This window comes from Canis lupus, chromosome 4 (genome assembly GCF_003254725.2).
Source record: "Canis lupus dingo isolate Sandy chromosome 4, ASM325472v2, whole genome shotgun sequence".
NCBI classification, from domain to species: Eukaryota; Metazoa; Chordata; class Mammalia; order Carnivora; family Canidae; genus Canis; species Canis lupus.
This window is the reverse complement of record NC_064246.1, coordinates 50,975,039-51,103,745: the sequence shown is the minus strand read 5'-3', so window position 1 is coordinate 51,103,745 and position 128,707 is coordinate 50,975,039. Positions and strand designations below refer to the sequence as shown.

The window sequence follows — 128,707 nt, the reverse complement described above, 5'->3', positions numbered from 1 at the left end:
CACTCCCCCCCCCCCCCCCACCACCACCTCTTCTGGTGTTTTCCCATCTATCAAATGGACATGATCATCACAGCCTACCAGGAAGCCCAAAGGATTCAATGAGATAATTGTGGTATCAACACCAAACTGTGACTCCCTGGGTAGGTGCAAGTTGTAATTTGGACCACAGACACCAAAGGCATTTCCTGAGCTGCTCGGTTCTGATAACTTCACACATCACCGGTATTTGGAGTCCACACAGGCAACACAGGACGACAGCAGCAGCCTCCTGCCTTTTTCCAGAAGGAAGGTTGGCCAAGCAGTGGCACACATCCCCATAGGGCCTGGATTCCAGAGTCTGCATTACACTACTTCTTCAGGTTACCTCAGTATGGTCAGGCCCAGAGAGGGCCCAGAATTCAAGAGCCCTTGGGGGAAACAAGTCCCTTCTACTCTGACTTCCCAATCCACCCTGCTTAATCCTCTGCAGCCACCCAAACGCCACTGGGTCCTTGTCACCACTGAGACCTACACAGGAATACATCTGCCAACCAAAGTAAAGAGACAAGTGGCTTGGTAATATGGGGTAATGGTTAATCCTCCAGATCTGGGTTCAAAGCCCACCTCTGCCATTTAGTAGCTCTGTGACCTTGAGCAGCTCCCATCACCCATCTAAACCTCAGTTTCCTTAAAATGGAAATAATAATAGTACTTCAGAGGGGCATTAGGCAGATCAAATGAAACCATGAGTATAAATCAACACCACGTCAGTCACTTGGAAACATCCCATGAGTGATAGCTATTAGCAGAGGTATTAACTATTCAGTCTTGACTTCGATATATGAAGTTTAGAAAATCTGAATAAACGGGACAAAGAAAATGAATTCGGTATTATTCATCAAAGTCCAGGGTTTTAGGACTCAGGCTCCACCTTAAAGAAAAAAGACAAGTTTATAACAGAGTACAAGAATTTTGGGTCCTACAGCATGAAGAAACATGTTACTCAAAGAGGAGATCAGCCCAGATTTGAAAGGAAAAATGAAATTTAATAAAAGTTCTAGAACATTCCAGGGTGACAAAGCCAGAATGGGTGTGTGATGGAAGGCTGGATGTCTTAGGGATTGTGCATCCTATGATGTGGAACAAGGGCGGGGGCAGGGAGGCACTGCAGGGCACACACAGCTGCTCTAAACAACTGGGTTCAAAGCTCACTCCACTACCTGAACCAGGTGCCTTGGCCTTCCTGTGGCCAACTGCCTTGTGTGTAAATTGAGGATATGGTTAGCACACACACCCCAAGTTTGGGATGAAAAAAACATAAAGAGCTTGGCCCAGATTAGGCACTATTTTTAGTACCTGTGGGTGACATTATATATCCCCCATTCCAGAAGTTCTCACCTTTTCCTGCATCAGCAGCTCCTTTAAGAATCTGATGAAAACTAGAAAGAAGTGAATGTAACCACCCAAATTTCCCCTACAATTCATGCCCCTCGAATTTCCCAATGGACACATGAAACCCAAGTTATAAGCTGCTCCACATATTCAACTCCCTCAAAATATGGAAGTAATCAAATCCAGAGAGAGGTATACACAGAGAGGAGAACGTATTTGACCCGGGTCTCCTGGGGCTCAGCCTGGGTGAGAGGTGGGCAGGCACCAGGCAATCCCATTGGGGTGTATAACCAGAGTCGGGGATCCAGAACCTTCCTCACTTGGTGAGACCCTGAGTGTCAGGCTCCATCATCCATCAGGAGCTTGGTGGTGAGGGTTAAGTGCCCTGGATTCTTGGAAGAGGGTTGGATGGCACTTGGGCAAAGCATTGAGCATCACTCCTCCAGATGAAGAAGAGGCCTTGGCCTGGCTACTGTCAGCCTCTTGGTGACAAGAATAGAACAGCAACCACTCCTCACTGCAGATTCTCGGGGTGTGAACTTCTCATTGGTCCTGGAAGCAGACATGGTGGCCTCTAGCTGCACCACCTCCTCTCAGCAGGTCTCTTCAGAACCGTCTCCACCCCACCCTGCCAGTCCATGGAATCTTCATGTAGTCCAGCTGAGAGTGGGGGAAGAATCTGGAGGGAGGCCTGGGTCAGTCTGGAAGAACTTGCACCCTCCTACAGGTTTCCCATCTTATACCTGGCCCTGCCTTCTGAAACTTAAAAGCCAAGAATTTGACACTGTTTTCTGGCTTAGCTAGAGTCAGAGCCTCTGTTTCATGTTAATATGCTAAAGCATGGGTCTTGAGAGGTGGGACAGGGCACAAAGGTGTAATCTGCCCCCATTCCTTCCCCTTCTCCTCTGTACCTCTACCCCACCCTCCCACCCCTGCAGCCAGGCCACCTCTGCTGTTCTTCAAGTCGGGGGAGCCCAACTCCCCACTCTGGGCCTTTGTACTTCTGGTCCCTCTGCCTAGAGCCCCTTCCTTCCTCACCTCCTTCACCATCTGTGCTCCAGTGTCACTTCTATGGTCATCCAATTTCTCTGACCGTCCTCTTTCAAACTGGCCTTCCCACTGCCAATGCCGCCCAGCATGCCCTGTGGCCCTTCCCTACTTTATTTTTCTCCATAGCACTTATCACTACCTAGCGTGTTATATATTCCACTGTTCACATGTTTGTCTCCTCAAGCACACGCTAGAAACGTACACTACATGGGGGGGGGGTTGTCTGTTTTGTTCACTATCTCGGCCTCTAAAGTGGTACCTGGCACATGGTAGTTGCTCAAATATATTTTTTTCAAATATGTTTGGATGAATGAGTATATAGGTCCCTGGCATGAGTATGGATGTGCTGTAATAGCAGTAGAACAGGGGGCTAGGGGGCTCCTGACAGAGGCTCCTGCCTCTTCCCTGATGATGGAGGAAGGGACAGTTCTAATCAGGGAAGGCCTCCTGGAGGAAGTGACACCTGAAGAATGTTAGCAAAGCCCCCACTGCCTGACACCCCCTGTGTTTGCATTGTTAGGGCTTTCACATGCACCCCTCAGTGGAGATGGGAGTCTGAAGGCCAGGCCCTAGGTCCCCCCGCTTTCTAGACCTCTGTCTACTGACTGACCATCAGGAACACTGAAGCAGAGACAACCACTAAGCCCTGCCAATCTGTGATTCCAGCCTATAAGGCACAATCCTCAGGGACAAGCTGGTTGGGGAGACAACTCTATTGGGATTATTAAGACAAACAGCTTTGGTTCTTGCTAACGGCCTCATTCAGAGATGTCGCATCTTTATAAAAGGCTTGCTTTGGAGAAGAGGAAAGCACTAAAATCTGGTGACCGACCTCACATGTAGTGTCAGCCTGTGTGGGAGGCATATTCCATCTCCACCAAATGCTATCTGAGCCAGCAACCACTTACACCTGTACATTCCATGTTCTTTCATTTATTCCACAAATGATCATACAGCATCTACACAAAGCTGGGAGCCAAGGATACAAAGAAGATCCAGCTTTGCTCTCATGAGAATTTCAGTCTGGAAGAGGAAATTGGACTCAAAAAACAAAAACAAAAAAAAACCTTAGATAGAAAGACGTTCCTGTAACACAAAGGTTAAGCATGAGAACCACAGAGTCAGGCAGAACCAGGTGAGAATTCTGATTCAGCCATTTATTAGTTTTGTCTACTTGGGCAAGTCACCTAGTGTCCCTGAGGGGCAGTTGTCATGATCTGTAAAAAAGGAACAATCATACATGTCTTCGAAGTGTTAGAAGATTTCTTCTTCAGCGCCCTCAGTTCTTAGTCACACTGCTTCGAAGAATGAAGAGGTAGGGGGATCCCTGGGTGGCTCAGCGGTTTGGCGCCTGCCTTTAGCCCAGGGCGTGATCCTGGAGTCCCGGGATCGAGTCCCGCATCAGGCTCCTGGCACGGAGCCTGCTTCTCCCTCTGCCTGTCTCTCTCTCTCTCTCTCTCTCTCTCTCTCTCTCTCCCTCTCTCTCATGAATAAATAAATAAAATCTTAAAAAAAAAAAAAAGAATGAAGAGTTAGACCAGACAGACCAGTGGGCAGCAAAGCAAGATCTATTGAATGATAGAAAAGCGATAATATGAAGTTCTGGAGGAGGGAGAGGACCCAAAAGGGTTGCCACTGGCGTTTCTAAGTCTAGCCGTTTTTATGGGCTTGTTGGTCAGCTGTTTTAATCTGATTCACTCTCCAGGCACCTGTCATCCGATCAGGTTTTTGTCATCTATCCATCAGGCAGGAAAGGGTGGAGGGCTCCTTCCGGGGTAGTGTAAAATCCTTTTAAGGGTGGTTTCTTTTGAGAGTGGGAGGAGGGCCCTTGTCCCTGCCTGCCTTTCTTCCAACTATCTTTCATCAGAGGGTTGTTGTGAAGATCAGTTTCAATAGGGTATTATGGTGTGTGTAGTACAGTGCCTGGCACATGATATTGCTCAATAAAAGACCATTGTGATTACTCAATGCCATTGAAGCTATGTAAATAAAGGGCTTTGGGAATTGGAAGGAGAAAGTTCACATCCATCTGCAAAGAATCAGAAAGGCTTCATGGAGGAAGTGGCATCTGAGCTAGGTCTGAAAGATGTGGCCAAGTAGAGATGAGCAAGAAGCAGGAGCAGAGGAACCTATATGCTATTCTATGAGGAAGCTGAGGCCACATGTAGATGTTTCTGCAACTGAGGGCCCAGCCAGCCTCAACTATCAGAACTGTAAGCGTTTTTTGGGTGAGAACTGCTCAACTGAGCCCCATCTACCCCCAGAATCATGACAGGTAACAATAAATCACTGCTGTTCTTTTCCACAAAAGTTTCTTACACAGCAACAGATGACTAGAAAGGAAAGATTTCTACTTAGATAGTCTGACCCTGGAACCCCTGCACATAACCATTACCCCTAATGCCTAACTGGTGCCCAAAATGTGTTCACTCTCTTGACGAAGCTAATGAAATACTGGGCAAGATATGAGGTCTGGCCCCTTCTGGTCTTGACTTGCCAAGGAGACAGAGGATGATAGGAAAGAATAGGAGATTGGGCCAGGAAGGGATGTACTTTGTGGTTTGATTATTTGTCCCCAGCTTTATTGAGATATAATTAACAAATAAAAATTGTATGTATTTAAGGTATACAACTTGATGTTTTGATACATGTATACACTGGGAAATGGGACTACCACACTTTAATTAATTAATATACTCATAGCCTCACATAGTGACTTTTTGTGTATATCTGTCAAGAGCACTTAAGATCTACTCTCAACAAGTAGATACAAATGCAGTATTTTTAAGTATAGTTACCATGCTGTAGATTAGATTCCCCAGGACTTACTCATCTGGAATCCAAATAGCTAGAATTTTAATACCCTTTAACCAGCTTCTCTCTTTCCTGCCCCCCTCTGGCAACCACCTTTCTATTCTTCATTTTTATGACTTCAACTTTTTAGATTGCACATATAAGTGAGATCATACAGTATTTGTCTTTCTGTATCTGGCTTATTTCACTTAGCACGATGTCCTCTGGGTTCATCCATGCGGTCTCAAATGGCAGGATTTCTCTCTCTCTTTTAAAAAAGACTATCTATGTATTCATGAGAGACACAGAGAGAAGGCAGAGACATAGAGGAAGAAGCAGGCCCCTCACAGGGAGCCTAATGTGGGACTCGATCCCAGGACCCCGGGATCACACCCTGAGCCAAAGGCAGATGCTCAACCGCTGAGCCACCCAGGCGTCCCGGATATCGCTCTTTTTTAAGGCTGAATAATAGTTTTTTTTGTATACATCCAAATGGCTTTAATTTTTTCCCCGTCCAAATTAGGGGAGGCAGATTTGTGCTCTCCAACCTCCAGGACCTCCAAAGTTTATTTAGTATTGTGTTAGTTTGCTAAGGCTGCCTTAACAAAGTACCAGAAGGAGAGGACATCAATCTACAAGCCAAGGAGAGAGGCCTCAGAGAAAATCAACCCTGCTGACTCCTTGATCTTTGACTTCCAGCCTGCAGAACTGTGAGAAATAAATTATTGTTGTTTAAGTCACCTGTGTCCTCACACAATCCTTTCTCCATGCACGCCCTATATCCAAAGTCCTCTTCTTATGTGAACACCGGTCATAATGGGTTAGGACTCACTTTAATAACCTCATTTTACATTATTTAACTAACCTCTGTAAAGACCCTATGTCCAAACACAGTCACATTCTGAAGTCCTGGAGGTTATGGCTTCAACATATGAGCTGGGGATGGGGGGTTGGGGGAACAAGTCACCCCATAACAAGCACAAACAATCCAGAACTTTGGGACTAAAGCTATAATGTTATGAACACTTGTAACATGTTCACTGAAGTAGGCACCATAATTGTCTCATTTGTAGACTTAGAGAAGTTTAAGTGGTCCACAAGGATGTGGCTTCCAGGAGGCAGAGCCAGGCTTTGAATCAAGCAGTCTACCAGTCTTGCTTTGCACATACCCAGCCTCCTTTGTGTGCGGGAAGAAGAGATTCTCACCCTCCCGCTTCTCAAACTCCCTTCTCCTCTGCACACTCCCAACTCTGCCCTCTCTCTGGTCTTGGGCTTTTAGAAAATAAAGCGAGGACACCTTGTATGCTTCTCCTGCTTCCCCCATCCAGGCCTCACAAAACCTGCTGCCTGCCTGAATGTAAGGAAAGGGATGTATGGGGCAGAAATGTGGATGAACATCACAAATTGTCATCCAGTCATTCACTATCCGAATGTCCAGTCAATCCCCATCCAAAGGGTGAATCCAGCCATGAAGATGTTCTGTGTGTGTGCACGTTTATGAAGGATGAAGCACCCTGACTCAGCCAGGTGTGGAGGGGTCCAGCCCACACAATGAATCCAGCTCAAGGCCACTGCTCCTGAGCTTCTTCCAGAGCAGGGTTTGGTAAGGAGGCATCTGCTGCACCATCCAGGATTAAAGCATCCTCCTTCCTTCCCTCCTTCCCTGATCCCAGGATGAGCTCAACAGATTTCTCAGGAACGGACTCCAAAAACAGACACTGGTAGCTTCCCCAACACAGCAGACTCAGCAGGGTTTCCTCAGCCAGACCACTCTGCTGCTCCAGAGAGCCCCAGGGGAGAGCCAGCCCCCAGCTATGGTCCTTCCAAAGGAACACCTTGGGCAGGTCTTCTCTCTCCCCGCACCACTGGGAATTACCTGCAGGGAGATGTTAAGGGGCACCAGGTGCCTTCTCTCAGGATCTTCCCCACTGTAAGTTTCAAGCCCCAGATATTCCAGTGCAGTTGCTCTGGACCTTCACTGGCATTCCTAAGGTCTCCAAGAGTCAAGTGTTCTTTCAGCACCATGTACCATATATTACTGACCTCTTGTTTCTCTCCCACAATGTCTTCTCCCCCAATTCCATTTGATGATTAGATGTCATCACCTCAAAGAGGCCTCCCCTGATCCTGTGCTCTAAAATAGATCACCTCTCACTGTAGCTCCTTACCCAGCTTTCCCTTTTTTATAGCACTTGTCATGAACTGATCTTATTTATTTATTTGCTTGCTTGTTTACTGACATTAAAATGTGAATTCCACCCTGGCAGGAACTTGATCTGTTGTATTCACTTCTGGATCTCCAGATTAGAGAGTAGTAATTGGCACACAGCAGGCACTCATTAAAAATTTGTTGCGTGAATGAATGATGTCTTGGTATCTGGTCCCTGGCCAGGCCTCAAGTAGTGGCATGCTAAAGTTGCCTTTTACCAGCTATGAGGCCAATAATCAGCATGTCTTTCCAACCTTGCACTCAGTGACGAGACACTGGTAGCTTGAAGTCTGCTGACGTAGGAATATTTATACCACAAAATTTGGCAAATATGACAAATCAGGGCTTTGGTTTTCTTTTTTTGGAAGGCAGTTTACCAGCACACCACTTCTAATCTCTGAAGAAGCTCTTTCCTCAAAGGACTTTGGGTCACCTGGGAGCCCAAGCAATGCTGCCTCTGGGCCCTGGTGACAAAATCTGATCCTGAGCTAGAAATAGGGGCATTCTGCTTGGAACAAAGCTTGGTTGGGGCACTGTGAGACCTGACAGGTGACTTCCAGGTGTGCCATGCCTGCCATCGGCCTTAAACCCAGGATGGCTTTAGAGAAAGTAAGCCTCTCACCTGACCCATAAGTCTTAGATTGTTGACCTCCCCACTCCTGCCTCCAAGGAAGAAGGAGCCAGGCCTGGAGGCAAAAGGGCAGTGTTGTAAAAAGCTCCCGGAGACCATTTCCAGAAATCCTTCAGCAGTTGTTTCACGCTTTAGTTTAAATCACGCCGAGAGATTTCAATTTCCCTCTTTTGCAGGCTCACAAATATTTGGCGTTAGGTTTCTGCGTTTTCTGCCACAGCCTGGAGCCCAGATCTTCCGGCCCCGGGCGGGGGCGCAGCGCGCCCAGGTGCGCGGGTGTCTCCTGTGCGCGCCCCGCGCGGGCGCCCTGGCGTCTCCAGCTGCGCGCGGCAGAGGGCCCAGCTTCCCGGGGCCGCCCCTCGGCGCCCTTGGGCAGGGCGTCCTTCCTCCGTGCGTGCAGAGACTGGGAAACGGTTCTTTAGACACCGCAGTGACCCAGACCACTCCACGCTCCGTTCCCCTGAGCAGGTGCTCCGAATGGGCCAAGTGCGGCGGTTGAGGCGGACCCCGGCGCCACCTGCTGTCCCCCGTGCCTAAGGACAAAGTTGCTTTGCAACTCAGCTTGTACTGCTCTGCCGCTTCCTCTGAGCCCCGCATTGGTGTTTCAGCGAGCCAGACATTCTGGAAATCTGAGTCAGGACAGAAAGACATTTGAAGATGCTGCGCAGCTGACTTTGAAGATGAGAGGAGGGGACCAAGAGCCGGAAGACGTAGGCGGCCTTTGGAAGCTGCAAAGGGCAAGGAAACAGCCTCCTCTAGAGCTTCTAGAAGGATCTGCTGACACCTTGATTTTAACCCAGTGAAACTAATTTCAGACTTCCAGCCCGAAGAGAACACATTTGTGTTGTTTTATGTCATTAAGTTTGTAGTGATTTGTTACAGCAGTAATAGGAAAATAACATACATCTTAGCAGGCATCACACCCTGAAAGTGATTAGAGACCTCCATACTCACAACCCTTTAGCCGGTCTCTGTATTACAGATCCTTATCCTCTCCAGGAGGAGACAGAGGCAGAAAGTGCAAGTAATACTGATTTACTGAACTTGAGCCCTGTGTCAGAGAGGTCCCTCTACATCTGAGTCCCTTTCCTGGAGAGCTTTGAGGCTAGGGTGGAGAATAAAACCCAGGCTGCTTTTTTTTTTTTACCTGGGCTGTAGAGATGTGCCAGGGACTCCACACCGCTGTAGGATAAACGTGGGGCATCTCCTGGAGCAGCAATTTTACTGGATGAGATGAGATTTAAAACATTTTTAATATAAAACTACAATTTTGAGATAAAATAAGGGACTTCAAAGAAATTTTCCTCTCCCTTTAGCCACTTGCAATTGTGCTTCCCAGGAATACATTCACTTTGCCATTAAGGATATTTTGGTGGGAAAATCCAAAAGCTCCAGATTAAGAGATGTTGAACAAATGGTGGAATGTATAGTTAGATAAACCTTGACTACACAGAGGCCTCCAGGCAGAGGCTGAGGCAGAAACGTCTGAGGAGGGAGAACTGCAGCCCACCTGGAAGGATTTAGAAAGGCAGGGGAGGGGCACCAAAGTGGCTCAGTGGTTGAGCATCTGCCTTCAGCTCAGGGTGTGATCCCTGTATTGGTGTGCTGGGATCAAGTCCCGCATCTGGCTCCCCTGCAGGGAGTCTGCTTTTCCTTCTGCCTATGTCTCTGCCTCTCTCTGTGTGTCTCTCATGAATAAATAAAATCTAAGAAAGGAAGGGAGAAAGGAAGAAAGGAAGAAAGAAAGAAAAGAGAAAAGAAAAGAAAGCAAGAGGGCAGAGGGGAAGGGAAGGTGTTCCTGGAGGGAGAGATTCCCAGAACATAACCTGGCGGGTTGGCTACTGTGTCATTAGAAAAAAAAAATACATGCAGAGTGGCCTGGGTTCTAGAGGCCTCTGATAGCACAGCAGGAAATTTTTTTTTCCATTAACCATCTATTGAGTGAGTAGAGACAGAGGCAATCACATATAGTGCTGGGGGATGGAGGTGGGTGAGGTAGTGCAGATATTTTGGAGGCAACTTGGCAACGTCTAAAACATTTTAAGCAAACACCCTTTCAATAAAATGTATGTTCTTGTACAAAGATGTGCAAAGGTGTTTATATTGTCTGTATCAGAGAAAAAGCAGAAGTAATAAGCTGTCTATCCTCATCTTTCCCCAACTATGGAAGAAGGAAGTCAACCTCATTATGCCCTTCTGGTCCTAACTTTTTAAGATACCATAACTGCTCAAGTGGTGTACTTTGCAGTGAGCCTACTTCATGATGATTTAAGAAAACACTGAATGGGCTGTAATACTAAACCACAGAATGAGGAAGTACTCTCTTTTACTTATGATTACATCGAATTGAAAGACTCACTTCGGTGCTCACAAATCCTTAACAACCCTCTCACACTTGCCAGTCTCTCCCCCCAACCCCGACTTTTTTTTTTAAGTAAAAAGATAGCAGATCTCCAGATGAGAGCTTTCAGCAGACGACCTCAAAACTCCAATTTAATCATACTGTTTTATTTTCATTGTATTCAGTGATACTGAAAACTTATCTTTAGAGCAAGTGGCACTAGTGTTTCAACTATGCAGATGACATAAAATTTTCCTTTTAAAACAAATTTTATTAAGTGATGAAATCATTTTTCACTTTACCTAAATAATAGAGGACCTCAGAAACGACAGAAATCATGATGTGGTTGTGCTAATGACTGCAGTTTGGGAGATGTAAGTACACTGTTCAATTTCTGCTGTTAATTCTCAGGAACCATAGCACATCAGACCTTGAGAAATTATATGCTGTGGACAAAGTTCTGGTTCAGACTTGGATTGTACAGCCCCATTCACCCCCACCCTGTCACTGTGTCACTGTAGTGGAACAAGGAGAGTGAGCCAGGGAGGCCTGTGGTTTGGAAATTAAAGCTAAGCAGACAGGAGCTGGCTTCTGGTCCAAGGCTTTACAAGCTGACCCTGATGGTAATATAGGGCTCTGCTGTGACTCCATCACAGAATTTCTCTGCAGGGGAAGTGATGGCAGTTGGCAAAATAAATGCCTGGTCAATCTCACTGCCTCCAAAATCGCACCTCATCTTCTAGATGTGAAAGAATCTTCTAGAAATAGGTCTTCCTGAATTGCGCTCACACTACTAGTCCTAGTTATCTTCTCAAGAGGATGCCACTGGCAGGATCAGTCCCCGTGAGAAGTGAGGTCAAGATTATAATCATTCAAAATTTTTCTCATCATCCATCCTATTCCAAGAGCCCTCAGAGCAGTGATTACTAAAAAGCCCCCAAATGAACACCATCTCTAAACCTGAGATCTAGAGGGCTATTCACTTTAAGTTACAACAAAAACAACTGTCTATGGTTTAACCTTTAGAAAGATCTTACTAGATAAGAGAATAAGGAGTTCCCAATGTGCCTCAGGCTGATACCTTGAAAGGCCTGGGATTTTAGAGTAGACAGCTGGGTTCAGTAGTCAGCCAGCTGTGTAGCTTCTTGGGGAAAGGGGGACTCTAGAAGAAATGCTAAAACATCACTGGGATGAATTAGTAGAAAAGATAATTGGTTTCATTCCTGTTCCAGAAGATAGTTCTTAGAGATTTTTTTTAAAATCCATTCCTTCCTAACACAGACCTGACTCTGTACATATTTGGTCAGAGTCAACAAAAATGTTAGTAATCACAGCATAGAGCATATTTCATAAAGTTCTTGTTCTGCCTGTGTTTGGGAACATTCTCATGCAAATGCTTCTGCTCCTTTTAAGAATAAAGTTAAAAAATAAAAATAAATAAAAATAAATTTAAAAAAAGAATAAAGTTAAAAAATAGGTTATCAAATAGTGATTTTATTTTGGCTCAAAAATGTGTCACAAATCAAAATATAATTTTGTGCAGCCCCCTAGGAAGCCCAGCTAAAAGAAAGCCCTCGTTAATTGAACTCAGCTCCTAGGATAGAATAGTCCTGTTTACAAATGCGGGAGAGTTGGGCAGATAGAAGCTGGTTCCAGGAGGGACAAGACTAGTAGTTCAGGCATGGAGATCCTTGTCACATCCTTGTACTGCTTCTTTGTGTCATTGTGGTCATCAGCAACATTCCTCACAACCAACCCCATCCTCGGCTCTCCCAGACATGGAAGAGGGGAGATCCAAGTTCTGAACACTGATCAGCAGAAGCCACTAACTTCGGGTAAGAAAACTCTATCAAAAAATAGCCCCACCTTGAAAAAAGTGGGCCCCAATCCATGGTTATCTTCTGCCCCAAAGTCAAGAGACAGGAGAATGAAAGATAGACAATTGATACCAATTTTTGCTCTTCCTTTTTTGTACACACTGGAAAATAATGAATTCCCTTTCTTCTAAGTGTCTGCTGGTAAAGAGTAATTGATTCACTTGAACTATGTGGGTGGCTAGAACAAGAATACACTAAAAATAATAGATGTTAGGCACACAAAGTCAGTGGGTGCCTCACCATCACTGAAATTCTGAAACCAAACAATGCATAGTGTGGGTCTGTTCCTGAGGAGTGGGTGATGTGTTTCATTATCTTAATTTTGCACTCTTTAACCTGTGTCCCCAAAAGATATCCAGTTCAGGAAAACCACAAAAGAGACTTAGAATAAGTATGTGAGATGCTCTCCTGAATTTTTCTTTGGAACATTCGTTTGCTTCACCAGTGCAAGGGGGCACCACTGGGTGATTTCTCTGATTTTTTTCTTAATATTTTATTTATTTACTCATGAAAGACACACACAGAGAGAGAGAGAGGCAGAGACACAGACAGAGGGAGAAGCAAGCTGCATGCAGGGAGCCCAACGGGGGACTCAATCCCAGGTCTCCAGGATCACACCCTGGACTGAAGGTGGCGCTAAACTGCTGAGCCACTCAGGCTGCCTGATTTCTCTGACTCTATGAATTTTTATTTCTAGAAAATCAGTTCTTCCTCATTCTCACTAAATAAAATCTACAGGCAGAGTTTGACAATTTGCCTTTGAGGTGAACGTGGGCAAACAAATATTTTCATGCAGTACTCATGGGAATGGAGATAAAACTTTTCAAGAGAAGGTACATGTTAGCCATCCTTCAGCCAAGGAATTGCAAAAGCTGACTGCCTACTTGGTAGAAGGAGAATGGGAAAAATACAGAAATTAAGCACATATTTCATACTTTGATGAATTGTCCTGCTTGTGTATTTAAATAATTAAGTCAATGTATTAGCTCGTGCTTCCATAACAAAATATCACTGAGAAATTTATTTTCTCATGGTTCTAGAGGCCCAAAGTTCAAGATCAAGACATGGTTGGTTTCTACAAAGCCACTCTCTTTGCCTTGCAGATGACTGCCTTCTTGCTGTGTCTCCACATGGCCTTACCTCAGTGAGAATGTACATCCCTGGTCCCTCTTCCTCTTCTTATTAAGGCCATCAGTCCTATTAGAGTGAGGCCCCACCCTTACAAGCTCCTCTAAGCTTTATTACCCCCTTATAGGTCCTATATCCAAATACAGTCACATTAGGAGTTAGAGCTTCAGCATATGAATTTGGGGAGGACATAATTCAGTCCATAACAGTGTATTGAAATCTTCTGGAAGGATACACAGCACACCATTGTTGATGTCACTTTTGGGGAATGGCACTGGGATTTCAAGTGAGGCCTGTTCTTCTACTGAATTTTTTAAATGGTGCGCTTTTTTATTTTTTTATTTTTTTTAAGAGAGGGAGAGAGAAAGGGGGGAGGGGTGGAGAGGGAGAAGGAGAAATAATTGTAAGCAGGCTCCACACCCAGCACAAAGCCGGACGTGGGGTTCGATTTCACAACCCTGAGATCATGACCTGAGCCAAAATCTAGGGCCAGACCCTTAAATGGCTGAGCCAACCAAGTGCCGCTAAATGATGTTAATTTAAAAGTTGCTGCATGTGCAGCCCTGGTGGCCCAGCGGTTTAGTGCTGCCTTCAGCTTGGGGCATGATCCTGGAGACCCAGGATCGACTCCCACGTCGGGCTCCCACATGCAGCCTGCTTCCTTCTCCCTCTGTCTTTGTCTCTGCCCCCCCCCCCGCCTCTCATGAATAAATAAAATAAAATCTTTAAAAATATAAAAGTTGTTGGTGATAAAAGGATATTAATTGGGAGGGGTGCCAAGTTTTAGCCTGCCCAGTACATCTACAGAAGCCCCACCAGCCCAAAGGGTGGAGAGACACATGCCTCCCTTCTAGGTCCCACAGAGAAGGAAACCTACTTTGGCAGGCAGCGGCATCCCACTCAGTCCCCAATCCATCAGTGCAAAGCGAAGGAAAAGGACCCAGTGGGGAAACAACTCCGTGATGTACCAAGTCAGTAGCCAAGTGTATCTTTGGGAAGCCCGACTTGCATGCATCTTTACCCATTGGCCCCTTCTAAGGCCCATGGCATTACCCATGGCCCTTCTAAGGCTTCCACATGAGCCTTACAGCTTTGATTATAGGAGGTACAGCAAAGTGGCCACTGGAGCAGGACATGACCAAGGGTGGGACGGCATTTCGTGTTAAAAGATCCTTCTCCAAAAAAAAAAAAAAAAAAGATCCAAAAGATCCTTCTCAACCTCCTCACAACCTCTCCAATCACTTCTCATGCCACATTCTTCCTGTAAAGTCAGCACAACTGGCAGAAACCACTCTTGCGGCTGATGCAAGAAACCTGAGGACTAGTGGGACGCTGCCTCAGTCCCTGAATTTGTATAAACCACCTAATTGCCTCCATGTCTGTGGTTGTTAGCCACTAATTATTAGGTGTTTTGTCTCTGTCAGCATTTTTCATCAGCTGTCTCTTTCTGGGAGACATGATAAGCATTCAGTCAAGGCCAAATTGGAGGCCTGTGTCACAGAGCCACAGCGGGAGGGTGGCCTGGGTGTGGGAAGCTGTATGTGGTTTTGAAGCCAGGAGCCAGTCGGGTAGAGAGCAGAGAACCATGGGGCACTGAAACCATGATGGTAATAACAACTGCCTGTTTCTGTGCACTTGAAATCGGGCCGGGCACCACCTTAAGTCCTCTCACCCTTGAACCCTTGCCAAGCAACGTCGAATTGAAGCTTTTCTAGGGAAGAGCCCCGAGAGGCTCCATCACCCTACTAGAAGAAGGACTATGTCAGCGAGAGAATGAGTTTGGCTGCACATAAGAGAGCACAAGTAACAGAGGCTTGAAGAGTCAGAAGATTTTGGTTTTCTCTCATGTGGGTAGACTGGAGGTAGGCCGTCCAAGGAAGGTGTGGCCACCTCATACTGCTGGGAAAAGCCCATGTCCCATCTAGTATTTGCCTGTACCATCCTTCTAACGTGGCCATGATGTCCTTCCTTCACTCCCAAAGAGGAAAGGCACAAGGGCAAAGAACTGACTCTGTCCCCCTTTTAAGGAGACTTCCAGAAAGGCCCATATGTGTGCCTCTACTGCATCACATTGACATTCTTTTCTGCAAGATGGCTATTGTGTGTCTGATACTGTGCAAAGCATTTACATATATTAATGTGTTTATCCTTCATAAAAACCCTGTAAGGAAGGTCTTTTCAACCCCTGGGTTCTAGTTTATTCTTTTTTTTAAAGTAAGCTTCACACCCAGCATGGGGCTTAAATTAATGACCCTGAGATCAAGTATTGCATGCTCTAATGACAGAGCATCCAGGCACCCTCACCCTGGGTTCTAGTTTAAGCCCTGGTAGTACATGGTAAGTCATCCCAAATAAGTCTCTTTCCCTCCCTGGCCCTCAGTTTCCTCATGTTTATGAGGGATTGGACTAGAGTTCAAAGTTCTTGCTTGGGCTCTATAGACTCCTATAGGGCCATGGATAAAATTCAGGGGGGATGGTCAGGAATTTGGGGAAAAACATTATATTCTTATTTTCACTGACCTCTAATTGAAATGTAGTATTTTCTTTTATTACGACTGTAGGCAACAGACCACAGTAATATTAGTAGAATCTGTGATTTTTTCAACCAAAAGAAATCACAGGCTTTTTATAGCATATTTTAGTTGTTTTAGATATGTTAAAATATTATTTATACTCATCACTACTGAGAAATCATGGTAGTTACTACTCCTGCCATATTTAATGGGTTACATACATATATAACATATATATCACAAAAATATATTTTTAACATTTCAGTAACTTTATTTCAGTATGATTTATTCTGTTCATAATCCTGTGGATTTTGTCTCATGCACTTGAAAACATTTTTCTGAAAGGGGGTCCACAGGATTCAGCAGACTGCCAAAAGAATCCACAGAATGAAAGGAGATGAAGAACCCCTGAACTGTGAGATTTCTGTGTCCTTCTGACTATAAATGAAATTCTGCCATTCATGGCCACCCTGAACAAGTCCCTCAGTTTTGTCTTCTGTAGAATGGGAATAACACATGCTTTGCCTAGCTCAGAGCTGCCAGGAGAACCAAAATAATTACATTAGGCACACTCAAGTACACAGGTTATGCATGTTCAGTACACAGGGTCACCTTCTGAAATGCTAAGTAATTGCTGAGTGTTGTTAAATCACTTAACTTTAGACCTATTTTCTAGAGATGCTGATGTTTTTTTTATCACTTCCAGATATGTCTCCTGCTCTAGCCATATATTCTCTAGTGCCAGATTGCAATTAAACTAGTATAAAATTCAATAATAATGGGGGAAATTCACCTTGAATGCACTTGGTTGAAGCTACTTAAGACCACAAGGAGACAAAATGAGATTTTACCAATGGGCCATATAGCCATAATTATCTTAGACTTTTTGAAAAATTTGAGTCAACATACCATGGTTTAAAAAAAGTCATGGATCAACCAGTCATTTCCTTTGCCATCTCTAAACAGAGGCAAATAACAGGGAAGTTGGGAAAGTTGGTTTCCTTCCTAATTTGTGCTTTTAAAATATCTGTGAATACTTATTACATATTTATTCATCCAAGAAATCTTCCAAGGTAACCATAATTAATGTTTTAAATAGCAAATAAAGATCTACAAATATCTTATTTGTTAAATTATATTTTAGAGAGGACTTCGAATTATGTTTAGGGTAGTACTGAGTGCTTTTACAGTCTTGTACTCAAAAACACAGGGCACTCTGAGGTGGTCAGCTTGGCCAAGAAAGATGCTTCCTAAACAAGCTGGTATTTTGGCCAATTTTCCCAAGAATTTATGGAAATACATACTCTGGGATGTCTTTGTTGGGGAGAATATTTGGTTTGCACAATGGAAGCTGCCTTTTCTTCTGGCTTTGAGAGAATTTTAGTCTGGTGCTGGGGTCTGAGCTATGTAGAGAACCTAGCTAAAAGTTAGACTTGGGGAACATTTTTACACTACTAAAAAGGAAAAACCTATTTTCTATTTTTTAAAAAATCAACAAACTCTTTTTTTTTCATTCTGAGGCTAATAAAAGATCATTCATCCATTCATTTCTGGACATGTGTTTCCTGACTGCCTCCTTTTTGCAAGGACTCCTTTGTGCCAAGGACTCAGGACACAACTCATGTGGCCTTTGCCCTTGTGAAATGTAAAGGCTAAGATTAAACACTTTTAAAGACCTGCTCTGCTCTGAGTATTTTACATATGTTAATCCATGTATGCTTCCCCATCAACTTAGAAGGAAAATACTATTATTATCCCTGTGTTACAGATAGGGAATCAGAACCTTATTGAGGTTAAGGAGCTTGTCCAAGTTTACAGGACTAGTCAGGGGCTGAGCTGCTATTCAGTCTTGTCCAGTGTGGTGCTACAATCTGTGCTCTAAAACACAGGTTGGCAAACTACAGCCCTTTAGCCAAGTCCGGCCTGATGTCTGCTTTTGTAAATAAAGTTTTATTGGAATACAGACATTCTCATTCATTTACATGGTGTCTATGGCTGCTTTCATGTGACACCAGCAGTCCAGCAGGTATAGCAGAGACTGCATGGCCTAGAGAGTCTAAAATATTTACTACCTGGCCATTTACAGAAAAAGTTTGCCAACTCCTGCTCTAAAACTCTGCTATACGTTCTCTCTAGAAAAAAAGAAAAAGAAAAACAAGAGGTAAGTAAAATAATTAAAGATGATTTTTTTAACATGTCATGATTTGTGAAATGGAGTGCTGTCAGACAGTAACTGGAGTGGTAGGGTCAGGTAGGAAGCATCCTCTTTAAAAATGCAAGCCCCCAGAGCAGGGGCCTCCAAGCTGAGATCTGAATCCTGGGATTGAGCTGCTTGCTGAGGAATTTGTACTTTCCTTAGCTGTCCAAATATCCACTGTCTCCACCTTGACCTGATCAGAAGCTTTTGATCCAGTTTTTCTGGAGTGAAAATATTTCTTTCCCCTTCAAAGGGAGACTGAGAGGATTCAATGAGGGGAATGACAGATGAAAATGTTCAGCACAGTGTTTGACAGACACCCAGTTGACAACCCAGTTGGCACTCAACATACATCCACTTCTTCTTCCTTCTGACTATTGCCCTTGCCACCTGCCAGACCAAAATTGGCCCTCTGAGCTTGCAAAGGTTTGTACATCACGAATACAGGGCTTTATGCTTTGAGAAGGACATTGACATTTAATATGGCAAAATGAGGTTAGGAGTATGGTTCCTAACTCAGAACAGATTGTTTGGTCCAGCTGATGAGTCCCAAGGGAAAAAAATGTGCTAGTTCAGTCATTCCATTTGTGGTTGAGGCACACAAATTCCCTTTCTTGGTCCAAATGACCTAAGGTTGAGGGCAAAGAGGGGTTGCACAGTCAGGCAAGTGGGTGCAGGATGCTTGTCTTGGCATTTTTCAGGATGATTCACTCCAAGACAGTCAGTTCCATTGTATATGGGACCTTCATCCATCCATCGTAAGCATTAGAGGCCTCATCTTTAACCAGGCTCTGAGCCATTTGCTTGACACTAAAAAACTTCTGAGTTTTCCTGCCAAGTATATATCCACATACATTTTTACAGATATAAATCACCTTCAAAATCACTCCTTTTTGCAGTTAAGTTTACTCTATCTGCCCACCCCTTTTGTTCTTTAGAAAAACATAGAGTTTGTGGTTAGATCTAGCTTTATGTTCTCAGTCTGTTCTATTAGCTGAGTGACCTTGGGGGAAACTTTTATCCTCTCTAAGCCTCAGTCTTTTTTTTTTCTTTTAAATTTATTTATTTAGTTAGTTTTAATTTATTTGAGAGATAGCACAATCAGGGGGAATTTCTTTTAGATTTATTTATTTAGTTCGTTTTAATTTATTTGAGAGATAGCACAATCAGGGGGAAGAGAAAAGGGAGAGGAAGAAGCAGAATTGCTGATGAGAAGGGAGCCCAACGGGGGGCTGAGCCTGAGCCAAAGGCAGACACTTAACCAACTGAGCCACCCAGGTGCCTTGAGCCTCAGTCTTATTTATAATAATACCTACCAATGTCATCCATTTCTATAGTATTTGATTGCCTATTAAGTACCAGGCACTGTGCTAGGCTCTACAAGCTTGACGGCAAAAAAAAGAAGACAAATCTCTGTAGCTCTTACATCCTAGTAAAGGGACTTATAATATTGGAATAAGTAAATACTCAAGATTGCTACAGACATGATAAATGATAGAAAGGAGATATACAGAGTGATGTAATAGAGTGAGCTACTTAAGTGATATTAAGGCAAAATCTGAAGAATGAAAATGAGCAAACCACAGGAAGGGCTCTTAATGTCTTTAGGCAGAGGGACTATTGACTATTGAGTACAAAGATTTGGACATGGGGCAAATACTATTGTGTTTTAGGAACAGAAAGCAAAGTAGTATCCCAAAGGGAAAGTGGCACAAAATGATGTCAGAGAGGTGGGTAGAGACCAGATTTCATGGGTCTTATGAATCATGATAAGGAATTTTGGATTTTATTCTTATCAGAATGGGAAGTCAATGCCAACAGATAAAACTTGTACAGGATTAATCGTTTTTTATTATTATTTATTTTACTTTTTTAGAGAGAGAGAGCAAGAGTGAGTAGGTGGGGAAGGGCATAGGGAGAGAGAGAATCTCACTCAAGCTTCACACCCAGTACAGAGCTCAATGCAGGATTTGACCTCATGATGCTGGGATCATGACCTGAGCCAAAATCAAGAGTTGGACACTTAATGAGCCACCCAGGTGCTCCAAGATTCATGTTTTTGAACATCAGCCTGGTTACTGCATGGTGAAGGGATTATAAGAAACAAGAGTGAAGGGAGGCCAGGGTCATCGTAAGGATTATCTACAATTACAAATGTAAAATAATGAGCACAGCCCCTGACACATACAAGTTCTCTATGAATGTTAGCTAATGTTCTGAAAAGTCTAAGCCTACTACAGTAGAGACTAGCTTCATGTGCCTATTGAACACCTGAAATGTGGGTAGTGCAAACTTGAACTTAAATTACTTTTTTTTGAAAGATATTATTATTTATTTGAGAAAGAGCTCAAGTGCACAAGCAGGTGGAAGGACCAAAAGGAGACAGAGAAGCAGGCTCCCCACAGAGCAGGGAGCCCAATGTGGGGGTTGATCCCAGGACCTTGGGACCATGACCTAAACTGAAGGCAGATGCTTAACCAACTGAGCCACCCAGGTGCCCCATGGACTTAAATTTCTCATTTTATTTAATTTTAATAAAATTAAATTTAAAAATTAATATTTGATTCAGTCATTGGGAAGTAATTTGAATTTTTTTAAATTTTTATTTATTTATGATAGTCACAGAGAGAGAGAAAGAGAGAGAGAGAGGCAGAGACACAGGCAGAGGGAGAAGCAGGCTCCATGCACCAGGAGCCCAACGTGGGATTCGATCCTGGGTCTCCAGGATCGCGCCCTGGGCCAAAGGCAGGCGCCAAACCGCTGTGCCTCCCAGGGATCCCTGGGAAGTAATTTAAAAAAAAACCTGGATTTGTGAATTTACTTAACTGTAAATTTTATGAAATATAAGAACAGATTCAAATATTTTCAATGAAAATCTAATGTCCAAATTGAGATGTGCTATAACAGTAAAATATTCACATGTTCCCAAAGACTTAGTATGAAAAATAGAATGTATTCTCTTGATTTTTATGTTGATTACATGTTCACATGAGATTATTTTAGATGTATGGGGTTAAAGAAAATATTATTTAAATTAACTTCACTTCTTTTACTGTTTTTAATGCTGCTACTAGAAAATTTAAAGTTAGATATGTGGCTCACACTATATTGCTATTAGACATGGTGATCTAAGGGAAAACAGAAATCTAAGAATTTAAATGCACAAAATGTTAGCTCTTGATTATGTCTCCTATCAGAAATTTCATTTTGAGGATTGGAACTGCGAATAAATAGGAAGCAATAGCATCTTTTGACAACACTATAGGAATACAGGATCTGCATCTTAATTATATATTTTATGTAATACCTCTCATCTTCAGGAATTCTTTTAGCATCCCTGGCTATTTCTGGACATTGGACCTCTCTTTGGCAAGTTCATGCACCCAGACTCTGGGAGAATGTGGAGAGTAGAGTTCAGGACTTAGAGGATCCTAGAGCATAAAGCTCTATCTTCAGAGCTAGGCTCTGTAAGCCCCATGGTCTGAATATATCCACTTTGGGCACAGAAAAAACTGAGTCAGTCTAGCATAGATTTAAATCTCTAGTTCCGGGGAGGGTAGATGCACAGAACCTTCCAAAAGTTTAGCATAGTGTATATATAAGTCACCAGGGAAGGCAGGAGTGATTTCCATCCCTGCCTGCAGATTCTCCACAAAGCAATCTATTTTATGTTAAAGTTTGTGCAAGGATCTGTAGGAAGTGCGTTGGTTTGTTATTTCATTTAAGCTTCATGGAACCTTATGAAGTAGATATCAAGGTTCAGTGATTTGTCTAAGATCAGATCACACAGTTGCTAAGAGGCAGAGCAGAGATTCAGACCAAGGAAGTCTGACTCCAGAGCCTACATTCTTAACCACCATACTGGACAGTAATCCTATTGTCATGGCAGTGACCCAAAGAACCATCTTGAGTATAAGACTCCTCTTGAAAAAAAAATAAAAAAGACTCCTCTTGTATCATCTCATGCCACTAAGAAATCCTAAGAAATCACCCAGCTGCTCCCCCAGAAAGAAAAGCAAAGAGAAAATGGTTCCTTTGCTATTTTCCTGATTCATTGCTGCATACACCATAGGGTCTTGTATGATGCCTAACATTCATTCATTATTCATTCATTCATGTTCAGCTTCCATTTGTTCAATAAACTTAGGGGTTCAGCCCTCTGAGGAGTGTAAATAAAAGCTTCACAAATATCACTCTTAAAATTATCATAAGTAATGCTATTAATAATTAAATTACAAGTACTATAGTAATCATAATGTTGGTAATACTGTGAGACCATTAATAATAGTAATACAATAACTGCAAATGTTTATTGAGCACTTACCATGCTAAGAGCTGTTAATACTATTTTTTTCTGTCTTGAGCACTTCACTTATGCTTTAGATAAAACATGACACCATTTAATTCTTACAACAATCCAGTGAGATGACTCCAGGAGTCTCAAAATCTTTTTGTACAACTCATCAGAGTACCACATTACCCAGTGTTTTGGCCATAAATCCCTGAAAGAGAATCATTCACCCACGTGATAACAAAATGTTCATTGACCCCTTACAGCTGTAAACAAGACAGACATGGTCTCTACCCTGGGAAAATAACAACAGAACAGCCCTCTAGATGAGAAACCTTTCTTTTCCTTTTACATAGTGGCTTTGAGCACTAAGACAAAATTTCTGTGGTTCCAGGATCTGATTGGTGGACTTCTATTTGTAAAAATGTGTTTCTTGCTTTGCGCTCTCTACTTTAGCAATATCCAACTATTTATCATTTCCAAAAATATTCCTGAGATTTTTAGGATAGCCCTCAGCCTGTCCTGTTTGTTTTGTTTTTCCTCTTAATGAACTATTACTCTTTCAACAGTATAACTCAAATATCTTATTAGTGAAGACTTACCAAACTCGGCCAATTGAACGTTGGCTTTTCTTGGCTTAAAAAAAAAGGGGGGGGGGGGGATTGCTTCTTCCTTCAGGCTCAGTAGTCCTTTTATCTTAGGCCCACTCTCTACCTCCCCTAATAGGTTGTGAGCTCCTGGGAATGGGGAAGACAGGAACAGTGTCTTATTAGGTTTCCTGTGACCACTACTGTCAGAAGGCCTGTCACATATTATTATTGGCTCTAATTTTCATTAAACACTATGTGTCAAGCCCTGTGCACGTTGTCTTCTAGATTATATCATTTCTTTCTCCCAAAACTTAAGGGGTTTAACTTAAACCCAACCCACGTTTACATATGGGGCAAATTTATATATCAAAGTTTAGAAGCACTAATTTACACTAACGTCACAAAGCTAGTAAGTGGCAAACCAGACTTAGATTTCAAATAATAAATAATCCACCTAAAGTGTTTTTCACAGCATGTGACACCTAACAAACACATAATCAATAAATGTTAGTTACTAGAATTGTCAAAGTTGGACAACTAGTAAAGTAAAAATGCTGACATTGCAACTCAAGTTTATTTTATTTATTTACTTATTTTGCTCCAAAATGCATAGCCTTTCTATTATACCAGAATTTATTTAACAGAACTTATTTATTATTATTATTATTATTGTTATTAAAGTGTAGTTGACATACAATGTTATGAGTTTCAGACATACATGATTTGACAATTCTGTACATTACTCAGTGCTCACCACCTAACTATGGTCACTGTCACCATACAGAATTATTACAATATTATTAGCTATATTCCCTATGCTATACTTTTCATCTCTGTGACTTATTTTATTTATTTATTTATATTTATTTTATCTCCTTGCACCTCACCAGACCTCTTAAAGGTCATAAGAGCGCTAACTACTGAACAGTTTTTAAGTTCCTGCCATATTTTAAATTTTTTAAATATTAAAAGGTTTCCAAAATTCTGATATATTTTTAATGTTTTTTGTATATTAAAGCTTTTGACTTACACAAAAATGCAAGGGTGTGCACAACCTCATTTAGACATAAATTCAAAAAACAAGTTTCCTGAAAAAGCCCCTCCCAGCTATCTCTGCAATAGGTTCTGTGAATTACAGAAAACTAAGTAATAATCTGCTGTTATTGCTGATTACCTGTCTGGCTTCCTTAAGGGATATTTCGGTTCTGTATTTCTGGCATGGGGTCTAACAAACATTCAACAAGCATTTCTTGAATGGGTTCATTGGGCAAAAGTTCGTTTTTGGTTCCAGGACCACTTAACACTGTTAATATTAGTGAAGACCACAAAAAGCTTTTGTTTATGTGGGTCATACTTATCAATATTTACTGTATTAGAAATGAGAACGGAAAAATATTTAATATTTATTAATTTACGAGAACAACACACCTATTCAATGCCACTGTATTTTCCAAAACAAAAAACCCTTTTAGTGAGAAGAGTGGCATTGTTTTACATTTATGCAAATATCCGTCTTAATAGAAGACAGCTGGATTCTCAAAGCTCCCTCTACATTCAAGCCATTGCGCGATCACATGACAACATCCCCTGGAAAACAGTATATTCATGAAAGGAGGGTGGAAAAGGCAAATAGCAACTTAATATTATTATGAAAACTGTTTTGATCTAGTAATGGGCCCCTTGAAAGGCACACTTTGAGCAAACTTTTGGACAAGGTTTATGCTTCAAGATTCCCCTCTGCATGGCCAGCTTCAGAAGTCAGAGAGGAGTAAAAAGTAACAGCCCGGACGCAGCCTCTTTTTCCTCCGCGCAGAGGAAGGCGGAGTCTTGCCGTAACCCAAAATGGCAACCGACACTTGCAATTCCGTCCGTACAATGGCGTCACATCACGCGACAGCAACGCGCTCTCTCCCCGAGGCTTCCACTACATTTCCCAGGATGCTTTGCCAGCAGCGACGCCATTGGTTGGCGCCGAGGGAAGTGCACTTGACGGAGCGGATATAGAAGATCCCGGAGGCTGGGAAGGTGAAGACGCGAGGAGCAGGGGACCTGTGAGTAGCTGCCTGGCTCCGTCCGCTTTGGCTGGGAGGGACTCAGGTAGAGGACGAGCCGTTGGGAGGCGCAGGGGGGGCCCTGGCTTAGCCCTGCGGCCCAAACTCGCGTTCTCACGGTAGACCCGGGAGCAGAGAGAAACAAAACATTGCTGTGGAAGCCAAGTCTTAATTAAGATTTTGCTGCTTGAAGTTCTCTTGGGGCGAGCTGGGACGAATTCGGGCCCGTGTCGCGGCACAGGGGTTGTTGGCGTGATTTTGCCGCGACGAGGGGGGTGGGGGGGCGGGGCTGCTGGCGGTCTGACTCAGCTGGTGCAGCCGCGGTCCTCAGCGGGGTACAGTAGGGTCCCCTGGGCTGCCCTTTAAAAGCACAGGTGCCCTCTGGGCCTGCGCCAGACCGGTGAGTCAGAGCCCGCGGAGGATACGGTTTGGGCAGCAGGACTTGCCAAAGCCTCCCGAGGGCTATGATGTCTGGCCAGGATTGAGAACCGCTCTTAGTGTCTGCGGCCGACCCCGCGGGGACCCCGAGGAGGACCAGATTCCCATTCCACTGTGACCTGCGTTGGCTCTACAACACACGTTTGGGTAAAGTTGACCCTCAGGGTTCCGAGCTCCATCAGAAACTTACTCTTGAGCTTCATACGGTGGTACTGGAAAGACAGGCCTGCATTTTTTAAATTTACGAGCGGGCTATTAATTCCGAATAAAGATTAGGGACGTTTCATTTTCTTCTTGCCGTTAAACAATAGTTTATGCCTGTGTTTTGGCTACCCCGGCAAAATTCGAGCAGTGGAAAGAGGAAGAGCCACATTAAAACCAGTCTCCCGTAGAAAACAAAACAAAACAAAACAAAACAAAAAAACAAAACAGTCTCCCGTTGCTTATATGAAATTCTGAAAGGAGTGTCAGTAAAAATTTGGCATTATGAACCTACGATAACCAGTTTTTTTTATAATAAATTTCAGTGACAGGAAGTTAGGCTATGTTTTGGGTTTTGATGCAGAAGTTTATATGTAATAGGATTTTTTTTTTTTTTTTTAGATTTTATTTATTCATGAGAGACACAGGGAGAGAGGCAGAGACCTAGGCAGAGGGAGAAGCAGGCTCCCCGTGGGGAGCCCAGTGCGGACTCGATCCCAGGACACAGGAATTCTGACCTGAGCCACCGAGGCATCCCGGATTTTTTTTAATTGTATTTTATTTAAAGATTTTATTTATTTATTAGAGATGGAGAGAGAGAGAGAGGCAGAGACACAGGCAGAGGGAGAAGCAGGTTCTATGCAGAGAGCCCGACGTGGGACGCGAACCCAGGTCTCCTGGATCAGGCCCCGATTGGAAGGCAGCACTAAACCGCTAAGCCACCGGGACTGCCCCTGGATTTTTTTTTTTTTTTAATTTTTATTTTACTTATGATAGTCACACAGAGAGAGAGAGAGAGAGAGAGAAGCAGGCTCCATGCACCGGGAGCCCGATGTGGGATTCGATCCCGGGTCTCCAGGATCGCGCCCTGGGCCAAAGGCAGGCGCCAAACCGCTGCGCCACCCAGGGATCCCCAGATTTTTTTTTAAAAAACAAGTTTCCTCTGCTATGCAAAAGTTGAGTGTTCTTGTCAAGCCTTTCCTGAGCTGAAATGGCCTAAAGCAAAGATTATCCACATTATCCACATGCACCCCTACCCCCATTTTCCAAAAGGTGGAGTTCTACCACTTTCCGTTTATGAAAGACCTACATGAATATTTACCTGTTTTCACTAATTGAAAGAAAACTGAAGGGGATTTTCACTTTTTTGGAAACTGTAACCATACTAACGTAGGTCTCTGTTAAAAGCTAAGTGGAATAAGGCAGACTTTTGGAAAGTGGTAGATAACTGTATAAGCACCATTACCTAACATATTTTCTCTTTCCCCAGAGCTTCAGCTTCACTTCCCTCACTGATACAGCATGGGGGAGAAGTCAGAAAACTGTAGTGTTCCAGAGGATCTCTTCAATGGTTTGAAAGTTACAGATCACCAGGAAGCAGAGTGTGCTAGTCCTCCAGTTTCTGATCCCAAAGATCACCATCTTCACAACAAGCTGCTCAAAGATGTTGAGGCTCATTCTCAGGAAGAAGACCAGGGAGAAGAGTGTTTTCATGACTCTAGTGCCTCATTTGAAAAGGAGGAGCCAGGAGTGGACAAGGTTGAGAACAAACCTGATGATAATGTGAATTCCTCTGAACTTGATGAAGAATACCTAATAGAACTGGAAAAAAACATGCCAGAAGAGGAGAAACAGGTAAATATTTATTGTGCATGATCTGCCGCATAAACTGCTTTTTAAAGTGAATAAATGTGGCTGCTACTAAAACACAGATTGCATCATGTGGTAAAGAGTTACTTGCCTATCTGTGTCCTTGTTGCTTCATTAGTGATGGAGCTAAGATAAATCAGTATCATGGCAAGGAAGCATTCACTGTCTGCTTGGCAGATTTCTTTCTTTTTTTTTTCTTTTTTTTCTTTTTTTTTTTTTGTTGGTCAATATTGAGTTCTTATGTCTATCTTATATAATTTATTTTCTAGCACCTATATATAGCTTTTAGCTCTCAAAAAAAAAAAAATGCTATCTGTGCACCTGGATGGCTTAGTCCATTAAAGTGTCCGACTCTTGATTTTGGCTCAGGTCATTATCTCAGGGTCGTGACATCGAGGTCTGAGTTGGGCTTCGAGCTGGGCGTAGAGTCTGTTTAAAAATTATCTCTCTCTCCCACTCGTCACCCCCACCTCTAAAAAAAAAAAGTCTTTATTGATTGTTGGTTGCTGAAATTCCATTCCTTTATGGGACACTTGTTAGACTTTAGAATTATGGTATGCTGTCTATTTGTGTTAATTCCTTAATAGCAACAGATGACTGCCTGAATATCCTAGTGGTGGTTTGGTGCAGAGTGCAGTGACTAGGGCCTGCATTATTTACATAATGTTCTTGAGGAACAGAATCATGTGGGATAGTAGTTATCATTTGTTAAGCACCTATAATAATGCCAGACACTGAGCTTATGAAATTATTTGTGTTTTCATGTAATCTTCACAACACACCTATGGAACATACTGTTCATACATACTTTCCCCACAAAAGAAAAGAACTTAGTAACTTGCCTGAGATCACACATCTAGTAAATGGCAGAACTGATTTTCAAACCTAGATCTGTTTGATTCTTAAATATAATGTTGAATTTAGTAACAAAAATAGCTGTCTTTCTACAAAGCAGATACGCTAATAAAATGTCCACTTTCCTGCTTCTTTGCCCCTGGGACATATCCTTACCTGGGCAACCCTTCACTTTTGGAGACAGAAGTCTTGGTATCCCCCATGTATCCTTCCTTCTCATCCCATAAGCAAGGCTATCTGAAGAGTTACCGTAACAACTGAGCTTGTCTGCAAAGAACTTGAATGAGATTTGTAGCCTTGGCTTCTGAAGAACTCACTCACTAAACAGCTTATGCTATTTTGATATTGGGCCGGGATACTAAATGTGCATTGTAACAGTGGGAGTGGGGAGGTAATGTGACATGGAGAGGAACATCTTGTCTTTCCTTAGGCATTTTTAATTTTCAAGCCTGTTAGTTTTAACATGCATGTATTAGCTTTTGTGCTAATGTGTGCTGCCAGAAGAGAAAAATAAAGGGCAAAGAAGAGCCAATTTCATAAACTACCTCAGCAGAAATGGCTCAGAAAATTAAATCACATACTCTTTGATAATTAGGGAAATGATTTTCCAGAAAGGGTTTGGTTCAGTTTTCATTTCCCTGGTGCAGGCTTTTTAGAAATGTTGATTAAATGTCTGTGTTGAAATGTTAGCAGTGCTTTTCTGATACCTTAATACATTTTGTCCTGATAGTGAATTTTCTACAGTTCCATTGGCTTGATAGTTGTGTGGTTTGGCTCTAGATATTACATACTCTGCTTTCCATTCCCCAATTTACTAAAACTGTGTTTCCTGACCAGGAATCACATTTAAGTTCTATAAGTATTTAAAATAATTACTTTTATTACCTATAAGTTGAATATTCTAAATAGCGCAATGCCTATTAAACTTTTTTCTTCCTTTTAAAAATTAGGATGTAACTTCCATATAGTGAAACTGTTAGTTCTGTGTATAGTTCAGGGAGTCTTAACAACTATATATACCTGTGCAACTCACCCTTATTAGGATCCAGAACATCTCCATCATTCCAGAATCTCCCTTCGTATGCTTTACCACTCGTTCATTCCCTCCACCTCTACCAACCCACAGACCTACTGTTCTAATTCCCGTTAGGTTGGTTTCTTGAATTCCAGACTTTTGTGTAAATAAAATCACTTTTCAAATATAAACATTTTATATTTTATATTTGTATATCAACTCATGTTTTCATAGCTTAATTCAAAAATTTGTAACAATACCTCGTAGAAACAATGTGCTGTGGTATTAGCCATTGTTATAACTCCACTAAGGAAACAATCTCATGAGTGTACAGACTGCCTTTATGTAATTGTGGTGGTATTCTTAGTTATTTTTATGGCATCTTGATAAATATCTTTATAAAGTTCTTAGGAAACCAGCAAAATAGATGAAGAAATGTCTCTTCACTGCACATATGTTTTGGTTTTGTAGGTGATCTGAAACAGGATAGCTTTGATTTCTTTTAAAATAGACAAAGTTGAGATAATTCAATAGCAACAAAGTAAACAGAGCCAAAAAATGTGAAGACTTGCAGCTTCACTAATTTTTTTAAAGGTTTATGTATTTATTTTGGAGAGAGAGAAAGAGAGAGAGAGAGAGAGAACATGCGCACTCAAGGAGGGGGAGGGGCAAAGGGAGAGAATCATCAAGCAGACTCCCCACCAACCAAAGAGCACTATATGAGGCTCAGTTTCACAACCCTGAGATCATAAACTGTGCTGAAACCAGGAGTCAGAGGCTCAACAGACTAAACCACCCAGGTTTCCCCTCACTGATAATTTTTAAAGGCAAATTAAAGCACTATGTCTCATATAGTTAGCTGATACCGTCAATGAGAGGATGTAGGAGTGCGTATACTAATTTCAAGAGTTTAAAGTGTTATATCATTTCTGTGGGATACAGGTATCAAATTTTTATATGGATGTTTCTTTAGACCAGGGCTATCAATAGAACCTTCTGCAGTGATGGGAATGTTCTATATCTACTCTGTTCAATACGGTTGCCTACTGGCCATCAGCTACCACATATTAATAATTGTCATCAGCTGGAGTATTTGAAATGTGACTAGTAGAGCTGAGGAACTGAATTTCAAAATTTTTTATTTCAGTTAATTTAAATAGTCACATGTGGCTAGTGTTTACCATATTGGGCAGCGCAACTAAACCTGACTGTTTTTAATGATTTATTTTAAGGAGTTAGAGTTGTGTACAGATGTTTATATAATGTGTACAGATGTGTTGCAGCATCATTTATAATTTTGAACATTAGAAATGATGTTCAACAGAGGGTATTACTTTAAATATTTTTGCCATTTTTATGAGGTAGCGTATTATGCAGTCATTAGAAAGATAAGTCTTAATGTTGACATGGAAGAAATGCCTGTAATGTTAAATGATTTAAACAGGTGTGATAATATGGCTTATAATAAGAGATATGGATATGTATTTGGTTTTTGTCCAGTTCCTGGCACAGAGTTCCTAAAACCCTTGGAATTGCCTAATAAGAGATAAGGGTATATATTTTTTTATTTATAACAATCCCCTTTCAACCACACATGAGGTGACTTTTGGAAGGCCCCTAAGGATGAGGTCTGGTTTTCAGAGTTTGAAGCTTTCAGCGCCACCTAGCCCACCCCCACCTCTGAGAAAGGGACTGGGCTGGAGGTTGAGTTAATCACTCATGACCAGTGATTTGACCAATCGTGCTTATGTACTAAAACCTACAGTAAAAACCCTAAGGAGGGACACCTGGATGGCTCAGTGGTTGGGCATCTGCTTTTGGCTCAGGCCGTGATCCTGGAGTCCTGGGATCGAGTCCCACATGGGGCTCCCCCTGGGGAGCCTGCTTCTCCCTCTATGTCTTTGCATCTCTCTCATGAATAAATAAATAAAATCTTAAAAAAAAAAAAAAAAAACCTTAAAGAAGGGTTCAGAGAGCTTCCAAGTTGGGTGAACATGTGGAAGTGCAAGGATGGCACACCCAGAGGTCATGGAAGCTCAGTGCCCCTTCCCACAAACCTTGTCCTATGCATCTCTTCTATTTGCCTATTCCCAGAGTTATAGTCTTTAGAATAAACTGATAATCTAATAAGTAAACTACTTTTCTGAGTTCTATGAGCTTCTTTAGCAATTTAATTGCACTTGAGGAAGAGGTCATAGGAACTTCCAATTTATAGCCCATGAGTCAAAAGCAGAGGTGACAACCTGGACTTGCATTTGGCATCTGAAGTAGGGGTGGGGTTTGGGCCAGTCGGGTGGGATGGAGCTCTTAATTTGTAGGATCTGATGCTGTCTCTAGGTGGATCATGTCCAAATTGAGTTAAGTTGCAGGACAGCAACTGTAGAGTTGGAGTTGCTGGGTGTGGGGGAACTTTGCACATAGGGTTCCATGTGAGTATTAACAGTAAAGGAGACACACAAGAGGTGTTTTTCCTTTATAGCAGGTTATAGGATGCTATAACCTATATAGCAGGTTATAGGATGATTCCTTTTAAGTTAGAAACCTATGTGAAAATATGTTCATACATAAAAGTTTGGAAAGATATGTGGTATGATTATTGGGGAATTTTTATTTATATTTAATATACTTTTTGGAAGTATAGTTGATATACAATATTGTATTACTTTTTGGGTGTACTACATAGTGTTATGATAATTGTGTATTTCTTACCATGATAATGCTTACCATCTATCAGGATACAAAGTTATTACAGTATTATATAGACTGTATCCCCTATGCTGTACTTTTTGTCCCCATGACTTATTTTATAACTGAAAGTTTTACCTCTTAATACCCTTCACCTATTTTGCTCATTCTCCACTTTTTTTTTTTTTTTTTACATGAAGCACTTGTTACATTTATAACCAACAACAATGCAGGTTATTCTGTTTTGAGACTATAAATAAATAAAAATTGATTCTTTACAACCAACATAGGCTTTTTACCAAACAGCACATGAAGCTGACCTTTGAGGATTTGGAAAGAAATGTTATAATAGGATCTGCTAAGTGTTCCTCTTCAGGCAGAATCAAGTATCAATAGCTAAAGCCTGTTATTCAAGCTGACTTGACCAACCCTGTGGCTGAGAAGATAATCCGGGCTCAAGAGAAGTTCCAGTTCTCAGCAGAATTCATAAATCAAGAGTAATGGAGAGGAGGAGGGGTGGAGGCAAAAACAAAAAAAAGAAGTAATGGAAGAGGAAGGCAGTTAAGATTTTTAAAAAACAGGTAAAATCTCTTAAGAAAAGCACTGTATATGTGTGCGTGTATATCCTAATCTTTTGTGAAAACTTAAATGTCTGGGGCACCTGAGTGGCTCAGTGGTTGAATGTCTGCCTTTGGCTCACGTCATGATCCCCAGGACCTAGGATGGAATCCTGTATCAGGCTCCCCATGGGGAGCCTGCTTCTCCTTCCGCCTGTGTCTCTGCCTCTCTCTTTCTCTGTCTCTCATGAATAAATAAATAAAAATCTTAAAAACAAAAACAAAACTTAAATATTCACATGACCACCCAGAGCAATGGAATTTCAGGGGACATTTGAGATGTACTAGATCTGTGACACAAATAAGTGATTCTCAAAGGCTTGGCTGAAGTAAGGACAAATCTGGTCGCAGATGAGAATTGTTGCTATAATATCAGATGCAAAGGTGCTTTATAGTATGGGGACCTGTGGAACATACAACATTGTAGTGCTGTTGATCCTATAATCGAATCAGCTTTTATGGGCAACTTGTCACCATGGAGTTTAGGCCTCATGTATAAATTCCCTAGGTAATTCTTACATTTCGCTAAAGTTTGAGGACCTCTGTCTTGGGGCCTTCATTAAATAGCTGTTGAATAAATGGTATGATTATCTGGGCTGTAAGAGCCAAAAATTGATCTTACAAGTTACAGTTTATCTCATTCATTTATTCTGGAAGTGTTTGCACTTCTTCCACATGTTAGTCATTATTTGAGGCTCTTAAGGATACAGTGGTAAACAAGATAAGAGGGTTTCTCTTCTCTCATAGCAGCTGTATTCTAGTTGAAAGATATTTTTTAAAAATAAGATGAAGTGACGAGAGGTTGTGTATCAGCAAAGACTTGAAGGGAAAAAGGAGTCAAGTGTGTGACAGTCTGAGAGGAGAATATTTCACGCAAGGGGAGAAGGTATTAGCATGATTCCTTGGCTTCAGCTACTGGGTTGATGAATACCATTTACAAATACAGAGGAGAAGACATTGGGACTTTGAGTTCCTTAGAGCTCTAGTGATTTATTTATTTGTTTATTTTAAGATTTTATTTATTCATGAGAGATACACAGAGAGGCAGAGACATAGGCAGAGGGAGAAGCAGGCTCCTCACAGGGAGCCTGATGCGGGACTCCTCTCGGATCCCGGGATCACACCCTGAACCAAAGGCAGATAGATGCTCAACCGTTGAGCCACCCAGGCGTCCCTAGTGATTTAATTCTTGATGTAAATGAAAAAGTTTATTTGTAAGCCAAAATGCAGATTTAGTCATTTTAATGGGTTTGCTCTGTCCTGCCAATTGTTTGCACGTGGTATTCATTTGCAAATGGGTATATACATAGATCCCTTTAAGTAAGGGATACAAAAATCTGTTGCTGGGCACCTTGGTGGCTCAGTCAGTTAAATGTTTGCTTTTGGCTCAGGTCATGATTCCAGGGCCCTGGGATCGAATCCCACACCAGGCTCCCTGCCCCATAGGGAGTCTGCTTCTCCCTCTGTCGCTCTCCCCGGCTTTCTCTCTCTCTCTCTCTCAAATAAATCTTTAAAGGAAAAAAAAAAAAAGCTTGTTGCTTGGTGAACATGTATTCAGAGCACAAGGTTTCTGGAATTTTAAAACATTTCCCTTATTCTGAAAACATAAAGGATTGTTCTTTCCTTCAAGATGGTTTATGTTTAACAAGGAACCATTATTGAAGTATTGATTTGGAACAGAAGTTCTTTATCGGTTCTTTCCCTATCTCTCATTTTTCCTAAATCCTACAGTACTTAATCCTTTTAATTTCCATGTTTCTGCTACCTCATTGCATTATTTTCATAATTGTTTTCAATGTTGCCACTAACAGTGGGCATGTTTGCAGGGATCATTCTCTTGGTTGCTTCCCGAAAGTTTTCAGTAACTTCTATAGTGGTTTGCATCTTCTGTTAACCTTATGAGAAAACTTCTGATTTGTTGTTTCCCTTTCATTTCATTTCTAATGGGCATCCTTTTGAACTAAGATTGCCAAATTTATTAATTTTGAAGTTTATTAGTACTGAATTCAATGAACACTCTTGACAAGTGATCAAATAAAGTCCTAGAATTTAAGAATTGGAAGGAACCTTAGATTTCTGATCTTGAGTTTAAGTCAGGGGAAATAATATTTCCAAAATGTTTACTCCAAAACATTTGTAAGTTTGTGGGATAATTGTGGTTTGTTTACTGATGAACCAGTTAAAGTGGCATTCAGTCTTCCCTGTGTTTATTAAGGAAGATCACTTTATGTTTATGATCACTGGTTCTTTTTTTTTTTTTTTTTAATTTTTTTTAATTTATTTATGATAGTCACAGAGAGAGAGAGAGAGGCAGAGACACAGGCAGAGGGAGAAGCAGGCTCCATGCACCGGGAGCCCGATGTGGGACTCGATCCTGGGTCTCCAGGATCGCGCCCTGGGCCAAAGGCAGGCGCCAAACCGCTGCGCCACCCAGGGATCCCTGATCACTGGTTCTTAAACTTTATTTTGCCTGAGTCACAGGAAATTTATTAATCATACAAAGTCCTGGGAATTATCTGATAGCACAGACTTGTAGGTGGCAGCCAGGAATCTGCTTTATTAATGAGCATCCCCAGGTCATTTTGATACAAGTAGAACTGTGGCCACTCTTTGTGAAATAGGAAGCCAGATTGACATACCACCAAGCTTCCAAAACACAAGTGTACCTAGTATACTAACTGCATCTGATATCAAAAGAAAAGTTTACCAATGGGATTTTTTTTTTACCCTCATCTGTGCTTGACATCTAAAAAAGACTTGTTGGGCAGAATTTAAGCAGCGCTAAATAAGGAAATTATTTCTATTAAGTTGAATTTTGGGAAATAGAATTTTTTGAGCTAAGAACCATGGAAATATTTCCAAAATTAGTTCCTCATAGAGCAGTCATCTTTGCTAACAAATATGGGACTTAATGAGAGGTCAGGTTCTAACTACAGCTTCAATCCAGAGAGCCTCCCTCCAGACTCCCTAGAGGGTTTCTAAGAGTGACTTGTGGAAAGAAAAAATGTATCTGTGTGTGTGAAGCAAATGATTCTGATTTCAAAGAAAACAAAACTGAAGCTTTTCCTTTTTAATGGCAAAGGAATTCCCTTCAGGATGCTTTGTAGGACAGGTATCTCTAGCTCTTTAAGTGTGTAGTTTTTTCATCCCACTCTGGATAAGAGCAAAGCAGAAAAGTTTTGTTTTATGTGCCTCCATTTTCCAGCCCTTTAGCAAGTATGTAGCTTTTCTTTTAACACTCTATTTTGACCCAGCTGTGGTTGATCTCTGTCTACACTGCTTGACACTTTTTATTTTGTAGCAATTACTTTGCAAAACTGCAGAGGGAAGCAGAGAGCTGCTGATAGATTTACAATATGGAAATTGACTTGCTGGTGTAAACCTTTTGGTTTTCTCCCTGTTGTCTGTTAATAAACACATGGTCACTCAGGATCATTAAGAGAATTTATAAAAATGTATTTAATTCAGGTTTTTGTCATTTAATGATAGAAGGGCTATACACTTAAAACCTCTAACTTGTTTCATTTGTATTCACTGATCTTAACTATATGGACTATTCCCTAGTCCAGGACAAGGTAGTGGTTTGATGATTAATAAAGGAATGAAGAGTACCTTCTGATATTTTTGCCAGTTTACACCAAGATGAAAATTGTATCAATTTAAATTCTCCAGAATTTTGAATTACAGAAAGCTATTCCTCACAGAGATTAAAGAGGAATTCACCTATATTCTCTTCCATTACGTATGATTTCACTTATTACATGTAGACCTCCAATATCCTTGGAATCTATTGTGTAAGGTGTGAAATATATTCTAATTTTATTGTTTTCCAGATGACTACCAGATTTTCCTAACATCATTTTCTTTAAAAAATTTTTTAAAAGATTTTATTTATTCATGAGAGACACAGAGAGAAAGGGAGAAAGGCAGAGACACAGGCAGAGGGAGAAGCAGGCTCCCTGAGGCGAGCTTGATGGTGGAACTTGATCCCAGGACTCCAGGATCACAACCTGAACTGAAGGCGGACGCTCAATCACTGAGCCACTCAAGGCCAAACAACACTCAAGCCCCCAAACAACATTTTTAAAAGTCCATCTTTGCCTCAACAATTTAATTATATTTTAATATCAACTTGGACTAAGTTTGTATCCTTTTCCAAATGCTCACCTCCTACTTTTTTGTCAGATTATCAATTAAAATCTTAGTTTAGCATTTAGGGGCGCCTGCATGTTTCAATTGCTTAAGCATCCAACTTGATCTTAGTTCAGGTCTTGGTCTCAAGATCATGAGTTCAAGCTCTGCATTGGGCTCCATGCTGGGTATGGAGCCTACTAAAAAAAAAAAAATTACACTTAGGTTGGATCACCACTGGAAGATTGTGGTGGTAATGAGATTTAAAAATAACTGAAGGATTGATTAAAGTATAGAAATGTGTTGTCGGGATGGTGTTTTGCAATATAATATTTCAAAGTTCTTTTATCACTAAGTATAATTTTCTATATCATATGAAATTCCTTTGCCCTGGGGGAATCCCTGGGTGGCTCAGCAGTTTGGCACCTGCCTTCGGCCCAGGGCGTGATCCTGGAGTCCCGGGATTGAGTCCCACATCAGGCTCCCTGCATGGAGCCTGCTTCTCCCTCTGCCTGTGTCTCTACCTCTCTCTCTCTCTCTCTCTCTGTGTGTTTCTCATGAAAAAATAATTTAAAAAAAAAAAAAAGAAAGAAAGAAAGAAAGAAAAAATCTTTAAAGAAAGAAAAGAAAATAAAGAAAAATTCTTTTGCCCTGTGAGCCAAGAAAATCATTCCCTGGAAAATAAAATTAAAGATCCTGAGCATACCTGTATTTGTGAAGGCAAAGAATAGATTTTAAACATTTGCAAATTGAATTGATCCATCAGCAAAGGACACATTTTACTAATTCAATGGAAAATGGCCTTAGATTATGTATAGAAGAACAACTAAAGATCTGTGGTGTAAGTCCCTGATTCAGTGAGGTAAAGGTTTTTTTTAACATAGGTCTCAAAATGACTAGAGATGAAATCTCTGGGACTAGATGACATGTTCTAGAGCAGTGTCATCTTTTCAAGTGCCTTAATTCCTGATAGCAAGGGGATAAAAATATTTCAAAATTAAAATTTAATTTTTAAAGATGAAAAAATGTAGTGCTTTCTTTTATATTTGATAATTTTTTAGTGTACCATTTTAACATTTTTTTTTTCATTTTAACATTTCTAATTTTTAAACTTTTTTAGCTAAATTCTTTTAGTGGTTGCTATGTGGATTACATTATGCACCTTATTACAGTCTAGTTTAATATTACATAATTCCAGTAAAATATAGAAATTTTGATTCAGTGTAATTCCATTTCCTCCCCCTCCTTTGTGCTACCATTGCCACATACGTGTTATCAATATATGTTATAAACCCAACCAAAAAAAAAAAAAAAAACCCCAACCATATCATAATTACTGTATAATCTTTTTGTCTCTTAAGGAAATTAGGAGAGAAAATAGGGCACTGGGGTGGTGCAGTTGGTTAAGTGTCCAGCTCTTCGTTTCAGCTCAGATTGTTAGATCAAGCCCTGCATTGGGCTCCATGCTGTGCGTGAAGTCTGATTGAGATTTTCTCTCCCTTTCCCTCTGCTCCTACCACTTATGTGCATGCACGCACTCTCTCTCAAAGAAATAAATCTTTAAGAAAAGAGAAAACAATATATTTATAGAGCCTTTTATGTATTTACCATTTCTAATGCTTTTCATTTCTCTGTGTAGATTTGAGTTACTATCTGGTGTTACTTCCTTTCAGTCCAAAGGATTTCCCTTAGTACGTCTAGTAAGGCAGGTCTGGTAGAAGCACATTTTGTCTTTATCCATGAATGTCTTTATTTTGCCTTCATTTTGAGGTATAGCTGCATATCTAATTCTTGGTTGACAGTTTTTTTTCTTTCAGCATTTTTGAGTATGTTATCACAACTGCCTCTGGCCTCTTGGTGAGAAATCAGATAACACTAATAGTTTTGTTGTTCTTCTATACCTGATAAGTGTTTTCTTCCTGTTGCATTCAGATTTTCTCTTTGTCTTTGTCTTAACAGTTTGGCTCTGGTGTCTCTAGGTATGGATCTATGTACTTGTGGTTCATTGAGCTTCTTGGATCTTTAGATTAATATTTTTCATAAAAATTTTGAAATTTTCAGCCATTATTTCTTCAGATATTTGTTTTATCCTTTTTTCTCTTCTGGGACTCCCATCACATATTGTGAGGGCTCTGTTCATTTTTCCTATGCTTTTTCTGCCCTCATTTTTGCTCTCACTTCAAGTTTACTTATTTTTCATGCCAATTCAAATCTCCTATGAACTTTTCATTTCAGTTTTTGGACTTTTCAACTGTTTCTTCATTTTAAATAATTTATGTCCCTTTATCATGGTTCTCTCTGTTTTTTAAATTATTGTCATCATGCTCTCATTTAAATCTTCAAACACAATATCCTTTAGTTCTTTGAGCCTATTTATTTATAGCTGCTTTCAAGTCTTTGCTAGATCTAAAATCTGAATGTTCAATGTTCCTCTTAACTTTTTTTTTTCCTGATTGTAGGTCAGGCTTTTCTATCTCTTTTGATATCTTAAAATTTTTTGTTAAAACGACATTTTAAGTAATACTGTAGCATCTCTGGATTCTAGTATCTTCCCACACCCTCCTTGTATTATTTTTGTTGTTGCTTTTTTATCAACTTGTTTGTTTAGTAATTTACCTCAACTTAAGCTGTGCAATCTGTTTCCCCTGCAATATGTGGCCACTGACAGGTCTGCTCATTTGGGTTTTATTTTTGTCCTTGTTTTTATTTTTAAGTTTGGCCTTCTTGGGATTGCTCCTGTTTCTGCACAGCTTAGTGGTCAGCCAGTAACTGGTCAGAGATTATGTTCCAACACCTCAAACCAACAAGGCTTCCACCTACTGATTTGTTTGTGGATTTAGAAGTATATTACAATTTTAGGAAATTTCCAACTCTGCCCTGGCTGGACTTGTGTCTCCTCAGCATATATGTACAGGCTCCTGATAAGACAAGGGTGTGTAAATAAATTTGGCCCTCTTCATTCTTCCCAAGAATGTACACTACATCCAGTCCATCAGGGGTATTTGAAGAGCTTGTCAAGTACTTCTCTGTGTCTTCTATCTACCTGTTATATTTCTGTCTGGTCCATGGGTCCATAGTTTGCCCAGCCAGGGCTGTAGCCACAGATTAGTAGAACCTCTGACTTTCCCTGTTTGCTTACCACTCAGATTGCTACTTACTACTGACAATACCACTAGGCATGGATTGTTTTACCTTCTGCTTTGAATCATATCAGCCTTCTCAAACAGTGGAACTGCTGGTTATTCATGGCCTACCTTGCTGTATTAGAACTACGGTGTCAAATGCTGGGAGGAAGAAGAGGAGCAGTCCCTTGCAAATAAGCCACAGATTTCGTGGTTATTTCCTGAAGTTCTATAATTTTTCATGAGTGTTACTCACTTAGTTGTAAGCTTCTAGTCAGTTTTTAGGACACTGAAATGGTTGATTTTGATTATTTTGTCCAGTTTATATTTGCTTTTTAAATTAGAGGATTTGGTAACCTCTTCACTTTGCCACATCAGAAGTCCTACCCAGTAGTGAGTTTTGATCTGTGTAAATATTTTACACACTAAAATATTAAAATTAAACCAGAAAGGATAAGGGGGAAAGTCTTAAAATAGATTACAGAAACAGTATAACTATATCAAATTGATTACATAGCAAAGATAATTCCAATAACTTTGGATGCAGTACTCTGGCTGTTCACTCTTAGTAGGATACATTCTAAAGTTAGAATGAAACTTTAGAATGAAGTTTGAACTTCATTCATTTCATGCAATGAAATCTTGAACTTACATAGTAGGTTCGTTAAGAGTACTGATATTCATGTTGTAATTTCAGAACTTTTTTTTTTTAAGATTTTATTTATTTATTCATGAGAGAGAGAGAGAGGCAGAGACACAGGCAGAGGGAGAAGCAGGCTCCATGCAGGGAGCCTGACGTGGGACTCGATTCCGGGTCTCCAGGATCAGACCCAGGCAGAGCTAAGCCACTGAGCCACCCGGACTACCCTCAGAACTTTTTTTGTTGGTTTTAGGATAGAGCAAATGAGTAGATATATTGCTGTTATTGGAAACCAGAGTTTTCATTGTGGGAAAAGATGAGGAAGACTCCAGTGGTGTTCACTTGTATGACTACATACAAGATTTCATGTGTATGTATTCTTTGACGTGGGATTTTTGTGTTTTTCTCCTTCAAAGATGTATTTACTGTGTTTCTTACAGAGAGGGCCTAAAAACAGTGACTCACTAGTAACGGGAAACATACTAGCATCCAGATCTTGTTTTCCAAATACCATTCCCCACCAAAAGGATCCAGGGCTCCTTGGAGAAATAGCTGATTCCAAGGCTGGAGCAGGCATAGTACGAAGTTTTGCATGTGGAGCATAATGTACACTTGCTGCAAAGTCCACCTTTAGGACAGACCCAGGCAAAGGCTCATGCAGCTTCTGGAAGTGAGCTGGGGAGACTTAGGCAGGAAATGCTGGAGCACAGTCTAAAAGGGCCCTATGAGAGGAAAGGTGCAATTAGTTGAGGGCCTGGACAGGGGTCCCTCTTGCCTAGGTCTAAGGGCTGCACAGTGTTTTGTACCCATGAAACCATTTAAGCATTAAGTAATATTCCAAACATTCTGTGATGGTTTTATTATATATATGTATGTGTGTATGTGCACACCTGGTGCTCAGTTAAGTGTCTGCCTTCGGCTCAGGTCATGATCTCAGGGTCCTGGATTGAGCCCGGCATCAGGCTCCCAGCTCAGCAGGGAGTCTGCTTGTCCCTCTCTCTCTGTTCCCTGCCTTGATGTGCACATGCACTGTCTCTCTCAATAAATAATGTTTAAAAAAATTATCTCATACACACAGACATATTTTTTAATATATATAATCTGTGAGGCAAAACTGAATCCCCAAATTAGAGGTACTAATGTACAGTGTATTCAAAGAAAGATCATGCAGGATAAGAAGCAAAAGGGCTCTGACGAGAAGATATGCTTTGTGCTAGACTTGAAAACAGGAAAATCTGGACAGTTGGGAAGAAGATACAGAAAAAAGGGCATTCTAAGGTGGGGATCCATAAACAAAGGAATGGAATGAAGGATAAGCATGGTGGGTGTTGAGAGACAATAGAGATCAGACTGTCTAGTGGAGGGACTTGTGTTGGGTGGTAATGAGAAATGAGGTTGAGTAGAGTGGAATAGAAGTTTGATGTAGTGTTTAAAAAAAAAAAAAACCAAGTGAGCTTTCTGAGTCTTGATTTTCCTACCTATAAAATGGGTAGTTTAATACTTTCATACTCACATCTAGAATTGCCTTGCAAAGCAAATGAGTTTAGATTTTGAGAAGTAAAATACTATACTGATATAAGTTATATTAAATTTTGAGCACCAGGCAGAAACACTTGCAGTTGTGTTAATAACAAAATAAACTCCATTCATCAAGAGCATTATCTTGTTGGGGTTTTCCTTGACAGCCCTTGTGATGATTTATAATGCAGAATGTCACTCTTTCTCCCTGAGTTTTCAGTGATGGGGAGGACTATTGAGTAAAGAACCCTGTAAGATTTCTTTGGTTTCCATTGTTATGGAAATATATTCTAGAGCACATGTTTCCCTGTGAGGCCCCTGGAATGTATTAAAAGACATTGTTGGAACGGCGCCTGGTTGGCTCAGTCAGTAGACCATGAGACTCTTGATCTCTCGGGTCATGAGTGCAAGCCTTACATTGGGCATAGAGAGTACTTAAAACATTGTGGAGACATGAGAGGTCTCCTAACCGCATTAGACCAGAATCTAGGATGGTATGAACCTTATGATGCTGCTGAATGTCAGCACTACTAGTTCTTTTATGTGTGTATGCTCTTGGCATTTAGCATGCTAAGTAACACTTATTTGCTGTAAAATCTGTCTTTGGATTCCAGTAACATTACACAATATGCATGCCATCTTTTGGAGAAAGAGAATGTTCCAGCAGCAGCATAAACCTTAGTCTTTGTACTGGAATCAAGTTTGTCTCTTGGCATAGCTGGGAGATAGTGCAGCTTTCTCCTGAAAGTGCTATTTTTAGCTGTTTCCAAGGAGATGTTCAGCATGATATTGATAATTGCATTAATCCTCAATTTACACAATCTGTGGAAGCAGCAGCTCTTTTCCAGTGTTTACTGCTTAATGGGCCACTGACTTGTGATTATCAGCCAAAAAAATAAAATGCCTTCCTTCAAATAATTGGCTTCAGAAATATGTTCCGGATCTCTTCCCTTTGCCAGTTCAACTTTTAGACCTAGTTTTCTTTCTTTCTTTTTTTTTTAGACCTAGTTTTAAAGACACTGAGCATAGCATAATGTTTAAACTTACCTAATCTTCATACACCTGTAATTAATGTAACATATGTCATACACCTGAAATTAATATAACATTGTATGTCAACTACACTCAAAATTAATTTTAAAAAAATAGGGGGAAAAGGACATTGTGAGCTTTTCCCAGGCTGCCTACTCAGGCTGGCCATTATCAGTAATTCCTTCTGGGTATATCTTGGGTCTAAGTTTTGCCTACCTGGTATCTTAATGTTCTAAATTTACCAAAGCATGATTAAATTCTGCACACACACACATACACAGGAGTCTGGTCTGGCAGTCCGAGTGCCAGTCTGTGTTCATAAAACATTCCTGATGAGTTCGCAATGGAGAACAGATTATATAGATCAGAAAGTAGCTTGAAATTAAAGTTAAAACAGAGGAGACTGAATGTTCTTAAAGGATTACTTTTAAGCTGTAGTAACTTGATGAGTTGTTCTTTAAAGAATTTTTGTTTTTGAAATAACCTTTCTAAAATATTTTAAAGACCTTTAGGACCTGTTATGCATTTATTTGTATGATCTCTTTTAACTTACTAATATGCTGCCCGACATTAATACATGTTCTATCAAACCAACTTTTCATTTCACTATGAGAACATTATTGGCCAATTATGCATAATGTGTGTGTGCATGAATTTAAAAGTAGCAATGAGTTTGCTATTACCTAGGTTGTAAGTTTACTTAATTGAAATTGTTTTGTAATTTTTAATATTATTTTTTTCATACCTCTGTCACCCATGTCTCCCTAACCCTGCCTCTAGCAACTGCCAGTCTGTTCTCTGTATCTATGAGCTTGGGATGTTTTTGTGTTTTGTTAAGATTCCACATATAAGAGAAATTTTAATTTTTTTTAAAATTCATTTATGATAGTCACACAGAGAAAGAGAGAGAGAGAGGGAGGGGCAGAGACACAGGCAGAGGGAGAAGCAGGCTCCATTCACCGGGAGCCCGACGTGGGATTCGATCCCAGGTCTCCAGGATTGTGCCCTGGGCCAAAGGCAGGCGTTAAACCGCTGCGCCACCCAGGGATCCCCACATATAAGAGAAATGATAAGATATTTGTCTTTCTTTCATTGACTTATTTCATTTGGGGTAATCACCTCAAGATCCATCCGTGTTGTTGTAAATGACAGGATTTCATCTTTTTATGGTTGAATTATATCCCATTGTGTGTGTGTGTATGTGTGTGTGTGTGTGTGTGTATACATATACCACACAATTTTTAAGAGGCAAAAACTCTATTAACCTTGTTTCAAAGTTTATTCCCAGGCTTCTTCACCTTAATTAGCTGCAAAGAATGAATTGTATAGAAGCAAAAATTGAAAAGAGCTGCAGTGTCCAAGGGACTTGGGCTTAAAGATATTAGAGATCTAGATTTTATCAGATCCATGGACAATTTTAAAAAACAGTCATAATATAAAATATCAGCTCTCAATAACTTCTTTAAGTTTTGTCTTCTTCAGAAGTTGACTCAATTCAGTTTGCTTCATTCTTGGCAACGTCATCAAAATTCTGCACAAGATCTGGAACTTCATCATCCTCATCCTCTCCAATAAAAAGTGGTGCTTTTCCATCCACAGATTGTTTGGGCAGAGCTCCAGCCAGTCTCCTTAGATTTGTCAGACTGTCTTCACCAAACTGGTGTAAGACACAAGGTAGCATTTCTGTCAGCTGCTGTGTCTCCCCATGGCCTGGAACAGTGAAAGTGGTTGCTGCCAGGGATGCCTGAACTTTAGGGTTGTTAAAGTGGATCAGTGTTCCTTGGTGTGAACATTTTCATTTCTTCAATACCAGAAATACTGTTTACTGTTAGCTTCTTTAAGAACTGAAGTTTTTTATCATCTGCTGTAGCCATTCTGTGAACTACTTTCTTTCAGTGAGCAGTTCCTTTCCCATCAATGTGTATGTGTGCTTACAGTTTGGTAAGTTTCTCCTGGTCCATAATAGTTTCTTTAATTTTGTTCAACTGGGAATGTGACTGAGCAGGGGACTAAGGCTAGTGTTCAGGGGGACTCAGGCAGACCAGCTGAGATGCAGTTGCATAGATGTGAGTATGCAAGGTGGCAGCTAGAGAGAGGCTGGAAATGATGGCTGCACCACCATTTCTTTATCCCTTCATTCATTGACAGACACTTAAGTTGTGTCCGTATTTGGCTGTTGTAAATAATGCTGCAGTGAGCATAAGGGTGCATATATCTTTTCAAGTTAGCTTTTTATTTTTTTTTTCAAGTTAGTTTTTAAATTTTCTTCAGCTAAATACCCAGAAGGTAGATCATATGGTAGTTCTGGTTTTAATTTTTTTTAAGTAGGCTCACACCCAGCATGAAGCCCAGAGGGGGGGCTTGAACTCACGACCCCAAGATCAAGACCTGAGCTGAGATCAAGAGTCAGATAGATGCTTACCGACTGAGCCATCCAGGCACCCCTATTTAATTTTTTAAAGAACCTTCCTGGGCAGCCCCGGTGGCTCAGCGGTTTAGCGCCACCTGCAGCCCGGGGCGTGATCCTGGAGACCCGGGATTGAGTCCCATGTCAGGCTCCCTGCATGGAGCCTACTTCTCCCTCTGCCTGTGTCTCTGCCTCTCTCATTCTCTCTCTCTCTCTCCACCCCCTCTGTGTATTCTCATTAATAAATAAATAAAATCTTTAAAAAAAATAAAGAACCTTCCTATAGTTTTTCATAGTGACTAGGCCAATTAACATTCCTACCAGCAGTGCACAAGGGTTCCCCTTTCTCCACATCCTCATCAATGCTTGTTATTTCTCGTCTTTTTTAGAATAACCATTCTAACAAGTATAAGGTGGTATTTCATTGTGGTTTTGGTTTTCATTTCCCTGATGATTAATGATGTTGAACGTATTTTCATGTACCTGTCGGCCATCCATATGTTGTCTTTGAAAAAATGTCTGTTCACATTTTCTGCCCATTTTTTAATCAGATTGGGGTTTTTTTTTTTTTTTTTTTTGCTTTTAAGTTGTATGAGTTCTTTATGTATTTTAGATACTAACCACTTCTCAGATACACGATTTGCAAATATTTTCTCCCATTTATTAGATTGCTTTTTCTTTTTGTTGATGATTTCCTTTGCTCTGCAGAAGATTAAAAGATAATGCTTTCTTGTTTCTGGACTTAACAGAGCTACCTTGAGTCCCTTTTTATTCTAAGCCGGTGTTTTAGGTCTCCCAGTGATTCTGTGAGCCCCCAATATCTTTCCAGTGAATCTTCCCTCTTTAATTTTTTTTTTTTTTTTTTTACCTAAGATGTAGTCTTTTAGCTTCCGTTAGAGAACGTTATGATCCTAGCACCTCTGACCTAGGTAATACTAAATAAATGTGACCATATTCTTTTTTTTATTCCCATTACTACTTATTTATTATTTTTTCACATTCCCTTAGAATAGCTCTGTTCCAGAAGTTGTATCTAAAATACTGTATCTGCCATACAGCTGGCACATAGTAGATACTATAAAAATGAGATTCAGTTTATACCCATCTTTTAGTTTCTTTACTGAGATTCATCATCTAGCGTGTAACAATAAAGTATTTAGGACACACCCTTGTCTCAGCAGCATATTTACAAATCTACAAAGACATAATATTTTTACTTTGGTTCCTAATCTTAAGAGTACCAGTTGTTCAGGCTCCAGGCTTCTCCTGTGCATGAAATACCCTGCTGGCTATATTTCCTTCCTTTAAAGTTTTTATTTAGTCAGAAGCTCCAAGAATGAAGGAAGAGATTCATGGAGGTTCATTCTCTCATTCTCTCTCTCTCTCTCTCTGTCTCTCATTCTCCCTCCCTCCCTCCCTCCTTCCTCTTTCAAGCTCTTTCAGAAGGAGGCAGGCTGACACTTCTGGCAGTTCTGCTTGTGCCGACCATATTGCTAAGATGTTCAGGGCTGAAAGCACACAAGAACTCAGCATGTGCCATCTTTGCTCGGCAGAGTAACACTCATTCTGCCCGCCTTTGAGTAGAATGGGTGTTTGGCCATCTGTGTGAATTTCAGAGTTGTGAGAAGCAGCTCAGAAGCAAGAGATTGTCTGGGTTTCTTCAGACTTCACAGGGTTGGTCTGCTGACAGAATATTGCCCTGAACCTGCAGATGAAGTTTGCTCCCTATAGTGCACTCTGCTGGCATACCAGATATCTTCTTCACGCCCTAAGCCACATAACCCACTTGCTTGCTTGCTTTATTTATTTATTTATTTATTTATTTTTATTTTATTTTATTTTATTTTTTAATTTTACAGAAAAGTAATAGCTCCGGCAGACCGAGTGGCTCAATGGTTTAGCGCCACCTTCTGCCCAGGGCATGATCCTGGAGACCCAGGATGGAGTCCCACATCAGGCTCCCTGCAGGGAGCCTACTTCTCCCTCTGCCTGTGTCTCTGCCTCTCTCTCCTCTGTGTCTCTCATGAATAAATAAGTAAAATCTTAAAAAAAAAAAAAAAAGTAATAGCTCATACTTATGGAGCCCCTCTTTGCCAGGCACTGTATTAGAAGCTTTATGTATATTATCACATTAACCCATAAAACTATAAAACCCCATTTTTTTAGATAAAGAAACCATGGCTTAGAAAGATCTGGAACTTGTCCACGAACACACATTTAATAAGTAGCAGATTAAAAATTTGAATTGATGGTGGTGTGCATGCCAGTGGGTATGTCATTTAGTTTGATTTTGAGTAAATAGAAATTAAATGATACCTGAATTGCTGTAAACATAGGAAACCTAGGTTTTGTGTTTTAAACATCAAGAATGCAATGGATGACTAGCCAGACGGCCATGTGTTTCTCTATATCTATTTGAGATTTAGATAAAACTGACCCAGTTCTCAAAGGTCAAGTTGGAAAACAAAAACAACAAAGTCAAGTTGCTGCCTATTAAGTAGCCTAATGAAAGCTCACCTTTTTGTATACTTTTAACATATTGTGAGAAATGATATAATTGTTGGATCTCTTGCAGAAAAGAAGAGAAGAGAGCACTAGACTAAAGGAGGAGGGAAATGTGCAGTTTAAAAAAGGAGGTAAGGCACTGGTCTCAGCCCTGGTGTCTGGTCATCTTGATTCCTCATTATGTCTTAGAGTGTGAAGAAACACCAAATACATTTAGATACAGCTAGCAAATCTAAACTGCTAACAGTACATTGTTGTTTCCCAACAACTTGGAATTTCAGTTTTCAGCAGGTCCAGATCATTCTCACCTGATGGTGACCACTTACCATATATCCCTTGGCACAGGCATACTTTTTCTTTTCTATAATCCATTACCAATCTAGATGGTAGGAGAGCAGATTTTCAGCTGATGCTTTGGAAAACTAACCTGGAACATTAAAAGGTTGGTTGCTTCATTGATGTAAAAATAGGGTCCCCCTTTCTCACTTGGAACAATGCTATAAAAACTGGCCCACTGGTTCTAGCATGGCCTAAGGAAGGATTTTGTTTATACTTTGGCTGGTCTTTTATGTGCCTTTTTTTTTTTTTTTTTTTTGGCTGCCTTAAGTAGAGAGATGTTCTTCACGTCCTTCTGCATTTTTTACATTTCCTTAGGAATAATTTGGGTTCATTTGATTAATTTGGGTAACTATTTGATCTTATAATAGCTTATCACATATGTAAAGTATATATGCTTTAGAAACATATCAAAATGTATATGCTTTAGAAAACTAGGAGTAGTAACATTTCCCTTATTTTTTATTTATTTTTAAATATTTTATTTATTTATTTGAAGAGAGACAGAACATGAACAGGGGTTAGGAGGCAGAGGGAGAAGGAGAAGCACACTCCCCGCTGAGCAGGGAACCTGATGATCCTGGGATTGACCTGAGCTGAGACAGATGCTTAAATGACTAAGCCACCCAGATGCCCTATCCCCTAGTAATTTTTTAGACTTAAAATTTTTTTTCTTATATCCGATTTAGCAGTCATCACTTTTTTTCTTTTCCCCTAAGAGTTAATGATTCTGGGATGCGTGGGTGGCTCAGCAGTTGAGCATCTGCCTTTGGCGCAGGGCATGATCCCAGGTTCTGGGATCGAGTCCCACATCAGGCTCCCTGCGAGAACCCTGCTTCTCCCTCTGCCTATGTCTCTGCCTCTCTGTGTGTCTCTCATGAATAAATAAATAAAACTTTAAAAAAAACACAAATCTAATGGTTTTTATTTTGAAAGCATATTTCTTTGTATTTTAGTGTTAAATATTTCAAACCTAAGAAAGGAGTGAACAGACAATTTTCTTTTAGTGCCCCTACCATAATTCTGTGTGTGGCAATAAATAAATAAAATTATCATCATTTTCTCTTCTAAGGTTTTTAGTCAACCACTGATTTTTACATTGTTGCTTTTACCTCCATAAAATATCTCCAAACATTTTAGAGAAGCAGTTTTGGCCAGGCTGTCTCCATGAAAGCACAGCATCTTTAATGAAAATACATACATAGAATTTTTTTCTTTATCCCAAGCCATTAATCCCAGACTTTAGTCTCTTTCATCTGTCCAGTTCTCTAATCCCTTTTCAGTATTGCTTACTAAATTGATAAGCCAAGTGAAAGTTAAATATACAGAACATTCTACTTGAGACCTTTGTTCTGTGAATGGAAAGCTATGTATTCTGAGATACTATGGAATACAGTAATATGAGGAATAAAATCATAATGACCTCTCATCTTTTACCTTATTCTCAGATTATATAGAAGCTGAGAGTTCTTATAGTCAAGCCCTTCAGATGTGCCCATCCTGCTTCCAGAAAGACAGGTCTATTCTGTTTTCAAATAGAGCTGCTGCAAGGATGAAACAGGTATGTATCTTTCACCTGTTTAAGAAGCTCATGAACTTACATACAGTGTTTTCATAGGGTAGCTTCTCCCGCTCTCTCTCTCTTTTTTTTAAGATTTCATTTATATATTTGAGAGAGAGAGCATGAGGGGGAGCGGGCAGAAGGAGAGGGAAAAACAGACCTCCCCCCACCCCCACTGAGCAGGGAGCCCAATGTTGGACTCAGTCCTGGGACCCTGAGATCATGACCTGAGCTGAAGGCAGATGCTTACCTCTCTCAGCCACCTCGGTGCCCAGGGTAGCTTCTATCTCAAAACTAGCAGAGGAGCTGCAACTCTTGATTTTGGGGTTGTGAGTTTGAGCCTCACAGTAGATGTAGAGATTACTTAAAAATAGAATCTTTAAAAAAAAAAAACCTAGCATAGAGGCTTAAAGTTGCTGCCTCCCTTTTCCTGCCCATGTATTTCCCTGATGTAAAGGTCATATGGAAGATAGAAAAGTATTCTTGAAAAACTTGAGTCAGATTACTGCTGCCAACATTCTTATTAGAGTAGCTGTTTGAACGCTTTCATGGGAGGAAGGAAGGCTGACAAAGTCTCCACCAAACTAGGACAGGTTAATGAAGCAAAAAGTCAAGTAGTACGTGTCCTAGAATAGCTGCACCTGCTTATTTTAGGCCTCTGGAATTCTAGATAAAGACTCAAAGAGAGGGAAACACCGATTAAAACTCTGAACTTCAAAATGCTTATTGCTAGGATTCTGATTTTCTGTCAAAAGTATGGACACAGGGAGAAATGTCCAACAGTTGGGATGAGAGGTGCTCCTAAATGTAGAATAGGTGTTAGGGAAAGTTCAAAAACATTTTGTATTTCCAAAGGATTGAGACCTAGCATAACAGTTAATGTAGAGGAGAGTGCAGTTGTATTTGTTTTGTGCCATATTAGTGTTAAAACTAAGATTTTGGGTGCCTGGGGAGTTCAGTTGGTCAGGCGTCTGCCTTCAGTTCAGGTCATGATCCCAGGACCCTGGGATTGAATCCCCTGCAGGACTACCTGCTCAGTGGGAGTCTGCTTCCCCCTCTCTGTCCCTCCCCCAACATGTTTGAGTGCCTGAGCTCTCGCATGCTCTCTCTGTCAAATAAATAAAATCTTTTAATAAATAAAAACAAAAGTTAGATTCGGTGTTGATTTGTCTGCTATTCCTATGGACTATTCAACATGGTTTCAATGGATTGAAATGTGAGTTTTGAAAAAAACATTACCACTTATTTATTTATTATGGCTATTTATATCCAAAGCACCAAGAGTAGGTTGTTTAGCATACCTTTAAGCAACCACAAAGCACAATCAAGATTGGGTTAAGTGGTTTTTTTGTTTGTTTAGAACAGATATTTATGTCACTTTCTCTTGTTACATGAAATTCTCTAGTGCCTCTACCAAAGTCACTTTTGATGACCAGAATTTTTTTTTTAAAAAAAGGGAGTGGGCTGGGGAATACTTGAATAATTGGATTTGAGGAAAGGGGGATCTTTTTGTATGTTTAAATATTTTATTATTGGATTCAGCTTCTAAGGTGAAGTGTTTTTAGAGTTATTCGTGTGAATGGGAGAAGAAATAATTTTTTAAGTTTACTTAGAACAATATTCATTAATATATTCTACCACTGATCTGAATTCACACTTAGCTGGAACAATCTTATCTTTTGCTTTTGCTTCTCGGAGATGGCTGGCCACATTCTCAGACTGGAAATTGTCATTGTGAAATGAGATCTGGGATATCTTCAATTTCAAAGAAAAGGCATCATCCCGTTTGGCTTCTGGTACTTGGAATTCTTTGTTTCCACAGTTGCCAAGTTATTGATACTGCCTGGGTTGAGCTCACATAATTGACCAGTTTTCTTGAATTAGGAAAGTGTATGGTCTTGCTGGTCTTTTGTCTGTCACATCCGAGGAGAACTCAAAAGAGAGTTGTTCTATGACTGTTTCCTGTACAAAGGATAGTGTTGGTGCATGTTTTGTTTTCTTTTATTCTTTTAAATTGTACTCTTAATGTTTTAAAAAGATTCTATAATTAGAGACAAAAACTTGCAGGATTAATACACTGAAGTGATTTAAGGAGCATATTTTGAGTTTTTCAAGGAGTGGTGCATCAACTGCTTTAACAAGAATTTCTGAAAGGCACATTTGCAGGCTCAGCATCCCTGACTGAGTGACAGCGGCCAAGCTTTACATTTCACATCTGGAGAGAAAAGGCAAACTGGAGTTAGGACAGAGTTTCAGCTCTAAGAATGGCTGCACAAGAGCACATGAAGCCCTAAAAGTATAGGCCCTAAGTTTTAAAAACTGTCCTTATATGTTCTATATATTCTGTTTTGTGTGTATGTGTGTGTTATAACTTATATAAGTTATGAAAGGATGGCAAATAGGCACTTTGGAGACTACCACTCTTAGCAACAGACACCTGGGTCCCCTGAGAGGTTAGTAGACTATGACCTTAAATAAAGGGTTCTGCAGTAAAATACCAGATTCCTTGATCTGCAGAGGCTGATTATTGAGAGGATGTACTGCAACTTAGTGGGTCTCTTAGGAGCACAAAGAATATCACCACAACAGTTGTACATACAAGTTGTAAAGATTTGCTGTTTCAGAAACTTTAAAAATATGAAATTGTCTTAGATTTATAGGAATATGGTAAATTGGAAAAATACTGAGTTACCCAAAGTTACACAGATTTCTTTACTACAGAACTTCATAGAGTTTTTAATATGTGAATTGTTAATGATGAACATTGGAAGAGATATAATATAGTTAGTGCCTCCCATATCACTCTATCCTTTTTTGTTTGCTATGGGTAAAATGCAAATGATATAAAATTTACCATTGTAACCATTTTAAACTATACAATTCAGTATTAAATGTGTTGACAATATTTTACAGCCATGACCACTGTCTGGTTCCAGGACTTTTTCATGACTGCAAAAGGAAATGCAGTACCCATTAGATAATCATTCCCCACCTGGAATTTTGGATGAATTCTAAAAATCAATTTGTTAGACATTGCTCTGAAATATTGTACAAAATATTAATATTTTCAATAGTAGCCATTATGGGAAGTATTGAACATTTATTCTTTGTTGTTTTAATATTTATTTCTTTATTAGTGCATGTGTGTATGTGAGAAAGGGGAAGAGCAGAGGGATGGAGAGAATCTCAACCATATTCCCTGCTGAGTGTAAAGCCTGATATGGGGTGATCTCATGACACTGAAATCATGACCTGAGCTGAAATCAAGAGTCAGATCCTCAATTGACTGAGCCACCCAGTTTTGAACATTTATTTGAATTCATATTTCTGTAATATGGTAGAAAACTTATAATTGGGGGGAGAATAGACATTTTAGAGCTTGAAGAGTTAAATAGTAGGCTAGTGTTAGAGCTGGAATTACAGTCTAGTTCTTTTGGCATCCAATGTTCTTCTCACTCTCCCATGCTTCTAGATTCAGTGAGGTAAATTAGATATCTTATTTCATGAATCATTTTGTATTTTTGTATCAATGGAGAAATTAAGATTTACAACCAAGGGGTGCCTTGTGGCTCATCAAGTCAGTTAACTGTCTGACTCTTGGTTTCTGCTCAGGTCATGATCTCAGAGTCTGCTTGAGATTATCTCCCTCTTCTCCCCCTGCTGGCTCTCTTTCTCTCAAATAAATAATAAAATCTTAAAAAAAATTTTTGTAGCAGACTAATGACAAGCCACTCCGTGTCTCTAATGGGCCCTCTGTATACTTTGTGGAAGATACCAGTTTGGGTGTGATAATACAACAGCTAGCCAGAGAGGGGAATTATGAACAGTTATTCATATATCAGTCATTTGCTCTGCTTATTGATAATTTTTTCTCAATATCAGCATTCTAATGCGAAGTGCCTTGCAAATTTAATAGATCAGTTGCAACAGTCTTTAAAGATGTTAGGAAGAAACTACTTGAATAATTTGTTGCTAGGAAGCTTTCACTTCAGAGCTGTCACATTTTGAATTTTAGGTTGGAAGTAACATTCGTGTTTTCATGTGATTTCTTTTAAGAGTACTGTGTATCTCTATAAGTAGTTATTAATGATCAGCTTATGTCATTGAGCCTTTGGGCCATTAAGATTGAACTAGGGTGACACATAATAATGTTTTATTTCCTTTTAGGACAAGAAAGAGATGGCCATCAGTGACTGCAACAAAGGTATAACTTTTTAATCTTGTTATATGTTAACATATAAGCATTACCTCAGCTGAGCAAATAGAGTCAGTCAAATGTGTGTAGTTGACCCTTGAACAACACGAGTTTAAACTGCATAGGTCTACTTATACGTGGATTTTTTTTTTCAATAAATACAGTAAAGAACTCTAAATGTATCTTTTCTTATGATTTTCTTAACATTTTCTTTTCTCTAGCTTCTATTACTATAAGAATATAGTATATAATATATATAACATGCTAATCAACTGTTCCTGGTAAGGCTTTGGGTCAACAGTAGGCTATTAGTTAAGTTTTGGGGGATCAAAAAGTATATGTGGATTTTTGGTTGCATGGGGGTTGGGGGTCAGCGCCCCTAACCCCTGCATTGTTCAATGGTCAACTCTACTTGTACATGTGTATCCCTTACTCTGGGACTTTGAAAGAAGAAGCTTTATAGTTCAGCCTTCTTAGAAGTACTGTATAGTAGTCATCTTAGCATAAACACACTTTTAAATGGAAAGTTCTGTCAGTTTACCCTGTATTAGTGAATATGTGAAGAAAAATTCAAAGCTGCCTTGGCAACAGAACTCATGGAACAGAATTTACTTGTATGTAGTGTCTAAATTACTTTCCTTGGGGATTGAAATTGAAGCTCTTAGCTGTTGCTAGGGCATCTGGATCTGTGTGTTTGTGGAGAGGGGGGCGGCTATCGGAGGGGCAGCTTCTGTTAGGAAATTGGGACTCTCTTCACATGCAGTAATTCTTCCAGACCCACTTGCCATCATTTTAATTATCTCTTCAAGTTCCAAACAGTGAACCAAGACTTTGCTCTCTCATACCTGAGTTTCATTACAGTCTCTTCGTCCCACCAACTTATAGAGACACTCCCAGCCATAGGATCACTTTTGGGTTGTTAGTTGGTTGGTTTTGGTTTTTTCCCCCAAAGGTTTCCAGATAGGCCTGACCATTGTCTTGCCTTTCTGACCAGCTTGGTTTGGAGAACACACTTTTCCTTGCATCCTACTACTCTTAGGAATTCCTAGAAAATTACTAGTTTTTGTAATTTCTTTTTCCAGTTTTTTCCATCTTTGGATAATATTTTCTCTGAGAAAATTAAAGAATTGGAAAGAACTTTGTATGTTATCTAGTCCTACTCATGCTCGGCATGAATTCCTCTTTTTTTTTTCTTTACATTAATTAATCACCTTATTTCTGGCTTTCTTGGAGATATTTGGTATTTCTTGATATCTGAATGAAACTGTTAGTACCTTTGAATCCAGCGAAGTACTTTTAATCTATTATATGTTGGGCTGGAACTAATTCTGAATGTGCTGTTTTGTTTGGAGAGAAGAAGGTGTTCAACCTTATTTTGTGTGAGATGTGTGGGTTAGAAGTGTTTAAATTAGGAACAAGTTACTGATGTTTAGACCTTTTTCTGTAACCAAATCATGAGAAAATGCCTTTTAAGCGTGATTAGCAGGGCATACACCAGGAAAAAGTTCATTTCCAGCTGTACCTCAAAGTGTAGGGGTATAAAAATGAGAGGAAGCAAAGTGTTTTCGAGATTTGTTTTTGGATTTGCTTAAACTAATATTCATGTGTTTAAACATAGTCATTATTAGCTGTATACATTGTACTCATAGACAAAACCATTGACAGTAGTATGGTTTACTACCTACCCACACCAGATACATATGTATGGCTCACTCAGTTCATAAACCTTCTTGGTATAAGACTTAACAGCGTCTTTGTGAGGTCATATTGGAGCTCATTAGCACTAGTCATGTGGAATAATATTTAATATTAGTATTTAATGTCACTCACCTTAGACATTTTGGTTTTGGCATAAAGTTAAGTTCATTCTCTTTACATGGATCAGGAAAGAAAAATCACATGGTTAGGGTGTTGTGTTGATTTTAGAGGTTTTTATAAAGTGATCTTGGGACAAGTTCTTTCTCTTCAATATATATTTGCATTATTAGAATTTATCCACTAGTTGAAAAGGAGGCAGTGTCTGGGTTAAAATGTAAACTAGGGGGTTGAGTTTTTTAAAAAGATGTAGTAGAGGTCACTGGAGAACTTTTCCTGTGGATATTATGATATTGCAGTTGGGAATATTTTAAGAGAAGATGATGTACGAGACTAAGGGGAGGTTGACTGCATGTAAAGTTGAAATGTTATGGGATTTGGGTTCTTCTTTCAGAAAACCTTCTCCTGAACCAGTATCCCCCACTAACTACTGTACCATTTCTCTGACCCTCTTCATCACAATAATTATCTGTCCTTGCTGTGTCTATTTTGTCTTCTCCCATTCTCTCCTCATTCCACATCCATTAGGCTTCTGTTCCATCCATAGCACTGGGAAACTTCACTTGTAAAGGTCATCCACCACTTGATCTTGCTCAACTCAATAGTTGCTTCTCTATCCTCTCTTTTTTACGTGCCTTCCCAATGCATTTAATAACACTGTATCATTCCTCTTTTTTGTTTGTTTGTTTGTTTCATTGGCTATTCCTTCTTAGTTTTGCTGGCGTCTCAATCATTCTTGACATTTTTAAAGTTGCTAGGTCTTAATCACACATGGGGCCCTCTTCTTTTTTTTTCTCTATAAATTTTCCTTATGTGATATCATCCAGTTCTTAAACATTAAATGCCATCTGTATGCTGGAGTTTATATCTTCAGCTCTTCCCTTTGGTCTGGACCCCTGTATCCTGTCGCAAACTTGACATCTTAAGATTCTTGGATGTCTGGTTAAGCACTGAAGATTTGAGGTGCCCAGAACAGACTGAGACCTCCTCAGTCCACTCTCCCACATACCCATAAACAACTTATAGTTTGGTTTTTCCATTCTTAAAAGTGGCATTACCATCCACTCATTTATTCTCTTTCATTCCACATGGTTAAATGAATTAGCATGTCCTATGGGCTCTAATTCAAAGGCATATACTCAGTCTGGCCTTTTCAATCCCTCTCCACAATTATCAGCTTAGCCAACATTTTCTGTTATCTGGACCACTGCAGCAGCCTGCCAGCTGCCTCACTGCTTTCATTCTTGCCCTCCATGCTGTGGCCAGAGGGATCTTTTAAAACTGTAAATTAGATGATGCCTTTAGTCTGTCTACTTGAAACCATTCCAGTGGCTTCTCATCACACTTAGGAAAAAGTATCAGCTCCTTTCCCTGGCCAACAAGGCCTCCATGATCTGGTCTGTGTGTATCTTCAGTTTTACCCCTTCCCCAGCCCTGAACTTTGTCACTAACATGCCGATGCCATTACTGTTTTAGAGCCTTTACTCTTGTTGGTCCCTCTTTCTGGTACACTCCTTTCAAATGGCTGCTCTCCCTCAGATATTCCCTTTTCACTGTCTTTGACCACTCTCTGAGGTTACCTTATTTCCCCCTTCATTTGCATTTACTTATCTTGTTTTATTTTTATGTGGAGCACTGTGACAGTCTGAAATGACATATCTGTATGCTGTCTGCTTTTTGCCTATTAGAATAGCTTAAAGCTTCATGAGTCGGAGGACCTTGTCTGTCTTGTTTACCACTATACTCCAGAGATACACTGGTGAGGTACATCTATTAGGTAGTAAAGAAATAGTTACTGAAAACAGATATGAATAAAAATTGAATATATTACTTGAAGGAAAAAGTTCTAGAGCCATGACCTTGATTTTTGACAGAAAAATAAACAATTAAAAGGAATAGGAGAAATGCAGTATAGTTGATCTAAAACCTGGCCCAGGGGTTTTTTAGGACAGTCATCGCTGATAAAATAAAGGATATTATGCACTGGTGACCTTAAGGTGTTGGAATAGAAGTCTGAAGGAACAATGAGGTTTTAGCTAAAAATGTAACCTCAGTAGTCACGGCATAAGCTCACTTGTCGAGGCCTAGGAAAAAGAGAATGATAGTCTGCCACCAAATGGTTTCCCCTTAACTCTTAATTTATACCTTCAGATTCTCTCTCACTTCTGCACCATACACATGGGCTCCGTGTTCTGGCCTGTTCTGAACTAGATGAAGGGCAAGTATGTGAAAATAGGACTTTGGGTATAGACCTGGATTTAGTAAACTACAGCCAACAAGTCATATCCAGCCTTCCACCTGCTTGTGTTATAGTGCATGAGTTAAGAATGGCTTTTACATTTTTAAATGCTTGGAAATCAAAAGAGAAATATTTTGTGACATAGGAAAATTATGTGAAACTCCAAGTCCAGTATCCATAAACAAAGGTTTATTAGAGCACAGCCATCTTGATTTACTTATACATCATCTGTGGTTGCTTTTGTGCTACAGAAGCAGGATTGAGTAGTTGTGACAGAGATGGTCTGTCCTGCAAAGTGGAAAATATTTATTATCTTGCCCTTTACAGAAAATGTTTGCCAGTGCCAGCTGTAGCATTTGACAAATGACTCTTCCTTTTAGACCCTTGGAGGATGGTTAATAAAGAAACACAATATAGCTGGGGATGTGCAGGCCCTTTTTCTTCATGATAACAATGATATCTTCTCTTTTTACAGCAATTCAGTTAAACCCCAACTATATCAGGGCAATATTGAGGAGAGCGGAGTTGTACGAAAAAACTGACAAGCTAGATGAAGCCCTGGAGGACTATAAATCCATATTAGAAAAAGATCCATCAGTATATCAAGCAAGAGAAGCCTGCATGGTAAACCTAATTTTTAAAAAATATTTTTTATTCTTGTGCCTGTGTTGCTACTCATTGAATCTTAAGTAATCCTTTGGGACCCAACTACCTTCCATTTATATATTTTTTTCCATTTACATATTTTTAAGGGCTTAACAAAATATATGGGAGATCTAACTTTGAAGTGGTGGTCACAGACCCTCTGTGACCATGTACAATTTAATTTCCACTCTGTAAGCCTTAATTGTGCAAACCTTTAATCTATAGGATTAATAAGAACTGTTTCATTGTTGGACTAAGGAAATCTTTTGCACTATAATTGTACAGTTTAGTCCAAAATGAGTCTCAGTATTAAAGGTAAGTATTACAGGTAATAAACTTCTGGTTTTCTGCCCATCCTTTTCAGTCGCCAAGTTTCTATTTACTATCATATGGCCAGCCTATTTCCAATTAAATATATTCCAGATTAGCCCTATTACATTAAAATTACTCTTACTCTTGTCCATGGCACTACAGGTTTTGCTTTTAATAAATGTCATAATATTTTTATGTCTGTTGTCAATTAGCTAAATGTTACTGGTTTTCTCCCCTTAAAAACTTTAACTCCAGGGGCACCTACATGATGCAGTTGGCTGAGTATCCAGCTGTTGATTTCAGCTGGGGTCATGATCCCAGGGTCAGGAGATTGAGCCTCACTTCCGGCTCCACCCTTAGCGGGGAGTCTGCTTGAGATTCTTTCTCTCTCTCTACCCCCTCTGCCTCACCTACCCATACTCTTTCTCTCTCTCTAAAATAAATAAATCTTTTAAAAAAAATTACAAATTAATTTTTTTTAACTCCAGATCTGTGCATCTAGCTTTAACGTACTCTTTATCTCTTAAGATGCAGAGCAGCATATACTCTAAAAGATATGCTACAGAATCAGATGTGTAAGTGTTATTGCCCCCAATATAGTGGATGTTCAAATAAATTCAACAAACACTGACTTCATTAAACAGATTTCTTCACTGCCAGACTTTTCAGAGAGCCATCAGGATGGAGAGGGGTGTCATGAACACCAGCCCACAACACAGATCACAGGCCTCCAGCAGACAAGGGGGAAGGGAAGCTACAGATCTGTTTTATTTAAGCCAAACTTTTTTTGTTTTTGTTTTTAATTGAAACCAGCATTTAAAAATTAGAAGATTTTACTAGATGGAAATCTAAATCAGATTCTTCTTAAAAATTGGGAGATAGGGGCAGCCCGGGTGGCTTTAGTGCTGCCTTCAGCCCAGGGCGTGATCCTGGAGACCCAGGATTGAGTCCCGCGTCAGGCTTCCTGCATGGAGCCTACTTCTCCCTCTGCCTGTGTCTCTGCCGCTCGCTTGCTCGCTCTCAATAAATAAATAAAATCTTTTTTTAAAAAATTGGGACATAGATGTAGACGTTCTGGGTCCTTCTTGAACTGCTGTGTATTGGCATTCACCTGGAATTCTCCAGCTCACCACTGACCACATCACTCTCTGTTGCCCATAACGTGGAATCCTTTCCTTATTTACGTATCCTATGTGGCTGCTGAGAGCATTTGAGCCTCTGCTATTTAGGATTTCCCACTCATTTCAGACCTGAGAAATATTGACTAATTGCTCTGCATTAATGTCTTAGGTGGTTTGGGTTTTGTTTTTACACACACTTGAGATGAACTCCTTTACTAATAACTGATTATTTATTTATCTAGAAATGGAATAATAGAAGACAGACTGGTTTGGATCATTAAAACACATAAGCATTTTGAAACCAGATTTAATCCTTTGACTTTTGACATCTCTGAAGCGTGGTAGGATTTACTTAAATTTGAAACAAGGAAAGAGAATAGAGTTCTTAAAATCTTGGCCAAATTCTTGGTGGCCTCTCTATTGTGATCACATTAGTTTTAAACCTTGTAAAAGGAAGCCTTTTATATTAGTTGTTATGTGCATGAAGAATTTATTTTATTTTGAATTATTATATCTGGGTTATTAAAATTGCAAGTACTTAGGGCCAGTTACAGAACTAAAAGCAGCCATATGAGACTCTAACCTGGATCAGTGGTTTTCAAGTGGGATGATTTGGTTTCCAGGGATGTTTGGCAATATCTGGAGACACTTTGATTGTCTTGGCTAGAGTGATACTCTTAGCATATAATGGCCAGGGATCCTCTAAACCTCCTATAATGCACAAGACAGCCCCCGCCTCTCTCCCCCCTGCAACAAAAAATTACCTAGCTAGAATATCAGTAGTGCCAAGATTGAAAACCTTGAATTTGGTGATCATTTAGGAACATCCAATATTGATCTGACCATTTTCAACAAATTAGATTATAGTAAGAAAGGACTTCCAGTTAAAGAATACAAATCAGCCAAAAAATTTAAAGATATATGACCCATAATCCCACCACCTAAAAATACAACTGTAAACATCTGGAATGTATTCTTTCAGAAATGTTTTTGTCTATATATTTATCAGATTTTTTTTTTAATTTTTTATTTATTTATGATAAGCACACAGTGAGAGAGAGAGAGGCAGAGACACAGGCAGAGGGAGAAGCAGGCTCCATGCACCGGGAGCCTGACGTGGGATTCGATCCCGGGTCTCCAGGATCGCGCCCTGGGCCAAAGGCAGGCGCCAAACCGCTGCGCCACCCAGGGATCCCTATTTATCAGATTTTTATAGAGGTCCTCCCCAGGCCACTGTGCCCAGAACTGGGAATATAGCAGTGAACTGAACAAGGCTCCTGTGTTTGTGTAGCTCCCTCACAAATACTTTTTTTTTCTGTATTTAATAGGATCATATATATGTACATCACCTGATCTGACTTTCACATTAAGTTTTTGTTTTTCAGATTGAAAATAAAGTCAAAAGATTTTTCACCAACCCTTGTTTCTCCTCTTTTCCCCTCAGAGATTACCTAAGCAGATTGAAGAACGTAATGAAAGGCTAAAGGCAGAGATGTTAGGTAAGTTTGCTTCTCTTTCTTTCTCATGACTCTAGTAGCTAGGAGGTGCGGAGTGAGGGAAAGCAGGATTTGGTACTTTTTGCTGGAGGAGAACACAGTTAGAAATAGCTTTGAGGCCCTTCATTTGTTTTGTGAGCTATAACCATGGTGCTAGCAGGGTCTGAGCTGTCTTTGACTCTAGAAGGTTTAGAGTGGTTTAGAGAGGATGGATGTCAGCTTTTGAAGAACTAAACTTCTATTTTGTTTTTCCTGAGAACTTTGCCCACTTCAAGAATGCAAATATAATTCAACCTGGGATCCCACTAACCTCTATTTCAGATCATGAATCTCATGAAAACAATTGAGTTTCTTCATTGAGTAAATGACTTAAGTTTTAAATTTCATTAGAATACAGCTATTGCAAATGCAAACCATGTCAGAAACAAGGGAATGTTTGTTTTGCAAATGGAATTGAGAGTGTTTGAGAAGACACGAAGGGCAAGTTTGGAGTAGATAGAGGAACAGAAGACTGTAAGTAGAGCATAGGACAGATGGACTCATGGTTTAGTTCTTATATTTGTCAGAACATTTTATAGTTGGAATCAGAAGCCCTCTCATGAACAGTCTGCTTGGCTAAGGGGAGTAATGGTTCCTGGACTGAGGCCTGTCCAGCATAATCTCTCTCTGATATTTCCCTGCTCAAGATTTGTTTGGTTCCTCCTTGAAATGAGTATTTTCTAAATCCACCATGTGGGTTGAATATAATATATTGCAATCACATGGGCATAAAGGAAAAACCTTAAAATAAATTGAACTTGGCCATTTATGGCCTTCAGGTATCATATCTAGAGAATGAGAACATATTTTCCAAAGAGTCACTCTGCTAGCAGAGCTGATTAAGAAAAAGCCATTAAACCTAGACAGTCCACAACCCTCTGGCCTCTGCTGAGAACTGTTTGAGAGTTGGGGAGACTTCGGGAGCCTTCTCCAGTTTTTCCAAAACAGGCTCTTTCCCTAATTTACATATTTAAATATGACACCATGTTTGAGCAGAAAAATTATTTTGGAGGTGCTCTTTCTTCAAAGGAGAAGGAAAAGAGCATTTTCTACCTATACTAACAAGGACTCGGTTTTAGAAAAAAGACAGTATCTGTACTTAACTGAGCCATATTTCATGCTGAAAGAGATGATGTTGGGGTGGCTCTGGTAGACTTGGAGGAGACCCTTAGACGGTTTTTTTTTTTTTTTTGAGCCAGTATGAAACCGTAAAAGGATGTATATAAACTGAATCTTGCAGCCATTGTCAATTTTAGATGGAATCAAAACTTCATTTCTCCCTGCCTGCCTGGCTCAGTCCATCTAAAGTCTCATGAGCTAGTTTCTATCTCCATGGCTTTGGGCTTTACTTATATTGTTCTCTCCATTTGAAATATTCAAGTTGAGTTCATTCTCCTTTGCTTCTGTAATGAATTCTCCTCTGATCAGACTTAAGCAGTTTAAGTTGTTTGGTAAATAATATGTTTGTTGTTACACATAAATAGTGTGAATGGCTTTATCTTCTCTTTATCTTCTAAGTATAAGGACCATGAATAAGATCTTGCCTTTAGGTGTTCCCTACCATCAGAGAGCCTAAAAGAGAGAATGACCCTGTGTGGAATCCCAGCCCCACAAAAGCTTTCTGGAGTTCTTCCCTCCCTGATACAGATGATGTAACTGTGCTTCACATGCTAAGAGAGCCTTGGATGCTACTCATTCTGCAAAATAATGTCACCCCTTAAATATTCTGAGCAAGTTTTTTGCAGTGGACTGCACAATTTTTAGTGCTGGTTTCTCCAAGGATGCTGGCTTCTGCTGAAAAACCGGCAGTTAAAGATTTGAAAAACTGCTCAACACCATTTGTCATTGGCATTTACGAAGTTAGGTAATTATTTAACAAAGTGGGCTTTTATTTAGATTTGTTCAATAATCTTTGACTTGCTTTTCTTTTCTCAGTAACTTGACTGCATTTTTGTTGGAAAGAAGAACCCTGTAGCTGCCTCCATGATGGGGGGGGGGGAATCCTAATTTAAATAACAAAGGGAGTAGAACCCACTTAAACATCTTGCTCCTCCCTTCCTAGCCTGTCATTTAGAAATATCATTAGAACAAGAGTGGAGACCCATAGTGGCCGTCCATCATAGTGCTGCAGTCCTTGCTAATCAGGTTGGCTTCAGATTTGAGGAAAGAGGTCAGCAACTGAAGTGTTTCCTTTAGTCTTTTTCTCTGGAAAGATTAGCTCCATGGCTGTAATAAGCCAGGAAATTTAAACAGTGAAAGGATTTGGGGGATGGTTAGTGGTGCTAGGCAGAGCACCCCAGGAAGCTCAGAGCTTTTTTTTAAGTGACTGGTAGTACAAGTGATCAATGCCCTATTTATTTGGCTTTGCTTAAATCTAGTGATTTTCACTTTTTTTATTTAAATAGATCTTTTTTTTTTTTTTAATTTTTTATTTACTTATGATAGTCACAGAGAGAGAGAGAGAGAGAGGCAGAGACATAGGCAGAGGGAGAAGCAGGCTCCATGCACCGGGAGCCCGATGTGGGATTCGATCCCGGGTCTCCAGAATCGCGCCCTGGGCCAAAGGCAGGCGCCAAACCGCTGCGCCACCCAGGGATCCCTTTTTTTTTTTTTAAAAAAAAAAAAAAAAACACCTTATATGGGGATCCCTGGGTGGCTCAGCTGTTTAGCGCCTGCCTTCAGCCCAGGGCGCAATCCTGGAGTCCCAGGATTGAGTCCCACATCAGGCTCCCTGCCTGTGTCTCCGCCTCTCTCTCTCTCTCTCTCTGTACTCTCATGAATAAATAAATCTTTTAAAAAAAAAAAAAACCTTATATGATTACACCAAATTAGAACAGCTAGTTAAAGAAAAAAAAGTCTTACATGAAACCACAATGTAGAAAACAAAGAGTGGTATTTTATTTGTATGATTCAAATGTATAGCATTTTTATAATCAGAATAACCAGGCAAGTTTGAGGAACATAGAAATTTGAAATCAGATTTGGATGGTAGGCACAGCCTTATGAGTAGCTATATCTAATTTATTTCCTGTTTTGGTTTCACAGCATTAAATTTTTTCCACATAGGTAAACAGTAAAAACACTTTCAGATGAGATATTTTCAGAATCCCTGAAGCTCCTCTGCTCAGCTGGAGGAAACTGAGGGCAGATCTTTAGTGTACTGCTCTGCCCTCAGGAGCATCTTCAGAAGCATGGCTGTTTAACCTTGGGGAGACAGATGAGAGCCTTCCTGGGGTTAGGTTCTATACACAGGGAGTGGTGAGGTGAGCCTCATATTGGTAGCTATGCCAGGAGAGCAAGAGATGTGTACTTGGAGGCCAGATGATGATGCTCATATAGATCTCTGAATAAGCCTTGGTTGCAAATAAAAAAGAATGGGATTGTGTATTTTCACAAAATGTGAAAGAGACACTCTGCCTGGGCAGCCTGTCCCACTGATCACTAGTGACAGGTATCCCCAGTTAGTTTTTAATATCAGGCTTCTCTGATCAAGATTCCACTGAACAGCTATGAAAGCAAGGTATCTTTTGGGGCTGGTTCTCAGAATGCATTGCTCAGACCAGCTTCACGTGAGAACTCATTCAAAACGCACATTTTCAGTCCTTCTGAATCAGAGATTGCGGTGGAACGCAGCACTCAGTTCTGACAACCCCTCTACGTGTTTTCTGGTGCATACTTGAGTTTATCCTCCACTGTGAGGGGTGTGACTGCTGCATGGGAGCAGCATCATGGGAGGTGCATCGCAGGGATGCAGCCAGGAGTGGTCAGCCGTTCTGCTCTGAGAGAGAAGCAGAGGTCACTAAGCAGAAGCAGCAGGTCACTGAGTTTTACCTTTCCCTCTTTGTGCTGTAGCTGCAGCAGAGAAAAAAGCAAAAGATATTTGAGAATGTACTAGACTTGAGATTGCAGACACCTCTCTGTGGCCATCGATTCCTTGCTGTGTTCCATTTCTGGTGTTTATTTGGACAAGGTGTCACTGGAGAAATTGAGTCAGCTCACTGTAGGTTGTCACCATTTATCAAGTCCTAGGGTGGTGGCATTATGTCCCAGTAGCAGGTATAGCTTGTGTTCCAACAGTTCCATGAGATGCTACTCTTCTTACCATAACCAAGAGCTGCCAGGTTCCTGTCCTGACCTAGAAAATCTAGAGCCACAACTTGAAATTCACTGATTCCCCCAAAGGAACCAGAGACAAGGAGCAGGACACAGCTCCAGAATCCTTTCCCACACTGCTTCCTGCCCAGCTGCTCTGGCGTACACCTGGGCCTTGATCACCATCCAGCCCAGGTCTTCCATTTGTATTATTATCTCCTTATAATCTCTTGAGACATATTTCTGCTCTCCTGATTCCTAAAGTTTCTCCAGAGTTCACTCCTGGCCATTAGCAACCTAATGAGCACACATTTGTGAACTGATTTAAGAATGCCATCTTGTACGATGCCATGATCAAGAACTACATAAGGATGCTTAGGAGTAACTTGTTCATTATCTTGGCAAATATTGGACACATTCTGTTGGCTCTTCCTGTGCATGACATGCTTCTCTGCTCTGCATAGTAAAGGGTCCTAGACCCAGCTCCATTACCCAGGGTCACAAGAAAGCCTTGACATTGTCACTGACTCTTAAAACTGCTAAAGCCATATATGTGGATACCCTGGAAATCCAGGGTTTTTTTGTTTTTTGTTTTTTTTTTTTTCATATTTCTCTTCATAACACCCTCCCTAATCCTCATTAGAGACTATACATGCAGTGTTTTGTACTCTGGCCACATTAGTGTCTCCAAACCACTTCCTTGCTGTGGTTATTCCCTCTGGAAGTATCTGTGTAGATTTTCACTGCCCTGCTTTCTGCTTCATTTCCTGGTTGTCACTCCATCAGCTCCTCTCAGAGGAATGACTCCTGCTTCTTTGACAGTTCTTGGTAAGGCTTGTTTCAGCCTCCACTTTCACCCAAGAGCTAACGTAGGCATTTGATTTGGCTGTGAATTTTTTCTTTCATATCCTGTGCTGTCTCTTGATAAGCCTTTTGCTCAGAGGAAAGCAAGAGGCAGCTTGCGTGGCTTAGGGCCTACGTCATAAGAGGAAATGTGGTGTCAGGATTCAGGTGTATCCCATGGGGCCCAAACCCCAGGGATCTTAACAAATGGCATTCCTGTCTCTCTTCAGGGTAAATGGACTACTGTACAGTTAGTATCTCCAAAGAGCAGTTACACATAATGAGTCCGTGGGTTATTGTGATACCATGTTGCTTGGAAGCATGGAAACTATTATTTATCAAATCTGGATCCAGTGACAGGCATCAATCTCTAGTCCTAAACGTTCTTGTCTGAGCACAGTTTTGGACTCTTCTCTTTGCCTGCAATCTAGTCTCACAGAGGAGATCCTAAGTCAGGGACATGTTGACACATTCTGGCTGAGTGATGGTACCAGATCTGCAACAAATGGAAATTAGGAAATCCAGTTGGGTACGGCCCTCATAGGGGGGAGGGTGTCGAACTTGGCAGCCAGCGGAAAGGGTGGCAGATAAGCTAATTTGGCAAATGATCCTGTCTTAGGGACCAGAAGGCAGGCTCCTTAGTCTCTGAGCATCTAACCTGACTCTAAACAGCAACAGGAAAACTCAGTGTGATTGTATATATATTTATGAGCATCATCTCTACTGAAGGTGTTTCTCTGCTTTTGCCATAAACAGCAAAAGATGAATTCTTCATAAACCAAAAATTTGTTGGTTCTACCATAATGTTTTGCTCTGTTCCCTTCTGTTCTCATTGGCCTCAGTCTGATTTCAGAGCTGCTTTTTTTTTTTTTAAGATTTTATTTTTTTAATTATTGTTCTTTTTTTAGGGAGTGGGGAGGGGCAGAGGGAGAGGGAAAGAATCTTAAGCAGGCTCCGTGCTGGGCACTGACATGGGGCTTAGTCTCACAACCCTAAGGTCATGATCTGAACTGAAATCAAGGGTCAGACACTTAACCGACTGAGCCAGCTAGGCACCCCTTAAGATTTTATTTCTAAGTAATCTCTACACCCAACCTGGAGCTTGAACTCACAACCCCGAGATCAAGAGTTGTGTGCTCTGCCAACTGAGCCAACCAGGCATCCCTCAGAACTTCTTTACCCAACATTATAGATATTCGAATGTTTGTTCAGTGAATAAATGGCTTCTTTCCCATGATGCTGCACTAACTTTCTGTCAGAATCCCCTCCAGACTCTTTCTTTGTTTTTAAAAGGTTTTATTTATTCATGAGAGACAGAGAGAGAGAGAGAGGCAGAGACACAGGCAGAGGAAGAAGCAGGCTCTCCATGGGGAGCCTGATGGGGGACTGGATCCCAGGACCCTGGGATCATGCCCTGTGCGGAAGGCAGATGGTCAACCACTGAGCCACCCAGGTGTCCCCAGGCTCTTGTCTTTTGATTCATTCTTCCCTTTGCCACAGTGTTATTAACCCTTAAAGTTCAGTTCTCAAGCCATCGGTGACCTTCCCTGTGGCACAAGAACCAGAGACCTCTGGCCTGGCTCATAAGAACACATCCTGCCAGGATGTGCCCTTCCATCCAGCTTGGAGCCCACTGGACACACTGCTCGCCCTTGCCCTCCCTTCTCTATACATTTATTTAAACCATTTTTGCCTGCCCTGCCCACTCCCTCCATCTCAGATGGCCGCGGTCCTGTCTGTTCTTAGGTGGGAATTCCTGTGCACACTCTTAGAAAAGACCAGATTCCCCCCCCCCCCCGCTTGTCCAGGGAGGAATCTTACTAACTCTCCTGGCACTCTGTATCTCAGCTTAACACTGAGCTGCCTTCTGTGTGTGTGTCTCGTCTTCCCCATCACGTCTCAGCTTATTCTGGTGCAGTGATTCTCCTGTCTTTGCATCCCCAGCACACACAGCAGGATGCCATCGCATAAACTTAGGACTGTTGGTTGAATTCAGGTCTGGTAACCTCAGGTCTTCTCTGATGTGGAGACTTTTTTATTGTGTGTGGCTAATAAGTTATCTCAGGCACTTCGTGTCCATTGTCTCATTGAGCAAGTGGAACTTCCCATGTCCTGTTCTGTTCTGGAGATAATGTAGTAAAACTATTGTAGAATATTCTAAAGGCTGAGAACGGACAGAAGAAGAATGATCGCCTTATGTAGGTTGAGTCCCCAGAGAGAGAAGCAGGGTCAGATGAGAAGTTCCAGAGACTGATAAGGGGAACACCTGTAGGAGGAGTGGGTGGAGGGGCGGGAGCAGAAGCTGTGTGGAGCAGAGAGCTGGCGGTGCCTGTGGCAGAGAGAGGGATGCTGGCTAGGGAAAGTCACAAGCTGCGAGGACCTAGTGCTGAGAAAGTTCCAGCAGAGCCACTGAGGAGCTACAGTTGCCTGTGGGAGTACCTTACCTGCCGCTGCCGGGCTCTGTCGGGCTCCGTCAGCAGGCGACAGGGATGCACAGCCCTGGCATGCAGCACAGCCACCCTGGCACCTGTGGCCAGAGAAGCACGTTTGCACACATGCCACTCTAGAGAAGCAAAATATGCGAGGCTCATGGTGGCAGGCAGTTTCCTCCCCCAGTCAGGCCAAGTGGAAACCTGCAAGAGGTCCTAACTGTCCTTTTCCATCTGCAGCTGAAAGGCTTGTCCCCCTGCCACCTGTGGAACACAGTGGCACACCAGCGTCCTGGAACTGCCAGGACCTTAGGGCACTGCCAAGTGCACTCTTTCTGAGATGCCTGTCTCGCCACCCCTGCACAGGCCGGGGAGCTTCTGCCCAGGGCCCACTTTAGTCCTGTGTTTGTCACCCTGCCAGACAGAGTTTCTCAGAAGCTGAGAATAAACTTTACTCCAGAGCTCCTGCTGCATCACATAGTAGATACTTTACATTTGGCGCTTTCAGTGCTTGCTCTGCAGTGAGATGGACTTGCAGTGGGCTCTCCTTCCAGGGGCAGGGGGAGGGATAGGGACCTGAGCAGAGGCTTGTTCGTGTAGGGTGGCCCTGCCGGTCTCAGGCAGTGTGATGTGACTCCTGGAGATTCATTCTCACTTAACTCCCTCCGTGTCAGGAGAGCCAGGGATTGTGCCAGTGGCGACATTTTACTCGTCTCTTTAAATGTTTGTTCCCTCCCTGTCCTCCTTCCTCAACCCCAGAACAGACTGCCAGGGTTCTGGGGAACTCACACCTAACCAAGGGTGCCCCCTCCTCTGTGCTGGTTGTGGCCCCTACCTGTGCATCCATCTGCTGGAGACCATGCCCTAGTCGGCACCCGTGTGCAGGGCTGAACTGTGCCAGCAGTTCTCCTCAGATGGGCACGCTCAGCATTATGTGTTCAGGTTTAGGCTGGGGAAGCCTGCCTGCAGAATGGTCAGCCTGGGTTCTGGGAGCTTCCCCAGAATACGGTGAGCTCTGGGGTCTAAGTCTAGACTGAGACCAAAAGTTTTTTCCATGAATTATCAGAAAAGACCTTGATGTTTAAGGGCTGTGTGTCTAGAAGTTCTTTACCTGGGCTTTACTTCAAGGTGGGACGCCTCAGAGAAAGCTGCTAACAAGCAGGATGGTGGGAAGGAACCTATAGCTCCGATGATTAAGGATTTCTTTCCCTTTTACCCCCGTTGTCCTCTCCATTGGGAACAGACCTGCAAGAAAAATTACAACAATTTAGAAAGGGTCGAAACTGTGTATTCACCTATCCCAGCCAAGATTTTCCAAAACACCCTTAGTTTCAAATATTCCATCTTATTGCCCCATGAGTCCCTGTAAATCTCTGAAAAATCCTGAAAACTCCAGCTTGTGACATACAAATTCCATGGCACTCTTAAATGTAGAATCAGCATTAAAATCCTAGGTTATACCATGTGTCTCAGTTTTGGCTGTTGGATGTGAGCTCACCTGGGTTAAGCCTGAATCCGAGGGAGAAGAGACTGAACTGTTGAGGTTGGCAGTGCTGTCAGATGAGCAAGAGCATTTGACATTTCTCATTTCCTGAGAAATGACAAGTTTGGTGTAGAAGCTAAGGCTTTCCTTAGTAAAGCAGGAGGCCCTTGAGTCTGAACCCAAGCTCGGTAGAAATCTGAGAGGGATCAGATTCAGCAGGTGGCTGCTGCTTTCCTCAAAGAACAGACTTGGAGGGTCCGCCGCCCTCAGCACCAGGCCCTGGGACTTGGCAGGATACTTTCAGCCCCCCAGGAACAACGGTCAGTTTGGCCATCATCCATCCCAGGGCCTGTGTCCTTTGTTGGTTCTGGCCAGTTAGAACAGGAAACTTTGCTTTCCCAAAGGGAGCCAGTGGTGCTCCCTCACGATCATCTACAAAAGCACGGGTGTGGGGGTGAGTGGCACCAAAGTGACCACATTGCTGAGGGGCTAAAGGGTTCATAATTTTAAAAGCAAGATGCTCTTTATATTTTGTAATCAGATAGTAAGGCAGGATCAGTTGGGGTCTTCCTCCTTCTGTTTATTCCCCATATTTATCTGAATTTTCCATTTTCCATTACAGGTAAACTAAAAGATCTTGGGAACTTGGTTCTTCGACCTTTTGGACTCTCCACCGAAAATTTCCAGATCAAACAGGATTCCTCTACTGGTTCCTACTCCATCAATTTTGTTCAAAATCCAAATAATAACAGATAACAAAGTTCACAGTAGCTTGTAAAGCTGGCTTGGATATTTTGTGCTGCTCGCTATTAGCAAGGGGGAAGGCCCTGCCAATATTTAACTTTTAAAAGCATTTTATCTCAAAGACAGGCTACCCACTAGGGCCCAGTTGCTCCCTTTTCCCTCTTGTTTTATGGTCAGGGTGAAACACACTTCTGATGTAATAAGCCTAATTGGATTTCGATGTCTGTGTGGCTGTTGCCCTTGGTTCTGGCTGTTCTTTGCTTTGTCCAGGAGGAAGCCTGCTTGTCAAAGCTGGTCTCCTCAAGCTTTCCACACTGGCCCAGGCAGAGTATCTCCCGGCCTGAGCAAACTGCTGGTCAGAAACTGCCCAAACATGATTAATGGGGTTCCCGCCTACTGTCCCCTCTCCCTGAGTACTCCCACTGCCCAGGCGGCCGGGCATGGGCTCTGGCGTCTCCTGGTTTCCTCTGTGGTAATAAACGCTTTCTGTGATGGTCTGAGCTGGCTTGTGGACTTTGTCCCCGTAACGACAGCTGAAGCACCAGGCTTCTCTGGCTTCAGGAGCAGTGTCGCTAAGTGTTACTGGAGTCTACAAATCTGCCCAAAGTCTTAGTTGCCAACTTGAAGATGATCTTGAAGAAGTGACCATTCTACCACATGCTAGAAGAAACTCCATCTCACAAACTCTCTTGTACCTCTTCAGTTTTGTGCAGATCATTATGAGATGAGTGTTTTTATCCAAGCATCTTAACAGTTTCAACTTAAAATAGCTTCATTCAGGTATGGTGATACATAAACCCCAGAACAAGCCGTCTTCTTAGGCTCCAGCAACCCAGAGGTTTCAAAGGTAGGCTTAGGATCTTTTTCCTAGTCGTCAGTGATTGCTGGTGAAAAGCTTCCAGTTCTGGTTTGAGTGTCAAAGGCAGGGACATGCAGGTTTCATCTGAGAAAGGAAGCGCACATGTCATTCTCTGAGTGATGCTGGAATAGGGCCTACTTCCAGTAGGAAGGATATGCTGCTGCTTTGATCTGTTCCTCGAAGCCCCTTAGAAAGTGTTGGCAGGTAGCAGGATGACGTGCAGTACTAACTGAAAAGGTGAGCATGTCTTCCAGATTTTGAAATGAAATTCTTCATAGAATTAAGGGGAAAGGGAAAAAGCGTGGTTCCTTTTGCTTTGCTATCTTTATGGCAAATCTGGCATCTCATATTCCAAAGTGTTTGTGTGACATCACAGAAGTTGTACAGGAGCCTGGGCTGAGCACCGTATGGCCCAGCTCTCAGCAGGCAGTGCCTCCTGTGCAGCCGACGGTGCCAGAGCAACAGCTCTCAGGTCTTCTTGCCTCAGGACCCCTTCACACTCAAGGAAGTTTAAAGAGTGTTTTGGTTTATGTGGATTATGTACCTTGACATCAACCAGATGAGAAACCAGAGAATTCTCTTATTAAACATCTAGTTAATTCCTTTAAAAATAACATATATTTCCTGTTAGTATAAATAATATTTTTAGAAAAATATCTCCTAAACCAGAAACATTTCAGTAAGGAAAATGACATCAGTTTACATTTTTGCAAATCTTCTTGTGTGGCTTGATAGAAGATAGTAAAATTCTAAAATCTGCTTCTGCATTCAGGCTGTTACAGTTACGTCACGAAGTCTTGGAAATCCTACGCTGCACATACCTGTGACAGCAGGACAGTGAGAAAAGCACATGACCCCTTAGTATTACTGAGAAAATAGCTTGGATCCATGGAGACCTGAAAGGATCTCAGGAACTCCTCAGAAGCCTTAGCCCACTTATTGGCTTTTTTTTTTAATGTAAGCTCTACACCCATTTTGGGGCTTGAACTTGCCCCCAAGATCGAGTCACATGCTCTACTGGCTGAGCCAGCCAGGCACCCCTCAAACCATATTTTGAGAACTACTTTGTTAGATTATGACTTTCAAGCTTAATAACTGAGACTTGGCCAAGGTTGGGGCTGAGATTCCTGAGTACCTGTCTGACCCTCCAGGGAGTGGGGAAATAGACGTGTTTGCCTAGATACAGCCTGCCTCAAGACATTGCTGTTGCTGCGGGCTCTAGAGGTTTTGCTTCTCAGGCCTTCTCCCTCTTTGTCTCCCTTCTCCTCCTCCACCGTCCACCACCACCACCACACCGAAATCTCACAGTGGCCAAGTAATGCATCTGGAAAGGAAAGGAAGGGAATCTAACTAGATGTGCATTTTCTTAAGCCAAGGTGTGTTTTGGTTTTTTTCTTAATCAACCATAGTTATTTCTCTACTTACAAATCTGGAAGAAAAAAATAGAGTCGAACTTTTTGAAAATGTTTGACAATACAATGAATGGAATAGAATAGAAATGTTTGTATATGCTCCTATTCCAACAATATTGCAGTGGATCAAAGTAATTTTGGATCTCTTTCTAGAATTTCCTTGAAGACTATAAGATACATTTTATTTAAATACTATGCTCTCCTATTCCCCCTTTGCCTCACGACCTCCTGGAAGGTAAGGGCCATGTTTATTTCTTTATAGCACCAACATCTACTTCTCTACCAGAAACCTAGTAAGTTGGTATTAAAGGTATTTTATAAGAAGTGTTCTCAGTGTGAATAACAATCACTATCCAGAAGTCTCCAGATTCTGTACCCTTTGATTAGTACCTGGTTTTTAAAATGTCTCCTTGCTAACCATTATCTCAAGGTAAGTAGAAACTAGTCATTTTCCTCAAAATTTTAAGACCAGCAAGTGATTCAAGTGTCAGCTTAGAAGGTTTATGTGCTGTTTTTCACCTTACCCAAAGGGTGTGGTGGGAGGCAGTGAAAGTCAATAGCTTGGTTTGACCTAGTCTAGACCAGTGGATTGATCTGGACTTCCTGGATGGCCTCAACACCCTGCAGTTTCTAGTCCCGGTTAACTTTGTACAGTAGTGTTTTTATTTGGATAGATGGGCAGTTCTGGCTGATTTAGAGGGCACACCTAGGATTACTCAACAGTGAGCCCAGTATTTGTACACATGAAGCTTAAAAAGACACTTTGCAAAAAGAATCATTTTAAGCCAGTCCAGGCCATCATGTGCCACCGTGTAGAGCATTCAACCTGGCTCATAAGCATATGGCTCCTGGTCTTTAAAGGTTCATTTTTGCATTTTAAATACCTGCAAGGATTTATCTTGACGTTTTCAAAACTCCCCACCTTGTCCCAGATCACATTTCCACTGAATCCTGTGTTCTCTGTGCCTCCACACTATATCTTAGCTACCCCTCCAGCTCTTACAGAGCAACTTCCATTCACGGAACCTCCTGCAGAAGGCTCACCCAGGAAACTGGGACTATTTCTCCAACAAAATCTTACTCATCCGGTGCTTTTTCTGTGAGGAGTACACCGTAGATTAGTTCCTTTCTCTCACATCATGGATCTGAGTTGTGGTTAAATTCTGTTCTTCAGATGGCCCTCTTTTTCTAAGTCTGAATTTGCATATAGGTTTACCTTCCATCACAAGCACTGCTCCTGGGTTCTTCCCACATATCCTTTTGCTCCTTGTCCTACCCCCCAGAATGCCATATCTTATTACAAGTTGTTGTGCTTATAGGAATAGAGAATATTACACCATGCTGAGATGTGGAGGCTGGGGAGTGGCCGAGCCTACTAGCTAATGACCTGAACATAGCAGCACTGGGCCTACATTTGAGCTGCAGTAAAATGCCAAGACCTCACACATTGGACCTTCAGTGTTCCTCAGGTATAGTTAAAAGCATGAATGTTTGTTAAGTCTACAAATGACCAAAGTCCTATTTTCTGCAGTATTCTGTGTCGTTGAAGGTAGGGAACTGCTTTTGGAAACGTTATTGGTCCTGCTGAGTACTTGTGCTCGTGGGGCCCTGAGCTGGCCTCTGAGATGGTTGCTGGGTTAGGCTTCACACGGCTCTCATGCTGGAGTTCAGACTGGTATAGGGAGACCAGAGACCTTTTGGAGGCATTTTACTGTCAACAGACTGGCGTGGGATGAGAAACTGGCAGCAGGTGTTAATTAAATGTAAACCTGATTGGAAGATATATTTGCAAGGATTGTCTGATCCTAAGAACTAACCAGACCTGCAAATCCTTTCTTTTAGCCAGTGGTGGAACGTCAAAGGGGAAGGTAGGGAACACCTGTGCAAGTGAGTGGCCGCTTGAATCTCAAGAAGAAAGAGCTTTAAAGAGAAAGGTCCAGTAACCATCTAAGACCAGAGTACCAATCTAAGAAACCTCCTAGGACAGGAAAAATCAGTGACTTAAGCCTCCATCCCTCTTCCTCTTATTATTTGAGCTTTTCCTTAAGCTTGCTGTTGGCCTAAAAGGCAGCATGGAACTTCGAGAGCTGAGTGTTTGGGGCACAGTCTGTCGGCCTCAGCCCAGGGGTCACTGCCAGCCTGGGTAGGTTTGTTCTGTTTGTTCCTATTGTTGTGATCCTGCCGCCCACCTCATCCCTCCCTTATTTCTTAAGGCATTGAACTTTTTTTTTTTTTTTTAAGATTTTATTTATTCATGAGAGACACGGGAGGGGGAGGGGCAGAGACACAGGCAGAGGGAGAAGCAGGCTCCATGCAGGGAGCCCGATGTGGGACTCGATCCTGGGTCTCCAGGATCAAGCCCTGGGCCGAAGGCAGCACTAAACCGCTGAGCCACCTGGGCTGCCCCGTTGAACTCTTCCTTTAATACTTAATCGGTGTGTGCTGTGTGCTTGAGACATACCCCTAAACCCTAGTAAAATCCTGGAGCAATTTCAGGGACATGCGTATGCTCCTTTTCAGCATGCCCCCCTCTGAACTGCAATAGTAACATGCCTAGTCCTCCTAGCACCTTCATTTCCTTTAAAAGAGGAAGTATGTGCACACTGTACCATTAGTGGCTAGGACATCTGTTCCTTCAGGGAACTCTATAAAAAAGGAGGACCAAGCCCACTCACGCTCCTGACACCGCAATGCTACCAGGCAGCCCGAGAGGTGGGGCTGGCATTACCCTGGAGCATGAGAACAGTTGCTTCAAGCCCTTCAAAGGGAAATCAGAGAAACTAGTAATGTTCATGAAAACTAGTGAAGATGGCCTCATATTCCAAAGCATTAAACATTTCAGTCTTCCTGGCTCCAGGCTGCTCATTGATGAAGCTGGGGCTGGACACTCAGGGCTTGTGAGTTAGTCCAGTCTGCCTTTACCAATGTTTGGAATACTTGGTAATAGGAATATTCCAGTCTTGTAATTTTCCAACCTTCTGAGGTCTGCAAACTAGGAATAAGCTCCATCCTGTAGGAGTTAAATTCTGTCAGCCAGAACTAGAAATAGGACTCTACCTTCTTCCTTTCACTCAAGGGGAAAACTTTGGAAACTCCCATTTCCCTCTTGCTAAAGCATGGCATGGCCTGCTGTCCCCCTGCCAGGGAAGCCACTGTTCAGTCCCAGCTCTCAGAGCTCTTGCTTGCTGAGAAATAGAGCTCACCCAGGTGGGAATTCTACCTCGGGCCCTTTGCCTGGACTCCCATTAGGCAGCCACCTCATACCACCAGAGCACCCCAGTGCCCTCCAGCTCCCCAAATGTAGCAACTCAGAAACCCACAAATGGTCAAGTCTCCAAACAGCCTAAAGACAGAAATCCTCAAGGAGGCCTGGAATGGGAAGCAGGGGATTGGAGTCAAGTGGGGCAAACAGTTTGCATTTCAAAGCCTAACCCTGGTGGACAGTCTCTGGTACACAACATTGTTTTGTAGGGATAGTCTGACTACCCCAAAATAGAATGTGCTGTTTGCAGCTTTGCTTCATGAAGTTAACTGGGAGAAAAGGTCAGATCACTTCCTTTGTGACACTGATTAAATCCTGCCATTGACAGAGTTGGCATTAGAGACCAGGAGTTAGAGCTTCTGCTTATGCTGCAAAAGTGTTTCCAGCCCGCCTCGTTTTCTACAAGTGTTGAAGCTGCTGCATTTATTTAAAACATATGAAGGATCACCCCCATCCCTGTCTTCCACAAGGTTGCTTTGTGTCTCACTGAACCCCTGGCTGTGCTTTTCTAGAACAGTGACACAGCAGGCACTCCTTTACCTCAAGGTACTTCACATTGCTGATATAGTTCACCTTCCTTGGATCGTAGGTCTGAGCTGTCCATTCAGAACCCACAGGAATTAGGCACTGACAACTTAGAATTCAGAAAGGTAAGATTATAGACTATTTCACTCAAGGTAAAAAAATTCCCTGTCTTCCGTGTTTTTGACCAGTGCGGCTACAGTGAGATTGTGTCAGGAAGGTAACTGGCAGGACTTCGATCAAAATCCAAGTCTAGTTTAAAGCAGGTCATGCATCTAGAAGCATCCTCCTCTTAATATCACCGGTTTACTTTGCTTCCTTTGTGTTAGAAGGTTCTTTTATATACAGAACACCTCACAAGGAATTTAGGAAAGGCCTAATTCTATAAGTATTCTTAACTCTTAGGTATGGTAACCTAGCCACTGGGCTTGGCCAGCTCTTTCTTCCTCTTGCACAGTATTCCTGAGTTGTGTTCTCTTTTCATTCCAGGTTCAGTACTTTCTTGATATCAGAGCAAAGGAGTTGTTAGTCCATGAAATTTCATTGTGATGTTAATCACCAGAGAAAGGTGTACTTAACAATATACAGTGTGCTCTATTCCAAGCACTGAGGGAAGAATCCTTACTTGAAAGAGGACAACTGAATTATCAGGTATAAAAGCACAAAAACAGTTTTCTACAGTGCATACTTGCTGCGACATACCCCACATGTCCAGGATGGTACCAATACCTTCCATACACAATTCCAGGGCATGAATCCAAACTTCTATTTCCTTACATGAAGACAGCACCAGGAAGGTCCTAAGTTGTAGCCATGGGTCTCTGCACTCATTCCCTCTCCTGATAGGTGTGTCTACAGACACATGTATGTTAACATGACTGGGAGTGTGGTGGGGTGGGTGTCATGTGGAGGCTTTCCAGATAATGTGCATGTGGCTTGTTTACCTTGGTTCTAATTCCATTTTCATTACTAGGAAATTCAAGGGGGGCGGGGTAGATCAAAACAGACTCCATGTATACTCTGGAATAACAGAGCCTTCCAGAGGCTTGCTTTTCCAGAGGTGTGGGGGAGGCACACTAACCGAGGTTTTTGGTCAGTCTAAAAATTCTCAAATTTTTAGAAATTTGAGGTTTTAATTGGCTCATTTTTTCCTAACAGTGGAGTGTTTCTGGTTCAAACACATCGGACATGCTGAGCTTTTAAAGAAGCAACCATTTATCCGTAAGGGCAGGACTTCTTAAACCTACCAGTAGATATTTGCTCAATTTCATCTAGCTCCGAAGGGTAGCATATTTGTTTCCATCAGAAAGGAAAACAGTAATGTTTGTGACAGGATCATAATTAAACTCTTCACCCTTCCTCTATTCCTTGGTCGTAGAGGGTCCCATAAAAAATCTTCCAGTGATTATATAAAAATATGCTGTTCTCCTAAGAAAGCAGTATTACTTAAAACAGCTCCCTAAGGAACAACTAGTGGTTGAATCTTACTGGTTAAAAAACAGTAACTTAAAAACCTAACTCCTAAAAAATAAAAGTTTTTAAATAACTAAATTTTAAAAAATCAAGACTTTATTGGATAAATGTTACACAACATTCTTTAACATTTAAGTCTTAGCATACTTTAGATGAGAAACAACTTTTTTCATTCAAGTCTACAAAATGAAATAGGCTTGTGAAGATTTGAAACACAGACAAAGGTAGCATGAAGCAAAGCTTAAATATTAAGCAACTAAAGCAATGAAAAGTGAAATAGCAACATGGTATGTCTAGATTTTAAATACCACCAAATTTCATTTATTAAAAAATGAAAATGGCTTATAACAAAATGCCTTTGAGAATTTTGTCATGAGAAAAAAATATTTAGATACTTAAAGAATTGGGAGAGATCAGGTTTTGCCTTTGTATATTTCTTGGTCATTTCCATCACTGCGCAAAGAATTCTAAAGCTTCATTAAAAATCCTTATTATACAGTCCACCATGGCTTGGAGTTACCTGGGTCTTGAAATGAGCCTGAAAGGTACTGCTGGTGTTCAAGATCAGAAAGAACAAGATGGACCCAAGCCTAAGCCCTAGGGCCGTGAAGAAGAGGGTACCATGGAGGTACACATCTTTAGAGCTCCCTGCTGCTCCAGTTCCTGAGCTGACTTTTTCAGATTTGATCAAACGTGTATAATGACTTCATGAAGTTTCTAAAAACACTTTAGCATGCGCTCCAAACTTTTACTTACTTGTAGCATAATTAGAGTTTATATTAAGCTCACTAGAAGACGGCCCACCTTTTCTTCTTGAGTTGTAAAACAAGTCCTAGGCAGGGCTATTAGATGTTCTCCAACTCTCACTCAGATCCTTTTCTTAATCCTGAGTGTGGGGTTATTAAGTAATTCCAACCTATACAGTAAGATTATGGAAAGTTTGAACACTTGAGCCAAATGCTCACTTATCAGTTATGTTGCTTCAAATGAATTTTATATTTTATTTTTTGGCATTTTTTTCCCTTTTTTGTACTAAGTAATCAATATGGATTATCTTTCTGGTTTAAAAAATAAATCAGTATTGCCACTAAAAAACTTCAGTTTTATTAAAAGTACGGCACCATCAAATATAAAATGCCTTAAAAATGCAGTTCTGATAGGTCCATCTGGTTTTGTCATGAAAGTTTTCTCCATTCATTAAAAAGAAAAATTAAGGTTTTTCATAATATGTATTTTCCAAAGACAAGAAAAAGACTGTGGTCTCCACTAATAAGAATTCATGTTCCATGCATGAAAGCTCTTTATGGGTCTGTTCCTACTGCCTGTTCCCAGGGTCAAGTCCCACCTGACACCTGGAAGAGTATTTTGCACTTAGAAGGGAGGGCTCTCCATGAGAGAGGTCCACATCAAAATTCAGGGGAAAGCCTTTCTACATCAGTAGAATGAAGAACTAGCTTAGAGTATTCATTTTCACTCTAAGGTCAACACTAGCCTATCCACTTTGAGTCAGAATTTAAAAGGTAAGAATGTAGTTATGAAAATGTGCACAAAATGTTAAATACTGGTGGCAAATAAATACATCTTAATATGTTCTAACAAGCAAACGTATATTCAAGATAATACAGCCCTGCTTTATTGAAGAAAGAAAAGATCCAAATTCTCTTTGCGGGGTGGGGCACTTTGCCATCCTTTTAGTAGGATGTTAGAGAATCTTTTCTCTTGTTTCCACTGGTACCCTGAAGGAGACTCTGGTCTCGCTTGGGTAGGTGCGACTCTTGCTGTGTCACAGGAGAGCCATCTTAGAAATGCCTTTGCTCATATCTGAACTGATTAACAAAACCTTGGAGAAAGCACAGAGTTTCTGTTTAAAAAATAATTCAGCATCTTTGTCATCATCCCGTGCCTTTTAGGCCTGTCCAAACTGTACTGAAAAGAACTTCACATTCAGAAAAAGTTACGGTCAGTGATAATCTTCATACATAAAATTCAAGTGAGTTCTTTGCGTGTTTCATAGCACTTTTCTCCTCCTCTCATGCATAACTTATTGCAATAGTTTATTTTTTTTTTTTATAAAACATTTCCCTAATACCTTTTCTTCGATTTACTATAGCACAGTTTGCAAGTGCCCCTTTATTATTGACTGTGGGTTTTAACCACTGCCTTAACATTTACTTCTCAGTGCAGCTTTAAACATCTGAGTCTCCAATGGCATTCAGTCCTGATGCTCTGGTGTGGTGTCACTGTGGTACGGGTCCATGAAACCAGCAGCCTGCTAATGTCTTTGTGCTGAAATACAGTAAAGAAAAGGAAGAAAATGTAGTTAAGCACAAGTAAATGGGACAAAAATGATGTCCTCATTGTTTAAATTCAGTAGATTGAATGTTTCCTTTAAACCAGCTAACCTTAACCGATATATGAGAAAACAATGGACTTCCACTCTTAGCCAGCAGAAGCATTCATTTTATTTCCAAAGTACATCTGGCCACATTCCAACACAAAACTGTTGTCACCATCACAGAGTTAATCTGCATTTGAGTAGATTTTAAAAATATTTGTCAGTGAGTATTTGCCTGATGTTGGGGCGGGGGAGCGTTTAGCTCCGTTCTCTGCTGCCACTTCACTGGTATCCATGTTAACCTTTGTAAGTCCACGCAGCTGCCGTGGACTGCTCTGAAGCGCCAGCAGCCTTCTTCTAGCACAGACCACCTACAGACTTAGGCAGATTTAAATGTGAAACCAACCTAGGTGCAGGTCAGCTGCAGACCCTACTGTCTGCATATGTGCAAAGAGCAAACCAGGAGGATGGACGGTGCCTTCCCAGAGGTAGACACAGCACATCAGAAGGCATCCAGAGCACCGTGTTGCTACTCGAAGACAACTTCTGTACACTAGGTAGACTGACCACAGAGTCCCTTATTACACCAGCACACAGGATCTCATGAGCAGAGGCGCTCTTCACCATACAAGGCTTATAAAAATTCCTGCTAGACAGCATGACCAGAATTTCTGACTAACATTATCAACTTCCCTTTAATACCAAGTGGTAAGAACCCCACGGCAACCCTCTATCATCTTTGGTTAATGCCTCTCGGACCTGGTAGACTAAGTACCAATAAGAGCTTAAATTCTAAAAGAGTTGATCATGGAGAGAATGATGATTTTTTTTGGTCAAATGTATTTTTAAACCAAAGATCTGTGGTGTTTTCAGAATAACAACTGACAAAACAAATGCAGAAGAGAAAAAGAACCCCCCCCCCAATCCTTCCCAATATTTAACTTCCAAACATTTCAAAGGAAGTGTCTTTGCCATTCTCTGGTAGAACTCTTGAGCTTCTGTTAGCTTCCTGGGTTGCCTCCCTGACTTATTGGATCGAGGCCTATAAAACACAGTAACAGAGCATTCTATCACATTTTTCTCAAGCAATGAACAATGGCTTCTAGCCGTAAATACCACACACATCAGAATAGAAGGTGAATTGTCTTTACTTCTGAAGAAACAGAATCATTAATACCGTTAAATTTGACACTGAGCTAAGAAACGTTTAGTTTTTAAAACTAGTATCGTGTAATACTCTTTTAGACCCACACATAACTTTGTAAGTAAACTGAAAGAAAAAAAAAGGTAAACAGCCAATCCCATGCATAATTCCCTTTCCTTCTATTTATCACTCACTATTTGGCTTCAACCTTAGGGAGGCCTATTCAAGTTGACAAGAAAGCCCAGGGTTGAAGCAGGTCTTATTATTCATATGAGAGGTGCAGAAAACTAACACTATTCCCTCAAGAAATCACCCTACCATCCCTATAGTACAGGTCAGCGTCCACAATCTCCCAGCCTCAATCTCTGATCCAAACTGTGCCATTCTGACCCAGCTTGCAAATTACAGGTCCTATGCAATATCATGGCTCTTTATTGGCTGCAAACACCATATGGTTAAATAGCCTTAATTCAAGGAAGCAAAATGGGATCATAAGTTCAAAAGCAGCACAACAGAAATCCTTAAATCTTTCCAGCTGTATAAAAACCCAAAATAAGCCTTTAAGGCACTATCCAAAGAGGTCTCAATAAATGTACTTAAAGAGATTACGGCCCCTCTGAGTTTTGACTTTCCTTATGTAAATGACAGTGGTTTTGAAGTCAATTCACTGAGAACATATATATGTTCACCTATGGACATACATATATATATATATATCCTTATATATACACACATTAAGAATGACTAAGAAGTTAAATGGATATCAAAGTGACAAAGAAAGACTGAGATAGTGAAAAGATAAAGAAATCCACTATTTGACTTCCCACGGAGGCTCCGTTGCTATTTGACATAATTCTACAATCTGATACCCAACTTTTACCACCCTAGGAGAAACTCTCATTTCACAGGCGTTCACAGGAGGCTAGCTCTACTTTTTTTAGCACAATTGAAAGTTATTTTCTCTCATTAAAATTGTCACCTGCATGAGGTACACCCAGCTACCAAGGTCAATGAAAACTACAGAAAAAGAACTAATGAATTCTTTTAGGTCTAGCCTAATCTACTTTAGAATGATTAAGTGATGACATGATGCCCTCTTCACTTTGTGGCAGGGCTTAACACAGACAGACCTGCCCGTCTCAGTGTTAACTTCAATGCTCCCAGTCTGAATCCACAGTGGTCTGTCAGACACTGTAAGGGAGCAGCAGGACTCGTCACTGTCTGATGTAATAGCTGCCATTTGTTGAGACCTATGGTAGAAAAAACCAAGTTAACAAAAATAGAGCAGTCATTTGAGTTCTTTTAAATCCATTTTACAAAAAAAAAAAAAAAAAGTTTTAAAAATAAGACCAAAATTCAGTTGAATTTTCATAATGAATGTAGATAACTTGCTGACTTCACAGTAAGTGAAGCTTGGGTACTTAAAGAAAAGACTTGAGGTGTTGACACACCAGCAGTGGCCAGGAGAGGGCACTCTCCGGCACAAGTCAGTTCAGCAGCAACAGGCCTTGAGGCACCCACACTAGGATGCTGCCCTCCAGGCTGACACCCACATAATGTTCCAGCTCAAAAATTTCTAGCCTACCACTTAGCTAGGGTTGGAGTAGTCCTGATCTCAGTATTCAGCGAGGGCTGAAGTTGTCATCCTTGTCCATGTTCCCTCCCTATTTTGCAAATAACCTTTTAATGCCCGTGACCACCTATGCACACTACTCAGGACCTCACCCTCCTGTGTGAGTTAGTATCTGCTTGAAATAAGTTTGCCAGGATAAGCTTCCTCACTTGGGCTTTCAGAGCAGACTTCAAATACAAAGAATAATTCAAATGAAGAATAGCTATTTTAAGACTTATTTTTAACATATTTGCTTGTATTCTTACTCCTCTATTTTAAGTATAAACAATTCATCACATCATGGTAGTCAACTCTGGGATCATTGATTTACAGGATCTTCAGTCTTTATAATGAAATAATTATTTTTAGAATACTAAGGTACATAAGAAACAGTAACATATAATCAAAACTTTTTTAAAAGGCTTTTCTGACACTGAAATGGAAAAATCTCATATACATGATCTATAATTTTAACTGAATTTTAACTCAAAGGAGAACAATTTTCTTAAATGAGATTTAATGAGGTTATTCACCTTTTTGTTCATGGGAAAACTTAAATATACTATGTAAGTATATCTTATATACTGAAATACACTATTAACTGTAATCCAACAGCAATCACAGAAGAAAAAAAGTAATCTGAGTGCACGAAACCATTTAATTTTGAACCTCTCCCTCCAGAAGTCAAACTTGTTAGGTTTCAACAATCATTCTAAATCTCTTCTTGGGGGCACCTGGGTGGCTCAGTCTCAGCGTCTGCCTTGCCTTCAGCTCAGGTTATGACCCTGGGATGAGCCCTGCATCAGGCTCCCTGCACAGCAAGGAGTCTGCTTCTGCTTCTCCCTCTGCCCCTCCCCCCCCGCTGCTCAAGCACATGCACGCTCTCAAATAAAATCTTTAAAAACAAGTAAATCTATTCTTGGATTCTAGGTAAGAGAGTCAAGAAGCTGCCTCGAAAAATGATCACCTTTTGCTGTACATTCCAACCCCGAAACACCATAAAAATATCAACATGCCTGTCTCAGTCCACAGAACCTGGCTCATGAGTCTTTGGTGGTAATATCTGAGTTTCCTCTCAATGCTTTTAGGGCCTCAGGGGTTTCTTTAGAAACAGACCACACATACAGGATCCATTAGGAAGAGCCAGGGAGCCCTGGTGGTGATGCAACAAATGGGAGGGATACCCTCAAGAAAGGCAGTGTTTTACTGGAAATTATCCTTTAAGAGAAAGCTTATATGCCACAATGGCAACTCTACCTGGGAGGCAGCAGAAATATAAAGGGGCAGATCAGAACAGGGGAAGTCATGAAAGAAGGAAGGAAGTAATGCTATGAGAGCAAAGTTTAAAGAGTTAATATTATATACATGTACCTATTATCTTGCAGAACACTCTAAGTTTTCCCTTAATACAGTGTAGTATCACACAACATGAACAAACAGGAAAAGCAGAGTGCCTCGTTCTTCAATAGACTTTCTGGTTTTCTAGCCTTGGTGCTATTTTTCTAAGCAGTCATTCTAATATGATTTTAATTGTTCTTCCCAGCCTACCAGGACTTAAAACAAGATGCCACTCCCAGCCGGATTCCCAGATAAAAACTAAACTGGAGGTGGCAATCATAGATTTATAATCAACAGCATCTCAAAAATGAGCCATGGGTAAAGAGGACTATCTTCTGGAAAATATGGCCACAACGCACACAGATCAAGGCTTTAGAATGTGTATTTATTTCCCTCCTAAAAAGTGGAAAGAATCTACTCAATCATACCAGTAGCAATAAAAAATAAAAAGGAATGTTCAAATTAACAGCCATTTTTTTCACCACTTGACAAAAAATATTAAAACACTAGGGTCCCAAGGGAATAAGGCATTTGCGCAAATCAGCTAACTTATGCAACTTAAAAGCCAACAGGCATAGCTTCATGGTTCTAATATCTTTTTAAAGCTCTCCTAAGAGGACCTCTACTCCAGTGAGCCCCACAAGCGCAAAAACTTCTCTTGCCTCTCTAAAAGGATTTGGGATGTGCCAGGTTTCTGGGATGGTGATTGGTCGTTTGTATATAACTGTCTCAACCAGAATTACTCTTCCTCATTCATTCACGGATAGACATCATTTCTCCTTTGTCAGGCCCTGTGCTTGGCATAAGGGAGAGTAGAAACAGGAGATGAATATACTGGAGTTTATGCAATACATAAATGAATGAGGCAAGAGCTGAAATAGGAGGTGAATGCAGTTCATTGTAATCCCCATAACCTCCAACCCAGTGCCTTCCACAAATGCCTATGGGAAATAGTTCATGCCTTCTAGATATTTATGGACCATCATATTAAGATTATTGTAATCTCAGATAAGAATATATTATAACACCTTTCATTCATAAGGAGTATATGCTGCACAAAGATAATTTCAAAAGCTACCAGGATGAAATTCCTACACCATACACAGAAAATGGTGGTTGTGGCAAGGATGGCAAGCTATTTCTATTAGGTCTTATGCTAGGCATTTTACTGCTTTGAATATTTAAGTTCTCACAATTACATTATAAGGAGGTATGATTTTTCTCCTTATCACAGAGGATGACATTGAAGTAACCTAAGATCATACAACTAGCTTATAAGAAGCAAATCCAACTCTTCCTTTGAATATAGGAAGAAATCTGGCTCAAGACCCTGTACTTTGAGAAATGTGCCTAAAAAGTGAGAATGATTCTTTGCTCAGGGTACCTGGATGGCTCAGTCGGTGGAGCGACTCTTGATCTCAGGGTAGTTGAGTTTAAGACCCATGTTAGGTACGGAGATTACTTAAAAATCTTTTTTAAAAAATGATTGTTTGGTCAATAAAAAAAGCTGGTGTGGAGCACCGCTGGTCACTGGCAAGTTATAGAAGTATCCATTTCTGTATTTTATACTCAACAGGATAACCCTCATGTTCTTCCAAAAATATTCTCCCCAGGGAAGCAAAAAACTGTTTTACTGGGGGAAAATTATATCCCTTCTAGGCTTTTTCAGTAACTTTTAAGTGAATCTTTGTACTGGAGAGAACTGATAAGGGACACTGAGAGTTAAAAAGTTATCTTACACATTTCTTTTTAAAATGTCTTTGCTAATAAAACTTGATATACATTATAATTACAAGTTTTTAGTTTAAATGAAAAGGGGGAAAGCGTGATAATAACAGCCTAACACTTTAGCTATGGCATATGCAATTTCCTTCTCCATACAGGCACTAGGAGAGAAAAAATTATGAGTTTTAAATCATAATTTCTGACTAAGACTAGATTTCTAAGTCTTAACCAATAAAAAGAAGCTACCCGTCATATTCTTATGATACAAGGAAAATTCTATATTTAAATTATGGCTGAGTTTTCAACTTACTTTCTAATGAGGCCTTATAGAACTACCAAGAATTTGAAGAAGAAAATTTTAATTCACATTTAAACCAAATTTTAAGGGACGCCTGGGTGGCTCAGTAGTTGGGCATCTGCCTTCAGCTCAGGGCGTGATCCCCAGATTCAGGATCGAGTCCTGCATCGGGCTCCCTGCAAGGAGCCTGCTTCTCCCTCTGCCTATGTCTCTGCCTCTCTCTCTGTATCTCTCATGAATAAATAAATAAATCTTTAAAAAATAAAAAAATAAACCAAGTTTTAAGACCAGGTATTTTTCAACTGATCTTTTTCAACAACAAAGTTTTACGAAATTGTTGTACAAAGTGTTCAATAGAAGGTCCATAAGTTAGACAACATATATTACAAGCCATTTAATTTATTCAGTGGGAAAATAAGAATTTGACTCAAATTTGGTATTTTCATAAATCCTTATAATTTTGGGGTCCACATTTCTTTTCCTTTACACCTCCCCACAACCAATCTTAACTTGTGCCAGAATAACAAGAATCTATAAGAAAAAACAGAAGTTCAGCAATTACTTTTTTTCAGAGATTAGATACATTAAAATCTGACTCAATCCATCCCAAGATGGATTTAAAGACATGACATAAAAATAATCTAAGGGGCGCCTGAGTGGTGCGGTCAGCTAAGTGTCCGACTCAGTTTCCACTCAGGTTGTGATCTCAGGGTTGTGAGATCAAGCCCCAGGTTGGGCTCTGCACTCAGGATGGAGTCTGCTTGGGATTTTCTCTCCCTTTCTCTCTGCCCCTCCCATTTGTGCTAAGTTTTTTCAAAAAAGTTAATTCAGCATTTCCTACTGGAGTGTGGTACACAGATGATCTAGAATTTTAATAGTATGTATGTCAGGGATTATATGTTTTCTATTAATTGCACTGAAATAAAAAGTGAAAAAGTGGAGCACCCAGGTAGCTCAGTTGGTTATGATTAGCTCCGGTCATGATCCCAGGGTCCTGGGATCTAGCCCCACGTCAGGCTCCCTGCTCAACGGGGAGTCTGCTTCTACCATCTTCTGCCACTCATGCTCTTTCTCACAATCTGTTACCATCCCTGTCTCTCAAATAAATAAATAAATAAATAAATAAAACCTTGAAAGAAAAAGTGAGTACACAAATTTGAAAATATGGCAAAAGTGTGATGGTGGGTAAGTAAAGTGTTGTTGGAAGCTAATTAATTCCATTATTGAAATAATTTAAGTGGTTTCCATATTCATAGAGTTGTCCAAAACAATTATTTTTTGTCACTGGGAGGGAATGGTTTTAACTTAAAACCTCCTCATAAGAGACTTTAACAGGCAAAAACAGTCACACTAACTCACCTAAAAATTTTACCAAGAGGCCATTACAGTTCTTAAAAATGGGGTGCCTTTAGCACTGCATAGGACTGCAAGTTGATCACAAAGGAATCCTGGAAGCCAAGCAGCCAAGGTGCCTGTTCCAATCACTGTGCTTGACCAAGAAAAACATTCCTGTGACTTAATTTCCAAATACCTTCTAGAACGGTATCAGCCCAAATTTAAAAGATTTCTATCAAAATCCAAATTACAGAGTGTAATGATGCTGACAGATACACAACATGTGAATGTACTTAATGACACAGAGCTGTACACTTTTTAAAACATGGTAAATATGGTTAAGTTTTATGTAAGGTATACTTAACACTTTTTAAAATACAAAAAAAAAAAACCTAAGAAATTACAGTGTTCTATTAATATTACAGGAAGAAAATAATTTCCACCTAAAGTCACAAGGAAAGGGGGAAAAAAGTCCTTGAGTCTATAAATATTAAGTCTCCTGAGTAAAGATTAAACAAAAAGAGTTGAACTGTTTCTCTTCTGATCTTGGGGTCAACTATCCATGGTACAGCCACCAAGACATCCTGGAAAACTAAAAATACAGAGAGCCATCTATATCACTATGACTTTAAACTTTCTGTTCCTTTGTCCAAAATAGCACAATAGAGCATAGTAATTGCTAAAGCTTTCATTTTTTAATTATATGCACTCTCTTGAGTGAAGGCATACTAATATTTACAAACTGTAAATACAGAATATGAAGAGCCTATCAACTCAGTTAGAACCAGGTAAAGTAACTCAACTCATTCAGCTTAGCTGTTTTATTTTCTCCTGGCAACTGGCATGGCACCAGCCTCTCCTCGTTCTATTTCTGAACTGCCTGTATCAGGCATTTCCAGTAGAGACGGTCTTAAGAACCACCATACTAATACAATCTCAAGGCTAACGGTAAATATGTCCCAACTTAGAAATAGGATCTTCCTTCTCTCTGGCAAATTCCGTATTGAAGGCCTTCACTGGGCCCAAAACAAAACAATACCCTGAATCAAAACATGGGATGAACTTTTCTAGACATTTGCCAGTCCCTTCTCTGCCAGGAATACTAAACAAAAATGAACTGATATAGCACAAACCATAGAAGAATTCACAGTTTAAAAGGGAAAATCTAGTTTTAGATCCAAATTATAGATTTCTTAAGGTACAAGCTATACCTCGTTTTATTGTGCTTCACTTTACTAACACTTCAAGGATATTGTTTTGTTTTGTTCTAACAAACTGAAGGTTCAAGACTTCAGTGGAGGAAGTAACTGCTGATGTGGTAGAAATAGCAAGAGAACCAGAATTAGAAGTAGAGCCTGAGGATGGGACTGAACTCTGAGATCTCATGACAAGACTTGAACAGATGAGGAGTTGCTTCTTATAGATGAGCAAAGAAAGTATTTGAGATGGAATCTACTCCTGATAAAGATGCTGTGAAGATTGTTGAAACAACAGGATTTAGAGTATTAGAGAATTTAGAATATCCCTAGTTGATAAAGGACAGCAGAGTTTGAGGACACCAGTGTTGAAAGAAGCTCCTCCGTGGGTAAACACCATCTAACAGCAGTGCGTGCCAAAGAAAGAAATTGTTCCTGAAAGGCCGAGTCCATTGATGCAGCGAGCTTCACGACTGTCTTAAAGGGCCACAGCCACCCCACCCTTTAGCAACCAGCAGCCTGATCCGTCAGCAGCCATCAACATCAAGGCAAGACCCTCCGCACCAAGAAAAGATTATGATTCACTGAAAGCTCAGATGGTTAGCACTTTTTAGTAGGACTTTTTAGCTAAGGTATACCTTGTTTTTTTAGACACGATGCTATTGCACGCAGACTGCCATACAGTATAAGTAACTTTCATATGCATTGGGAAACCAAAATATTCATGACTCACTTTATCGGGACATTCACTTTATTTATCATGGTGGTCTGGAACCAAACCACAGTATCTCTGAGGTATGCCTGTACTTCCAATTCCCGATTCCGTTACTCTATGTGAAGGAATTCTGTATGTATGTAAAGGAATGCAAATGTGTCTTTCCTTCAACATAACCAATATTAAGTACAACCTGCTCAAAACAGCAGTGCAAATCAGTATTTTGTAGATTACAAACTCAGACCCACTAATGAAGATACACATTTGATTTCAGTAATACCTTCATGTTGCCTGAAGTCTGTCTTCATATCTATATTCTTGCCTATTCTACTTAATACTAATTTAAAATTACTGTTTCTAGAATTTCCCATCAAAACCACAATAGACACACCATGAAGTCATGCAAATGGGCTCAAGACTAATCAACTTTACTTTTCCTATCTCACTGATCGCTTTGATGTCGGGCTCCACATTTGTAAGAGTCGAGGGCTCCACATTTGTAAGAGTCGAAAAGATATTCCTCTCAGAGCGTGGGTGGCTCAGTCAGTTAAGTAGCTGCCTTCTGCTCAGGTCATGATCCCAGGGTCCTGGGATCAAGCCCTGCATTGGGCTTCTTGCTTAGCAGGGAGCCTGCTTCTCCTTCTCCCTCTGCTTGTGGGCTCTCCCTTGCAAATAAAATCCTTAAAAATATATATATCCCTTTCAAATGAATAGTCAGCTTTCTGTTCAATATTCTGGGAAACTAGAGAAAAATACTCTGATGCTTTAAATTTCTGAGCAATTCTAGAAATAAAGACATCTTTGGCTGTTACAGCTCTTACTCTCACTTGGTTTCTACCCTTGCTAATCTTTTGTTTTAGCCACCTTAAGAAATTTCCATTTGCCCTAACACGTATAGAGAAGTAGAATCACAATGTTGTTTACCTAAAACTAATGTAACATCGTGTCAACTACATTCAAAATTTCTTTAAAAAAATTTATTTTAAATTCCCATTTGGATAAAACACTTAATATGCAGATATTGGATTAGTGCTTAGTACATAAGAAATGCTTTCAAATGTGTTTCCTTATTGAAACTTCAGATGAAATAAGCCAGTTAAAATGGAGGATCAGGGGTGCCCGAGTGGTTCAGTTGGTTAGGCATCTGCCTTTGGCCCAGGTCAAGATCCCAGGTTCCTGGAATCGAGACCTGCTTGCTTCTCCCTCTCCCTCTGCTTGTGCTCTCTCATGAATGTTCTCTCAAATAAATAAAATACTTATTAAAAAATTAAAACAAGGGATGCCTGGGTGGCTCAGTGGTTGGGCATCTGCCTTCAGCTCCAGGAGTGATCCCAGGATCGGGGATCAAATCCCACACTGGGATCCTTGCGGGAAGCCTGCTTCTCCCTCTGCCTGTGTCTCTCTCATGAATAAATAAAATCTTTAAAAATAAATAAAAATAAAATGGAGGAATCATTTGGCAGGATAATTAGAGATCACGTACTTTAGTGATTATGCTTCAACCTTTCCCTCAGTGGTATAGACTACATAAAATTGAACGTTATTTTTGTTCTCAACAATCATGACTATTCCCCTCCGACAAATCAAGTTTGGTTTATGCCACCAGAGCACATTTTCCAAAGCACTTGACTATATTAGCAATATCCACTGTCACACCCATTATGTTACAATAAAACTCACCTGGATCATTACATGAAGCCCTGGAATTACAGAAGTGACTTTTTGCTCTGCCTTACTTAAATTTTTGAACCTTTGATTCCAAACTTTCAAAAATAACTGAACAAGTTCATTAATCTAAAACAATACTCAATAATCTTTTAAGATAGTTCCTTAAAACCCCTCAATCACACTGTGAACATCTTTCAATCTGTTATAATCAAAGAATTTTCAAAATAGTATCGTTGTTTCTGTTTGCAGGAAAGAATATGTTCTACTCAGGTAAAACATTTTTTTTCAATTGTGTGTTTATTATAATCAAAAAGCATTGACTGAGTTCCCCAGAAGAAATTCTACTGGTTTTTTGCAGAAATCGGTACACAAATCATCAAAGTCCATAACCTTAAGGAAGCTACAGATCATGGATTTTAATCTCCATTAATCTTATCATTAATTCCATAGGTAACTAAGACATTTCAAATTGGATTACTAAAGAAAGTTGCTCTCTTTAAAATTTTCAAATTTCCAAAACTGCCAGACTGATACTATATCTAATTCAAAAGGTAAGCTAGACACAAAAATCTATGAAAGCAACTTGAAAAGTCTTGGCATAAACTCTTGGGATAAAAAATAGGATTTATTTTTCACTAACAATAAAAAGCTAAAAATTGAAAATAAAGTCAAATCTGAGGGGCAGATGGACCACGTAGAAAATAGTGATCTAAGTTACCAGGCCCAAAAGCAAGGATACCGGAAGCCAACCAAGCAGAAAAGACTGGCTGTTAACTACACGAGTATTTAAAACAACAACAACAACAACAAAAAAAAAAAAAAAAAAAAAAAAACCATGTGATGATATATTAAGGCTAAAAATGAGGAAAACTAAACCCACACATTTATGAACAATTGGCAGGAGGGCCTCAAATCCAGAAGCATATCAGACCTCTATGCTATAAAACCTCATTTTCAGAATATATGGATAAATCACTTCCTTGAATTTTATCTATGATTGGGTAATATATTCTCCGATAGGACAAATAGGAAAATAAAGGTTTGATTTTTTCCATCTCCTCCATACACTATTACCAAGAATAACTTTCTACCATCTTGAAATTTTTCAAAGCTTTTTGAGAAACACACACAAATAATTCGGATTTAGTCGATTTTATTTACAGCTTTTTTTTTTTTTTTACATTTCAGAGCATTACACAATTACATTTTCTCATTTTCTGACCTGCAAACAGATACCTTAAACGGAAATATTTTTTAAAAATTATCAAATTAGGTACATCCAAAATGCAGTGATTACACATATGACAATTCACAAAGTGTAATTTACCAGGACGTATCCTAAGAATTTAGGAACAGCCAGTCAGGAGAAATCTGACCAAATTTAGCAATCAACTATTTACATATCCAAAGACAAACCTACCTAAACTCCCAAACCAGAAATTTGAAAGTTTTTGTTAAATCCCCATTGGACAAAAGAAAGTGATGCTTCAAACCTTGTCAGCCTTACAAGTCTTAACCCCAAATACTGGGCTATTTCCCCAGTTTGCAACTGAATAGCAAGCATCAGTTTGTCAAACACCTAAGTATCAAAGTCTTGCGCCATTATGCACATAGAAAGGCTAAGTATTCATTAATTAAAAAACAAGTAGTCATTAAATATCCACACTAGGTCCCGCCCCCACACTCACTCCCTCCCCTCAGCTCACCAGCCCTTACTGCAATCCCAAATATGCAACCTGTGTCACATAGTGACAGGCTATATTTATATATATGTATGTATGCATACACACACATATATGTACGTGTATATATATATAAATATACACACATACACACAGTACTAGGTACAAATGGCAATTAACAGTCCCTGCAAAAATTCATTTTCAGTTGAGGCTATGGCTCCTATGCCTTGGGATGGTTTGACTTCAAAACTGAAAAATACTGCTAAAATCTCACTTCCTTAACACAAAATTTGATTGCTTGTTCAGTTTAAGCTTCTCAGTCTAAAAATGGCTATAAGGTAAGTATAAAAAAGCAGCCAATTGAGTACAATTTCTCTTTCCGATTTGGCCAAGCTATTTCGTAGACATTACTCCTAACTAGACTAGAATATCTGTGGCGCCTTCCAACGGTTCTTGCCTACCTTACTGTCCATGTTCACGTTTCAAACTGTGTCAACAGAGCCCGCACTTCAGGGGTCAGCTGCTTGGCAGCCTTAGCCGCCTCTGTGATAGCCTTGCGATACAGGCCCTTTCTCTTCTTATTAAAGCGTGACTGGAAGTTTTCTAAAAAGGGGGAGAGTTGCGAAAGAGCAAGAAAAGAGGTTGTTGGAGACCCAAACCATGAAATACGGGCCTCCTGTCGGACTAAAAGGCCGTTATCTTTCCGGCTCACAGTTATAGTAAGAATACGGGCTGGCCACCAAGGGAAGCCATAGATCTTGGCCCAAACAATGTCCCCTACACATATGGTCCTGCCATCTGGTGTGACGCATTTAGAGACGTTTTTGGAAAAGACTTTCATTTTCAAGGAATTACTGAGCTTTTTCTCTTCCTTTGAAGAGGAGGAAGTGGAGGAGGTGGAAGGTGCATGCATACTGCCTGGAGGAAAATCAAAGCTTTCAGAAGAACTACACTCAGAGTTGGAGGATTTCAAATCATCTGTGCTATCAATGCTACACACTGAAGCACTGGAAGAGTCAGATTTCTTTTGATTTAGGGTCATGTAAACAGAGATATTGCTTTTGCTGCCCTTTTTGCCCAGTGTCTGTGGTTCATCCTGCTCACCAGGCACAAGCACTTCATTTGTGTCCTGAACCTCACTGCTGGCCTCTTCAGGGCCTTCTGAGGGACTCTGATTTTCTGAAGGGGCCTCACCTGCTGAGCGGGTAGAGGTGCAGCGAGACTGGGGCTTGGGTGCCATCTTGCCACTCCGCATTTTCTCAAGTCCTGTCTTCAAAGAAGAGTCATTTTCTTCATTCCTGTACCTTTGTGGTTTTAAACGAACCCGGGGTGGAAGGGAACCTGAGCTAGGACTCTGATACCGACGTGTGAAATGGACTTTTGAATGTGCATTTTTGGATGTAGAGGTTTCACTTTGCTTCTTTTGTGCCTTTTCTTTGGCAATTTTCAACACTTCCCGAGCTTTTGCATGATCCATGTTCTTACTCTGGAGCACTTTTTTAGTACTTAACTGAGCTTTTGATGTATTTGCCTGAGCAGAAACTTTGACTACTCTGCCTCTGCTGTGAGCAATATTGGAAACCTTAACCACAGCATTTCTTTTCTGGCTTTCATTTTGGTTTTTCCCATCCACTTTATGGTCAGTTTTCAGTTTTTTGTTCACAGTAGTTACACTTTCATTTTTCCGTTTTTTATCTTCATATTTAGAAGAGTCACTTGCACTACTACCTTTTCTAATTTCTTTTTTCTCTGCAACAACACTGTTTTTACATTTGTCACACAGGACTTGCCTGGGTCGCAGTTTAATAGCATTCATTATTGAAGTAGGTTCTTCCCTGTACATTTTTCGTTTGGGTCGCTTAATTTTCCGAGGCGGTGGCTGAGGTATTGACTGGTTATAGGTGTCCCTGATAAACAAAGGGGGAGGGTAAGGTGCTCCTTCATGGAAGAGAGGTGGCGGTTTGGAAGTCCATAGGCTTTCAGCCAAGCCTGGCTCGGGAGGCGAGATGGGAGAAGGGTCATCGGGAACAGCACCATTCACTTCACACTTGACTCCTGTCCCTTCTTGGAATGTATTACTTTGGAGCTGCATGGCTTCAGGTTTATCCTTATATTCCCTTTTGGGAAACACTGTCACAGGGATCCCATGGGGCCCAAACCTTGGAAAGAAATGAAAGAAACAAAGAAGCCATTTACTCAACGTCTATAATTCAGTTTCTTAAACTGAAACAACACCTAATGTTTGTTCATTTGACCTTTCCTGAAAACTATTTTACATTAAAGAATAAAAATAATCTACTGACCACCTCCCCCCACCCCTAAAAGCCCTTCATTTTTTATTGGTCCTACATTTTAGGTATAAACATATCAGGTATAAACAGATTATATATCTAGGTTTAAGTTCAAATGATTATTTTAAGCATCACTGGAATAGCTGACATTATTTAAAACAGACCTTTCAATCTTAGATCAGAAAGGCATTCTATCAGATAGCTTAACAGTAAATGTCATTTGATATTACATTCACTGATCCATGGACAACAAATCCAGTAAATGCAACTATAAATTTGCAACATACATGTCTCCCTCTGGTTTTAAGAGCTTTCAAAAGATTCACAAAACAAATTCAGCCTTAACTACCTAAAAAACACTGAATTAGCAAAATTCCATCTCAACTTCACTTAATCACTAAATATTCAAAGATCAGCTGCTCCTTTACTCTTTCACTCTAACTCTTAAAGCCCTTTATCTAGCTCCTGCCCCCAAAACCACAAAAAATATGAGAAATTCAGATGCCCAAATTACCGCACAAGCAGAAGGTATAGAACTATGGCTTTCTAACATTTTAAAAATGTTAGAAAAATCACACGTTAGGAATTATTTTCATGTTGTAATCTAATAACATTTATGTATGTCTATCTATATGCATGCATATATACATATACAAATATACAAATACACATACTTAAGCCAAAGTTTCACAAAATGTTTAACCTTATGTGATATATAATGGTATTTTCCCTACTCTGATCTATTTCATTTGTTTTAATGCTAGTGACACACATTAATGGATTTTAAAACTGGTCCGGACCCAGTATGCAAAGCACTGGTATAGAACACAAATCTTTACAATTCTCAGTTTCTAATAAAACAAGGTCAATAGAACCTTTTTTTTTTTCATGTGGACTTAGAAATCACTGTGATTTAGTCCTCCTGGGTTAAACATCTTAAAGCTAAACCTGCTACAGTGGTATCTGCACATAAAAATAAAATCACACCACCAAATAATTCCATCATGTACACGTTAACATGTTAATTCTAAGCACTATTTGATGCTGTCTGAATAGCAGTGAACACAATTCTAGGGTCAATCCTTTAAGGCAGAGGGTCTTAGAACCAAGGATCAGCTTCAGAGAGTCCAGAACTCTTAAGGTACAAATGTCTTACATGTCTTTCTAGAGAATGAGTCTTGGTTCTCATATTCTCTAACATGATGTTATATCCCCCAAAAAGGTTCAGAATATCTTTGTTGGGAAGAAATCCTGACATGAAGTTCTGAAGGCTGTAAACCACACCTAAACTTGGAAAGGGACGTACTACTAAGAGCCAATACCACCAGTTCTGTTTCTTATACCTCAATTATTTTCTTCCTCAAGTCTTCTGTTAGTTTGGAGACCACAAATCAACAGCTTGTGATAAAATACTTACAAACCACAAAGGAAGGGGAAAGCTTTTACCTAGGGTGGGACAAATTTGAATCTGGGCTAGTCCACAAAGGACACCTTCTTTACATCAGACTTTGCAAAGTGGCTTTCTATTCTAACATGGCATCTAATACTTAAAATGTTTGCTTCCTATTTACTTGCAAGGCAATTTGAGCATTTAGCATTTTCTTATAATGTAGGTGCTCAATGACCACTTTAAGATGAGAGAGAGAAACAGAGCTACATAAACAATGTAACTCATCTGAGATGTGACCACTAGTGGCATCAGCAATCAAATTTCTAACTCTTAAAAAGCTATCATTTTGCCCCATTGCACTTTCACATGGTGTTTTCACAGGAACAAATAAAAAATACCCATCCTTTTATTAGACATAACTAAAATTATAATCATCCTAATGTCTGAGGTAGAGTTTCACACCTATTCTTACCAACTTTGTATCCATGATGTTACTAAACCTTTCTAGATGCAGTTTTTGTATGTGTAAAATGGGCTAACACTATTTCCTACTTTAAAGAATTCAGGTAGGGAGTAATAGGAAAATGCCAGTCATTTTCTTGATAAAATTTACTTCATTTAATTAATTTGATCTTATTTTCAACTAATTTTCTAGACATTAAGATCATTTCTATATCTTTAATTTATAATCTCAAAGTGAGGACGATCTAGCCAATTATTTTAGAACTTTATGCCAAATAAGCTGTAGAATCTATTATGTCTTCCCTCAGGTAAAGTTTAATAAAAATATTAATTTCACGTCTGGGTTTTTTTTTTTTTTCCTTGCCTTTCCCTCTAAAGCATATAAAATACAAGCACTGGGACGCCAGGGTGGCTCAGTGGTTGAGCATCTATCTGCCTTAGGCTCAGGGCATGATCCTGGAGTTCTGGGATCGAGTCCCACATCGGGCTCCTGCAGGGGGCCTGCTTCTCCCTCTGCCTATGTCTCTCATGAATAAATAAATAAATCTTTAAAAAATAAAAATAAAGTATAAGCATTAACCACTTTTAAGTAACATAGGAAGGCACTTCATTATGTAATAAGGCACCAAAAAGGGGAAAAAAGAAACCAAGCTGGGAATTGTGGGTGGTAGATGTTTGGCAAAAGCAAAAATATTTTTAAGTAATAAAAACTTTCTCATGGGCAGCCCAGGTGGCTCAGTGGTTTAGCGCCACCTTCAGCCCAGAGCATGACCTTGGGGACCCGGGATCGAGCCCCATGTCAGGCTCCCTGCATGGAGCCTGCTTCTCCCTCTCCCTCTGTCTCTGCCTCTCTCTGTCTCTCTCATGAATAAATAAAATCTTTAAAAAAAAAAAAAAAAAAACTTTCTCAAAGGACCAGAAAGATTAAATCATCTTAAGAAGAAAAGGGCTGGGATCCCTGGGTGGCACAGCGGTTTGGCGCCTGCCTTTGGCCCAGGGCGCGATCCTGGAGACCCGGGATCGAGTCCCACGTCGGGCTCCTGGTGCATGGAGCCTGCTTCTCCCTCTGCCTGTGTCTCTGCCTCTCCCTCTCTCTGTGTGACTATCATAAATAAATAAAAAAAATAAAAAGAAGAAAAGGGCTATCCAATGTACTACTCCATCTCAGTAATCACGTTGTCTTCCTAACATGGATAACACTTAGTAAAATGACAGTTTTCAAACTAAGGGTGGAGACGTTGGTTGTGCAATTTCCAGGATCACAATTACCATTTAAATTTTAAAATTCAGAGTCTAAATATATGTAACTGCAATGAAACTGTTTCATGTATGTATGTACATATACATCCACATGTAAAAGACATTTGTAACTATGCTCAAAAGTTTGAAAACCATCCATGTATGAAACTGTAACCTTAATAAGAATATAAAGTAGCAACAAAACTATGCCCTCTTTGGGCACCTGGCTGGCTTAGTCAGTACAGCATGTGACTATCTCAGAGTTGAGTTCAAGCACCATGTTAGGCATGGAACCTACTTAAAAAACAAAACAAAACAAAACAAAAAAAAGAAACAAACAAGAAACCTCTTTAAAATCCCAAAATCTAACTTTTCAAGTGTGTTCTATAGAAATCTGCAACATAACACTCTGTGGTGTTTGAAAATGAAGATTCCTAGGCCCTGCCTCAAGACTGAATCATTAAAACCCTCCTCTAGAATGGAATACAGGATTTAAATTTTTAGCAAGCACTTTTGCATTAGCTTTTTCTAAGGTGAAGGTATTTTTGTCTCAGGTGAATGCTCACCAAAGGATGACCTCAGCATAGGAGGATTTCAATCACTCCAGAGGTGGAAGACTGACCAGTATCCTTTGCTTGAGCTTTTTCTAGAAGAAAATCTCACAAATTCTTTAAGACTTGAACAGTAAAAGACAAAAAAAAAAAAAAAAAAGACTTGAGCAGTAAGATACAAAGTATCTCTCCTCTTTTCCCTACCCCTTCCTTCATGCAGCAAGAAGGTATTAACGTGTCCATGACTCATCCTAACCCTTACCTATTTTCAGTGTTCTTTAACCACTACCCAAAAATTCTAAAGGAAGAATATACAGGTATTATGGCTTACTTAAAAATAGTTTCTGGGGCACCTGGCTGGCTCAGTCAGTGGAACATGTGACTCAATCTTGGGGTTGTGAGTTTGAGCCCCATGTTGGGGCGCCTGGGTGGCTCAGCTGGCGAAAGAATCCAACTCGGGGATCCCTGGGTGGCGCAGCGGTTTGGCGCCTGCCTTTGGCCCAGGGCGCGATCCTGGAGACCCGGGATCGAATCCCACGTCGGGCTTCCGGTGCATGGAGCCTGCTTCTCCCTCTGCCTGTGTCTCTGCCTCTCTCTCTCTCTCACTGTGTGCCTATCATAAATAAAAAAAAAAAAAAAAAAAAAAAAAAAGAATCCAACTCCTGGTTTCAGCTCAGGTTGTGATCTCATGGTCGTAAGACTGAGCCCATGTTGGGCTCCCCACTCAACGGGGAATTTGCTTAAGATTCTCTGTCTGCCTCTGTCTCTGCTCCCCTCCCTTGCTTGGGGGCTCTTGCTTAAAAAAAAAAAAAAAAAAAAAAAAACACCAACAAATTGATAAAAGATTTGAAAACCTTAAAAAAATAAGAATAGCTTCTGAGGAAAACCAGGTGTACCAGAGACCTTTCTGAACTATCTTTGAAAATTTCTGTGAATCTATAGAGTTTTAAATCTAGTTACCTTCTTAATAATTTAGGAGTAAAGACAGCCAAAATTTTGAGGAGGGAGAACATTGGGGCTTAATAGTTATTTTGTGTCAAGGAAAACGGATCTTCACCTAATGTGAAGGTGAAGCAAATGTAATACAGAGCATTTAGTAAGCCCAAATTCAAAATGTGACTATCATGAAGGGTAAGAATATTTTCTAAATTTAGGTTCCACTTTAGAGGCCTGAGTTTTATTGATGATTCCAGCTTTAACTAAATGAAGCTTTCATTCACCCACTGATAAAATTATGGTATTTGCTTAATCAATCCTATACCTAAACATGTTTCACTCCTTGGAGTGAAAACTATAATCTCAATTCCCTTTCCACAGAAATATGTCAAACAAAACAAAAATGTTGACCAATAACTCTTACCTCTTACTCTGAAAGTTCTTTTTTAAACACTGATCTACTACTGTTTATCAGCATTAACTTCACGGCAACCTCAATCACCTCATCTCTGACCTAGGAATATATTCTTCTCCTTCCTGTTTATAATAGTTCAATAGTACACAACTAATTTCTCATTTTCTTCCTTCAAATTCTGGTTGCCAAAGTTCCAACTTTTGGAGGAAATTCTTCTAAAGAATGTACAGTAAAAATTTAAAAACTAAGGTATTATATTTTAGGCAAGCAAACAGAGGTCCTAAGAAATTTGGCACTCAAAGAGTTCAGAATAGTTGAGACAGGCCCTAATTTTCTAGCTGGACCAGACTTCCCTCCAATAAACAGAAAACAAAAAGAAATCTTTCCTTCCCAGAATTATGTTCTCTTAAGGATTCTACAGTAAAAAAAAAATTTATATGCAATTAACCACATGAAAAATAATCCACATCTATTTCAATGCAAGCAGATGTTTTCAGAAATTACTTCTTCCTTAAATTAGCAACAGGTTAAATCACAAAGGAGAGAAAACTATAAAGCAAACTTATTTTGGTTCACATTTCATCTCTGGAAATTGGCTATGATATCAAAATTTACTCTCAGGACAAATGAAATTAATTCAATAAGCTATACACAGAAAATATTTTTTACAAAGTAAGTGTTTATATCATAAGCTCCCCAAAATTCTGGGTATATATCCAAAATAATTGATAATGGGGTCTCCAAGAAATATTTACATAACCATGTTCATAGCAGCATTATTCACAAGAACCGAGAAGCAGAAACCCAAACACCTATCGACAAATACATAAATAAAACATGGTATGTACATACAATGGAATACTATTCAGCCTTAAAATGAAATCTCACACATGCAACCACATGGATGAACCTTGAGAACATTATGCTAACTACAGTAAGCCAGAAACAAAAACAGAGAGACTGTATGATTCCACCTTCTTTAAGATATCTAGTAGAATGGTGGTTGTCCATGATTGAGGGGAGGGAGAAACAGGAAGTTGTCTAATAGGTCGAGTTTTAGTTTTATAAGATTAAAAAGTTCTGGAGATCTGTTTCACAATATGAACTTAACACTAGTTACTGAATAATATACTTAAAAATGGTTAAGATAGGAGACACCAAAGTGCCACAATCGGTTAAGCCCGCTGACTACTGATTCTGGCTCAGGTCAAGATCTCAGCCTCCTGTTGGGCTTTAGCTCAGCAGGGAGTCTGCTTGAGATATTTTTCTCCCACTCTGCCTTACCCTGGCTCACTCTAAAATAAATAAATCTTTCTAAAAAATGGTTAAGATGGCCCATATTATGTGTTTTTTACCACAATTAAAAAAAATTGTAAAAAAAAAAAAAAAATTTGTAACTGTATATGTACCTAACTTAGAAGGAAAAAGTTTGATAAGAAGCAGTGTAATATTTTCATGGTAGTAAAGGAATGATGCATACAAAGGAAATAACAGTAACTACACTGAGGGAGTAACAGGACAACACCTTGACCTGAGGGAGAATCCAAGTGAACATTACCAATGAAAGCAAATGATGCCTGCAATACCTGAGAACACTTCTTTGCCTATATAACCCAAACCTTTTGTAACTATCACATAAACCTAAATTGAGGAATTAACCCCTATTACATATATTCTATTGCAGCTAAATGCAATACATGATCATTTACTGGATGAAGAAAAAAGCTTTAAAGGGCATCAATCACTAGGGGATCCCTGGGTGGCTCAGCGGTTTAGCACCTGCCTTTGGCCCAGGGCGCGATCCTGGAGTTCCGGGATCGAGCCCCACATCGGGCTCCCTGCATGGAGCCTGCTTCTCCCTCCTCCTGTGTCTCTGCCCCTCTCTCTCTCTAGGTCTATCATAAATAAATAAATCTTAAAAAATAAAATAAAATAAAGGGCATCACTAGAAAAATTGACAAAATAATGAAACACGAGCTGCAAATTAGATAAAAGTACTGTTTCTTGAATTTGAAAACTATTGATCTCAGGACCCCTGGGTGGCTCAGCGGTTGAGCGTCTGCCTTTGGCCCAGAGTGTGATCCTGGAGTCCCAGGATCGAGTCCCACATCAGGCTCCCTGCATGGAGCCTGCTTCTCTCTCTGCCTCTCTCTCTGTGTCTCTCATGAATAAACAAAATTAAAAAAAAAAAAAAAAAAAGAAAGAAAACTATTGATCTTAAGAAATAAATGCACAAGTTTTAGGGTATATGTAACCTACTCTCAAAATACTAAAAAAAAATAAAGAACAATAAGGCAAACATGGCAAAATACTAAAAATCAGTGAATCTAGAGAAAGCTTAAGAGTTCTCTATGTTTGATATTTCAAAATAAAAAGGTTTTAAACATTAGTTGCAAAAAATATAATCTTAAATTTAGCTCACCACAGCTCCACCAAAACATTTAAGCAAAGAAAGTTTATATGAAAGAAAATTTTGGGGCACCTGGCTGGCTCAGTCAGTAGAGCATGCAACTTGATCTCAGGGTCATGAGTTGAAGCCCCACACTGGGTGTGTAGCCTACTTAAAATAAATGATAAATTTTAAAAATTATCCTACTTAAGCAGAAATGTCAGCAAATACCTCTCAAGTACCACTAAGCACAAAATTTATATTCAGGTACAACTATGTTAATTATTCAGATAGTATAAAACTAAGTCCCAGCCCTAGAACCAAACTTCAGTAGTAGGCAAGACCAGAATGTAACACTTCTTGCCAAAAGAAACTTGAGAGGGAAAAGAATCACTGTGGATTAGTGATCAGGCAACCAGCTTTGCAGGAAAAGGACCACACCTAGAAGGGCACAGGTAGAGTTATGGAAAAGCGAAACAGGGAGTGGTAAAGAGTGGTTACACATTTTTGAATGCTGGTAACCAATTTCAGCTGGTTTAAAAAACTGAAATACTGAACAGGTGTAGTAAAAACTAACAAATGACCAGATGCAGCATTAGGAATCGGAAGTCAGCAACCTGATTCCCCTTTCCATGAGACAGGTAAGAATTTAGAGGCTTAAACAAGCAATAAAATAAAGATAATCCATCTGGCAGTAAGAGAAGGCATGCTGAAGAGTGCATATGAGGCAGAGCACTGCTAATGAGGGTGTGTGAGTGTGTTGAATGGTAACACTAGTCTCTTACAACGAGGCCAATGACGGCTTCTGATTATACAGTGATGTGATTGAAAGTGTCTCAATCACTGTTAAAAACAAGCTCAGCGAAAAACAACAAACCAAAAACAAAGAAAACCAAGCTCAGCTATGCTAGTCTAGTCCCATCATCTAATAAATGCAAAGAAAAGCACAAAATTATCTTCCTTTTGCTAACTTTGAAATGCGTCATTCTCAAAGGGGAGCACTTTTCAATGTTTTAAAAGCATAAAGAAAACAGAAACACTGTAAGGACTAAATTTATCCGAGACTAACTTTTTCTTCATGAGAGAGCCCATAACTTCCTCACAAGCCATCTGTCCCAAGGGGTTAGTGGGTAGAAAAGATTGAGAAACATTCTATACCATACTTTATGCAAGGATCTCCTTGTTACCTCGTTACCTAGTAAAATAATAAATGTCATCCATCTTTACTAAAAGGGGAAAATTATACTTCAGGTATTACCTGAAGCTTCTACAAATCACTTCAAGGAATTTTAAAGATCTAGATCATACTGCAATACAACATAACTTCCTCACAAGCCATCTGTCCCAAGGGGTTAGTGGGTAGAAAAGATTGAGAAACATTCTATACCATACTTTATGCAAGGATCTCCTTGTTACCTCGTTACCTAGTAAAATAATAAATGTCATCCATCTTTACTAAAAGGGGAAAATTATACTTCAGGTATTACCTGAAGCTTCTACAAATCACTTCAAGGAATTTTAAAGATCTAGATCATACTGCAATACAACAGGATTTAGGTTGAGTGGCTAGTCAAGTAAACCCATACTAATTAATTCTGCCACTTAGGAACTACTTATTAAAAGTTGTAATAGTTAATACATATAGCACTTACTATGTGCCAGGAACTATTTTAGTACATACTTATTTACATTAACTCATTTAATCACCACAACCCTTTTAAAGTGTTAATACTACCCCGTTTTAGAGAGAGAGTAAGCGACCTTCCCAACATCAAACAGGTAGTAAGCAGTAGAGCCAGCATATGAATCCAAGCAGCCAACCCGAAGCCACTTCTTTGCTGGTACTCCTACACCACCACCACACTAGCACCACCACTACTACGGCTACTGCTACTGCAGCTGCTGTTGCGGCCGCCTCCCTTCATTTCATCAAGTTACTTAACCCCTCTCCTCTGCCTCCACCTCCCCACTAATGAAGTAGAGGAACTCAGGTCTACATGCTGATTTCTCCCATGGAGATAAACAGGCTTCAGAATTCGGAATTTTTCTGGCTTTTCAGATAATAAGCAGCCTATCATCAAGCGTATTACTACTTTAGCAATGAAACAAAAAAACAAGGCTGCCTGGGTGGCTCAGGGGTTGAGCATCTGCCTTTGGCTCAGGGCGGGATCCCAGGGTCCTGCATCAGGCTCCCCGCAGGGAGTCTACTTCTCCCTCTGCCTAGGTCTTTGCCTGTGTCTCTCATGAATAAATAAAAGTTTTTATTTAAAAAAATAAATAATAATTTTAATAAATATAATTTTAAATATAATTTTAATTATTATATTATAATTTTAAATATAATTTTAAATATAATTTTTAATAAATAAAATTTTTTTATTAAAAAATATTTTATTTATTTATTCATGAGAGACACAGAGAGAGGCAGAGACACAGGCAGAGGGAGAAGCAGGCTCCTCAACAGGAGCCCGATGTGGGACTCGATCCTCAGACCGGGATCATGCCCTGAGCCAAAGACAGACGCCCAGACGCTGAGCCACCCAAGTGTCCCGAATAAATAAAAACTTAAAAAAAAAAAAAAAAGGAAATGAAAAAACATTCACACTAAATGGGATATATAATCTCACATAATTTCAGTCAAGTTAGGTTTTCCCACCAAAAAAGTTAAAAGTTTAGTTTTCAGAGCTTTTTGGATATCGGAATTGTAGTTCAGTAACTTCAAAGGATTATCATATAGTTTAATTAAGAATATGCATAAATAGGGGCACCTGGGTGGTTCAGTCTGTTAAGCATCGAGGCTTGGTTTTGGCTCAGGTCATGCTCTCAGGGTCAGGTGATTAAGCCCCACCTCAGCTTAAGAAGTATAGTCAGTTTAAGAATGTCTGTCTCGGGATCCCTGGGTGGCACAGCGGTTTGGCGCCTGCCTTTGGCCCAGGGCGCGATCCTGGAGACCCGGGATCGAATCCCACGTCGGGCTCCCGGTGTATGGAGCCTGCTTCTCCCTCTGCCCGTGTCTCTGCCTCTCTCTCTCTCTCTGTGACTATCATAAAAATTAAAAAAAAAGAATCTCTGCCTCGCCCTCCCCTGCTCATGGGCACTTGTGTGCTCTAAAATAAATTTAAAAAAAAAAAAGAACATGCATAATTGCTCACCTTAGAACCTAGTACACAGTAAGTAAGCACAATATATGGTAACTATTATTAAGGTGCATTCAATTTTATTAACTATAAGTGAATATGAGTGATGTTTTTAATTAAAAACAAAGTATTACAAGAGCAATTTGCAGCAGGGACTACGGATATCAAAATGGGCAAGGAGGTACGGAAGATAACTTTATTAAGATAAAAACAAGGGGATCCCTGGGTGGCGCAGCGGTTTAGCACCTGCCTTTGGCCCAGGGCGTGATCCTAGAGACCTGGGATCGAATCCCACGTCGGGCTCCCGGTGCATGGAGCCTGCTTCTCTCTCTGCCTATGTCTCTGCCTCTCTCTCTCTCTTTGTGACTATCATAATAAAAATTTACAAAAAAAATTAAAAAAAAAAGATAAAAACAAAACACGCATCAACTATGAACCAGGAAATACCTTTCTAAGTAACTGATGGGGAGGGATGCTGCATCAATGTTTTAAAATAACATCTCTCTAACCATAAAAATTTACTCAGTCTTTTAAAAGTCTATCGAATCCTCTTTTATAACAGCATGATTGCTTTTGGAGAGGGTAGGGGGTAAATGCTAATAATTTAGAGTTTAAGCTCCTAATCACATACCTTCAAATAATCCTCTAAAAACTTACCTGGATATCTAGGTTTGGAAATAAAAAGAGACAACTATAGAGAAAACACTTATGCTTCAGTCTTTTTAAAAACACAAATACTAGTAACAACTGTATGGTATTCAAATTATTATTCCTTAATAGTAAATTCTTTTTAAAAATAATCATCCAAGAAAATTGTAAGTGCCATAAAGTGCCAAATATTTTTAAGAGCAGACAAATCTTGACCTCACTTTTGTACATCACAGAGCAATATAGCTGACCTATTCCCAAGAAAATGAACACTGGGTATATAAGGATCTTTTTCACTATTATTAATGTAAATACAAATTCTTGAACAGAATTCCCTTAGTCTAGGCTCTAAGACACCAAAAGGCAGTTTTACATTTTCTAGGTTTCTATTATGAATTCTAAGTACTTTTAATATTTCTCTTGTATTATGTCTAATGGAGTCCACACCATACAGAGGCCTAAATTATTTCTCAACAGACTTTTTCAAAATAACTATTTCTCAATTTCTAGTTTACCAAAAATAGGCTGTTCAAAAACTTACAGTGTTTTAGTCTTTAAATTATTTTCCAATTCAGCCAGCCAGCACTTAAATGCTGATCCTGTGCTCAGGGAGACTCAAATATGATGTTTTCTGATTTCTCTCTCAAGTGGACTCCACTGTTGCCAGGGCCAGGCCAACCAAGGCAAAACATCTCAGAACCATATATGAAGAAAAACCCCACTTCCAAAAATGCCCAAAGTGTTCACTAAATTGAACTGATGAGCTATTCATATTTCAAAAGCAGCTATTGCCTGGTTGAGAGAGTAACAAAGAGTTTATCATTTCTACCTACCAAGATAACTCCTCCTTAAAATCATAAGCTAAATGAGAATGGTAAAAATAGAAGTATATTAGATTTGGAATAAGATTGTTTTCAAATCTTAAAGAACTGCATATTGTTCAAAAAGGGCATCTTTTCCCACTAATATCTTATATTTTAATATAAATATAAAATATATTATAACTTGGGGCAATTTACTTAATCTCTGAGCCTCAGTGTCTTTATCTGTGAAATGGGGATTAGCAGAATTTACATCACTGGATTTCCCAGAGAGTAACTGAAAACAATATAAACAAGGGGGTTGGCCCAGTGCCTAGTTTAAGAGTGAGAAACATATAGTGTTATATAGTGCCATATATGGCAACCTTCCTATATGGTGAGAATATGCAGAAAGTGAAAATTAAATATCAAATACTCAATTATGAGTTTTAAAAGGCTAAAAAACACTATTCTATTGTAAGGTGACTGTATAAAATTGGTCCAAGGGAAAAAGATGAAAGTTATGAACTACTAAATTCCTAGTAGGCAACCAGATTTAAGAAACCTATTTGCAAGTCTAATTACCAGTTCTATAATAAGGATCTGGATCTGCCACCCAAGTGGCCCATCCCCATATGTATTGCTTACTTTGTAATTACATCCCAATCAAAATTAACCAGTAACTTTTAAGATAGGTTTAACAAATTTATGGCCCTATTTTGGCAAAGCTACTCCCTAAAAATTGCTTATCTCCAAATATGGTACAAGAATCACCCTGCATCAGAATCATCTTGGTTAAAACTGCAAATTGGAGTAGAGCTCAGAAATCTTAAGCACATTTGTTTACAGGATCACTGACCAAAGTATTTAGCAAAAACATTCTATATTAAATTCACCCAAAGTGTAACTTAACCTCCACTTACTTTCTTGCAAGATCTGCCACTAGAGCAAGCTCTGTCTTGCTGACAATGTGTGCCTAAATTAATCTGGGAATTTAGGGAGAATAGGGCCAATAAATATCAAGAAATAGGATGCACTTCATAGGCACAAATAAGTACTAAGAACATCTTTCATTTTTTATCAATGTGACATTAACTCCACCATAACAGAGAAGATGAATACATATTGCACAAACCCTTTAATAGTTTCCCAGAGAAAAATGGATCTTAGGAAGCTTAAATATAGTTTTATCAAGAACTTTGCTTTGAAACAGTACACAGTGAAGTATGGTCTGTCTTACACTAAAAGGCTGAAAATTAACCTCATTAGAAACCCCAAGTCCATTAAAACATGCCTGGCATAGTTTATGTTTACAGTATCTAGTTATCCAGTTTATAAAACTTAGTTTTAAAATCTGTTTTTAATACCATGATGTTTGTTACAGGATTTTTACAAACTAAGTTTTTAATGTCCAACAATTCGTTGCAGTGCAACATGCTAGGGAAGAGAGCACTCTTTCAATACAACATATACACTGGTTTAGTAGTGGGTGTCCTAAATGTCTGGATCAGAAAGTGATTGGCATTTGGCTCTGGGCTTACTATGGGAACCCTTTATCAACACCTTAGAATAAAAGCAGAATAATCACCAAAAAAAAATGTGTTTTAAATATGTATAACTCAACACAATTATTCAAGCACACTATGTGAGGACCTAAATTCTCAACCTGGATGCTTAGTATAAGCTACTAATACCACTACTCACTGCTTCACCAGAATGGCTGTATATTTTTCCCACCAAAAGTAGAGCTATTGCACCATACGTTTCATGGTCTCTGTAAAGAAAAAAAATCATTGTCTTGGTTTATATTTCCTTAAAAAACAAGTAACTTTTCTACAAATTATTTTAAGAACTTAGTGAAATCTGAAGTTTTTTTTAAAAGAAATCCCCTCGATTCTCTTTAATTAACAGTACCCCACAGATACACACAAAATGTCAGTATTTATAAAAGGTCAATTCTGAAATATAACTAGCTACAACCTTTAAAAAGTATGTACCAAAAACTTAAAATGACAAGGGTTTTTATGCATAAACATTTACTTCATGACTCCTTAATTCATATCAGATCCAAAAAAAAATGGAATTCAAGAGATTTTTCAGGTATTCAAAGTGGTTTTATAACTACTTTTCAAGATGTAGAGAACAGCAATAAAATAGTTGAAATGATCCCTCTGTGTAGTCAGAAACCCTAAGTCCCAGTAAATACCGTCCCTTCAGGTATGGACTGAGCTGATAAATACCTTTTCAGAAACTAGGGCTGAAGACTTTTACCCTTTGCAGATAATCCTGACTGGTTAAATTTTTCTATATTTGTAATCATTAAAGTTAGATGTGTGCTAAAGGATAGGTCTCAAGTGTGCAAGCAGGTAAGAGGTTTCCGTATCATTTCTACTGACCCAAAACAAGGGACGAGAGGCTTTCTAAAGAGGCCCTCAGAGGGCTGTGGTGGTTGTCCCTTCAGTCTGCTCCTGAAGGAAAAGAACTATTTTTAAAAGTCATGGAAATTCATCTAATGGGATGCAATTGGAAAAAAATCCAAAATGTGGAAAATTCTGCCTAAGTCTATGGCTTAACAAATCAACTTCAAGGGAATAAAATATAATGGCAAGAGAACTACAGATGAAAAACATGAAACTTATCAACCAATTACAAAGTATAAACTTTAGTTGGATCCTAATTTGAACAAAACTTAGATGTTGACTGAGACGTTAATTTTGAAACACTGAAATTTTAACACTGACTCGCTATAGGATGATAGAAAGCAACACTGTTATTATTTTAGTTGCAATAACAGTAGTACATTACGGCTTTAAAATACTTCTTTTCAGAGATCTATACCAAAATTCTTATGATGAAGAAAACATGTTTAGGATTTTCTTCAAAATAATCCAGTGAAGTAGACATAAGATGAAGCAAGTTTGATTAATAGTTGATAAATGTCAGAGCAAGGATAATACATACATGGAGGTTCATTTCCCATAATAAAAACAAAAAAATTACAGTACAACCACTGATTATTCTAAAATAATCATTAAGACAGTTTAGCAACCTGAAGGAATGTGAATTCTATAATGCTAAAGAAGAAACAAATGTATGTTTGTCAAAATTTCAAAAGTTTAAGGTTAGGGAAGAGACCAAACTGTATTTGTGGGTTAGCTGATTACTTTTATCTGCTACTATTAGATTATTGGCTTTACCTATTCCTAATGAATTCAGGAGTAGGCAGGTAATTCAAACTATCTAAGACAGCTGGGTATAAAACAACAGAGGAGGAGCCTAGAATAAACTAAAGAATGCCATAAAAGGGTTTTCAGTTTCAAATAAATCCTATGCTGGGGATCCCTGGGTGGCGCAGCAGTTTGGCACCTGCCTTTGGCCCAGGGTGCGATCCTGGAGACCCGGGATCGAATCCCACATCGGGCTCCCGGTGCATGGAGCCTGCTTCTCCCTCTGCTTATGTCTCTGCCTCTCTCTCTCTCTCTCTCTATCATAAATAAATAAAAAAATAAAAATAAATAAATCCTATGCTACATAAAATTTTTAACCAGATATTCAAGTATCTTCATTTTTAGGGTGACCATGTCATTTGTATAGTAGCCAAAGCAAGCTACTTTGAAGACATGAGGGGGAAGTAACAATCAAACTGGGATGATACAGGAAAACCATACGACCTGGTCATCCTACTCACTCTATACATAAACCAAGTCGTGAAGTTTATTTGCTTGTTTGGGTTTGTGAACTGCCTGAAATCGAATGAACCTCCTAAGAACTAGAGAGACTGGAGCCCAAAGAGGCACGGAGTTTTGCCCAAAGTCATAGTGTTAACTAGAGAGCGTGGCACCAGAAGTTGGACCCCAACTACCTTGACACTCTGTCCAGATCAATCTGCTACTACTTGGTAAGTGGTACTATCACTTTCTATTCTTTTAAATTACATGGGTCCTGTTCCTTTTCTCCATGAAAAGACTCTCCTCAAAAATGTGCTATTCAATCAAATAACTAAAAATAAGGCAAAAAATACTACAATGATAGAAGGTGAAGAATGTTAAATGCTTACAAAAGCAGAGTCTAGAGCAATCCATATATATGACAAGCTGTATATGAGGACTGAACACAGTGAACAACTCTTCCAACTTTAAAAAACATTTCTGTACCATGGATAATGCCAGAATAAAATTATCAAAAAGGCAGTAACTGGCCCTTTTCCTTTTTAAGACTAAAGAAAACAATACACATACATGAAGCACTTAATAGTCTCCCAAATGTTAATTCTTTCCTGAGTACCTCACTGAACAGGCAAGAATCACGACTTCAGAGGCTGCTGTGTGTTCTGCAATACACAGCTAAAGCTAAGGAAATGAGGAAGCTCCAGAGCAGAAGGTCTCATGGCTATTACCTGACTAAAGAATCCATTTGCTCCAATACCCATACCAGTTGTATTATCCTGTACAGCTACTGAAATCAGGATAGGCACTGAAGTTCAGAAATATGCAGTTTATTTAAAAGAAAATTTGTCAGCCCAACTTTCTAACATGAATGTAGAAGTATAGGCTTTAGAATCAGATCAACCTACATTTGAATCCTTACTTTGCCATTTGTAAGCTCAATGACTGGCCAAATTAAATGAACTTCAATTTCCTCCTATATAAATGAAAAATACCAAGAGTTATAAAGACTAGAGCAAGTGGTACAATGCCTGGTACATAATAGGAAGCTCTTGTTATTTTTACCCAAAGATTTCATTAAATGGCCAATTCGAATATGATGCAAACTGTTTTTAAAGCAGCTGATTACTGTAGTCACAATCGTGGTACAATCTAGAGCATCTACTGGATTATCAGTTAACTGCGCATCGAGTATTCAATCAAGGTAAAGCACAGATTACAAAATATATGGGCAGATCTGCTTTTCCGTTATAAAAAAAAAAAAAAAAATACCCGGGCAGCCCGGGTGGCTCAGCGGTTTAGCGCCGCCTGCAGCCCAGGGTGTGATCCTGGAGACCCGGGATCGAGTCCCACATCGGGCTCCTTGCATGGAGCCTGTTTCTCCCTCTGCCTGTGTCTCTGCCTCTCTCTCTCTGTGTATCTCTAATGAATAAATAAATAAAATGTTTAAAAAAAAAAATACCCAACTAGTCATTCATTAGTCCGATAATTCCTTCAAGTGCTAAATCTTAAAGACCCTTTTTCTTCACCAATTCCACAATGTGGTTACCACCCAAATAGAAACTTCCAGAGGCAGGGACCATATCTCGTAATATTCCAAATACTAAGAGGGTGCCTTACACACAGATGTGATCAATAAATAATAGTTGAATGAAAAGGTGACAGGATTTCCTTGACCTTTCACAAAAGATTTTCATGACACAGACCTTTCACCTCCTAACGTTAAAATGCAAAAGGTTCATAATAAAAATAACTCCTTCAACCAAAGAACTGGTGTCTGTAAGAAGCACGGTTGGCAAAGCAGAACAAAAGTCAAAAAATATACTGCCATTTCCTATCAAAGAAAATTTTAAAAAATAAAACACCAACACAATGAGCGCCTCAACAGAGGAAAGAACTATCCGTTTCACTTCCAGGAACAACTTACCTTTTACACCTTCCTTTTGCAGATTTGAAATCCAGATTCTCACACAATCACTGGCCTTCACTTCTGTTTGATTCAATAGCATACACACTACTGAGTCTCTCTCTCCTTCACTATTAAATACATCAGTAGGAAGCACATTGGTCTCATCCTGCTTTCTAACTATGAAAACATAAGTACAAAGGTCCTAATCCAAAATTCTCAAAAAAAAAAAAAAGGAAAGAAAACTAAAAAAAGCTTTTGAGGTTAAACAATGTACAGAAATAATTGTTGGGGTGCCTGGATGGCTCTATTGGTTAACCGAAGGACTTGGTTTCAGCTCAGGATCTCATGGGACATGAGAAGACTCCGAACTCAGTGAAGAGTCTGCTTAAGATTCTCTCCTTTCAATTCTCTCCTCCCCTGCTCATGCTTGCTCTCTAAAATACATAAATAAAAAAAAACCTGGAAGAAAAAAAAAAAAAAAAAAAAAAGAAGTAGGGCACTGGGTAGCTCACTCGGTTAAACATCCACTCTTGGTTTCAGCTCAGGTCCTGATCTCATGGTTTGTGAGATAAACTGGGGAGGTGAGGGGGCTTCCCTGCTATGAAGGAAGGAGTCTCCTTGGATATTCTTCTCTCCCTGTGCCCTTTCACCCACTCGTGATCTCTCCCAAATAAATCTTAAAAAAACAATAATTATAAAGGCTCCCATCTTCTTCCCTGCCCAAGGGCCCTACTTCAATGTGTATTTTTATATTTTTTTATTTTCTCAGGTCTCTCCTGCCCTCTAACTGCCTTCCACAAGTATATTAAATTCCCTCCCTCCCTCCCCGACCGGCCTCCAAATGGGAAAAAGATGGTGTCTTTGATGCTACAGCAAGGAGTTAAAAATAAAACATACTGGGGGTGGGGGGACATACTGGGGGCCCCTGCAGTGGCTGAGTCCTTAATCATCTGCCTTCAGCTCAGGTCATGATCTCAGGGTCTTAGGGGTTGATCCCACCCCAGACCTGCTCAGTGAGGAATCTGCTTGTCCCTCTGCCCCTCTCCCTGCTCAATGCTCTCTCTCACATAAATAAATTTAAAAAAAAAAAAAAAACATATTAAAGTAAGCCATTTCCAAACAGGTGAGATACCCATCAGAGTGTGTGCTGTTGCAGGAAACAGAATGGAGAGCCGTGAATGGGAGTCTCTGCACTTCATATCTGCAAAAGAAGAGAATACAAAGGTTAACTTAACTCTAGACTTAGGATACCTTCTTTACCTGTTTAAAGCAATGCCCATACACATTTCAAATCAACGATGACAATGTGCTAAGCCAAAGGCTTGCGGGTGAATTCCACCTTCTTGCCCTTCGTACGTAAACTGTTACCTACAGTTCAGAAGTCGATTATTTGGGCATTTCGATACCATGCCACCTTGATATTATAAAATGTAAAAACAAAAACAAAACAAAAAAACAAACCCAAAAGCTCTCTCTTCTTTAGGCCTTTCTTAAAACTATCACTTTAATTAGCCAAAGGTGCTTTCCCGCTGCAGTTATCCAAGGGGTAATTAGCTCTCACGGTGAGCGGAGCAGTCAAGACGTTCGCGTCTGACGAATAGTCCCCCCCCCCCCCCTCGCCCGGGCCCGGCCGTAAGGGATGACAGCTAACCTTTCGGGGACCCCGACGCACACGCCCCTTTCTCCAGCCTCGATAAAGGTGAATTTCAGGGGGAAAGCGCCCCCACGAGCAGCGTCCCCCGCCCGGCTCCCGGCACCAGGTCCTCCGCGCAGCTCCTTCCGCGGCCGGCACTGCCCCAGCAGCCCCGGGGGGCGCGCCGAGCCGGGCTGCAGAGGTGCGCGCGGCCGCCGGCCACACACCTGCGCTCTCGGGCGCCCACCGGGGGCGGGGGCGGGGCCGCGCTCGCGACCCCAGGGCTCGGGCGGCCGCAGGCCGGGGCGGGGGGCCGCGGCGGCTCGCTCCCTCCCTGGGGACCAAGCGGGCCCGGGGGCGTGCTGGGGGCGGGCGCGGTACCTTTTGGACAGATCCATGAGGACCCCGGAGAAGAGCTTCTCCCCCAGACGGAACGACACGACGAGCGCGTCCTCGATGATGTGGTCCAGCGTGACCCGCACCTCGGCGCCGGGGATCAGCTGCGACACCGCCGAGTCCACGCGCGCCGGGGCTGCGGGCTGCGGCGGCGGCGGCGGCGGCGGCTGCTCGGGCGCGGGCGCGGGCGCGGGCGGCTGCGCGGGCGGCGCGGCGGGGGCAGGCGGGAGGTCGGCGGGCCCCGGAGGCGCGGCCGCCGCCGGCTCCGCCGCCCGGGCCGGCAGCTTCTCGTCCGCCTCCAGCTCGGGCCCCGCCGCCTCGGGGCTGCGGGCGGGCTCCCCCCGCGGCGGCGGCGGCGGCGGCGGCGGCGGCAGGGGCAGGGGCGGCAGCGGCGGCTCGTCGGCCCGCGGAGAGGGCTGCTGCCCGTCGGCCTCGCCGTCCGGCACAGACGCCTCAGTCGCCGTGACCGGGAGGGGGTCCGTGCCGGCCTCGCTGCCGGGGATCGGCTCCATCTCCGGCTCGGCCTCGCCGGCGCCCCCCTCCCCGGGGGACGCTGCGGTCGCTGCCGCCTCTGCAGCCACGGCCGCCATCTTCTTCCTGGCTTCTCCCTCCTCCAGCTCGGGGCGCAGCGGCCGCGGCAGCGCGGCTCGGTTCCCTGGGCCTTCCCCTCCCTCCCTTGGACACTCTCGTCCCGCCCTTTCCCTGATGCTCGTGATTGGCACCGCGCCATTGGTTCCGGCCTACACCCCTCCCGCCCGTGCGACACCTCATTGGCCAGGCGGGGGCGTCAATCGCCGGGCCGGTCCCGCCCCCCCAGGCGCAGTCGGAACTTCTCATTGGCCGCGCGAGTTGTCAAATGTTGAACCTTGGAGGAGGCGTGAGGGCACGGGGGAAGTCACAAAAGCTGAGCCCCATGCTCATCGCCTCTTTCTATTGGCTGCAAGGCGAAGGAGAGCTTTACGGTTGGCCTGCGCTCTTGCCCATTATCAGTCAGGCTTTCGGAGGTGGGAGAAAGGAGAGAATCACGTGGCGCGCTAGTTCTTTCAAAGGCGACCCGGGGAGAGGGGGCGGGGGGAGGAGCGACAAGGCAAATGCGGGAGGGGAGCAGCTTCCCAAGAATCCCTGCGCCGAGCTCCTTAGAATAAATGTTATTTCTAGGCGCGGACCTGCTGGCGGCCGCGTGTGGGCACGACAAGCCTCCTTGACAAGGCCAACTAAAGTTTGAAAACCATTCTAGACACACGTTTGGAGCTCCTGCTAAGCTAGGCACTGTGCTCGGCGCTGGGGGTAGGATGATGTTGCAAGGCGTCCTCCATAACCTCACGACAGACGCTCCAGCCCCCACGCAGCGACTGTTTTCCTTGACTTCTCTCCACTTTCTAGGAACAATGCACCTACTTATTTCAAAGTAGGAAAATGCTCATCGTGACAAGAGGAAGGGACACCGTGCGTACTGTAGGAAGCTGATGAACATTCCAGAGAGGAGTACTGAGGCATGGGGGGACTTACATGTGAATATTGTTTGCTGTCTCCAAATTCACTGGAAAGTGGACGCACTTGCTTCCTTGCTTAAGCCTTTTCTTTTCCCGGCCTCTTCTATGTGACAGGTTCAAAAAGTCTCTCTCTTCCATGTCTTAAGGCTCCTACTTTTCTTTCCACTCTAAGTCTCTCGATTTGTCGTGTCTAGAAGAATCTACCGAACCCAATTATTTCAGACTGCACCGCAAAATCAGCTTATTCTCCAGAAGAGATTGTAGGCATTGAGAATGCCGACAGGAGGGAGGGGAGAAAAGTTGACAGCATTAAGGGGAGTAAAAAATGAAATTCCAGGGGTTCCTGGGTAACTCAGGTCATGATCCCAGAGTCCTGGGATGGAGCCTGGCATCAGCGTTGGGTTCCCTGTTCAGTGGGGAGCCTGCTTCTCCCTCTTCAGCTACCCCTCCTTGTTTCTCTCTCCCTCTCTCTCTCTCTCTCTCTCAAATAAAATCTTTTTTTTTTAACTTAAATTCTAAATAATTACAGCTAACATTTATTGAGTGCCTTCTGCCTTTCAGGGCCTAGTACAAACCGGTAATATACCATCTCAATCCTTACACTACTCCTATGAGACAGGTACTATTATTATACCCATTTTGTAGAAAAAGAAGCTGAAGCACAAAGAGAGTGCCCAAGGTCACTTAGCTAGTAAATTTCAGAGACAGAATTTCAAGTTTACACTAAAAGGACTGAAAATGGCAAAAACTAAGTGTTACCATATGCCCTATTTTAGGTCATGGAGCTCTTGGGAAAAGCTGATAAGAAATCATAATCAGTACAGGTTCAGCATCTCCAAAGTAACAGAAGGAAATTAAATTACTAAGTGTCCACTCTGTCAGAGATTTTCCCATAAGCTCCCATTTAAAATCCTCTGAGTGAAGTCTTCTCCTTCTTTTCCAGATGAGAAAACTGACCCTTAGCCAGGTTAAAGATCTCAGAGGTCACACAGCTAGCAGCAGATCCTATCTAACCCAACTCTGTCAAGCGCGTGACTATTCCACTCACTCATTCATTGAACAAATAATTTATCTCCTGCAAGCCAGATGCCTGCAGTAAATGAACAAGGATCTCACCTTACAGGGCTTTCACCATGATCACTTGGTCTATAATTCACCATAGTCAATTAATTAAATATTACATATAGTTCTATGAAACTCCTAGAGCCATGCTGAGTTCCCACACCGTATAATCTATCAGAAGGGAAAAGAATACAATTCAGGTCCTGGGACCTGATTAACTCTTGTAGTAATTCATTGCAAGATGCTACAGTGAATCACTTAAATTAAGGTTTTATGGCAGATTGCGGCATACCAAGTCCTCCTTTTAAATCACCATTTTCATCCTGCACTGAAGAGTCTCCTCACCATGTTCACATCAAATATAACCCCCTTCACCTTGTTTTTCAAGGCCCTCTCTGTTCCTCCTCTATATTTCAGGCTTATTTTCTACTATTCTTCAAGCTTGCTAATATTGGGAGGATCTGGCTATGCATCTTTCATCCATTTATTCAACAAATAAATGTTGAAAGCCTACTATGTGTCAGTTACTGGGCTAGCCAGGCTGAAGGCATGCAGAAAGAAGATGAGAAAATTAGTTGCCGGCCGCCTAGAGCTTATTTTTCTAATTAGAGAGTTAGAAAATAGGCAATGAATACACAAGATGATTACAGATTATGAGAAATGCCATAAAGGAAATAAACAGGATGAGATGATAAGCAGTTATTGCTAGCATAGGGGCAGAGAATAAGGTGATCAGAAAAGGTCCCTCTGAGGATAAGACATTTTTTGCTAAAATGCAAAGGATAAGGAGCCAGTTTTTGACACTGTTGGATGAACATTTGGGTCAAAAGGGACAGCAATTGCTAAAGTCCTAAGGCAAAAGAAGGCTTAGCTTATTCTAGAAAGAGAAAGAGACCAGTGTGGTTGAAAAGGAATGAGCAAGAAGATAGATAGGTGAAATAAAGTTGGAAAGGAAGACAGGAGCCCAATCATATTTTATATACCTCGCACAGAAAAACAAGAGATTCTACCCTCAGGGAGCTTCAAGTCTAGTGGGAACCTAGCTTTCGTATCCGAGTCAGCCTCTTCCTGGCATAGAATCAGCATAGAAGAAGCCCTTGGTATTTGTGGAATGGATAGCCACACATGGTATCTGGGACTAGATGGATAGTTAGATGAATGGATGGAGGGTTGGATGGATTGTTGGAAGGTTGGATGGTGTCTTAGCCCAGTCAGTTTGCTAAAATAAAACACCGCAGACTGGGTATTATAAACAACAGAACAGGCTTATAAACAACAGAAATATATTTCTTATAGTTCCAGAGGCTGGAAATACAAGATCAGGGTGCCAGCGTGTTTTAAGTGATGGCCCTCTTTCTTCTGGGTTGCAGATATCTGGAATACTTACATGGCAGAAGGGGGCAAAGGAGCTCTCTTGGGCCTCTTTTAGAAGGAAATTAATCTCATTCATGAGAAGCCCACCCTCATGACCTAATCACCTTCCAAAGACCCCCATCTCTTAGTATCATCACTTTGAGGGTTTAGGATTTTAACATATGAATTTTGGAGACATACAAACATTCAGAGCATGTTCAGATGGATAATTGATTGATTGGACAGATCATCAAATGAATAGACAGATGGGTGAATAGAAAAGCAGAAGTGATAAGGAATGCAACTGACTACTCAAGTGGATTCTCACTGTCACAAGCAGACTTTGATCTTGAGCTTTGCAGTGTACTATAGTTTTGTGGCTAGAAACTCAGAGTAGAAATGAATGAACCTGTATGTGACTCCCCAGTTGGCCTCTAACTATATGATCTGGGCATGGGGTGGGCACCTGGGTGGCTCAGTTGGTTAAACATCTGCCTTCAGCTCAAGTTGTGATCCCAGGGTCCTGGGATTGAGCCCTGCATTGGGCTCCCTACTCTGCGGGGAGCCTGCTTCTCCATCTCCCTCTGCCTGCTGCTCCTCCTGCTTGTGCACCCTCTCTCTCTCTGTGTCAAATAAATAAATAAAATCTCTAAAACAATAACATGGGGATCAGAAACTCAAAGCAAAAGGAACTGACTTACTCAAGGCAAAAGGAACTGCAAAGCCATGGTGGCTAAATGAATTGTTTCTCCTATTCTAAGACTATTTCTGTCCAGTAACCAATACTTCTCTTCTAAAAGCAGATCGCCTACTCTCAGATAAAGACTGTAATGGATAACTACTGACAAACATGTCAATCATTGGCTCTCTCTCCATGTGTCTCAGTGGTTCTCAATGTATCAAGGGATCTCTCTGAGAATGTGCTGGAAGCGATTTTACATAGTGTGTGATCCCATTTACATAAAGTACCAAAACAAGCAAAACAAATTTATGCTGCTAGAAGTTAGAATAGAAGTCATTTTTGACCAGGGAAGGGGGACATTTCAGCTAATGACTAAAAGGGAATATGAGTGGAGTTTTCTAGGATTCTGAAAATTTTCTATTTCTTCATCTACCTTTGTTTACACAGGTATGTTCAGCTTATAAAATTTCATCAAGCCATGCATTTATATGTGATTTTCTGTATATAGATAGATGTTATCTATTACAGCTAGTGTCTGAAACATTATACATGTATTTTATCACAGTGTCTATGGGCAGAAATTCAGGCATAGTTTAGGATCCAAAGGCTGGATCCTTTGTTTAGGGTCTCTCTCAAAACTGAAATCCACATGCCAGCAGGGGCTGCAGTCTCACCTGAAAGCTTGACTAGGGAATAGCCCACTTCCAAGCTCACTCACATGATTCTTGGCAGGGTTCAGTTCCTTGGTTGCTTTTGGCCAGAGGTTGCCCTCACCTCTTTGCCACACGAGCTTCTCCATAGTACAGTTCATGATTTATAGCTTGCTTCATCAGAGCAAGCATACAAGAAAAGTCAGAGAGAAATGGAGCAAGCAAGAGAGAAGTCATAGTCTTTTATATCCTAATCTCAGAATAGGCATCTCATCACTTGTGCTATGTTCTCTTCAGAAGCATATCAACTAGATCCAGCCCAAAGCATAAGGCAAGAAGATTATACAATGGCATGAGTTCCAAGAGGCAGGGATCATTGGGAACTGATTACCACACAACTCAAAGGTTTAAAAAAATGAAAAGGAAAAATATTGGAGATGTTTTCCTAAATCTTCCCCCACCCCTGTATACTCATCCATAGACTCTGTTAAAGTGTCTTGTTCCATATGGATGCTTTATAACCCATACCACCTGCCTCCTCGTAACAGATCTTCACCTTAGACAGGCTGGTGAAAGAGGCCATCATATTACAAAGGTCGATCCTAATATTGAGAACAATCCCCATAGGGAGAGCCATCATTGATCTAATCGTTTAATGAGTATCTACTATGTGTGAAGCAGAGGTAGAGACAGCAGCCAGATGAGCCAGGATCAAAGGTTAGCTCCATTTCTCTCTGACTTTTCTTGTACCAAGGCACATCAAAGATGGGCACTGTCCTGAGACATCTTCCTCTACAGTCTTGGGTGTTTTTTCACATGCTGCCCCTCCCTTCTTTGTATATTTTCAACAGCCGCCATGTCAACAAAATTACTTAAAAATGGACACTACTTTGGAGGGAATGGTTCTAGGCTGACCATCTCAATTTGCCTGGGGCTGAAGGGTTTTCTGAAATGTAGGACATTCAGCGTTCAAAGTGGTACAGTCCTGGGCAAGCTGTGATGGTTGGCCAGAATCCATGCTGCATGTTTTGCAGAGATGGACGCTGATCCTCACAACAATCCAAAAGGAAAGGGAGCCTCAGAGAGGTCAAAGAAAGCCTCCAGAGCTGGAGATAGGATTAGGATGGGAACTGGGCCTGTCAGTCTCCAAATAATGTGCTCTTGGCAACTTTGATTTCTTGGCTATTTCTTCCATTTCCTTCACCATCCCCTGGGACAGGATCCTTGGATAAGTGGCATATCAGTGTGCATTTTTTGTCTAGCCTTCTAGTTCAAAGCCTACAGGTTAAACCTGACTAGATTCTAAACTCCCCTGATTGTACCTACCCTCTCAAAAAAAATCCTAAGAACATTTATTTATTTGACATTTCTCTCAATTGGGTTCTCCTACCATTTGAAATATGGCAGCTCTTAGATTATAAAAATCTTGTAAAGACTCTAATTTTATAGCTTCCTTATAATAGTGCTTATCCAAGTAATGATTCTTAATCTTTATCATGGGCTTATTTCCTATCAGGCATTAAATCAACTAAATGGTGTTTTATCCTTATGACGTACATTTCGTAATTATTACCATTACAGGTTAGGAAAGTAAGGCACAGAGAGGTTAAGCAAATTGCCCAAGGTCATACCGCTAGTAAGAATAGGTATCAGATGGGTTGCTTGGCTGGCTCTGTTGGAGGAGAACGCTACTCTTGATCTCAGAACTGTGAGTTCAAGTCCCATATTGGGTGTAAAGAGTATTTAAAAAAATAGGTATCAGAGAACAATACCTATTTGCTCATTGATTACAAAGAGCTCCTGTGTTTTCTCTAGGAAGACTATCACTTGCTCTGATAACCTCAAGTGAAGCTTTTCTGAAAACCAGTTGAGAACCTCAGCTAAAGAGATATATGTGATATGAGAGCCAACCTTGAAAAGCCTCTACCTCAAGATCATTTTGATAGAATTGCTCCTATATTATGACAGTTTCTCTCAGTCTCAGTTTCCTCATCTGTAATATAGGAATGATGATCATCATCTCTACCTCAAATAGTTGCTGTGCAAGCGCCTGGGTGGCTCAGTCAGTTAAGCCTCTTCCTTTGGCTCAGGTCATGATCTCAGGGTCCTGGGATCCAGCACCAAGTTGAACTCCTCACTCAGCAGGGAGTCTGCTTGTCCCTCTCTTTCTCTCTCTGCCCCTCCCCGCTACTTGTGTTCTTTCTCTCTCTCTCTTCTCTCTCTCAAATAAATACATAAATAAAAATCATGCAGCACTTGGTTGGCTCAGTCAGTTAAGCGTCTGCCTTTGGCTCAGGTTATGATCTCAGGGTCCTGGGATAGAGCCCTGAATGGGGCTCTCTGCTCAGTGGGGGGCCTGCTTCTCCCTCCGTCTTTGTGCCTCCACCTGCTTGTGCTCTCTTTCTCTCAAATATAGAAATAAAATCTTTTTTTAAGAAATCAAAATAACTCAAATAGTTGATATGAAGTTTAACATTAAGTCGAATCATGTCTGTGAGGTGATAACAGTTCTTTTTATCCCTCCTAGAGCTCTAGAGGTCTGGGTAGGAGCATGGAAGTAATTTGGTGCATCCAATGTAAATTCTGAGCCAGAAGCTGGGGGCCAGGCACTAGTCTCAGCATTTATCTCATGGCTTTTCACGTCCAAGCAGCTATTTCAGTGTTTACTCCCAGCCATTCCTCTGACTACATATGCAAATACAGTTCTAAATTGCTTTGGTTCATTTTTATGCCAAATTCCTACTCTCTATTTCATTTGTATTTGTTTGTTTTTAAAACAGCCAAGATTTTTTTTTTTTTAGGAAGGAATGTGTGTATAGCTATATATAGAAAACAAAATACAACACAAAAAACCTTGTGATGTCTGTCTTGTTCATCACTACACCTCTCTCCTGGAGCACAGTGCCTGACACGTAGCAGGCTTTCAAAAAATATTCGTAGAATTCATAAGCAAATGACTAACTAAGTGAATAGTTATTTCTGGGGGGTAGAATCAATGTGGGTTTTCTTTTCTTTTTGCTCATCTGCATGTCCGAGTTATCCCAATTTTCTCATTTTCCTATAATGAACATGTATTTAAGAAATGTTTAAATCCTTACTTTACCAAATAAATATATAACTGAGTGAATAAACTAGGGCCAGGGTAGCCATGCAATGGGAGGATTCCAAACACGGAATCGCTGGACAGTAGCGCGCTGTTGCAGGTTGAGTGGGTTGCCCAGGATCTAACGTGGGAGGAAGGATAAGAGAGTCTGCATCCTAGAACCCAGACGCTTCACCATCCTGTAGTTACCGTTCTCCTTTGGGTCACAACACATCATATTTTACTCTGGTGTGTTTGCTGGGTGAAGGCAAGAAGCAAGTCCCAGAAAAATTTTTTTAGGCACTCTGAATGATATAAGGAATTCTCCGGAAGAAGCGGAGGCTTGAGTGTCAGGTGCATCGAATTGGAGGTGGCGCTGCTCCTGACCCCGCCCCACCCCACCCAGTCAGTGAACCTTCAGAGGTGACCCCCTTCTGTAGGAGTTGGCTCCAGTATCCAAATCCCAATTCCTTCCAGGCTCAGCCCACTCCACCCTGGTCGGTGGATGCTGACGAAGAAGGGAACAGACAAACCAATTTAGTTGTCGTCCTCTCTTTGTTCCCTTGACCTTGAGGCACTTAACGCAGCAGAGCCCGCGGTGCAGGGAGCCCGGCAGAGTTCTGGAATGAAAGGCAAGAGACCTTGGAGGGCTTTGGGGGCCCCGCACTCGTTTTCTCTACTTTGGTCACCATAGTGACTTCTCTCTGAAGCTTCAACCCTGTGGTTTTTGCTCGATATTCATTCATAATAAGGCCACCCCTGCGTTTTCCGCCCACTGGGGAACAGAGCACGGCGCGCATTTGCAGTCACATGGTTGATGTGCTGGGCCTTTAAACAGTGCGCGTGTGGGGTGTGTGTGTGTGTGTGTGTGTGTGTGTGTGTGTGGATGCGCAGGCACGCATAGCGCGGTCCTCTGCTGTGCAGAGCGAAGGATCAGAGCTGGGAAAGAATTCAGTTCCCCTCCGGGCCTGTTCCCATGGTTTGTAGAGAAGGGACTTGCCCAAAGTTTCTCAGCCCTTCCGAGAGAGACGCCCCTACTGGAACTAAGTGTCCTGAGTCCACGGTGTCATCCCAGATTTTCTAACTTCTTGGCCTTTTGTGCCAGGCACTGGGGTCACACTTCCTGGGAATGTTACTAAAGGATACAAAAATTTATGGTAACCAGATCCTAAGCCTCTAGTAAAAGCCCAGAACTAGAGCTCCCATAGTGAGACAAAGCACTTCCATTTCCAGTACAGATATGCAAGTAAATTAGCCCATTTAATCCTCAAAATTACCCTGCAAAGTGACAACTATTATTCCCTTTTAAATTGAGAAACCAAAAAATAAATAAATAAATAAATTGAGAAACCTGTGGCATCAGAGTGATTATATGGAACAACTTGGGAGTCAGAGGTGAATTTGAATCCTAACTGTGTAATTTGCTAATGATAAAGAATGGCATAAAAGCTCATCAGTATAGATGCTGACTTCAAATTCAGTGAGATGAGGTTTCCCTGCCATTTCCCTGCTGTGTGACTTTACGCAAGTTACTTAACTTCTCTGAGCCTCTATTTTCCAACTGTAAAAAAATGGCATAATAGAACCTATTTCACAGGGTCATTGTGAGTTTTAAATAAAGCAATAAAAAAATTTTTTTTAAATAAATAAAGCAATACACATAAGTCACTTAGCACTGTACCGGACACTTAATAAATGGTTTATATTATTCCAAAATTAGAAAGTACTCTCCTGCTAGAACTGCTGGTCACAGACAAAAAGAAAAAATCTACATCCCACATCCAGGCTCACCCAGAGACCAATACGGAGTATTTGAAAAAAAAAGACATCCCAAAGAAAGTAAAATGAATTTGAAAGATGCTTTTCATAGCTTGATTTTGCATTTTTAAAAGATTCAGTCTTGGGAAGGGAAGAGTTGAAATCAGTATCTCAATGAATGGATAAAGAAGATGTGATATATATATCATATATATACAATGGAATACTACCCAGCCTTCATCAAAAAAATGAAATCTTGCCGTTTGCAACGACGTGAATGGAACTAGAGTGTATTATGCTAAGCAAAATAAGTCAATCAGAGAAAGACAATTATCATATGTGGAATTTAAGAAACCAAACAGAGGATCATAGGGAAAGAGAGGAAAAAATAAAACAAGATGAAATCAGAGAGGGAGACAAACCATAAGAGACTCTTAATCATAGGAAACAAACTGAGGGTTGCTGGAGGGGAAGAGGTGGGGCGATGGGGTAACTGGGTGATGGACCTTAAGGAGGGCACATGATGTGATGAGCACTGGGTGTTATGTAAGACTGATGAATCACTGACCTCTACCTCTGAAACCAATAATACATTATATATTAATTAATTGAATTTAAATAAAAATAAATAAAAGGGAATTTCTCTAAAATAAAAAGAAAAGAAATCTGTCTCTCCCTATAGCTTTGCTTCTGATACTCTCCAGAACTATGCTATGCAACAGGGTGGCCTTCAGCCTCTTGTGGTTACTGATTACATGAAATGAACCTGGTCCAAATTGAGATGTGCTGTAAGTATAAAACATACCAGATCTTAAAGACTTTAGTGGGGGACTCCTGAGTGGCTCAGTGGTTGAGCACGCCTGCCTTCAGCCCAGGGTGTGATCCTGGAGTCCCACATCAGGCTCCTTGCATGGAGCCTGCTTCTCTCTCTGCCTATGTCTCTGCCTCTCTCTCTCTGTGTGTCTCTCATGAATAAATAAATAAAATTAAAAAAAAAAAGACTTAATGGGAAAATTTTTTTAAACATTTTTTAGAATTAATTTCACACATTACTTTTGATGTTTCTAATATGGCTACCAGAAAACTTTCAGTGCTGTATGTGCCTCACATTATATTTCTAAAAGACAGAGCTGCTATAGATAGAAGCATGGAGTTCCATCTCAGCCCACCTGTGTGGGTCTCTCTCTAATTCTTTTTTTTTTTTTAAGACTTTATTCATTTATTCATGATAGACAAAGAGAGAGAGAGGCAGAGACACAGGCAGAGAGAGAAGCAGGCTCCATGCCGAGAGCCTGACGGGGACTTGATCCCAGGTCTCCAGGATCAAGCGCTGGGCCAAAGGCAGGCACTGAACTGCTGAGCCACCCAGAGATCCCCTCTCTCTAATTCTCATAACAATATTGTCTGGAAGATATTGTTATCTACATTTACTCCTGAAGAGCAAACTTAAGGATGCCAACCCTTCATTTTGCCAGATAAGGTCATCAAAACCCACTACTATTATGCACTGTCATCATTTCATAAAAGAAAGACTTTGTAATATCAACATCGTTGAACATTTCAACTGCATAAAAGAACACATTGCCCCTCACAACTGTCTCATAATAAAAGCAGCTGGCATTTCTCAAGAGCTTACTATTTTAAAGGTACTGGGCTAACATATGCTTTTGCTCTTTCAGTTCTGTAAAACCATGAGGTCGGTACCATAATTATCCTCATTTAAAAGATAAGGAGATTGAGGCTCTGAGACCCACCAGCTAATAAGTGGGGGCTGTAAGATTTGAACTCCCATCTGGTAAACTCTAAAGCCGGTTCTGCATTGATTGTGCCTCCCCATAGTAGTTTCAGGAATGACGGCAGTTTGCATTTGGCTATAAGTTTGCTGAGTTTTTTTTTTTTTTTTTTTAATTCTATTATAGGTTCATAGCCTTTCTCTCTCAACCCCACCCCAGTCTGTACTTGCATTTGGGAAGAGATAATTACAGTTGAAGTGACACTCGTATTTAAAAGGAAATCAACACATCTGCCTTCATCCTGCATGAATATGGAAGAGGGATTTCTTTTCTTTTCTTTTCTTTTTTAAGATTTTATTATTTATTTTAGAGAGAGAGAGTCAGAGATAGTGACAGAGAGCAGGAGCTGGGAGGAGAGGGAGAAGCAGGCTCAATCCCTGGCATGTGCTCATGACCTGACCCGAAAGGCATGTGTTTAACCGACTGAGCCACTCAGGTACCCCTGGAAGAGAGATTTCTATCTAACCAGCCCCTTCTCATTTTCCCTTCCAATGGAAAATGTCAGGAAGCTCTGGAGACCAAACTGAGCCGGATGGGAAGGCCCTGGTGCCCCAGGTCTAGTGAAGACCAGGCTGTAGTTGGGCTGCTTGTCTCCTTCCCATTCACAGCTTGAACGGCACCTTCCATACAGCGGGAGACCAGGTGTTGTGAGGGGGTCATCACTCTACCTAGCCCTCTCCCCACCTGACAGAGCATTTAGAGCCAAGTTGCTTGGGTGGCTCAGTGGTTGAGCATCTGCCTTTGGCTCAGGTCATGATCCAGAGTCCTGGGATTGAGTCCCCCATCAGGCTCCCCACGGGGTGCCTGCTTCTCCCTCTGCCTAGGTCTCTGCCTTTCTCTGTGTGATTCTCATGAATAAATAAAATCTTTAAAAAAACAAGTTTCCCTTACCTGAGCTACAATTCATGTCTGACTTGGCCACCTCCCAGCTTTCAGCTTCCAGAGCACAGCCCTTACGGAGATCATGGAGATCATGCCTGACTTCTAAAGTCAAGGGGGAAATTTGCTCAGTATTAACCTTCTCCAGACAAAATCAAATCAAATCTCTCGAAGTTGCAGATTTGCAGGGCGGGGGATTAGGGAAGCTGGCATTTTAAAGCTACAGGGTAAGGGGAGGCCATAATAATCATGTCTTCCAGTCATGTTGGGCTTTGTGACTATAATAAGTACTTGCTAGGAGCTTTGCAAA

The 128,707-nt window shown here is 40.7% G+C and overlaps 2 protein-coding genes, 2 long non-coding RNA genes and 1 pseudogene across 27 annotated transcripts; 2 read left to right on the top strand and 3 right to left on the bottom strand.

The window, feature by feature from the left end:
- The first annotated feature begins 24,704 nt into the window (after positions 1-24,704).
- Positions 24,705-71,708, top strand: TTC1 (tetratricopeptide repeat domain 1). 3 transcript variants are annotated; one of them, XM_025435165.3, is made up of 8 exons: positions 24,705-25,042; positions 26,952-27,316; positions 47,929-47,989; positions 49,643-49,755; positions 53,923-53,959; positions 58,480-58,628; positions 61,527-61,581; positions 71,087-71,708. In XM_025435165.3, the coding sequence occupies exons 2-8, from the start codon at positions 26,984-26,986 to the stop codon at positions 71,218-71,220; spliced, it is 882 nt and encodes a 293-aa protein (XP_025290950.1). In that variant the 5' UTR covers positions 24,705-25,042; positions 26,952-26,983; the 3' UTR covers positions 71,221-71,708. The 3 variants fall into 3 exon arrangements, with proteins under 3 accessions (XP_025290950.1, XP_025290951.1, XP_025290952.1); XM_025435166.3 differs by having other exon boundaries at positions 24,990-25,088; XM_025435167.3 differs by lacking the exon at positions 24,705-25,042 and adding an exon at positions 25,359-25,627.
- On the bottom strand, positions 40,523-71,090 carry LOC112651850 (uncharacterized). Of its 4 annotated transcripts, none has more exons than XR_004815408.2 (3): positions 70,480-71,090; positions 70,093-70,226; positions 40,523-41,118 (listed from the first exon to the last, which is right to left on the bottom strand). It is a non-coding gene; the product is annotated as an uncharacterized LOC112651850 (long non-coding RNA). The 4 variants fall into 4 exon arrangements; XR_003131104.3 differs by lacking the exon at positions 40,523-41,118 and adding an exon at positions 51,135-51,970; XR_003131103.3 differs by lacking the exon at positions 40,523-41,118 and adding an exon at positions 64,492-67,048.
- Positions 44,236-47,932, bottom strand: LOC125754980 (transcription factor BTF3-like; annotated as a pseudogene).
- A 3,269-nt stretch (positions 71,709-74,977) lies between the features above and the next one.
- Positions 74,978-85,619, top strand: LOC112651849 (uncharacterized). The gene is made up of 3 exons (XR_003131097.3): positions 74,978-77,914; positions 84,758-84,883; positions 85,371-85,619. It is a non-coding gene; the product is annotated as an uncharacterized LOC112651849 (long non-coding RNA).
- On the bottom strand, positions 78,811-116,315 carry PWWP2A (PWWP domain containing 2A). Of its 19 annotated transcripts, XM_035715553.2 has the most exons (5): positions 115,268-115,417; positions 114,749-114,817; positions 113,635-113,793; positions 109,747-109,816; positions 93,239-95,943 (listed from the first exon to the last, which is right to left on the bottom strand). In XM_035715553.2, the coding sequence occupies exon 5, from the start codon at positions 95,874-95,876 to the stop codon at positions 94,260-94,262; it is 1,617 nt and encodes a 538-aa protein (XP_035571446.1). In that variant the 5' UTR covers positions 95,877-95,943; positions 109,747-109,816; positions 113,635-113,793; positions 114,749-114,817; positions 115,268-115,417; the 3' UTR covers positions 93,239-94,259. The 19 variants fall into 19 exon arrangements, 18 of the variants coding, with proteins under 18 accessions (XP_025290937.1, XP_025290935.1, XP_025290949.1 ...); XM_025435152.3 differs by lacking the exons at positions 109,747-109,816; positions 113,635-113,793; positions 114,749-114,817; positions 115,268-115,417 and adding exons at positions 78,811-81,022; positions 83,346-83,465; positions 115,631-116,310 and having other exon boundaries at positions 94,979-95,943; XR_003131095.3 differs by lacking the exons at positions 109,747-109,816; positions 113,635-113,793; positions 114,749-114,817; positions 115,268-115,417 and adding exons at positions 81,004-81,022; positions 83,346-83,465; positions 115,631-116,315 and having other exon boundaries at positions 94,246-95,943.
- Between the last annotated feature and the right edge of the window lie 12,392 nt (positions 116,316-128,707).

Bases quoted from the DNA above. Each gene is read 5' to 3' on its own strand.
- PWWP2A (XM_025435150.3), bottom strand. From the start codon at position 116,235: ATGGCGGCCGTGGCTGCAGAGGCGGCAGCGACCGCAGCGTCCCCCGGG. The intron at 95,944-115,630 runs GTACCGCGCCCG...TTTCTTTCCAAG, and splicing joins CTCATGGATCTGTCCAAAAG to GTTTGGGCCCCATGGGATCC.
- TTC1 (XM_025435165.3), top strand. From the start codon at position 26,984: ATGGGGGAGAAGTCAGAAAACTGTAGTGTTCCAGAGGATCTCTTCAAT. The intron at 49,756-53,922 runs GTATGTATCTTT...ATTTCCTTTTAG, and splicing joins CTGCTGCAAGGATGAAACAG to GACAAGAAAGAGATGGCCAT. The intron at 61,582-71,086 runs GTAAGTTTGCTT...TTTCCATTACAG, and splicing joins GCTAAAGGCAGAGATGTTAG to GTAAACTAAAAGATCTTGGG.